The sequence below is a fragment of the Molossus molossus genome, unplaced genomic scaffold, assembly GCF_014108415.1.
Source record: "Molossus molossus isolate mMolMol1 unplaced genomic scaffold, mMolMol1.p scaffold_m16_p_22, whole genome shotgun sequence".
NCBI lineage: Eukaryota > Metazoa > Chordata > Mammalia > Chiroptera > Molossidae > Molossus > Molossus molossus.
Window position 1 is genome coordinate 34,809,226 of NW_023425358.1, and position 136,202 is coordinate 34,945,427.

A 136,202-nucleotide genomic window follows, 5' to 3' on the forward strand; every position below is an offset into this window, starting at 1 on the left:
GAGTTTGGCAGGTCCTTATAAAATGAAATATAGCCCAGCTGATGTGGTTCAGTGGTTGAGCGGTGACCCTGCACCAACAGGTCGCCGGTTCGATTCCCGGTCAGGACACATGCCCAAGGTGTGGGCCCGATCCCCAGTGGGGGGCATGCAGGAGGCCGCCAGTCAATGTTCTCTCTCATCGATGTTTCTCTCTCTCCCTCTCCCCTCCTCTCTCTCTAAAATCAATAAAGAAAAAAAGTGAAACATAAACTTGCCCTATCAGCCGACCAATCCCACTCCTAGGTATTTACCCGAGAGAAATAAAAATGTGCGGGAGCCTGTATGGGAATGTTGATAGTGGCCTCACTTGTAATCCACCCCAAACTGGAAACTGAAATGACCTTCAACTGGTGAACGGATCCATAAACTGTGCTCCATTCACAACATGAAACCTACTCAGAAATAAAGAGTGGACTACAGCTCCAGTAATGGGAAGAACACACAGTAATGGGCTGCGTTGTGCTAAGTGAAAGAAGCCAGACTCATGGCTACTTCCTGAATGGCTCCATTTAGATGAAATTCTGGAAAGGGCAAAACTACAGAGACAAAAAGCAGTCCAGTGGTTGCTGGAAAAAAACCTTCAGTAATTCTTTCAAATATGGTCTATGGATGAAAAAAGCCATTTAACTTTTTATCCCCCAAGATTTATTGAGGTATACTTATAATAAAATTCATCCTTTTTAGGTGTACATTTCTATGAATTTTGAGCTTACACAGTCACGTAACCAGCACCACAAAGAGTTCCCTTGTTGCTCTCTGTAGTTAGTCCCTTCTCCCAGCTCCTGGCAACCTCTGATCTGGCTTCTGTCCCTATCATTTTGCTTTTTCCACATGTCATGTAAATAGAATCAAACAATATATGGCCTTTTAAATCTGGCTTCTTTTACTTAGCATAAAGCTTTTTCTTTTTAAATCCTCACCGAGGTTTTTCCATTTTTGTTCAGATAGAGTGGGAGGGAGAGAGAGGAGGAGAGGGAGAGAAACATCGATGTGAGAGAGACACATAGACTAGCTGCCTCCCGCACGACCCTGACCAGGGCCAGGGATGAACCGCAACTGAGGTACGTGCCCTTGACTGGAATTGAACCTGCAACTCATTGGTCTGCAGGCCAACGCTCTAATGGCTGAGCCAAACCGGCCAGGGTTTAGCCTAGTGCTTTTGAGGGTCATTATGGTATTGCATGTATGGGGACTTTTGAAATCCAAAGGAATAGTTGCCATCAGTCATCGGTGCTGTTCGCCAAATATTTCTGGTTGCTTGTTTTCCGGTCATAATATCATTGTCTTCCTGGCTCTCTTGTGGTTGAGGGGGGCCATGTGATTAGTTCTGGCCAATAATTTGTGAGTACATGTCCCTTCTGGGCCACACCATTTAGATGACAACGCAAAACCCTGTTGAGATCTCTCTTTTCCCTGCCACAGTGATGGGCAACATTTGCAAAGGTGGCTGCTCTGTCTTCCTGAATCTTGGAGTGACTACAACAGCAGAGTCCACTGCCAACCTGTGATGGACAGGCAGACAAAAGATAGGCAGCATGAACCAGAAACACACCTTTATGGGTTTAAGCCATTGAGATTTGGGTGTGGTTTGTTATAGCACATCCTGTATTGACACATATAGAAGGCTTGTGTTTTTAGCACTTTGGGGAATTTTCTTTATTATTTCCTCTCTCTGTTTTTTCTTCTGTCTCTCTCACTTTCCTCTTTCTTTCTGGAACTGTTAGGCAGGTTTTGGAACTTTTGAATGTATCTTCAATGTCACTTAATTTCCTCTCTGACCTTCTGGCAGTTTTCTGGGAGAAATTCTCAGATTAATCTTTAAAAAATTTTTTTTTCTTTATTGATTTGAGAGAGAGAGAGAGAGGAAGGGAGAGGGAAAGAGATAGAAACATTGATTGGCCGCCTCCTGCATGCCCTCCACTGGGGATCGGGCCCACAACCTGGGCATGTGCCTTGACCAGGAATCGAACCAGTGACTTCTTGGTGCATGGGCTGAGGCTCAACCACTGAGCCACACCTGCCGGGCTCAGATTAATCTTTTAGCTTACTACTGTGTTTCCAGCCATATTCATTTCGCTATCCAGCCTTTTCTTTTTATTTATAATTTTGTATTTCTATTTCTTTTCCAAGACCTCTACTTGCTTCTTCTCCATAATGGATTGTTGCTTAATGCATGTGTAATCTTCTGCATTCTATCTAAGGCTATTAATTATGTTAAAAGTCTACTGTTCTGTTAACGTTTCCCCTTTACTTGTTAGTTCTCAGGTACCTCTCTTCCAGAGCACTGGCTTTCTTTTACTTAGTTTGCTGACTTTTAGTGGTTTGTAATACTTTTTTTTTTTTTTTTATCCTCACCCGAGGACATTTTTCCATTTTTTGTTCAGATAGAGTAGGAGGGAGAGAGAGAGAGAGAAACATCGACGTGAAAGAGACACATTGAGTGACGGCCACCTGCATGACCCAACCAGGGCCGGGGACAAACTGCAACCGAGGTACGTGCCCTTAGTGGGAACTGAACCCGGGTCTCTCTGGACTGCAGGCTGACGCTCTAACGGCTGAGCTAAACCAGCCAGCGCTGTAATACTTTGTATTTGGGGATTCCTATCTGCCTGATTGCTGATTTGATTACAGTGGAGTGATCACAACGCTTCTGATTTCTGGAGAGGAAACAGCTGGCTACCTGGGCATCTGTGGTCTGCTGGGTGTGAGAGCTCTTTGTCCTTCAGGGAGTTCTCAGCTCCCTGGGGCATCGCACTGCGTGCCCCTCTGTACCGCTCAGTACAAAGGGAGGTGGGGGCCTCAGCCTAGTTCTGGAAAAGTACCACCGACACCTTGTAGCCATTGATTGTGAACTTGGTGACCCCCCCAGAGCTCACTCTTGGTGGTCCTCTGCTTCCTGCATTTTAAACTGTGCTTTTCCTCAAGTCTTGTTTCTTCTCTAATAACAATCTTTAGTAATTTATAGTGAGGATTACACAAAGCATGTGTGTGCACCAAATATGGCCCGTAGATAGCCAGTGTTTAGCATCAGCCTTAGAGGTTATCTTAAGGAAATGGGTGTTTATTTTTTTAAATAAAAAAGTATACATCCTCCTTCATGGATGTCTTTTGTGTTAAGAAACCAAACAGAAATAAAGAGTATACTCCCCTGCAAAAAGTATACAAGTAATACTTGTTTCTTTTGGAAATTAGAAAAGATAGATAAGCATAAAGAAGAAAAATAAAAACCAACCCCACCCAGAGACAACCAGATAACTGGTGGTAGTTAACATGGTGCACTTTCTGACATACACACATAAATATGCAAATTTATTTATTTTTGAAATTGATATCAAATTCTGATAACTTTTTAAAAGTTGTTTTCCACCCAACAATATACATCATGGATGTCTTTGCAAGTCAATAGATATATATTTGCATAATTTAATATGTAGTGTTCCACTGTATTTGGGGCTAGAATATATCCAACGATTTCCCTATGTTGTAGGACAATGAAAAGCTAGGAAAATTCTGGGACATGCAGAATAGGGAAACCGAGGCAGGAAAGTTCAAGTCAAAAAGCTTTGCAGGCCACTGGTAGCAGGGCCTTATTTATTTATTTTTTAAATGTGCCCCTAGGGGGAACCGAACCTGGGATTCTCTGGTCAGCAGGCCGTCCAAGCGACAGTCCAACCGCTGAGCCAAACCAGCCAGGGTAGAGGGCCTTATCCTAAGAACAAAGGGTTAAAACCTCTCCTTCTCACAGAAGAATTCAGGAGAGGAAGGAGAGGGGAAGAGGAAGAGGAGGAGGAGGAATTAGAGATCACTTAGTGCAAATCATCCTAAAGTTGTTAGAACAGCAGGGAGGAGGGGAAAATAGGAGTTAAAAAAACAAAAACAAAAAAAGGCCAGGTACTTCCCATAAATTGTGGGAAAGCCATAAGAAAGAAAGGGGGAGACTTTTAGAGTTAATCTGTAGCAGGATATCTAACATAAGAATAAAAAACAACAACAGCCCCGCCGGGTGTGGCTCAGTGGTTGAGCTTCAACCCATGTACCAAGAGGTCACCAGTTCAATTCCTGGTCAGGGCACATGCCCAGGTTGTGGGCCCAATTCCCAGTAGGGGGCATGCAGGAAGCCAATGTTCTCTCTCATCGATGTTTCTATCTCTCTCTCTCCTTCTTCCTTCCTCTCTCCCTAAAATCAATTAAAAAAAAATCTTAAAAAAACCCCAAACCAACAGCACTTACAGACAGAAGGGTATATAAAGCAGAAACCGCCCACCCCACTTGCTCTTCAGATTAGCTGAGAGTCCATCTGTGCTTTATGAGCCAGATTTTTGTTTGCTTGCTTTGCTTCATTAATAAATGAACATGCTTTAATTTTTATATAAATTCACTTGCATTAATGTTTTTTTCACTTGCATTAATGTTTTAATAAATTCACTGAACCCAACACAAATATCTAGAGTATCTCATTTAAATTCTCTTTTTGTTGTTTTTTGTTAATCTTCACTAGAGAATATTTTTCCATTGATTTTTAGATAGAATGGAAAGGAGGGAGGGAGAGAGGGAGAGAGAGAGGGAGACAGGGAGAGAGGGAGGGAGGGAGGGGGGAAGGGAGGGAGAGAAGAAGAGAAGGAGAGAAGGAGGAGGAGAAGGAGGAGGGAGAGGAGGAGGAGGAGGAGGAGAAGGAGAGAATCATTGGTTGCTTCCCACATGACCCCCATGGGGACTGGGATCAAACCTGCAACCCAGGTAGTGCCCTTGACCGAGAATTGAACCTTTGGTCTGTGGACTGATGCTCTAACCACTGAGAAAACCAGCCAGGGCTATTTCAATTCATTTATATGAGAAAACAAGGGTCGAGGTTGGGGACAGCCTGCTCCTTCTGATTCAGGGGGCTGTCCAATAACCCCTCTCTGGGGTCTGTGAGGTGCTTCTCACACCTCTTGTTAGACATTACATTGTTTCTGTTCACGCTTAATAAATGGGCTACAATCATCATCTTTGTACACATATCTTTAGGATACAGTTCGAAGTGGAACTGCTGTGTCATATATATCTGAGCATGTAAGAGTTTATGGAGAAGAGCATTTTCAGATTAAGGAAGGCAACTCAAAGGCTGGACTTTCAGATATTTGCAATCAGGAGGGAGTCCCAAGCGGTGGTTCCCGCAAAGGGGTTGGGGATCTCAAACTCACACCAGGAACTGGCCATCCCTTGTGACTATCCCTCCCTAGAGACATCTAGGAAAGGAGTTAGTGCAGCCAGTTTGGTGAGCCCTTTCTCCCTTCCATTCCCAACACCCTCCCCTTCGGGAGGGCAGGGCAGTCAGCCTCCATCCAAATCTGGAAGTGAAACTTGCTTCAAAGCAGAGCACGGGTGAGTCAGTAGAGGACTCACGAGGTCCGGCCAGGGCTCAGAAGGCTGCTCTGGGCCCAGGCGCCCCACTGGGCCTCTTGAAGCCCTGCCACCCCCACCCCCCCTCCACACTGCCCCCATCCCAGGCTGTAGGTCAAAAGTGGTTGAGTGTTGGCATTATTTAGGTACCTCTGGTCTGGTTGGTTCAGTTCTTTCCGTCTGCAGTACATTTATTTAGCACTCATTCTGGGCTAGTTGCAGAGAAGCACTTCGTAGTAATTGTTTAACTGTCGCAACTTTCTGAGGCATCAGAATCGTTCCTCCCTTGTCAGAAAACAAGACTCCGGCTCAGAGGTTCCCCTTTTGGCGCTGTTTAGGGGCTGCCTCACCCTCCAAACTCGAGATCTCAACTAGCGCCTCTGCCACTTACTGTGCCGCCCCAGGAAACTGTCTCCACTCGGCAGGACCGGTTTCCTTCTCAGTGGGGTCTCAGTGGGGTCTCAGTGAGACGTCTCCTTGATCTTGTTCGCACGTTAGAAAAATCCCCGTGGGATTCAGCGACTCAGTCTTCTCATCAATAAAATGGGGACAACAACCCCAGTGCAAAAGCGCACCAGGGATGAGCTGTTAGGACGCAGTTCCGGGGCCGGCGAGGGGGAGGGAGCCCCACCCCCACCCACCACGTGGAGGGTCCGCCCCACCCGCAGCGTGGGGCGGGGTCAGCGCGGCCAGGGCACTGGCCAATGGCACAACGCGGCCGCCGGTCCCACCGCCCCCGGGCAGCCCCGAGGGGAGGGGGCGGCGAGAGGCGGGGCTCGGAGGCGTGGCCTCCGCTCCCCCGCCCTTTTTTCTTTTTGTCCGCCTAGATACCGAAAGGCCCCCTGCGCCTTTAAGAGGCCGCCGCGGGCAGCCGATTGGCCAAGACGCGCCGGTGACGTCACGCCGGGGCCGGCGCCGAGGCGGCCCCGTCCGCCCGCGCCCTCCCTCTCCCGCCCCGCCGCAAGCTCGCGGGCAGTCGGCGCGCGGGCCGGGCCGGCGTCCGCTCAGCCTCGCTCGCGCGCGTCGCCCCGGGCCCCAGGGGATGCCCCCGGCCGGGCGCTCCCATGGCCGCCCAAGTCTTCATGTGCTCCCCGCGCCGGCCCAGCAGCCCGGGCCGCCCGGCGCTGCTCCAATCCCCGGCGCCTGAGGACGACGACGACTCGGACACGGATGAGCCGTCCCCGCCGCCCGCCGGCGGCGCGGCCACCGCGGCCCGGGCCCACGCGAGCGCCGCGCCGCCGCCGCCCTGGGCCGGGCCGGGCCGCGAGGAGCCTCCGCGCCGCCAGCAGATCATCCACAGCGGCCACTTCATGGTGTCGTCGCCGCACCGCGAGCACCCGCCCAAGAAGGGCTACGATTTCGACACGGTCAACAAGCAGACGTGCCAGACCTACAGCTTCGGCAAGACCAGCTCCTGCCACCTGTCCATCGACGCCTCGCTCACCAAGCTCTTCGAGTGCATGACCCTGGCCTATAGGTAGGGGACCCGGCGACACCCGTCCGGCCCCACCTGTCGGGCCGCGCTCCCTTCTCGGACGAAATAAGCTTGCGCGCGGGGGGGGGGGGGCTGGGCCGCCGGGGGCTCCCCTTGGCTCCGTGCATTCCCTTTGGGTCGTCCCCTTCGGGAGGGTGCCTGGGTCTGGGGTCCCGGCCTCTGCCCCGGTCAGCAGTGCTCGCGTTCTTCCAGCCCGCGTTCCCCATCCAGGCCCTGCCCTCCAGTGTCCCGAGGCCAGCGATTTTGGACGAGAGGGGTGTACATACAGAGCTGCCCCTCATTCCTCCCGCCCCCCGACGCTTTGTGTGTTTCCGGCAGTGTTGTGGTTACGAACACCTGTCCGGGGGGGGCTTAAGTGCGGGTTCCAGGCTTGGACGGTCGTGCAGAATCTCGGAGCCCAGTTTCCGCTCTGATAAAGGGGGTGACAGTCCGATCTGCTTCCCTGGGCCGGGGTGGGGAGGGGACGAGACAGGTCGAGTGCTGACTCCAGTGCTGGCTTCTGGTTAGATGCTCCAGCTGTTAGCTCCTTCTCTCGTCCCCGCAGAGGGAGGCTGGGTCTCCTCCCGTCCCCTCGATCGGGAAACCCTCCCCCAGCTCGGGAGGGGCCCTGGGTGTCTCCCAGGAAGACTTTTTGGAGCCACGGCTATTAGAGGTGCAGTGTGTCCCCCTGGCAAGTTGGAGGGTTCTCTGGCCGGCCCTGAAACATTATATGGAGATGCCAGTGTTCAGGGCAGGCATCCCAGACTCCATCCTGACATGTGGATTGGGCCCTGGGCAGAGGTCTCTGTTTTCCTAAGCGGCTGAAATGCCTGGCCCTCCCTTTCCATTCTCCCATTCTCTTCCTTCCTCCGTGTGTGTGTGTGTGTGTGTGTGTGTGTGTGGTATTTACCTTGGGTAACTTCTGCCTCAGCAGCAGAAGCACTTTGGACTAGCTACAGTGCAGAGAGCCCAGTCCTGCACACCAGCTCATACCTGGTAGGATCTCTGCTAAGCCAGGCCTGTTGATTTAGTAACTGGACTGGCTGGGGCTGTCTTAGGGTCTTCTCTGCAGGCAGCCTAGTAAGTTTCCTAGCAGATTCCAGGAAAGTGTAAAGAAGAGTAGGTACACCCCCAACCCCTCTTGTTTTGGAGAGCCACGAGCCCGGAATACATCCAAGTTAAAACATTACGCATTTACCTGAAGTGAAAACACTGGATGCAGAGCTCCCGGGTGACATTTTCCTTTTCTGGAATAAATGATTAATCCATTTGTTCTTTTGTTATGTTCCTGAAATGCCCCCACCCTCCCATTTCCTCCCAAGCTTTCCCTAATGGTTTGTTTGCCACAGGCCGCGTAGGTTACCCATCACGCTTCCCCCACCCCTTCACGGCGCATTGGCCGGCTCTGCTCTGCCTCTCTGGTCTTGCCAGTTTGAGCTGGCACTGAGCCTGTGGAGATGTTCTTTCTTCCTTTTGTGTTAAACAAATGGTATTGAGATTGCAGCCCTCTCTGCCTCCTTTTTGGCCTGCTTACTACACCTCCGATTTTGATAACCTCCGCTGGAATCAAACCCAACTACATCATATGTGTGCTCCAGGGTGACAGAGCCCTTCACACACAACGAGGGGTGAAAGACAGGAATTCGTTTTATTAAAAGAAGTTTGTCCTTTTATTTTAATATAAACTCCATGTATGGAAAGAGAATGGATGACTGAGTAGCAGGAGGTATGGGCTAGAAAGCCCCCACCTAAACTCTGCTAAAGGAGAATATAAAACCAGTCTTCTCCTTTGCCCCCAGTTTGATAACCTAAAGGCTGCTTGTTAAATAAAACCAGGGAATTTTAGTAATGGCATTCCCCCCACGACACTTCTTTCAAAAATATTTTGGCAACTGGCCATTACTTAATTAACTTTCTTGATTGCAAAATGTACCCTTAGTTTGGTTGGAGACTTACCTTGCTCTTAACACCTCCCACCCCTGCTGGCTCAAGTCCTACCACTGCGGTCCCTGATGGGTATCTGCCGAGTAGTTTCTCATGGAGGTGCTCTGTCTCTGTGTGAAGCCGTTTTGGATGGCTCTCGAGTTGAGTTGGCAGCGTGGAACTTTGGTACAGAGTGACAGAGGAATGACCCAAAGCCAGTTGTCTGGGCTGTAGCCTCTGGCTCAGAAAGCAGCACAGGAGCAGAAGGGAATTTCTGACCTTAGCTAGCTGGCTTTCAAAGAAGCAGGGTCCAGGTGTGTGGGGGGAGGGCAACCAGGGGAGAAGACTTAAACTCAGAGATGGTCTGACTTCTCTTTCGGTTGGGCCTGACCCTTTACCACTGTTTCCAGGTTTTCTCCTTCTCCTTGGCCAAGAGGAAGGCCAACTGGGCCTCCTCTTGGCCTTCCTCTTCTGTGTGACTGTTTCTGGCCTGGGCCCTTTCTAACCAACTTCCTGTCTGTCCCCTGGCCTCTTCGTTCTAGCTGCCTAACTCTCCCTGGTACACTCTGTGCTTTTTTTTGTTTGTTTGGTTTCCTGTAAACTGCTGCCTTCCAGCTGTTTCCAGATGAGGTTCAACAGCTCTTTGGGGGAGGAACTAAGTGCAGGGGAAGTTGTGGTTATTTTTTCCCCAGTCCTGTGAAGTGGTCTAGGGATTCTGAATATGATCTGTTCCTGAACATGCAAAGTCTTGGACTCCTGAAGGGTCTTTGGCAAGACTGACTTTGGCTGGGGAAATAGGATGTTTGAGAAATTGGGACTATGTGAGTGCCCAGTGGCCCACGTGGGTAAATAACAGTGCTGATAGGACTCCAACTTCATGTAGTTTCCTTTTTTTTCCTCAAAATTATTGTTATTATTACTTAATCCTCACCCGAGGATATTTTTCTATTTTATCTTCAGATAGAGTGGGAGGGAGGGGGAGAGAGAGAGAGACAGACACACACACACACACACACACACACACACACACAATCGATTGGTTGCCTCCTGCACAGATCAGAATCAAACTCTCAACTCATTGGTCCAAGGGCCAGCACTCTAACCGCTGAGCCAAACTAGCCAGGACCCAAGTAGTTTCCTTGAAATCATGTCCTTCCCACTCTGTGATGCTCAAAAGCCCCATATCGAAACATTTGGATTTCATCCTACATCACATGTTCAGTGATTGGGACGTTTGGAGGGGAAACGTTTGCTTTTCCCCAGGCAAAACTTACATGATCAGAGCTTACCTTTTCTCAGCCTTTCTGTCAGCCACTGTAAATGGGGAGGATAAAACAGCCCTGCAGGGCGAATGTTAGGATTAACTAAAATAATGTCTGTGAATGTGTCTAATACCTGGCAAATAACAGGGAGGTTTAACAGGCAGAATCCAACTCTGTGTCCTCATTCAACTGACATTGACTGGGAGCCCAAGTTTCTCATCTGTAAACTGAAGAAAATAATGTGTTTGACTGGGTTCTTTTAGTGTGGCTTTCAAATGTCTGCTTGACAAATACTAAATAGATGCATTCTTAGTTTGCCCATACTTTCTAAGGCTCTACAATGGAGCTGTATACTCTAGAACATAGATCATGGTTCTTGCCCTCTTAGCATTTTCAAGAATGTCACACATGTAAATCACCCACACAGATTTTGAATGCATCTAGTATGTAGCTTTTTGTGGTTGGTTTTGGTTTCACTTCTCTACCTTTTGATTTTTTTTTAAATATGTTTTTAATGATTTTTTAGAGAGAGGAAGGGAGAGACAAACATTGAAATACATCCATCACCTGTCTCCTGCACGTTCCCCCACCGGGGATCAAGCCTGCAACCTGAGCATGTGCCCTGACTGAGAATTGATCCGGGACCTCTCAGTCCATGGTATCATGCTCAGTCCACTGAGCCACACTAGCCAGGCCACTTCTCTACCTTTTTTTTTTCCTCTCTACCTTTTTATGTAGCTGTTTATTAGGGAGCCTCGGTGTCAATGTCTGGGGAGGGGTGATGGTCTTTTTATCTAGTCAGAGATAAGCAGTAGCTTTCTGCACAATGGGTTTCTGCTGCAGTGGGGATTTGAGGAGACCTTTTGGTTTGGACCTGTAAGATAGCCTCAGGATGCAGCTGTCTAGACTGTCACCCCAAGTAAGTGTGGCCTGTACAGCAATCCTCTGATCCTGACCCAAGGCAGGAATCTCTGTTAGATTTAGGAATCGCAGGGATTAAAGGTTTAGAGCACTCTGCCCTTCTTTCTAATGGTAGGCTTGGTAACTAGTTGTAAATGGGAACTATGTACACAAATGACTAAGTTCATTTTACTCTTCTGCAACCATGCTGAAGACATGCAAGTTTTCTTTTCCCTGTGCTTTCTTTAGTCTTCAGTCATTATATAGTGTGCCATTAAAGAGTTGGGGGGGGAGTGAGGCCTTCAGAGATGAGGACAGGCTCTGTCCTCAGGGAGCTCGCAAACTTGGGATGGGAGACAGATAAACAGACAGTTGTAGAAGAGTTAGCAGGGATAAACACGTGAACCAGGTCTATGGTGGTACCTAGCACTGAGTGTGCATTTACGTAATTGGTATCAGTGTGGACACTTTGTCCTGACGTCAGGGTTCAGTGTGTATTTCCCCTTCCCCGTGCTAACTGTTAAGCATCGTGGATCACCTTCCCAGCAGGAAGCCCAGTGTTCCTTTCACCTATCTTCTCCCCTTCAGTAGTCCAGGACCTGATTTCCTTTGTGTATAGAGGCCGACTTGCTAACTGCCGTGATGATGGGTAGGTGAAGAAGGGTGATACCACTGGGAAGGTCCTGGGAAAAGAGGCTAGAGGAGAGGGTGGTGGGAGTTTATTGCTAGGGTAGGAAAAGAGAATTCAGATGAACTGAGCCAAGTACTATATACTAAATTCTCGTCATGTTATCTTAAGCATTTCTCACAATAACCTTCTCAGGTGGGTGATAGTAGTGTTCTTATTTTTCATATTTAAAAAAAAAAAAAAAAAAAAAAGGGGAAAGAAAACCTGAGCTTAGAAGTTAATTTGTCCTGTCACTGAGAGGTTAGGCAACTTGTCCAAGGCAATGTCTAGAGCTGAAATGTAACCTCCCTTATCTACTCACAAAAGTCTGCAGTTTTGTTAGAGAGAAGGCGAAGATGCAATTCCTCTCCTAATGGAAGGCATGGGAATCCAAGGTGGGGAAGATGCATGCCATCAGGCGGCTCCCAGCCCTTCAGGGCTGCATTCCCTGCTGGTGGAATCCTGCCTTCCTTCAAGACTCAGCTGCAGCACCAGTTGCCTAGTAAACCCAGAGGGAGTGAACGCAACACCATCGTCCTCTGTAAATCCACAACCTTATGGATGCTGCCTTGTGTCATTACGTAGACCTGAGGTACTAGGATTTCGACTGTCTTCACCTTTGATTTGCCAGTAGAGCCTAACAGTGTCTGGCACATGCTGAGTGATTAAGAAATGTATGTGGAATTGAAAAGGGAAGCTCAGGTACCTGGGCTTACTTCTGGTGAACTTTGCTTATTTTCAGCTGTGCAAAGACAAACCACTTCTATGGAACAGTGCTCTTGGGGACACAATAGTAAACAGGACAGATGAGTCGTCTCTCCTCATGGAGTTTATATTCTAGTAGGAGAATCAGTAAGCAAAACAGATTTATTACATTGTTCGTGCAGCGAAGAACACGTAGCAAGAGGGAAGATAGCAAGTGACAAGGGGTGAGCAGATCTGAAGTCCTTTGAGGAGGTGACATTTTAGGTTGAATTGCAACCTGAGTGGATAGTCATTCCAGGTATTAAAAGAGCCCTAGGCAAAGCCCAAGGTATGATAAATTTGGCACAGTTCAGGGCTAGAAAAAGGGCCAGCAAAGCATGGCTGGAATGTTGGGGGGAGGGAGGAGTGGTCAGAATGACTGAAGAGGGCAGGGGCCTTGTTGGCCTTGGTAAGAAGTTAGCAAATTGTGCTCATTGCACTGGGGAGTACGGCTTGTTGAGGCTGCTCTGTGGAAACTAGTCAATAGGAGGTCATGAGTGGAAATGGGTACCACTGGGGGGCTGCTGGCACCATTCTCAGATGAGGATGGTAGCAGTGGGGGCGATGAGAAGTGGATGATTCAAGGTGGGTTTTGAACTTGCGGATGGATTGGACATTTAGGAGCCATTACTAAAGGAGGAAGCTGAGAAGGTCCAGTCAGCTGCGTGGCCACTGCTGCTCTGCACAGTAAACTTGGCTGCCCTGGGCCACCCTGACAGATGGAGCTGTGGGTGGGGCAGCCTCCCTGAAGGGGCTGTGCGGGGGGTGACCCAGTGAGGTCCTCACTATTGCCAGAGCAATTTTCTGCTTAGCACTAACCAGTCCAGGCGCCCTGGGTTCCTCTGTCTGTGCTGCTCCGTCTTGCTTCCCCAACCTCTCTCGTGCCTCATGATGGGGCTAATAGAGGAGGGGAGGTTTTGGAGTTTCAAGATTGCTTTCGGAGAGTAGTGTTTTCTCGTGAAATATATAGTATCATATTTCCTGAATGGTGTGTTTACTCAGTTGGGGCTGGATGTGATGGAGGAACGTAGCCTAGTCTTGAATGCCCTAAAGATACTTCTCCAAATCTAGCATCTTTAATGTATCCGGGGTTAGACCCCGGTGTCTAAGATCTGGAAAAATGATTCCAGAAACAATTCTTTTTCATTAGCGTTTGAATCTCAGAAGTACACATAAATAATCCAGCTGAGGACCAGTGAAGAGGAAAGCTAGTCAGAGCTCACAGAGGGAGCGAGAGAGCCAGGCTACTGGCAGAGACAGAGGTTTGGGGGGTGTCAGTTGCACTGGAGAGGGGGACATGGGGATTGTGGAGGCACGCTTTCACTGTTGGGGAACACTCTTCTCTGAGTAGGAAGACTGGAGAGCTGGTTATGATTCCTTCCCTCTGCAGCTCGCCAGCCTCTTTGGTCAGTGACCATGAGACATACTCAGTCATCAAAACAAGTAGCTTCTTATGTAGAAAGTAAAGGGATTAAACTAGCTTCTAGATATTTACCAGTATTCTAGGTTTAAAAAAAATCTACAGAACTTCTTCATATGCTCACATGGTAACTGGTCCATTTGCAAATGGACCACCTTGTCTTATGGGACTTATCCAGATAGCTTGATACTGAGCTTTAGAGAAAGTTAATTTATAAATCTTTTTGTTTATTAAAATGAAACACTTGCAGCGAATTGTTAAAACTATATATGTTTTCAGTTAGCTGTTTTAAACAAACATTTTCTTGTTGAGTAGCAGGGTCTTTTCAATTGCCTCCTTTGTTTTTAAAATTATTAAACGGGTCTTCTGCTTTGGGGCGGGACTCTTTCATTCACTTGTACAAATAAGCTGTCGTTTAACAACTTTACTGAGGTGTAATTTACATATCATAAGATGCACTCATTTTAAGTGTGCAGTTCATTGAGTTTTCAGTTCTGAAATCAATGATCGCAATACAGTTTTAGAACTGGATTCCATCCCCTACTAAAATCCCTCATGTCCTTTTTTTTTTTATCCTCACCCGAGGATATTTTTCCATTTTTTGTACAGATAGAGTGGGAGGGAGAGAAAGGAAGAGACAGAGAGAGAGGGAAACATCGATGTGAAAGGGACACATCGAGTGGCTGCCACCCGCACGACCAACCAGGGCCGGGGACAAACTGCAACCGACGTACGTGCCCTTAGCGGGAACTGAACCCAGGTCTCTCCGAACCGCAGGCCGATGCTCTAACCGCTGAGCCAAACCGGCCAGGGCCCTCATGTCCTTTCATGGTTAATCTCAATTCCCACTTTAGCCCTAGACAACCACTAATCTGCTTTCTGTGTCTATGGATGATCTTTTCTAGACATTATGTATGTCTGACTTTTTTCTCTTAGCATGTTTTCATGGTTAACCCATGATATAGTGCATATCAGTGTCTTATTTGTTTTTATTGCTGAGTAGTATTCCATTGTATTAGTATACTGTTTTGTTTATCTACTCATTGACAGACATATCTTTGAAAGAAGCTTAGTACTTTCATTATTTGGGTATTAACGTTCCATTTCCTATAACAGAGTTCTCGTACAGATTCAGATAGGGACTTCCTTACACTGCGAGACCGGGAAATGGCAGTGAATTTGGTGGAAAGATGATTGTATTGGATTACCCAGGACAGTGATGCCACTGACTACTAACAACATATCACTTGGCCTCTCTAAGTCATGGGGTCCTTAACTGTTAAAAAAAATGGCAAGAGAGAGGGGCTTTGACTAGAATCATGGTTACCAACCTTATTTTTTTCATGGACCTTTTATTTTTGAGAGATACTGCCTTAGAAATGAGTTACATTGAGTAATAAGAAAGAACAAACTGCTGGTATGATTATGTGGAATGAAATAAGCAAATAAACCTTACCCAAAAGAATATATACCGATTCCACTTAACAAAATTCTAGAATGGGCACAACTAATCTGTGGTGAAAAAATCCCGCCAGTACTTGCCTCTGAGGGAGGTTGGAGAGGGGACCGACTGGGAAGGAGCAGGAGAGAGATCCTTGGAAGATGGTAATGTTTCATATCTTGATAGGGGATTGGGTACACATTTGTCAGAACTCATCGAATGATACAAGATTTGTGCATTTCACTGTATGCAAATCTTTCCAAACCCAAAGAGAAGCAGTGACAAATATTGAACTCTGGTTAATGTCATGCATGCGGATGTGTTGAGGGTGAAGTGCACTGGTGTTTGCAGCTCATTTGGAAATGCTTTAAAATGGCAGCTCTCGCCCTGGTCGGTTTGCCTCTGGTTAGAGTGTCAGCTCGTGGACTGAAGAGTCTCGGGTTTGATTCCTGGTCGATGGCATGTACCTCAGTTGCATCCCCTGCCCCTGTCAAGGGTCATGCGGGAGGCAACCACTTGATGTGTCTCTCTCACAGATGTTTCTCTGTCTCTCTCGCCCTCTTTCCCTTCCTCCCTTCCGCTTTATCTAAAAATCAATGGAATAATACCCTCAGGTAAGGATTAAAATAACAGCTCTTGCCCTGGCCAGGTAGCTCAGTTGTTAGAGCATCATCTTGATATGCCAAGGTTTCTGGTTTGATCCCCGTCAGGGCACATACAAGACACAGATGGGTAGAACAACATTTGATGTTTTTTTCTCTCTCTCTAAAAGCAATCAGTAAATAAAAAATTTAAAATAGCAGCTCTCATACTTTTTGGTCTCCGGACCCCTTTGCACTCTTAAATATTGGGAACCTCAAAGAGCTTTTGTTTTGTCCGTTATATCTATTGATTCTACCATATTAGAAATGAAAACTGGGTAAAATTTTAAATATTTGTTAAAGCATTTACAAAAATAAACCCATTACATGTTAACATAAATAATACATTTTTGTAGGAAATAACAGTTTTCCAAAAAAAAATTTTGAAGAGTGACATTGTTTTATACATTTGCAAATCTCTTTAATGTTTGGATAATGTTTAGTTAGAAGACAGCTGGATGCTTATATCTGCTTTTGCATTCCTGTTGCTATATCACGTCTGAAAAGCTGGGGAAAATTGTATTTATTTATTTAATCAATCCTCACCCGAGGACATTTTTCCATTTTTTTGTTCAGATAGAGTGGGAGGGGGGGGAGAGAGAGAGAGAGAAAGAGAGAGAGAGAGAGAAAGAAAGAAACATCGACGTGAAAGGGACACATCGAGTGGCTGCCACCCTCATGACCAACCAGGGCCAGAGACAAACTGCAACCGAGGTACATGCCCTTAGCGGGAACCAACCCGGGTTTCTCTTGACCACAGGCCGACACTCCAACCGCTGAGCCAAATTGGCCAGGGCTGTATTTATTTTTTAAATGACCACTGTGGCTTTATCAGGGGCAAATAAATTCTTTTTCTTTTTTTTCTTTATTGATGTTAGAGAGAGAGCTAAAAACATTGATAAGAGAGAACATCGATTGGCTGCGTCCTGCATGCCCCCAGTAGGGATCAGGCCCACAGTCTGGGCATGTGCCCTGACCGGGAATTGAACTGGCGACCTCTTGATGCATGGGTCGATGCTCAGCCACTGAGCCACACCGGCTGGGCAAATAAATACTTTTAAAAAAATCCTCAGCCAAGGGTATTTTTCCATTTTTGTTCAGATAGAGTGGGAGGGAGAGAGAGAGAAACATAGACGTAAGAGGGACATATAAAACCAGGACCAGCTACCCCTGCACCAAGAGGTTGCCGGTTCGATTCCCGGTCAGGGCACATGCCCAGGTTGTGGGCCCAATCCCCAGTGGGGGACATGCAGGAGGCAGTCAGTCGATGTTCTCTCTCATCGATGTTTCTCTCTCGCTCTCCCTCTCCCTTCTTCTCTCTCTAAAAATCAATAAAGAAAAAAACAAACAAAACATTTTTGCCCTGGCCGGTTTGGCTCAGCGGTTGGAGCATCGGCCTGCGGTCCGGAGAGACCCGGGTTCAGTTCCCGCTAAGGGCACGTACCTCGGTTGCAGTTTGTCCCCGGCCCTGGTTGGTTGTGCGGGTGGCAGCCACTCGATGTGTCCCTTTCACGTCGATGTTTCTCTCTCTCTCTCTCTGTTCCTCTCTCTCCCTCCCACTCTACCTGAACAAAAAATTGGAAAATGTCCTCGAGTGAGGATGATAAAACCAGGACCAGGGCGAACCGCAACCAAGGTATGTACCCTTGACCGTAATCAAACCCGAGACTCATTAGTCTGCGGGCCGATGCTCCAACCACTGAGCCAAATCAGCCAGGGCAAATAAATACTTGTTTAAATATTGAAAACTTTGGAATGAAGTACTGATCCATGCAACGACGTAGATGAACCTTGTAAACATGATGCTGAGTGAAAGAAGCCAGACACAAAGGCTCACCTGTTGTTATCCCATTTATAGAAATGTCCAGATTAGGCACATCCATAAAAGAGAAAGTAGAGAGTGGTCACCAGGGGAAAGGGAGAATGCAGTCACTGCTAATGGTTATGAGTTTTTTTAAGGGAGTGATAAAAATGCTCTAAAATTATAGAATGGTGGTAGTTGCACAACTCTGAATATACTAAAACCAGTAAACACTTTTAAAGTGAATTTCATGGTGTGTAAATTATGTCTCAATAAAGCTGTTATTTTTTAATAATTTAAAAACAGTTCAAGTTTTCAACATTAAGTTTAAGGAATCTGCCTTGGGAAGCACAGGACGATGTGATGTTAAAGATCTTAAATAATATCAGTGTCTAGAAATTCCATAATTCTTTATCTTCTATTTCTTCTGTATATAGAAAATGAGAGTGGTTGGGAAAGTGACCTGCCCTGAGCTTTTCCCCTAGATTAAAATGGACTCAGGAAGTGGTTCTCCACCTTGTCCCCTGGGTTACCAAATCACCTTCTGTAAGGTAATCCTGTTAAGACCTTTTTCCCTCTTAACATTATCTGTCAGGGGGTCACAAACTCAAACACCTGCATGGGCCAGGATATAAAGTGGGCCATCAGTAAGGCTAAGAGGACCTTTGCCATCTTTTATTTTCTGTCTTTCAGAGTCATGATTACAGAGAAACATTTCTTCATGATGAAAACCATGAAGGCATACATGAAATTGACTTGGTCTCAGTGATGGAAAGGCAATAGGGAACAGTGAGGTCTGTTATGAACTAGAGTATCTGTCTGTCTGGTCAAAAGGGGGCAGCCATCACTCAGCTCCAGGTGATTCTTGCTGTTTGGGAATATGAGCCCAGTGTTATAAGATCTAGCATATTTTAAAAATTGGAAGAAATCTCTATTTGTATGTGAACTCTACTTTTATTTTATTTTTTATTCCTCACCCAAGGATACTTTTCTATTTATTATCAGATAGAGTGGGAGGGAGGGAGGGAGAGGGAGACAGAGACAGAGACAGAGACAGAGACAGAAAGAAACATCAGTGTGATAGAGCCGCATCGACTGGTTGCCTCCTGCAGGACCCGACCAGGGCCAGGGATGAACCACAATCGAGGTACGTGCCCTTGACTGAAATCGAACCCGCAACTCATTGGTCTGCAGGCTGGCGCTCTAACCACTGAGCCAAACCGGCCAGGGCTCAATTTACGATTTAATGTCTGAGTTCAGGTATTAAGTATTCTGGGAAAATGAGTTAAATCTAGACTGGATTTAGTTTAGAAGCGAGTCTGATTTAGCCTGAGAGAGGAAGGAGTATGTTGTGCTGTTTGCCACAGGCACAAGGGAAATCTTAGTGTTCTCACTCTTCTGTGTGCTTTCTGCCCCAGGCTCTGTTCAAGATCCCAGGACTATAATCTTCTAGATGCAGAAGCTAAGACTGTCTGCCTGGTAAACCCCTGAAGTATGCCTGCTCCTAGTGGACAGTTACTCTGAGTTATGAGGGACTTGGGCAGTTATTTAAATGTTCTTGTCTTGGCCCTGGCCGGTTTGGCTCAGTGGTAGGGCATTGGCCTGCGGACCAATGAGTTGCGGGTTCAATTCTGGCCAAGGGCACGTACCTCAGTTGCGGTTTGTCCCTGGCCCTGGTCGGGGTCGTGTGGGAGGCAACCAGTCAATGTTTCCCTTTCATGTCGATGTTTCTCAATCTGTCCCTTTTTTTCCTCTCTCTCCCCCTCTCACTCTGTCTGAAGATAAACAGAAAAATATCCTCTGGTAAGAATTTTTTTAAAAAGTAATAAATAAATAAGTAATCTTGTCTTGGAGGTGGAAGGTTGAGTCTCCATTTTGTGAAATTCTTGGACCATAGGTTACTCTTAGCTTTACATTCCGTTTTGGACTATTGCCCCTTAACTTCACCACCGTGCTTGACTGGGGTGAGGCTGTTTCATGGGGTGATTCTGGGGTGAAGGAAAGAGATAGTAATTTGACTTAACTCCAGGCAGTTGATTTGCTTATAGTTGAAACAAAATTATAACTTTAAATTAGACTGAAGAGGCCTTTCTCTTGGCTCTTGTTTAAAGTTTCTAACGTACATATTTGACCTTACATTATAGGCCTCTATCTTTGCTTCCCCAGTAGAAGTGTATATATGTGTGTGCAAGCGTGTTTGAGGTGGTTAAGAAGGGACTGGACCCTCCCCTCACACACACAGGTATGGCCTATGCAGAGCTACCTTGCGCACGTTCCCACCCTTTCTAGCTCTCAGGTTTCCTATCCATATTTCATCCGACCTGGGAAGGTGTTGGCAGAGAGCTGGTTCTTCAGTGCCATAACTTCTGCTTCTAAGCCAGATGGAAATAGAGTTTGGATTTATTAGAGGTACAGTGTTTCCTCTGCTGAGACACGTTCACTGAAAAGTTGGGGAAATATTCTTCTAAGCTTAGGACTTACCGTTTTGGAGTTGAACTGTATTTCCAGGCCTCCTTCCAAGAAAAAAAAAATTCTAACACCCAGAGATAACCACTGTCAATTCCCTGGTGTTTATCCTTCCAGACCTTGTGGGTTTTTTGTTTGTTTTTCTTTCTTTCTTTTTTGGCATAGTGAGTGTATTTTTTCCATTTAATAGATTGTGAACATCTTTCCAAGCTCCCAAATATTTACCTGCAATATTTTTTAGTGACTGAATAGTGTTTCATTGTGTAGATGTATTATTATTTTTGTAATCCCTGTCTGTTGGTCATCGAGACTGTTTCATGGAATTCATCGGGAACTAACTCTAAGGTGTTTCTGGGCCCTGCTCCATTCCTCTGTATTCCTATACCCCTCCTATACCCCAGGCGGGCTACTTTCTCTGAAACTGTCCCTGTGCCTCCTCCTTCCTGACAGAAACCACCCTTCACCCTGAGAACCTTTCAGCAGAACTGTTGAAAAAGGCGGCAGTAGGCATTGCCACATTAGGCTCCACCTGCCTTGTCGCTCCCTCCCACCCTCATCAGTGAGGTGTGTGTGGAGGAAGGTGGTGAGCAGGTGTACAGCTGAAAAGCAGCCTTGGTTAGTGCCCTGGGCTTCTGATAGGAAAGCTCCCTGCATTTTCATGTTTGTCCCTATGGCCTGCAGGGGGTGGGGGACACGATGGATGATGTCTAACACAGCCATCAGCAGCGTGCACATCTGGACTGAGCTCCGAGCTGGTGTGTCTGTGTTGTGCCCTGTTGGGTAACAGACCCCTGAGGCCAGGGCTTTGCAGGATGTGAGCAGGTGGATGCCTCCCTTGGCTTTTTGTTCCAGAAGCAGGGGGAGTGTGGAGCTTCACGAGAGGCTGTGATTCCAGCTGTGAGCCCGCACAGCTGTGGTGAGCTCCCGTGTGATGGAGAGTGGTGTGGATGTCTGTTCCCGCAAGTTACAAACAAAATGCTGGGATGCCATGGTACATGGAAGGAAGAGCTGACTCAACTCTCTGGAAAACAATTTAAATACTTCCTGTAACATCGAGTCCCAAGATGCTGATCTCTGGCTTTAGTGCCTTACTCATCAGCTTGATCACTGTGGGTTCTCTGGTTCCATCCATCCCATGCTAGCAGGGTATATGCTGGAGGGACTGGTTGAAGACCTAAGGACTTTGGTTATGCTTTAAAAACTGGATCAGGTAACCTGACTCCCTAGGCCCAGTGGAGAGCTTAGGTTGCCTCCTGTGGCATCTAGTCCAGCAGCTACATTCTAGCTTAGAACTCCTTACTGAGACTGTCCCAGCCCAGCAGAGCCTGGCCCCAGCCTCCTAGCTCTCTCAGGCTGGTCATTCATTTATCAGACTAGTCTCTATTTCCCTTTAGCTTTGGAATTCATGATTTTTATCCCCAAGAGAAACCTTGGCTGAAGACATTGTCCCATGGGAAAAAAACCCTCTAATGAAAGCAAGGAACCCTGTTATCAGCTTAGCCTCTGGCTTGTCCTTGGTGTTGTCCTTGCACAGTTCCTGAGAACCAGCAGGCAGGTGGTGCTGGAAAGTCACCTGTGGTCTACATGGCTTCTTCCAGATGCTTCTCAGAGTAGCCTACGAGAGACTTCACAGTTGAGCTGGATTGGCATCTATGTAGCCAGCTGCTTTTTGCCCAGTAACTTTATTTGCTTATCTCTGTGTGCTCGTTGCTGGCTCCTTGGAGCTTTGGGCATGTTTGCATAGTGTTTGGGATGGTTGCCACTGATTTGTGAAATATGGATGCAGTGAACAGGGCAGGGTGTGGTATGAGAAATATTAGAATCTGCTGCTGCCCACCCCCCATCTTTTCTTCCTGCAGAGAGAATTTCTTTGTTTCTTGCCCTGGAGGGCCCTGAAGTAGCAGCTCTCTGGCGTTTGTAAAGCTGGGAGCAGCCCTCTGGCTTGGTAGCTCTAATTGAGGTCCTGAGCGTACCGCCTCCCGAGCTGACTGGAAAATTGACCCAGCAGCGCTGTAGAAATACTTGATGTTTCAGCCCTTGTGCTTTGTTGCCTAAGATCACTGGAAATATATCAGTAAGTGAGACTCAAATGTGTCCTGGGAGCTCAGCTCCTGGGAAGGAGCTCCATGATGTGTCGTCCCTGAATGGCACCTGTCCCTGCTGCATCGCATGGGTTGGCTGGTGTTGGTTCATGTGTGTACCCCCGCCTTTGTGTGTGCTGTCTCACAGTCATGGGGACCAGGGGTTAGAAATGAGTAGAGGAGTGTAGGGTTTTCAACTGGCTCTTGTTGGGCTGTTGCAGTCTCCTGACAAAGCCATCATTGTTTCGAATAAAGCACCAGTTGGTTGTTTGAATTGCTCTGGTGCTCTGAAACTGGCTGTTTTTCTTCCACCGCAGCCTTGTTCCTGGAGGGGGGAGGCCAGAGGAGGACTGCCCAGTCCAGAAGGGAAAACCTGCTTTCCTTTGCCCTCTGCTCTGCATCTGAGGCAGTTAGTTAGCCCTTCCAGAATAGACAGCTGTCTCCTGGTCAGTGGGCATCCCAGGCCACTCCTGGCCCCCAGCTGGGTGACAGTCATTGCGCCTGTTGGCCGGAGCCTCCAGGAGTCAAGCTGCTTGCCTGTGCCCTCAGCCTTACTTGGCACTCGCCTGCCCAGTACAGGAGACCACCTGCTCTGGCCAGGTTCACCACCTGCTGTTGTGGCTGACATTCCTGCCGACCTTTTGACCTGGCATTGGCCTCTATCACGTGTGTGATACTTCAAGCTAGAGAGTTAATCCATAGAGCAAATAATTCCTCTGGCTGGAGTCCCAGACATAGTCCTCAAGACTGGGACAGAAACTCAGTGTTTGGCTTTTTTCTGATGCGGACTTAGGTCGCATTGTCTCCCTCCTGCCCCTCATTAGTTTCATATTGTGTGGTCAGATTAGTTATATCAGCTGTCCTTGTGGCAATCCCAGCCTCACCCGGAGGACGGCAGGAACTCGCACAGGCGTGGAGGTAGCTCACGCAGTGGTGGGAAGATCAGGCCCCATTTCCCCCAGCCTGGGAACTTGGTTCTCTGCATTGATTGGATAGCTCTCCAAACGCAGTTGCGGTTGTATAGTGGCATTTGAAGAGCTTAGGAGAAATGAAAGGAAAAAAAGCAGGAGATTATACGTGGTGGATGGAGGTGGATGGGAGGGTGGTAATATAAAATGATCTTAACCACAGGGTTTTAGGTCTTTCTCAGAGATAGTCTTTTTTTTTTTTTTTTTTTAATCCTCACCCGAGGATATTTTTTTATTTATCTTCAGGTAGAAAGAGAGGGAGAGGAAGGGAGAGAGAGAGAAACATCAATTTGAGAAGAACACATCAACCTGTTGTCCCCCGTACGACCCCAACTGGGGCCAGGGATGAACTGCAACAGAGGTATGTGTCCTTGGGTGGAATCAAACCCGGGACTCATTGGTCCTAGGGCCGAGGCTCTACCGCTGAGCCAAAACAGCCAGGGCTCAGAGATAGTCTTGAGAACCACCCACATGGAATGATTTAAGTAGCACAGAAGAACCTATCAATGCATCTGAATCACTTCTTTTGTTCAGTCCTTTGAATTATGTGGCAGTGAAGTTGAGTAGTTATTAAAATATGTTTGCAAAAATACCTTACTTATTTGCCCCTCTGTCTGGACCGTAGGCTGACGCTCTAACCTCTGAGCCAAACCGGCCAGGGCTATTTGCACCTCTCAAGGAATAGAGCTTCCTTTGCTATAAGCCAATATTCCAGATCACCACTGTTTATTTTGTTAGTCATATCTTTTATGAACTTACCTTTTTGTTGTTGTTAATCCCCACCCAAGGATATTTTTCCATTGATTTTTAGATAGAATGGAAAGGAGGGAGGGAGAGAGAGAGAGAGAGGGAGAGAGAGAGAAACATCGATGTAAGAGAGACATTTGATTGGTTGCCTCCTGCTCAACCCTGACTTGGGCTGGGGATCGACCTGCAACGCAGGTATGTGCCCTTGACAGGGAATCGAACCAGTGACCCTTTGGTCCTTGGGCCAATGCTCTAACCACGGAGCCAAACTGGCCAGGGCTAAGCTTAGCCATTATTAATGGAAAGTGGAAAACTCTCAAATGCTTGAAACTTTCATTGCTTCTTGAACAAATTGATGATATTATAACTTTTTATTATTTAGAAACCTAATTCTGAATATTATTTATTGTATTATTATAGTAACCTCTTGATGTTCTTGCACTATTAAGGTCTATTTGCTTTTCTAACCAAAGATCTTGGACTCTCTTGTGAGTTGAGTTTTTAAATTTTTCATGATTGTCTCCAGGGGGCTCTTGGCGGCCCTTGCTCTGCAGTGTTTGTCACTTACTCTCTTTCCTGTCTGGTGCCTCCACTTTCTACTGGTTTGCAAAATTGTTAAATTGAGTGTAAAATAAGATTAATTAACTTGGTGAGGGTGTAGAGACTCTCCTTTGAATCAAGTGCACAGACCTTTATTATCTGTCTTGAGTTATTTTTATTTACTTTTTTATAACTAAATTATGCTCCACATAGTTTTGTGATAATGCTGTATGTATAAGCCTCTCTTACGGAATAATCTTAAATTATTATTTATCTGATTGCATCACTAAATTTTGTTGACCAGATTAGTATGTTTGATAAAAATTATCTGCAAATCATGTGAAAAAGGGCAAAGGTATTAAACTCTTAAGAAAATTACAGTGTATTCTTATTTTTGAAATGTTGCAAATAAAAAAGTAACTCAGCCCTGGCCGGTTTGGCTCAGCGGTTGGAGTGTCAGCCTGTGGTCCAGAGAGACTCGGGTTCGGTTCCCGCTAAGGGCGCGTACCTCGGTTGCAGTTTGTCCCTGGACCTGGTTGGGAGGCAGCCACTTGATGTGTCCTTTTCACATCGATGTTTTTCTCTCTCTCTCTCTCTTCCTCTCTCTTGCTCCGACTCTATCTAAACAAAAAATGGAAAAATGTCCTCGGGTGAGGATAAAAAAAAAATTTTAAAAAAAAAGTAACTCAAAAACAACATGGTAGTAGGAGTGGGGAGAAGGGAGGTCAATGGGGAAAAAGGGGGACATCTGTAATACTTTCAACAATTTAAAAAACAAAACAAAACATGGTAAACTGTGTCTCCTGGGTAACTGAGTTTTACTTTCCGGTAATTATGAGATGGAAATTCACTTTTTCAGTTTTTCAGAATGGACATAATTATGTGACGGTCCCCCTCTAGCCTTCCTCCTCATTATATAGAAATGGAGAATTCAGACATTTCAGAAAGATAGAAAGAAAAGAGCAGAATGATCTGAAACACTGTTCTTGGAGTTATAGACCCCATTTTGCTGTGTCCTTTTTACTTTTTTTTGTGCCTATGTAGGTAAAAATAGACCTGCACTATCATTTTCAGTTATCTTTTGAACAGCAAAAGTTTTTTTTTTTGGTTAATCTTCACCTGAGAACACCTTGCCATTGATTTTTAGATAAAGTGGAAGGGAAGGAGGGAGAGAGAGAGAAACATCAATGTGAGAAAGACACATTGATTGGTTGCCTCCCACATGACCTTGACCAGGGTTGGGGACCTAACTGCAACCGAGGTACATGCCCTTGATCAGAATCGAACCAGTGACTCTTTGGTCTGAGGGCCGACACTCTAACTGCTGAGCCAAACCAGCCAGCGCGTGTAATCATAATTTTTGTGTTTTATTTAAGAAGTCTTTACCAGCCTGGCCAGTGTGGCTCAGTGGTTGAGCGTCAGTCCATGCACCAAGGGGTTGCCGGTTCAATTCCCAGTCAGCACACATGCCTGGGTTGTGGGCCTAATCCCCAGTGGGGGGCATGCAAGAGGCAGCCAGTTGATGTTCTCTCTCATCGATGTTTCTCTCTCTCTCCTCCCTTCCTTTCTCTCTAAAATCAATAAAGTGAAAAAAAATTTAAAAAGTTAAAGTTGACCAATAAACACATAAAAAGATGTTTAACATTTTTAATCATTAGGGAAATGAAAATCAAAACCTTGGAGATACTGCCTCATGCCAACTAGCAAGTGATTGTAAGTGTTTGAAAGGCCGTGGAGAGATTGGAACTCACCTATATTGCCGGTGGGGATGTAAAATGGAGCAGCCGGTGTAGAAAACAGTCTGGTAGTTCCTTAAAAAGTTAAATGAAACCCTGGCCGGTGCTCAGTGGTTGGAGCCTCGTCCCATGCACCAGAGGGGTTTCAGGTTTGATTCCTGGTCAGGGCACATACCTAGGTTGCAGGACGTGTACAGGAGGAGGAAATCATTCGATGTTTCTCCTTCACATTGATGTTTCTCTCTCCTCTCCACTTCCTCTCTCCCCCTCCTCCTCTCTCTCAAAACCAATAAAAAACATGCTCAAGTGAATATTAAAAAAAAAAAAAAACTAGTTAAACATAGAGGAACCATTTGCCCTAGCAGTTGCACTCTCAGGTATATTCCCAAGAGAAATGGAAGCTTGTGTCCATACAAAAACTTGTACTCAAATGCTCAGTGGTAGCCGAAAGATAAAACAACCCAAATGCCTGTCAGCTATTGAATAAATAAGCAGATGTGACATGTCCATACAATGAACTTCTTCTTCAGCCTTGGAAAGGAATGGGATACTTGCTACAACATGGATGGACCTGGTAAACATTAAGTGGAAGAAGCTAGTCACAAAAAACCCCACGTGTTATATGATTCCCATTATATAAAATGTCCAGAATGGGCACACATGCAGAGACAGAAAGTGGACTGGTAGTTTAGGGTTTGGAGGTGATGACCGAGAGGCACAGCATGCCTTTTTGAGGTAGTGAAAATGTTCTAAAATTGATTGTGGTGGTGGTTGCACACTCTGTGACTATACTAGAAACCATTGAACTGTACACTTTAAACGGGCAAATTGTATAGTATGTAAATTATATCCCAATAATGCTGCTACCAAAAGATAGAGTTCTGACAATTAATATTCCCACTAGCAGTGTATAAGAGAGCCCATTCCCCCACACCCTCCTCAACTCTGGGTATCATTACTGTAATTTAAATCAGTTCTGTTGAGGTTTAGTATGTGAGCAATAAAACTCACCTTTTAAAATGTACAGTTCTAAAGTTTGGACAAACGTATCCCCATGTGTAACCATTATAGTCAAGAGCGAAGCTTTCAGTACTCTAGAAGGTTCTCTTGTTACCTTCCCAGGCATTCTTCCTGTCCCTCATCTGCTCTCTCTCACTGTAGATTACATTTGTCTTGCCTTCTGTTTTGAATAAATGGAATCATACAGTGTGTACTCTTTTTGCCTAACTTCTTTTGCTCAGCATGTTTTTAAGATTCATCTGTGTTGCTCTATGTATTAGTTAATAGTCAGTTGCATGCATATGCCACAGTTTGTTTTAGCCATTCACCTGTTGCTGGCCATTTGTCTTGTCTCCACTTTATTGTTCAAAGCTGCTGTATGTACAAGTGTTATTGTGGGCATATGTTTTCATTTCTCTTTTAATCTAGAATAATCCTTCTTCCTTTTCTCCCTTAGCATTGACTTTTTGAAGCAACTAGTCCAGTTGTCTTAACGAATGTCCCATATTCTATATTTGTTTTCTTGTTGTGGTGTTTAGCATGTTCTTCTGTCCCCTGGATTTCCTGTAAACCACATGTTAGGCCCCAAAGGCCTGATTACATTTAGATTTAATGTTTTTGGTGAGGGTGCTTCATAGATAGTCCATCAAAGGTGCAAATGTCAGGCTGTCCCACTCTTAGTAATACTAAATTTGATTATTTGCTTAGCTCTCATCATTGTAAAGATATGTTTTTCTCTCTGCCATTAGTAAGTCATTTTGGGAGCTTAACTGATTTTGTAGAACTCCTTAGACATTTACGTTTTTTCACTAATTATCTCAGTTTGGCAATTATCTTCTAACTTTGCTTATTGAATTTTTTATTTAGAAGAGTGTTTCACTTTTATGTAGTCAAACAACTAAAACTACAAAAGATATCTTTCTAGAACTTAACTTTTCTAAATCCTCACCCCTTTTCTTGGCTTCTTGTTTCTTGGTCTTTCTCTTCCCTCTTTCTTGTTTTCCTTTACTTCAGAAACTGGTTTGACAAGCTGGCTCTTCCTTCTATTCCATCTTTTGGACTGCAGATTCAGAAAATCACACTGAACCTATACGTGAGATATGGATGAACTGATGGTCCCATAGCTCTCTCTTCTTTTTCCCAGAACGTGGCTGCTGTTGCTGACCCCATTCACTGGCAAGAAAAAGGCAACAGTGAGGTTGAGACTTTGATCCTTCAGGCTCTAATCAATGGCTCTTATCATAGCTTCTCTTATCAAAGCTAAGGATGGAGGAGGGAGGGGACCTAGAAGCCAAACTGCTGATATCTTGAGAAAGACCTCTTTATTCCTCCCGCCTAAAACCCTCGCTGCATGTTCTCTCCCTGGTTAACTCCTGCCCATCCTTGGAGACTCAGCTCAGGCGTCCTACTTGGGGCAGACTTCCGGGACCCACTGCGTCACTGAGTGCCTGTAGGAGTTTCCACACACTCCGTGCGAGACTCGCCATTCTCTCTTTCCCGTTAGCGTGTGAGGTTCCAGGACAAGAGCTGGAGACTGGCTTTGTCACCCAGTTCTTCATTGCAGAGCCTGACACATTGGCACTTGTTAAATATTGCCGGGGTGTTTTACCTCCTGGCCTGCAGCCGATTTCTTCCATATGGCACGGATCACTTGCTTCCTGGTTGGGAATTGCAGGCTCCATTTTTTTTTGTTAATAAAAACACATATTGCCTAGCTGGTGTGGCTTAGTGGTTGAGCGCCGACCCATGCACCAAGAGGTCACCAGTTCGATTCCTGGTCAGGGCACATGCCCAGGTTGTGGGCTCAATCCCCAGTAGGGGGCATGCAAGAGGTGGCCAGTAGATGTTCTCTCTCATCGATGTTTCTATTTCTATCTCCTTCTCTCTTCCTCTCTCTCTAAAGTCAATAAAAAAGCCCTGGCCGGTTTGGCTCAACGGTTAGAACACCGGCCTGCGGTTCAGAGAGACCCAGGTTCGGTTCCCGCTAAGGGCATGTACCTTGGTTGCAGTGGTCCCCGGCCCTGGTTGGGTCATGCGGGTGGCAGCCACTTGATGTGTCCCTTTTACGTCGATGTTTCTCTGTCTCTCCCTCTCACTCTATCTGAACAAAAAATGGAAAAATGTCCTCGGGTGATTGTAAAAAAAATAATCAATAAAGAAAAAAATTAAAAAATAAAAACCCACATATTTATCTGAACCTTGTAAAGAGCTGAGGAATTTAAAGTGTTTGGCCTTTCCCTTTTTCATTGTTCCAACTGCCTCAAAGCTGGCTTCTTAGTATTTTAGGGTAACTATTTCTCATTTGGGATCTTTCATTATTTCTTATTCTTAACAGAGTCATAGAATTGTGGACTTTGAGCTGAAAGAGGTGTAGCAGTCAGTGCTACCACCAGCCGTATGGAGCCACAGCCTTTGTCCTTCTCCTGGACGCTGGCAGGGTTAGGGCCTGCCAGCAGTCCTCCTTGCATCTCCCTGTTGCCCACCCTCTTCTGGGTGTTTCATTTGTAGCCTAAGTGGTGCTTGATAACGGGCATACTTAGAAGTACACCCAAAGCTAATGTTGAAGGTGAATAATCTAGCCCCCCGCTGCATTTTCTTGCTGAAGGTGCTTTGGGGGGGTGCGTAAGGGGTTGCGAGTGCAGGTGATGGAAGACTATGAAACCCCCAACTTCACTTGCTATTGAAGAGCTATTAGGCTTTTCTACTATGTAGATACTCATCTTCGGTGGAGAGTGAAATGTGCTAATAAAAAAGAAAGACAGTCATATCTGTGCCGAGACGGGCATGGGATTTGATTGCATTGTCATTGAAGAACATACCTCATCTCCAGATGGTGGTTCTCTCCTGCTCGCAAGGACCTTTCCCCATCACTCACCCTAACGGGTCACTGGGAGGCTTGGCTGCTGTGGCCTGGAGGCCTGTGATTGCCCTAGCATGGTTCTGAATGTCATGGGGATGTCAGCTGAATGCACAAACCTATTTTATTGAGAATCTTCTGTGTTTTGGACACTGTTAGTTCACTCTAAATATCTTACTTCATCTCATTCTTACCTTGCTCTGTGAAATCAGTTGTTTTCTTTTCCCCAAAGAAAATGAAGTTCAGAAAGGCCAGATGTCTGCCCAAGGCCACACGGTAGACAGGTGGGCATACCACCATTTCTTCCTCTCTCCTGTGACCAGGTGGCAGGTAACAGTGATTATGGAAGCGTCCTCTGATTAGAGAAGCTGCTGTTGTCTTCAGGCTTCAGAGTCTGCCCTTATTGGAAGGCACATTGTTTCTACCCGTGAAGGGTGGCCTGGCCTAAGATTCTGGCAGTAGATGAATTTTTATGACATCAGGACTGGCACAGTGGACAGAATCAGATTTCCTAAGTAAAATCTAGGGTTTTGACTTGAGAGCAGTCAGATGTTAGCCGATTCTTCCTTGCGCCAGGAAAGTGGAGCGGGCCCTCAAAATAGCATTAAGACTCGGAAATTCTTTAGTTAAAAACCAGTGTAAGCCCCACCGATGTGGCTTAGTGGACTGAGTGTTGTCCCATGGACTGAGAGGTCCTGGTTTGATTCCTGGTCAGGGCACTTGCCCGAATTTTGGGCTCAATCCCCAGTAGGGGTCGTGCAAGAGGCAGCCAGTTGATGTTTCTCTCCCTAAAAAATCAATAAAAACATATTAAAAAAAAAAAAAGTCTGGCCAGTGTGGCTCAGTGGTTGAGCATCGACCCCTGCACCAAGAGGTTACTGGTTCAATTCCCAGTCAGGGCACATGCCCAGGTGGTGGGCCCGATCCCCAGTGGGGGGTGTGCAGGAGGCGGCCAATCGTTCTCTCTCATTGATGATTCTGTCTCTCTCTTCCTCTCATTTCCTCTCTGTAAAATCAATAAAGGAAAAAAAAACAACATTTAAAAAACCCCAAAAACTAGTCCTGTTCATAAGCACCTGTCTCCCTACTCTTCTCCTCCCAGAGTGCACGCTGGTCCCTGCAGATCTTCGGGAAAGGAACCACAGGTCTTGCCGTTGCGATGCGCTTATTTCACTATGTCCTTGCTGTCATTGGTCAGGCTTCCATTCATCCGTACCCAAGCTCCTGCCTGGCCGGTTTGTTGGTTTTGTCTGTGAATGTGGAGGGGAAACACCAGCACTTCAGGGACTGCAGTTTTGAGAAAATAAAAGTCCATCACTTTCTGTGTTGGCTTCCCCCCCCCCCCTTACCCGAGGACATTTTTGCATTTATCTTCAGATAGAGTGGGAGGGAGAGAGGGACAAAGAGAGAGAGAGAAACATGGATGTGAGAGAGACCCACGGAGTGGCTGCCACCCACACGACCCCAACCAGGGCCAGGGACAAACTGCAACCGAGGTACGTACGTGCCCTTAGTGGGAACCGAACCTAGGACTCTCTGGTCCGCGGGCCGACACTCTAACTGCTGAGCCAAATTGGCCAGGACTTTTTTTTTTTAATCCTCACCCAAGAATAACTTTTCCACTGATTATTTTTTTTTTAGAGTTAGAGAGAGTGGGGGAAGAGAAACATCGATGTGAGAGAGAGACGTCGATTGTTTGCCTCCCACACGACCCCAACTAGGGCTGGGAATCGAACCTGCAAGCGAGATATGTGCCCTTGTCTGAGACTTGAACCCGCGACTCTTCACTCCGAGGGCTGACATTCTGATCGCTGAGCCAAACTGGCCAGGGCTGTGTTGGCTCTTTTTTCCTGCTCTGCAGTTTGTTGAATTATTTGTGCCTTGGATATTTCATTGTATTTGTATCTGTTTTCCCAGGAGGCCTTAAAGCAGGGGTGATGAATGAGATACTTACCTGACCTTGGTTTTTAAGGGTGTGTTTACCCTCTCATGGAGCTATAAAAGCACACTTTTTTTTTTTAAAGCATTTGCTGCAGCAGTTAGGGTGGGAAATACCTATGCAGCAGGGTTAATGAGGCCTGAGGTTAAAACTGGGATATGACCATAAACTGAAACTTCATCTTCCACTTTTTTTTTTCATTAATCCTCACCTGAGGATATTTTTTCATTGATTTTTAGATAGCGAGGAAGGTAGGGAGCAGGAGAGAGAAAGAGATAGCGAAACACTGATGTAAGAGAAACACATCGACTGGTTGTCTCCTGCATGACCCTGACCTGGGCTGGGGTTTGAACCTGTAACCCAGGTATGTTCCCTGACAGGCAGTCAGAACCCGCAGCTCTTTGGTCCACGGGCTGATGCTCTAACCGTTGAGCCAAACCGGCCAAGGCTTTCCACTCCCGTTTTTAAGTTTGAGTTTATGGAAAACAAATTGTTGCTTTTGACAGCAAGGACATAGTGAAAATAAGCTTATCACAAAGAAAAAAGGTAGGTATTTTGAATCTGATAAAAATGTAATATGTTCATGTCTCAGGAGACAATGTCAGCAGAAGGGGGCGGTTCATCTCAGTGGAGTTGGTGTAGAGATTTACAGTGTTTCTGAAATCATAATCCATCTGACCGAGATGATCTGGCCTTTGATTTCGTGGGTTGGTTTTCAGCTCTCCTGCTGATCCCAAACTTGGAAGGTGAACAGCATACATGGGAGGCAGATGAAGAGAAGGAGAGATTTAGGTTGACAGCTGATGGAAGGGAAATTAGTAGATGGAAGGGAAATTATCTTTAGTAGGCAAAGGTAAAACAGATTTTATTTTGGACTTTTTATTACGTGAGAAGAGCTGTATGTACAAAGTTTGTTATTGGTTTGTATGCTTTTTAAAATCCCTCCTCACAGATAAACCACAAGACTATGGTTGTGGTGGGGTGTTCAGATCCTTCTCTTCTTTCTTGTGCTTAATGGCAGCTGGTGTTACCCCAACACTCCTACTTTGGGTATCTCTCGTTTGTATTCTTTAGCACCAGCATCTCCCTTTCTGGGGAGGAGTACAATTCTAGACTTTTAGAACTAGAAAGGAAGTTGGAATAAGTTAACTCATTTCTCTCGCCTAAAAAAGGGAAACTGAGGGCCAAGAAGAGGAAATGACTTGTTGAGCAGAGATGGCATCCCACTTAAAGTCACACTGCTATTTAGCATCAAAACTGGGACTGCAGTGCTGGGTCCCAATTTCTGGTTTAGTCTTGTTAAGTTTGTAATACACTGTTCCTCTTCATCTATACTATTCCTTTGTGTTCTCTAAAATGAAGCAAACCTGGCCCTGGCCGGTTTGGCTCAGCAGTTAGAGCGCCGGCCTGCGGTCGGTCCAGAGAGACCCGGGTTCAGTTCCCGCTAAGGGCACGTACCTCGGTTGCAGTTTGTCCCTGGACCTGGTTGGGTTGTGCGGGTGGCAACCACTCGATGTGTCCGTTTCATGTCGATGTTTCTCTCTCTCTCTCTTTCTCTCTCCCTCTCCCTCCCTCTCTCCCTCCCTCCCTTTCTCCCTCCCCATTCTATCTGAACAAAAAATGGAAAAATGTTCTCGGGTGAGGATAAAAAAATAATGATAATAATAAAAAAATAATAAAATGAAGCAAACCTGGAAAAAGTGACAGTTAATTTACAAAGATGTGTTATTTGATTTTAAATGGTGAGGTGAGGGGAAGGGATTTGGATCTGGGGGGAGGGGACATAAACCAAGATCAAACAAAAGAACACATCCTCGTGAGTGTTTGGGGTTCAGGCAAAGAGAACCGAAATGTGGTCTGACGCAGAACTGCTCGGAAGGACTGGGCGCGGGCACTGTGCGGGAGACCCGGGCCCGGCCAGGCTGTTCTGGGCAGGAGTGGCGCTCTGGGCAGTGGGGAGACAGTGGGGTCTGACGCAGAACTGCTCGGAAGGACTGGGCGCGGGCACTGTGCGGGAGACCCGGGCCCGGCCAGGCTGTTCTGGGCAGGAGTGGCGCTCTGGGCAGTGGGGAGACAGTGGGGTCTGACGCAGAACTGCTCGGAAGGACTGGGCGCGGGCACTGTGCGGGAGACCCGGGCCCGGCCAGGCTGTTCTGGGCAGGAGTGGCGCTCTGGGCAGTGGGGAGACAGTGGGGTCTGACGCAGAACTGCTCGGAAGGACTGGGCGCGGGCACTGTGCGGGAGACCCGGGCCCGGCTGTTCTGGGCAGGAGTGGCGCTCTGGGCAGTGGGGAGACAGTGGGGTCTGACACAGAACTGCTCGGAAGGACTGGGCGCGGGCACTCTGCGGGAGACCCGGGCCCGGCCAGGCTGTTCTGGGCAGGAGTGGCGCTCTGGGCAGTGGGGAGACAGTGGGGTCTGACGCAGAACTGCTCGGAAGGACTGGGCGCGGGCACTGTGCGGGAGACCCGGGCCCGGCCAGGCTGTTCTAGGCAGGGGTGGCGCTCTGGGCAGTGGGGAGACAGTGGGGTTTTATTCAGGAGTTCATTCTACACGTGCTGTGCAGTGGTGCTGTGCTGGGCGAGGACAGGCATGGTGAGCAGAACAGTAATGGTCTCTCCTCCATGGAAGATGTAATGTGGCTATGGAGACAGTTGGCAGGCACAGGAATAGGTGATTACAGACTGTGGTAGGTACAGGGTGTTGAGAGGGCGTAGCTAACTAATGTGCCTTGAGAGCAATCCAGGAGGCTTCTGCAGGAAGCTAAGCTAATGTTTGGAAGATGAAGGCATCAGACAACTGAATGATGACACGTTAAAACCAGATGTGTATAGTTGGGGGGAACTCTACTTCGGTGGATATTTGGGGGTTCTATTCTATCTATAAGCAGGTGAACCTCTGAAGGAATTCCAGCTGGGGAGTGATGGGAATAGGCAAGCATTGTCAAGGGCATTCCCGTTTTGCTGGGTAGGAAGAAGGCAAGAGGGGAGGAGCCAGGGAGGAATCAGGGCAGCTGGCGTAGAAGCCTGGATGACACATGTGGAAGGGAGAAGAGAGGAGAGTACGGAGTAGGAAGAGCCCAGGACTAGTCCTGAGGACACTAGAGTTAGAGGCTGACGGAAGGAGGAAGGAAAGCTGGCAAAGGGGAGACTAGAAGGCCGGGGGTGGCCAGGAGAAGGCCGGGAGTGGGTGAGGCATGGGTGCCAGGGAGCAGCGTCGGATGTTGCAGGGAGCTCTGGTCAGATGAGGCCTGAGAGTGGCTGTTGGATTTGACAGTGTGAGTGTTACCAGCATCTTTGGCAAGAGCAGTTTTGTTGGCTTGTTGAGGCAGCAGCCAGGATCCATCCAGCGTCTATCACTTTCACATCTGCTCACCATGCCCCTTTGCCCTATATAAATAGCACTCCCAGCTCCCTCTCCACCCTGCTTCTGCTCCTTACCACTGAGTACTTTTGACACAGCACATGTTTGGTTGTCTGCCTATCTTTTCCCATAGAATGTAAGCTCCATAAGGCGAGAGACTTGATTTTGTTCACTGCTCTATTCTTAGCACTGAGAACAGTGCTAAATAAGTGAACTGAGCGGCCAATCAGGGTAGTGTCATGAAGAAAGTGGTATTTCAGCCAGATTAATCTGGTCACGGTATTCATTCTGTGTATTGCCACATGCAACCTGAAAAGGTTCCACTTCTTATCAACCTGTTTCTTTTGTTAAGTACCAGAACACAGGGCATAGGTGCTACATAGAATAGAATTAACTACTAGCTCCAGCTCCTGGCCCTAGAAAGGTTAGAATTTGATAGATGTGTTCTTACTAACTTCAGTTAACTTACCCTAATGTCGCTGTGACCCTAGTTATTGTTGCAGTCAGGGTTTGGGGTTTCATGTTCAATAGAGAACAGATTCCATGGGTTTTCTTTATTAGTCAAAGCCAACTTTTAGAAAAGGAGCCAACGCTTTTAAAGCCTATTTATAGATCTTGGCTACCTGGAGAGTGTTACTTTATCCTTTGAAATGCATCAGACAGCTTCAGATTTCTCTTGCCTTTTAAGTAAGTTATGTAGCTGGCAGTGCCTTGAAAATGACTAATAATGGTGATGATAATAACACTTGTTTCTTGCCAGTCTACATAGGAACTCAGAAACGTTTGCAGACATGGTCTGTTTCTATTACATCTCTGGTAGCCAGTCGCTATAGAGTCCTGACTCCAGATGTATATTCTGGCCTGAGATCTCTGTTAATTTATTTTTTCTTAAGCCAGATGTCTGCAGTGGGGTGGAGTTTTTTATTCTTTATGTAAACATCTTAACCTTGATGAATATGTGCACCTACTAGTTAATTACCTTTCCCACAGGTGGATGAAAGTGCTAGGGAAAGGCTGTGTTCTTTGAGAGTTATTCCTAGTACTGAATATGATAGAAACTTCTCACTTGTGTCTGCGGTGGCTGAGCCACTTTGATCAGGTGAGGTGGCAGTTACTATACCATCTGAGTGGGGCTCTGTTGAATATATTAAAATGTGGAGAGTGCTTGTGTTTGGGCATATAACCATGTGCTTTTGTCTTGCTGGTTTCTCTTTCTGTGTCTTCTTGTTGCATTATTTTTCAGTGTTAATGAAAGTATTACGATTAGAAGTGTGAAGGACATATGTGAGGAAAAAAACCTCAGGGATGTGCCCAAAAACCAACTGAAATTCAGGAACATGCCCCAGGTTTGAGTGCACTTACTCTGCCAGGCCCAGCCATTCCACACCTGTTTGTCATTCTCCCAGCTCCCTGTCAGGTGGACCTTGTCCCCACTTCACTGAAGGCAGGACTTGGACAGCTTACATCACTTGTCCAGAAGTGGGGACCACTCTGTTTCCTCATGTGCTTGGAAATGGTATAAGCACGTAGGGTCTGTCCCCAGTGGAAGACCAGAACACAGGAGGGACTGCTCGCAGCAAGGACACAGGTCACTAGTGTTCATAGTCAGGGTGAAGGGGAAGTCACAACTGCAGCTCATCCAATTTTACCTGGTTTTAACTCCAGCATGTTGCTCTAGTTTTTGATGATCATGGAAATGATTACTTCCTGCTTTTACTCAAAACAAACCTGAACTCTCACACACGTGCTCACATACATGGGAAGGTGCATACTTAGAGACCCTGCAAACCCATGTATGAAAGTGCACTCTGGCTCACACTCACACACGACCACACACCACAGACGATCGCTCACCTTGTCAGTAGGACAGATCCAGGATGCGGGCCTCAGGAGTCCATATTTCTGCCTTGCTGCCGTCGCCCTCAGAGTCTGCTTCTCCGACAGGACTTTTCTTTGAATGCAAAAAAAAAAAAAAGACACCAAGTAAGCTACGGGAGCAGAACCCGAAAACCTCACAAGCTTCCTCTGGGAGGAGCCTCCATGGGCCAGGGCCTAGAGTGGAGCCCACAGCCCCAGGCGATTGCCCTGCCTGCCCGCCTGTCCTGTGGCTGCTCCCCACATCTTGGCTCCTCAGTGAACCTTTGTCAGTGTGGAGCCTGTTAGTTTTGGCTCCTTACCAGCCTGTGGAACCAGGCCCAGATCCCAGGAAAACCCAATAGAGACCACTCTTTTGAAGAAAAATCAGAGTCCTGGAAGAGAGACTGGTCTGAGCGTTATTCATCCACTCACTCATTAGAAAAACCACCTGATGGCCATTATTCTCATATTTGGATCTTTTGCACAAAATTGACAGACATAAGTTTTCCATCTGCTCATGTGATTATCTTCCCCGATTAATTAGAAGCCCTGTAAGGGCTTGGACTGTACATGGTCTTTTTTCCTTATTTATTTTGAAAATATAATACATGCATATATTATACTTAAACAGTGTAAAACAGTAAACAGTGAAAACTAAGTCTCTGACTAACTACCTTAATTCAGCTCTCCAAAATAATGCAGTTTCACTGTTACCTGTTTCTTGTGTATCTTTCTTGAGCCTGACTAGCAGTCTTCCTTTCCCTTCCTCCTTCCCTTTCCTGTGTGTCTTTGCATATCTCCCTGCTAGAAGTACACATGATGGTGTCCGGCTGGTGTGGCCCAGTGTTGAGTGTCAACCCATGAACCAAGAGGTTGCCTGTTCGATTCCCAGTCAGGGCACATGCCCAGGTTGTGAGCCAAATCCCCAGTGGGGGCATGCAGGAGGCGGCCAGTCAGTGTTCTCTCTCATCGATGTTTCTATCTTTTACTTCCTGTCTAAGATCAATGGGGGGGGGGACCTAAAAAATAAAAGTATAAACGGTGGCAATGCTACACATCTCGTGCTTTGGTTTCCCCCCACTTAATGCATCTTGTAGATCTTACCGGTGTATTATTAGCCCATGTAAATTTGTGTTGGTTTTGAATTGCCCCCTAGGGTTTCACTATGTGGCTATACCAGTTTTTAAACCATTTCCCTTTGCTGAATGTCTAGGTTTTGTCCAGCCTTTTGCTGTCACAAACAGCTCTGCAGCTCAGTGTCCTTCCGTTTACGTCTTTGTGCCCATGTGCAAGTGGGTCTGTAGAATGAATTCCTTGCAGTGGACTTCACTCAGAAGGGATGTGCATTTACAATGTTGATAAACACTGTAACAAAAACAAATAAATTTTAAAAAATAATAAATAAATAAAATGTTGATAAGCAGTTGTCCGCTTCCCCTTCAACAAAGTTCACAATTGTCTTTGCCCATCATCATGTCCTGGTGCCAACTTCATGATCAGACGTGTCTCCCCTGCCGGAGTTCTGAACTAATGGGGAAATAAAACAAGGATCGATTCACAGCAGCACTATTAACAGTGTCTGAAAGGTGAAACAGCTCGAATGTTTATTAGCCGATGAAAGAATAAACAAAACATGGTCTGTCCATCCAGTGGAATATGATTTAGCCATAAAAAGGAACGAAGAATTGACTCAAGCTACGACATTCGTGAACCTTGAAAATACTGTCCTAAGTGAAAGAAGCCAGACACAAAGGCCATGTATTTATTCTGTTTATATGAGCTATCTGGAAGAAACAAATTCATAAGAGACAGAAAGTAGATTAATGGTTGCCAGGATCTGGGGGAGGAGGTAATGGAAAGTGACTGTTAATGGGGACAGGGTTTCTTTTTTGGGGGGATGAAAGAAGTTCTGAAATTAGGTAGCAGTGATGGTTGCATAGCACTGTCAATGTACTTAAAGCCACTGAACTATATATTTCAAAATGTTTAAAATGGGCCCTGGCCAGTTTGGCTCGGCGGTTAGAGCATCGGCCGGTGGACCAGAGTCACAGGTTTGATTCCAGAAAAGGGAACGTACATAGGTACACTTCAGTCCCCGGCCCTGGTCATGGTCATGCTGGAGGCAACCAATCAATGTATGTCTTTCACATCAATGTTTCTGACTGTCTGTCTGTCTCCCTCCTTCCCACTCTGTCTGAAAATAAATGGAAAAAGATTCACGGGTAAGGATTTAAAAAAATAAAATAAAATGGTAAGTTTTATGAAATCTGTACTTTACCACAGTAAAAAAGAGTCAGCAGATGCTGGCCATAATATCATCTTTATTGTTGATCAGATTGAGGATGTGGCTTATAAATGAACCCCAGACTGTCTTTCCAGGTAGTTCCAGGCAGTCCTGGACTAGGACAGGCCTCTTTCTCCACACCAGTTCCTCTCACACTCTGGTGACATTCCCACTCTACCTAGCTGGGAGAGAGGGAGGGGGAGTCAGGGCTAGAGATGTTTTGCTACTGCGCATCTAGGAAGCACCAGGAATGGAAAAGAAATGTCCCATAACAAGCAAGTACAGTAAAATGAACAAATAAATGGACTCCACCACTCTTCTGGGACCTATTGCGATAGACCCTAGAGCCCTCTGCCTGTTTCTTTTGGAGAGAATGGTCTGACTAGGAGTTAGCTCATTCTACCTGGGACCCACAGAATCCCAAGTTCCCGCCCCACCCCCACCCTCCCCTGTTCTTGATTCCAGCTCTAGTCTGTGTAAGGCTTGTACTTAAAAAAAAAAAAAAAATAGGGAGAGGGAGAGAGAGAGAGAGAAACATCGATGAGAGAGAACATCGACTGGCTGCCTCCTGCATGCCCCCCACTGGGGATCAGGTCCACAACCTGGGCATGTGCCCTGACCGGGAATCGAACCAGCAACCTCCACCACTGAGCCACACCGGCTGGGCGTAAGGCTTGTACTTTAATTTTCATTCCAAAGCAGTCTCTTACCAGACCTCTGAAGAATTCAGTTTGCTATTATTTTTTTTTTTATCCTCACTCAAGGACATTTTTTAAAATTTTGCATTTGTCTTCAGATAGTATGGGAGGGAGAGAGGGAGGAAGAGAGAGAGAGAAACATCAATATGAGAGAGATGGCACATCAAGTGATTGCCACCCACACGATCCCAACTGGGGCCGGGGACAAAACTGCAACCGAGGTACGTTCCCTTAGCGGGAACCAAACCCAGGACTCTCTGGTCCACGGGCCGACGCTCTAACCACTGAGCCAAACCGGCCAGGGCCAGTTTGCTAGTTCTAACCAACAATTAGTTTTGAGAAGGACCTTTGTCGTACTATGAACTTCCTGTTTCATGTCATGAACCTGTCCTCTAGGAAGGGTAGCATGCCAGGGTGTGAATTTTCTGTTTGGAAAAGTTTAGCACTCATTTAGTAACTCCATATTTAAAAGCACCTCCCAGCCCTGGCTGGTTTGGTTCAGTGATTAGACCATCAGCCCGTGGACCAATGAGTCGTGGGTTTGATTCTGGTCAAGGGTATGTGCCTCAGTTGCAGTTCGTCCCCGGCCCTGGTCAGGTTGTGTGGGAGGTGACCAGTCAATGTGTCTCTCTCACATCGATGTTTCTCTCTCTCTCTCTCTCTCTCTCTGTCTCTCTCCCTTCCTCCCTCCCACTCTATCTGATGAAAAATAGAAAAAAAAATCTTTTGGTGAGGATTTAAAAATAAACACCTCCCAGGTGCTAGACACTGCACTGGGATGAGTCAGACCTAGGCCTTGATCTTCTGTGGTCCGAGTAGGAGGGTGTGAGGTGAATGCAGGGTCAGTGTTCTGTTTGGGAAGCCCCAGGACCTACACAGGCATATAGAAGGGGCAGGCTTAGAGGTGAAGGCCGGAAGAGGTCTTTCATCTGCTGGGGGAAAGCCAGTGGTCCCAGACATTTTCATTCTGTGTTTCTGGTTATACTTTATTTATTTATTTTTTGTGTGAGGTACGTGCCCTTAGCAGGAACCGAACCCAGGACTCTCTGGTCCGCAGGCTGATGCTCAACCGCTGAGCCAAACTGGTCAGGGCTCTGGTTATACTTTAAAAAAAGAAGGAATATGGTATAATCCTAAATTGGACTAAGAAGTATCCCAGTCGGCCGTGTCTGGAAGATGAATTAAGCTTGGGCAGGGCGGAGAGGAGAAGTCACACACAGATGCTTTCTGGGTACTGCTCCAGGGAGCTCGGGTCTCAGAGCATCCAGAGCTGTCAGCACCCTTCCTCGCCTGTGGCGTGGGAACTAGGCTGCGCAGCCCTGTAACAGGGGTCCCAGGCCAGGTTTGGTCTGTGACTGTCAGCGTAGGGAATGTCTCCTCTTGCCCTCCTTTCAGGATGACAGTGACATCTGCACATTAAAGGCCCTGAGAAGCAGTCACCGAAGGAACTCACAGAGATGTAGCCCACCGTTCCTGAGTTTGCCTGTGGAATCCTTGCTACCAAGGAGCTTTGTGTGTTGCTTCCTCAGTTGTTGTCTTGAAATTGCTGTGGAGGTGGGGTGTCAGTCACCATGAAAACATCCTGGTCCTCTCACCCTCTACTTCTGTGGATGGTTTAGCTTTTGGTTTTGGTTTGGCTTTCGGACTCTTCTTTGTGTTGGTTGAGTGCCACCTGTTGGAGGTTGAGCTATTACAGAAACCTGGGATGGCGTGAAAGCAGTTTGTGCTCTGAAATCTGACACGTTCCTGCTGAAGTTTGACCAAACTTGACAGAAACATCAAGGAAAAGTGAAACATTTCAGTAAGAGAGTAGTAGGAAGAAGATGAGAACCCCAAAACTACACCCTGTTAGATTTGGTTTCTAGCCTGTTGGGGTTGATCTCTCTCGTATCTTTCCACCCCTTCACTGTAAGTAATTGAAGCTGTCCATCGCCTCACTTCTCAGAGACGCTCCCATGCTCATGTCGCCCTGCTTTGTCTTCAGTACAACACAGCAATAAGGTTGGGTTTGTTGTTGAGCCCTCACTTTCCAGTATAGCCCTTCTCCTGCTCTTGTCCTCTGAGCCATCTCTGCAGGTGGCAGTGCTGGTCGGGGTTCAGCAACATAGACAGTGGCCTTTAATGTGAAGAAACTATCGGTTATAGGAAAGGTTGGGCCCAGCTGGTGCGGCTCAGTGGCTTGAGCGCCATCCCATAGACTGAGAGGTCCTGGTTCAATTCCCAGCTGGGGCACACGCCTGGGTTGTTGGCTCTATCACCAGTAGGGGGCATGCAGGAGGCAGTTGATGGATGTTTCTGTCTCATGTCCATGTTCCTGTCTATCTCTCTCTAAAAAAAATCAATAAAAATATTTTTTAAAAAAGAAAAGGTTGGGATTTTTTTTCTCATTAAGGAAATTAAAAAAATAGGGACAGTTTACTGTTTTGTTGTAAGTGTGCGTGCGTGCGTGTGTGTGTGTGTTTGTGTTTTCCTGGATCTACCTGCCTGGCTAGGCATCAGGTTGCTGAAAGATCTTGCAGAGGTGGGGAAAGAGGGTTGATTTTGCCCATCGTGGGACCAAAGGCACTCTGGGATGTCCTCTGCTCTCCAGCCTGCCTGTCTGGAAGCGCCCCACACATCTCCCCCACCCCTCCAGGCTCCAGCCACACTGGCTGTTCTCCCCTGCACTGACCAGGCGTATTCCTGTTCACCTCAGGGCCATGACAAGCCAGGTGGAAGGAACAGTCTCTCCCTCTCTCCTTGGTTTGTTTAAAGGTTACTTATCCTCTAGGCATTAGCTTAGATGTCACCTCCGCCAGAAAGCCTCTCCTGACTGCTCAGACTGTCAGTTATGCTGACTGATGCTCTCAGGGGACTCATCTGCCCCACCCATCCCATTCCTCAGTTCTTAGCACACGCACAGCACAGAGTAGGCGCGTAACGCTTGTTAGATGAGTAAATGAGAAGCAAATGGTCCTGCAGATACATGGAGTTTAGGGTGGACCTTTGCCCAGGTCTCTGCTCACTGGATTGAGAGTGGGCGCAGGGGTGTTACCTTTTTTCTCCAGTAGAGGAGGAAGAGGTACATGACAATAGTGGCACACAGAAAAGACTTTTCAACTCAGGAGGTGTTAAAAATCAAGCCTTTCAGTAATAACTTAAATCTAGATCATTGAGGTGGTTATTAATATATTTTGCTTTAGGTTCACTCATTGTGTGTGTCTCTGTGTATGTACACACATGTAATCCTTACTCAAACATTCCGGAGGTGGTGGTGGTGTGCTGATCTCACCAGGAAATGTGAGCCAGGAGAGTGAAGTGGCCGTGAAGAGTCACTTAGGCTGCAGTTGTGCAGCAGAGGCTCCAACACTTCGGCCGCTGGCTGCTGAACTCGGGTGCAAGCTGAGCGGCGGAGCATGGGTTCAGGGTGCCGCTGGATGAGAGAGAAGGGGAGGAAGCAGGTGTGTCTCTGGTTTGAAGCCCCTAATTTTTTGAGGTGAGGCTGCTACTGTCTGTCTGTCCCTCAGATCCTAAGAGAATATGCTGTGACATTTTCTCTGTGGGGTCAGAGCCTTCAGGCCGATATGATTCCATGATTCCCAGCCTGGCCTGGTGCTGGGTCGGGTGGGGGAGCCATGAAGTTTTGCCAGGTGCACAGCCAGGCCTTTTGCTTTGTAACCCACGTTTTCAGGTTCAGCTCAGGTTTATTGCTTGGGTATTGTCTTTGAAGGCCTCAGCTGTTGTGACTGTTGACAGGTCTCTGCTTGTCACTTGAGCTTTCTGAGTGGGTCTGGAAAAGGGGAAGGGCTGTGGCCTGCGATCAGGAGGACCCAGAGAACCCCGTTTGGTATGAACCAAAAGTTGTGCCTTGCCCATCTCAAGCCATCTGAAAAAGAAGAACCCTGTACCAGCTTCTCAGAGGAGGCTCCTGGCAAAGCCCTTGGAAAACGAAGCTAAGAAGACTGTGCCTCCAGGGAATGTTCTTTGCCTGTTGTTAGCTTGGCTTTGCAAGGGCTCTTTAACTCATTAATGAATTACTACCTGAGCCCTTGCTATGCGCCAAGTTCTGTGCTAGGTGCTGAGTGTGAGTGACGCCTAAGGGGCCCTCCCTGTAGAAGTTGCGGTCTAATGGAGGGAGGTGCAGGCAGAGACGTTGCTCCCCGGGCTGTAGGAGTGCTCTTTGGTGTGAGCAGTGCTTTAGGAGAGCCCAGTGCCCTCGGAGGAGATGGTGTGTGAGCAGCACAGGGAGTTCCATGAGGAGTGAGGACCTTGTGCAGAGGCCTGGAGGCAGGAGAGGGTCCCACAGGATCTGAGACTTATACTGTAAGTGCCCCATGGGGACTGGTAGCAACGGATGTGGGCAGAGACCAAGTTAAAGGAGTTTAGCTTTCATTCGGTGGTCAACAGACCCCTCCCCACCCAACTTCATTGAGGTATAACTGACATATAACAGTGTGTAAATGTAATTTATACAATGTGATTTGATGCTTATATATATTGCTAACTCAACAGATTTCTTTTTAACTTTTAATTATGGAAAAATTTTAAGTTATGCAAAAAGTAGACAATAGGAGAGTGAACCCTACTCTCATCCTGTTTCAACAGTTAACCCATGGCCAGCCCTGTTTCCCCCAAACCCTGATACCATCTCCCTCTCTCTCTCTCTCTCTCTCTCTCTCTCTCACACACACACACACACACCCTGCCCCACAACGCCTCTCATTCATATCGCTTTGAAGAGATCCCAGAGGGACTTGTATATCTATCAAGTCTCACCTGTGGCTTGTAATGGATTAATTCAGAATTTGGAGGCCTGGAATGATTAGGTGCCACTTTCTGATTTCATCTCATTTTCAGAGAAACTGCTAAATGTCCCCTCTTTCTTGCCTTTCAGTGGGAAGTTGGTGTCTCCAAAGTGGAAGAATTTCAAGGGCCTGAAGCTCCAGTGGAGAGACAAGATCCGGCTCAATAACGCCATCTGGCGGGCGTGGTACATGCAGTGTGAGTGCCACGTGAGCTGGGGCCTCCTGTGAGCTGGGGCAGGAGGCTGCAGGACCCCGAGGTCGGAGGGGGGTGACCCTCCAGGTACTTCCACCTGGAGGCCTGTTCACCTTGGGCCCCAGAACCCACTTTCGCAACATTGTGCCTCAAAGAGAAGCCTCTCTCAGCCCACCTGTGGAGACAGAGAACCAAGCCAAATCCTAGTGAACTGGACACTTCTCGGCCGTCAGGCACAGGGGGCCAACCAAGTGGCCTTTGTCATGAAGGTGCCCGTAGTTTGCAGAAGAGATGTGTTAGCTGGTTGCTCACAACACAGTGTGCCCACTATTACGATAGATACTTGGGCCCGGTGTCATAAAGGCAGAAGCAGAGGCAGAGGTTAGTTCTTTTCAGGGGAGTCACAGGGGTGTAGCAGAGAGGGGACATTTGAAGCATCAGGAAATAGTTCCCATTTTCAGCAGGTCTAAGAAAATGCAGGCCCAGGCCTTGTTCTGTCTCCAGCTGCCCTGGGTGACTTCTGTAGGAGATGGGCACGCTTGGCCCTGTGGGTTAGGCTGGTGTTTCCACAGCCAGATTCCCTTTCTTACCGCCCTTCTTGACAGACTCCTTCTCTTTAACCTGGACACCTGTATTTGTCCGAATCCCCTTTTCTAAGGGAAAGAGAAGGAAAGAACAGGTGGGAGGGTCCTACCCTGAGGGGACGGGTGTGGACAGAGGGGCAGGGCTCCTTGTAGGGTCTTGGTCTCAGTGATGATGTCTTACCCCTCTCCGCCCAGATTTGGAGAAGCGCAAGAACCCTGTGTGCCACTTCGTCACCCCACTAGACGGCTCTGTGGACGTAGATGAGCATCGCCGGCCAGAGGTAAATGGCACGTGATCGCGGGGCCAGGAAAGGAACTCGCCCTCACTCAGGAGGAGACGACTCACCGTGGGCTGGGAGTGAGGGTTGGGTTCCCTAGTGGGAGACCACAGGGCAGGGTGCTGGGGTTGCACTGTACTGTCAGCTGTTGTGACCTTGAGAAGCCATGGGTGTGTGGGGAGTAGGTGGCTCACCTTTCTTCTTGGAGGAGGCTGGCCAGGGACTGAGGGCTGTCCAGCTGGGACTTCCTCTCTACTTTCTTTGACATCAGTGTTTCTCTTGGTCAACAGGGAGGGATTTGGGCTCCTTACAATTAAAAAATGAACTCAGGCCCAGCCGGTGTGGCTCAGTGGATTTAGCGTTGTCCCATGGACTCAGAGGTCCTGGTTCCTTGCCCAGGTTATGGGCTCGATCCCCAGTAGGGGGCATGCAGGAGGCAGCCTATTGATGTTTCTCTCTCACATTGATGTCTCTCTCTCTCTCTCTCTCTCTCTCTCTTAAAAAAATCAATAAAAAAAATATGACCTAAAGATCTTTATATACTGTGATGGAAGAATGTTGAAGAAATAGTAAATGAAAAATAAGCAAGTTGCATAACAATATTTTGGTTTCTGTGTTGTTGTCAGTCCTCACCCAGGGATATATTTCCATTGATTTCTAGACAGAGTAGAAGGGAGGGAGGGAGGGAGGGGGAGAGAGAGAGACATCAATGTGAGACAGACATATCGACCCCAACTGGGGCCAGGGATCAAACCTGCAACTCAGGTACGTGCCCTTGACTGGATATCAAACCCAAGACCCTTTGGTCTGTGGGCCAGTGCTCTAACTGATGAGCCAAACCGGCCAGGTGAAGTATTTTAGTGTCCTTATGTTAATTTATTAAAGTGTGTATGTGATTATACATGCATAGGAAGTATTTAGAACAGTGGTTCTCAACCTGTGGGTTGTGACCCCTTTGGGGGTTGAACGACCCTTTCACAGGGGTTGCCTAAGACCATCGGAAAACACATATTTCTGATGGTCTTAGGAACCAAGACACCGCTTGTCTATCCGTTTCCAGGCAGGTCCGCCCACATGCAGATACACCCACATACAACATGAGGAACTGTATTAAAGGGTTGGGCATTAGGAAAGTTGAGAACCACTGATCTAGAAGGATATTCAGAAATCTTTTACTGCCCTGGCCGGTTTGGCTCAGCAGTTAGAGTGTTGGCCCATGAACCAAAGAGTCGTGGATTTGATTCCAGTCAAGGGCACATACTTCGGTTGCGGTTCAGTCCCTGGCCCTCATTGGTTGGTGCGGGAAGCAGCCAGTCGTCTCTCATGTCGATGTTTCTCTGTCTCTTTCCCTCTCTTTTTCCCTTCCACTCTATCTGAAAATAAATGGAAAAATGTCCTTGGGTGAGGATTTAAAAATATATATATATATATATATATTTTTTACTGGAGGGGAGACTCTTTTCCTTTAAGCTCTTCTGCATTGTTTTACTTTGTCCAAGCATTTACTGTTATGCTAAAAGGAGAAAAATTGCAAGTAACCTAATGAAGACAGTTTTGAGCAACCAGACACGACCTGACGTTAGACACGTTAAGGTATCGTTTTGTTAGGTCTGGTAATAATGTTGTATTCACTGTGAAGATTCTTCACTGTCAGAGACACACGCAGAAGTGTCCTTAGGTGAGAGCTGTGGCTCTTGGAATATGATAGGGTCTGACAGCGAATGGGCTCTGAGGGGACCGTGACGTCCTGGTCTCCAGAACATCTCAGAGATGTTGTAGGAGGACGCACGCCCTGCGTCATGGCTCATTGGAACAAAGTACTCTTGGAAGTCAATCATTTTCCACCTGAAACTTCTGTGACCCTTTGAAAATGCAGCAGTGGCTACTGGAAACATGCGTCTGGGTGCTACCCCTGGGTCTCTAGGGCTCCCCACGCCGGGGTGGAGGGCTCTCTGCTTCGCGGCCTGAGCATTGTCTGACCCCGTCCAGTCCAGGCCCTCAGCACCCACGTTGCTGAAGTCCCCCCTTGGTTATCACATCCTCAGATAGAGGCCACTTGCAGCTCAGAAGAGGGGGACACACTTTGAGAATGAAGTCATGGGCCTGCGGCGGGGCTCTCGCAGCTGGATTGCCGGGGCTGACTTGCAGCCTGCATCAGACACTGCTGAGTTCATGGGTGACATCTGCTGATGCACCACGGTGCCGATTTTCATGCTGACCTGTATCTCTCGTAGGCCATCACCACAGAAGGGAAGTACTGGAAAAGCCGCATTGAGATCGTGATCCGGGAATATCACAAGTGGAGAACCTACTTCAAGAAAAGGGTATCTGGCTTGGGCTCCAAAAAGCATGTTGGGGAAGCCCCTGCAGAGGAGGGAAGAGGCCGACTCCTGCGTTCAGAGCACTGTCCCTGAGGCTCCATAGCTGCCCATGGGACCCAGGATCCCAGCTGCCTGAGTGACAGCCTGCTTGGGACGTGATCCTTGCTGTCAGCTTCTCCAGCTCTGAACGGGCTGTTCATTCCACAAACACTGGTTAGGAATTTCCTCTGCCTGGCGTTGGCCTGAGGACGGCAGGGAGTCAGGACCCTCTCCTGCCTGCGTCCCAGAGAGGGGATGCCTGGATGCTTCCGGGCCCACTCACTTTTAGGGAGGGGAGGCTGAGGGTCTCATTCCCTCCCAGGGCCCTAGATAACCACCTTGTCTCTCTTTTCTCCACAGTTACAGCAGCACAAGGATGAAGACCTCTCCAGCCTGGCCCAGGTGAGGGAGCTTGGGGGCTGTAAGGACCCTCCTAGGAATGCCCTTTTGACAAGAAACAGCAAAGACTTGGGTGGTTTGACAAGTAAGCCCTGCAGCAGAGGGGTGGGGACAGACTCTTCCTGGGACTAGAGAAGGGGCCACCCCTTCTCACAGGAAGGACCTGAATGGCTGAAGAAACGGGTCAGTTCTCCGCTCGGCGGGCTGCAGGGGGCTTCTCCCTGCCGCTCTGTAGACTAGGGAACAGGACGTGGTTGGAAACTCTGAGTCCACCGGCGCCTGTTGGGTTCCGTTCCCCTGTGGCGGTAGGATGACGACATGCTCTATTGGCACAAACATCAGGATGGATGGAAGACCCCGGTCCCAATGGAGGAGGACCCGCTGCTGGACACAGACATGCTCATGTCAGAATTCAGCGACACACTTTTCTCCACACTCTCCTCGCACCCGCCGGTGGCCTGGCCCAACCCACGGGAAATAGGTGACCCACCCCAGACCCCTGGTTTCTGTGCCCAGCTGGCTTCCTGCTCTCTCGGCCCACCCGGGGCAGGCTTCATTTCACCTCGGGCCCTCTCTGAGCTGCAGCGTGTCCCTTGTTTAGAGCAGACAGGAGGATTGTCAGCCTCACTGACATCTGAAGACAACATGCATTGAGTGTGGGGACTGCACACTGAGCCTACTTGGGCAGCACTGTGAGAAAACGGGGTTTGGTCTGTATCAGTTTCACAGTTCTGATTCTGTCCCCTTAGCGGAGAATGCGTGCCTAGGCCAGGTGACAGGCCTATGACTCACTCTAAAGAAAATCAGATGTACTCTTGGGCATGACCTCACCTGGCTGCATTCAGAGGTCCAGCTCACTCCTCAGGGAAGAGCCTGCAGACTGAAAGTTAGAACGGGCGGGGGACTCTGCATAGCTGCTCACGGGTTCCTGGGAGTGTCTGTTCCTGATACGCAGTTTACTTTTCGTGCAAAACTCACACTCTGTCCTGCATTCTGAGGGTGGAGAATGGCCATGGAGGCAAAAATCCTAGCCAGCAGCCCACATTTCTTCTTGGAAGAATCTAGATGTGAGCAGGGCCACATTTGTGTAGGCCTTTCGTTTCCTGCAACCTTGAGAAGGCAAAGTGATTCCTCTGTCTCCTTTCTGATTCTTACAGCACATCTGGGAAATGCAGACATGATTCAGCCGGGGCTGATTCCTTTGCAGCCCAATCTGGACTTCATGGACACTTTTGAACCTTTCCAGGGTGAGGACATGGAGCAGAGAGAGAGCATGCTACCTGCATCTCCTTTGCCCAGGACAACGCAGACCAGTGTTTCCCTTTCATAAAGGGAGCTGTTAGAATGGACAAGGGAGCAGGGAGGACTTAAAATTTTCCCAGAATTGCTTTCTTTTTTTATTATAGCTGCAAACTCTGGAAGTTTCTCGGGGGCATTGTTCTGGAGGAAATTGGTCTTCTCACTCTCACTGTCTGAAGAGCCTCTGGTTTGGCCATGACTGTGAGCAGTTCTCCCTCTAGGCAGCAGAGGGCGCCAACGACATGGCCACCTCCCAGCAGTTTCCTGCAGTTAGAACGGGTCCTTGAGCTCCTGCCATTGTAAGAGCAGGTGAAACGCCAAGCCTGAGAGTATTTCAGAGCCCACACTAGTTGCCAGCATGTGTGGTTCCAATTAGAGGGCCTCTTTCTGTAGAGTTACCTCATTGGGGGATGCCCTCTGGCCATGACATTCCTCTGGGTAAGGTGGGATTCAGTGCTTGATTTGTTTGCATTTTAATTCAAGGAAGTGATAAGCACATGGAGCTCAAAAACCCTGATGTTGTCTTTCAGACCTCTTTTCTTCCAGCCGCTCCATTTTTGGCTCCATGCTGCCTGCACCTGCCTCAACATCTGCACCAGATCCCAACAGCCCACCTGCTCAGGTAGAGGGAGCTGGGGGAGGGACACAGGGCTGTCATGAAACCTCTGCAGCCAGGGCTAGGCTAATGACATCACCAAGCAGTCGTGAGCAAAGTGCTAGGGGTTGCTAGATGTAGTGCTGAACACATGAAATTATTCTAGCCCCCTTGGAAGCATCCTAGAGATTCACATGGGTGGAGCCTGTCTCCACAAACGCATGGTCCTGCCTAAGGCTCCAGACAACCTGTGTGCAGTGAGCTCTGTTCTGACCGTTTGAGACAGGGGTAAGCAAGACAGCAAAAAAACATGCATTGCTAATGAAAAGAGATTCTGTGTATTTCTTTTACTTTTTACTTAGCAATCAACAGAAGTTGTTTACCAGGTGCTTGGGCTACAGAGCCGAGTGAGGTAGAGCCCTTTGCCCTGAGGGGTTCTCAGGCTGGTGCCTGTATCCAGTTAGACACCAGTAACCTGGCCCATCTTCTTCCATCTGGCTCTGGGAGGAATTTCTAACGTAGAGATTGAGATCTGAACAATTGATTCCTTATAGCATTTCCCTTTTAGGAAGAGGTGACCTCTCTAGAAGTTGATACATGAAACTGTCCTGAGGGAACCCCATGAGCAGCTGCAATCCAGGCTGCCCCTGCTCTGTAACAGAAGATGGCAGGGGCTTTTTGGGGACCCCTGCTGGACTCCAGAAACAAGATATTCCCAGGCTGAGAGCCAGCTATGTGCAGACAGTCACTTTGTCTGAGCCTTATGTTATCATTTAGTTTCTAATGGAAACAAGACCCCTGTTGACACCCGGGGAGACCTAGATCCATCTCCCAGATCAGCATAACGGGACAGGAGAATCGCCTTTGTCCCTTCTGTCTAGGGGTTCATCTCAGATGCCTGGCAGACATTGTTGGACTTTGTGTGTGTGATCCCAGCATTTCTTCCTCACTTCTTTCTCTTCCCTTCTCAGGAGAGCATCCTGTCCACCACCTCTCTCCCTACCGTGAGCCTCCCTGACAGCCTCATCTCATCCCCTGCAGCCACTGCCCTGGACCCCACGGATAGACCAGGCTGTGAACGCACGTCCCAGCCTGAGGACCCCTTTATCCAGCCTGCAGACTTTGGTCCCTCTGCACCCCCGCTGAGTGTCCCGCAGCCTTTCCTCCCCGTGTTCACCATGCCTGTGCTCTCGCCCAGCCCCGCACCGACGCCCACACCCCCTGCCGTGCGGCTAGTCCCTCCTGCCGCCTCCCTGAGCCCCCCGACTCCACCCGCCTTCCTGCAGCCACAGAAGTTTGCTGGAGCCAACAAGTCCCCTGCTGTCACTGCCCACACGGCTTCCACCACCCTCACGCACGATGCCTCTGCCACCTCCTTCAACCAGGGCCAGGGCCTTGTCATCACCCCTCGCCACCCCGCCCCCTCCCCACCCCCCTGTGGCCTGGCACTGTCTCCAGCCACCCAGCAGCCAGCTGTTGGGCCTCCCCAACCCCGTTTAACTTTTGTACATCCCAAACCTGTATCCTTGACTGGAGGGAGGTCCAAGCAGCCCCCCAAAATAGTGCCTGCTCCCAAACCAGAGCCTGTATCCTTGCTGTTGAAGAATGCTCACATCGCCCAAGGTGAGTGGGGAGGGAAACTGAAGTGTCTGTCTCCGAGGCTTGCAAATTTGTGCCCCACACACATTACGATGTGAAAAAAGTTGTGAAATACTACATGTGATTGATGTAGTCTATTTTCTATTCTGTGCTTTTTTAAAGTTAATCTTAACCTGGTTTGAAAACACACAGTCCTGATCATCTCTTTCTTGGGTCTGTAATCTGTTCCCTCAAAGGGAAATTACAAAAAAAATGTCAGGTGCCTTGGTGGCTTTGTCTTTCTGTGCCCTGCAGTGAGGAAAGCTGTGTCTTAGTGGCAGCTAAAGGGTCATGTCTTTCTTCTGGGGGCCCACTGTGGCTTGGCCAGGCCCAGGTTCAGTGCTAGCGTTAGGAGCAGGTCCCCGAGGCATGGAGCCTCCCTCACCTTCTCCTTGTTCTAGCAGCTGCCTTCTCAGGACAACCACAAGCAGTGATCATGACAGGCCCTCTGAAGAGAGAAGGGATGTTGGCTTCTACCGTGTCCCCGTCTAATGTGGTCATCACGCCTGCTCCCATTGCCAGGGTGAGGGCCCTGGACAGACCTCAGCACCCTTCAACCTGCAGCACGGTCCTACTCTTGGGCGGACCTCTCCCAGCGTGACTGTGGTCAGGAGTGACCCCTCTCTCCTGTGTCACCCCAGGCTCCTGGAGTCACAGAGTTCCCCAGGGGCATCCTGGTGACAGACCTGGGCCATGCCACCAGCAGCCAGCCTTCCCCCGTCTCCCGGCTCTTCTCTCCAAGCACAGTTCAAGACTCCCTGGTGAAGGGCGAACAGGTCCCGCTGCAGGGGGGCAGTCCCCAGGTCCCTGCCGTGGGTTCCAGTGAGTGCTCGCTATGGCTGGGACGGTTGGGGCTTTGCGAGTGAATGATTGGGGAGGCTGCCTGTGGGGTGCCCCAGGATTGAGCTTGGGCTTACAGGCCGAGCAGCGAGGTCTCGTAAACCTGCCGTGGCCCAGGCTGGGAAAGTGCTCAGCACAGGGCAGGGCGGAGCACAGCGCAGAAGGGGCGCAGGCGGGTTGCAGTGTGAGCAGCCAGTGAGCTCGGAGACACTCCGCTCTGGCCTCCCTCGGAAAGCGCTCGGCGCAGGGCAGGATGGGGCACAGCGCAGAAGGGGCGCAGGCGGGTTGCAGTGTGAGCAGCTAGTGAGCTTGGAGACACCCCGCTCTGGCCTCCCTCGGAAAGCGCTCGGCGCAGGGCAGGATGGGGCACAGCGCAGAAGGGGCGCAGGCGGGTTGCAGTGTGAGCAGCCAGTGAGCTCGGAGACACTCCGCTCTAGCCTCCCTCGGAAAGGCCAGCCTCTGAGCCGCCAGTTCCGATCCAGAGAGGGAAGGGCTGAGGGACCCTTGTCGACAGTTCCCAGAGAGCATTAGCCTGGGGCTGCCGCCGCCACAGCCGCCACCCCGCCAGCGTGGCCGTCACAGCTCCCAGGCACTGCACCCGTGAGCCCACTTCCACGTGGTGGGCCTTCCACCGGGGAGACAGCCAGGGTGGCACTGACTGCCTGGTGATGTCTGAAGAGCCAAGAGGTCAGGGGTAAAGGATGTGCCCGGAGCTGTGCCGCTGGTGGTGGGGGTTGAACCAGAACTTGGGCTCCTTCCTCTCGGGAAGATGAACCAAAAGTTCACGTGGTCTGAAAGGCCATGCACGGCTGCTGCGGGAACTGTCTTCTGCCTCGGGAAGACACGAGGACGAGGCCTCTGCTTGCAGGGACCAGACCGAGGACCTGTCCAAGGACAGGTTTAGAAGAATAGGAGCTTCAGTGTGCAAACCAAGACGAAGACTAGTAACGAGAGGCCCGAGTCACGTGGGGAAGGGTCAGGCAGCGTCCCGGCATGCGCTGAGGCTCGGTGCAGGAAGTGAGCTGTGCCGGCGCCGAGGCCTTGGGAGAAGCGGGCAGTGGAGAGGGCACGGACTGGAGGCTCTGTCCAGCGGAGGGGAAGAGGCTGCGGCTCAGGGGCTTCCTGGGAACAGACGTTGAGTGGTCCCGCTGGCATAGGTCATGTGGTCTGTGGTTGGAAGGGCGTTTTCTATTTTTTTAGTTAAAAGAGTTTGGGGAGTGGGTTAGGTTGAAAAAAGTATAAGGAAATGTATCTGGAGACAAAAGAACAAAAGAACAGCTGCCTGTGTTCTCGGCACCCCGGTGAGGAGAGCCTCCCAGACTGCAGGGGCCCCAGCTGCTGCTAGGTGGCTTCGCAGGAGGCTGTTAGGAGTGGGACCTTTCAGAACTGTCACGGCCCCGAGACCTGTGACCGGCCGAGCTCAGGCCACCTTGCATTCTGTGTGTGGCCAGCCCTCGCCAGGCCTCGCCTGGGCCCGACAGAACCCTCGTGGGGAGTTGGGAAGGATGTTTCTGGGTTTGCTCGGGGCTGCCATGGGAGGTTCAGGATGGGTTTCCGAGTCTGGGGACTTGCTGGAGGTTCCCTTCGTGGGCGAGGACTGCAGCAGGCGCAGCCTCGCCGAGCCCACCTCTGGCCCTGTCCCTAAGAGGGGTCTCTGTTCTTCTCAGGTCGTGATGGCCCGAACTCAGGGCAGGCCTCTCCGCGTGCTTCAGAACACAGCCCCAGTCCTCAGTCTCCCCAGGACAGCTGCTCAGGGAAACACTCTGCAGGTCTCAAAAATGTGGCTGTGTTGAAGGTATCACGTGGCTCTTGGAAGGATGGGGAGGCAAGGAGTCCACAGAGGGGCCTTGGGGACAGCCACATTCCTTACTAGGGACACACTGGAAAGGAGAGCCATGGGCTTGGCTGGTGCTCCCGCAGGAGTAGTGTGGGAAGCATGGACGTCAACAACTTTAATTCTGGGGTTAAGCTTCTTTCTCCACCCCCACCCCCTGACCAACCTGTGGAAGCAACGCTGAACCCTGTAATGAGGCAGAAGTGTCAGCGGGGAGAAGGGACAGTAGAGGCTTGCGGGTCTGGAAGTGCACATCAGCAGTGTTTGTTCCTCGCGGGACTTTGAGGTCCTCGCCTGCTCCACGCTTCAGGGTGGTTTCCTCGAGCCCTGGCCCGTCCCCTCCCGGCTCCTGTTGGGCCTTTCAGCTTCCTGTCACTCCTCCTCCACTTAGCTCTCTAGCCTGGCCACAGGGTCCAGCCTGCCCCCAGCAGTCAGCAGCAGGTTGGGAAGGAGGGCGGCAGCCTGCAGCGCGCGCCCCACGTCACAGTGATGGGCCGATTCCCCAACAGAACCGGCAGATGAAGCACATTTCAGCCGAGCAGAAGAGGCGCTTCAACATCAAGATGGGTTTTGACACCCTGAACAGTTTGATCTCTAATAACTCCAAGCTGGTGAGCTGCCAGGGGGCGCTGGGTGAGGAGCCGTGGTCCTGGGGCGTGGAAGCTGCTCTGACCCCCTGCCTGCCTGCAGACCAGCCACGCCATCACGCTGCAGAAGACGGTGGAGTACATCACCAAGCTGCAGCAGGAGCGCGGCCAGATGCAGGAGGAAGCGCGGCGGCTGCGCGATGAGATCGCCGAGCTCAATGCCACCATCCTGTGAGGCGGGGCCTGGGGCTTGGGCTGCCTGGCCCTCACACTGCGCCACAGCAGGACCCTCTGTGTCCTCGGTGCAGATGGATGCCCCTTTGTGGCAGCACTGTAGCTGTTGTCCTCCTCCTTCCCAGACTCCTCTCGGGCCTGTGCTGGCCTGACAGCCAGCTGCCCTGCCCATTCAGTGCCCACAGGGTCCGTCCTTGTCACCAGCTGCTCTAAGCTTCCTCTGACTTCCTGTCATTTCAGCTCCTGCCAGCAGCTGCTCCCTGCCACAGGAGTCCCCGTCACCCGGCGCCAGTTTGATCACATGACAGACATGTTTGACGAATATGTAAAGAGCCGGACCCTGCAGAATTGGAAGTTCTGGATCGTATCTTTGGGTTTTCTTTGCCCACCCCACCCAAAACCAGTGTACCAAAACAACGGGCATCCACACTCTAGTCCTTTAGAAAGATTCCCTCCTAGGGGTTGTCATTCAGTGCATCAAGACAGCAGGGCTGGTCTCCTCCAGAGCAGGGCGGGGGACCTGGCCCGAGAGAGTGGGGCTTCCCCGGCCAGTTCGGGGCAGGGCTTCCCGGGTGGCCAGCACTGCTCTGGGGCCTGGGGAGGTAAAGACAGTGCCAGAGCCGCTTGCACGAGGAGCTGGCGTCCAGTCCACACATCTTGGCAGCCAGCTCGTCCTTGGAACAGCGGGAGGGTGGGTGCCATCTGTGTGGCAGGTGAGGAGCGAGGCTCACAAAACCAAGTGGCAGAGCTGGGTTTGAAACCAGCTCCCTCCAGCTGTTCTCTGTGCCTCAGGCCTTGAATGAGGCGCCTGAGGCGCATGTCCTGTGCGCGGAGCCCTGTCTGGGCCGAGGCCTCCCTCCGATGGCAGCAGGGTCCTTAGGGGATGGCTCCTGCCTCGTCACTGCCCACCCACCACCGCCGCCTCGGAGCAGACATTCTGCACAGGTGGCGAGTCAGCCACCACCTCAGCCTTGGGCGTGCCGGACAGTTCCCGGCGTACGGTGTTTAGACTTAGGGTTTTCCAACTTTAGGGTGGTGAAAAAGTGGTGAATAATAAATTAACATGAGATAGTCAGCACTTCATTATAAAATAGGCTTTGTATTAGAGCAGTGATTTTCAACCAGTGCGCCACTTTAGTCAGAGGCACGACCTCTTTTCTCCTAGATTGTCAAATAAAAACATGGCAACAGCCAACAACAATAGCCATCTGCTGTGAATGAATCAGAACTGTACCCATTCTCTCTGTCAGAGCGGCAGAGGGTGCTGCACGGTCTCAGTCACCAGTCTGTGCCGTGAGAGGAGAGGCTGGGATCACTGCGAGATGACTGTCCCGCCGTAGGCTGGTGGAAGGGTTCTGAGCACGTGCTAGGCGGGTTCGGCTGAGCCCGGTAGGTGTGGGACATGCATTTTTGACTTGCGATGGGTTTATCAGAGTGTAGACCCGTCACCAATGGGTCAAGGAGCATCTGTGCGTGTCAAGTATGTTATGTTCATGTCATTGCATAGTACCCATTCCAGACCAAAGAAACTTGTCTGTCCCTGTCTACAGCCTGCTCAATGGTCAGTTCCAGGCGCACGTGATCTTAGCCGAAAGGCCGAGAAGCGGTAGTGGTCAGTTCCAGTTAGATAGGAGCATTCTAGGTGAATGTAAGGGCACACTTACCTCGTCCAGATGTCTCTCCACAATCTGGGCACAACTACCTGCCAGTCCCAGGGGAAGTTGGTCACAGGCCCTCTTTTCTGCTTACCTTTCCTTTAACCCACGTGCCACGCAGTTCAGTATCATCATCAAGCCGCTGTTTGAGTCCTTCAAGGGGATGGTGTCCACCAGCAGCCGGGAAGAACTGGAGCGGACGGCACTGTCCTGGCTGGACCAGTACTGCTCCCTGCCCGTCCTCAGGCCAAGTGAGTGGACGCTGCCCACGCGGTAGGGTTGGAGGCTCTCGCCTTTCCCGCTAGTGCCAGAGAGACAAGGGCTTGGTGCTGCAAACCCCGCCCGCTACAGCAGTCACGCAGACCGGCCCGGGCACCAGGGTGGTGCGGTTGTGCAGCCCTGGGCCAGAAATGCCCGCTGTGGGGCAGGGAGCCGGTCTCCCAGCGCCTCTCCAGCTTATGTTTATTGAGCTTTTACTACTGGCTGGGTCCTTGCAGGTGTTTCCCTGTTTAATCTGCGTAACTAACAAAGCTAGGCCTGTGTGTTAAGGGTGTAGAGAAGGGATAGTAACACCAGTGGACAAGAGGAGCTTAGGATTCTCCACCTTTCTGCAGGAAATGGATAGGGTTTGGAGAGTTCTCTTAAAGGCAGAGGGGTTTTCCTGGTGTCTGTCCCTCAGTCGAGCTCAGAACCTCTCCTGTGGCAAGCATGAGAGTCACGTGATGGTACTATATAAGATCACGTGTGTGTACTGTGTGGTGGGGCTCAAAGCTGCCCCTGCACCGAGTCCTCAGGCTAACTCCCCCTCCTGTCTTCCAGCGGTGCTGAACACCCTCCGGCGTCTGAGCACCACCACCTCCATCCTCACAGACCCGTCCCAGCTGCCAGAGCAGGCGGCAGAGGCTGTGACCAGAATTGGCAAGAGATCGGGGGAGTCTTAGCAGCGCTTAGCGGGCACGTGCCACACAGGATGCAGAAGAACCTTTCCCGCCGTGGAGAGGAGGCTGCACCCCACGCCTCTCCTGACACAGAGCTTCAGGCCTCCCTCCAACTCTGCCAGGCCACTGGCTGCTCAAACACCGTGCTCAGGTCTGAAGCAGGTTCGGGTCCTGCCAACGGCAATAGCCCATCTTTGGGAACCCTTTGCTGTAAACTCTCACTCAGCGACCTCAGTCACAACCACCACTGCCCTTGGGGCAGCCCAGACGGGAACACAGCAGTCCCAGTCCCGACCTGCTGGCCTGCAGGGCTCACGGAAGGAGATGGGGCCAAGGAGGCAGCATCTGCTCCTGGCGCTAGGAACCAGGTCCCTTCCCAGTCCCTGTCTGTCATGTCCTGGGTGGTTGTCTCCTCTGAAGGATTCCTGCACCTGCTCTGGCCCACCCCTGGGGCACGTGGAAGGCGTCTCCCTTCCTTCCTCACACTCTGACCTTGCAGACACTCGGACAGCCGCTCAGGCCGCTGCACGGCCGCTGCCTGGGGAGCGCCAGAGCTCACGTGCGGACGCGGGCGGGCGGGGGAGTGCACAGATGCGAAGCTGCTGCCCTGGCTGGGGGCCTCCCCGGTGGCGGCTCCTCTGTTCCCATTCAGCTCCACGTGGCATGGCGGGGCAGCACCCCAGCACTGCGGCTGGAGAATCGGGGTGGCGGCTCGGCCCGGGGCTTTGCCAGGCGTCACCTCACAGAGTGGCCCTTCCACCCTGTTCTCCACCTGCGTCCACACTCAGCCTTGGGCGAGCCAGCAGTGTCCAGCGGACATGTGTGACCCTTCGGGTGAAGCGTTAGCAAGGCCAGACTCTGTGGTGTTTCCATCAGCCTGGTCATCTTGTCTGCATTGTTCAAACTGTAACAGTTCTCGGACCAAAGACGTCACACGCCCAGAGACTGTCCTGTCCTGTGTTTGGAGGAAGAACTAGAATGTCTACAAGCGGAACTCTGAGGTGGCCAGCTCCAGCTGTCCCTACGTGTCTCCCAGACCAGACAGTAGAGAGCTCACCCAGAGTTGAGGTGGAGGGGACCCGGGAGCATCGGGTTGTTTCCGAGTGGGAACTGTAGTAGGGAGGGTTCCGAGGAAGGGCCCCGAAGGGTGGTCCGGGCCAGACCCCACCGAGTCTGCGCGAGCAGCTGCAGGTGAAGGGCGCTCCGGCACTCAGGAAGCCGGCCAAGGGTGCCTCCTTGTGGAAAGAATGTGCTTTTGTCGTTTTGCTGTGAAGTTCAAGGGCCAGCTGGCTCTGTCCTCACCAGAAGTGGAGAAGACAGTACTGGGCAGACTAGCAGACCGGGGTGGGCTTTGAGGGAGCTCGGGGGCTCTTTGAGGGGGAACCGTGGCTACCTCCTGAAGTTCCAATCCATTAGGAGGCTCCCCCTGGTAACTGGAGGCCTGAGGGCTGTGCCCAGAGGGTGGCCAGCCCCGCCTCAGCCTTGGGTGATGGAGGCTGGATGGGGTTTCTCTCCCTGTTGCCATCCGAGCAGCTACCTCTGCCACAGGTCGCCGACCTGTCACCTGCTCCCTGGTCTGTGCTTCAAGCTTGTACAAGAGCAGTGTGTGGCTACCCTGTCAGTCTCCCCAGAAAACAAGTTTACAGGCCTTCTGGATCCCTCTCCTGAGGGCAGGCTCAAGACAAGGCTGGGCTGGTTCTCCACCCCACTGGGACGTGGTAGGAGAACGTCTCTACCCCCAGGGTGAGCCCCAAGCCCCTTCACAAGGGGAAGGCCACTGTGTGAGACCCCGCCAGGGCCAGAGGGACGGGGGACACGTCCGCAGCTGCGAGGCTCACGGGGGCTCGTGCCCGGCCCTCCCCAGACCTGTGCCTTCAGAGACCACGTAGGTGGCCACGGCGCGTGGCCCCGCCTAGACCCTCCTGAATCCGTAGCTTTCTCCCATCTCTTTCTGGGAGTCTTTTAAAAAAAAACTCCATGGGATATAAAATCGGCCTCTTGCTTGTTTGGCCTACCTCTCTCCCTCTCCCTTTTGCTGATTTAATGTTCAGATTCTGTTTTGTTAAATATTTAAGGCTGTTAGGATGTATGTGACTTTGAAGGGTGTGTGTGTGTGTGTGTGTGTGTGTGTGTGTGTCTGGCTTGTGTCTGTTCTGAGATACCTACTTAAATCCATTTCTCTTGGTGCTCACCGTTGCTGCGGCTGCAGGGCCACAGAGCTGTTTCTCTTGCTGCAGGCACGATTGCTGCTTGTCCCGAGGTTTTCTCGTCTGGCAGTCTGGCTGATGGACCTGGACAGGCACGAGGGCCTCTTGAGCTCCGCCTAGGGTCTCCAGCCAGGGCGTGGGGAAGCCGGGGCAGTTCGCCAGCAGCCTGCAGCGGACACTGTGGGGCTGGCTTGTTTACACTCATTTCACTCCCACTCTTGTCGTTACTCCCGTAAAAAAACTTTAAAATGCTGACACTTTGGAGAATGAGAAAATCAATCTGAAAAGGAGAAAAAAAACACCCTGTCTGGCACATCAGTGTCTGCAAGTATTTCTGTGAAATCTTTCTGTGCCATCAGCCCTGCACCCTGCTGCTCGCCCTCAGTGAGCGTGGTGCAGAGGCAGAGCGGCCCCGTGGGGCTTTCTGGAGGGTGAGGGCCTGCCCCTCCAGCCTCAGGCGGGTCACACACCAGCTGGCTCCCCTCAGGAGGTCCCCAGCCCTGTGGCAGAGGTTTTCACCGCGTGGCTGGAGGGAAGTCGTCCCCACGTCAGAAGTTAGTGCAGGGGGAGGGGGTGAAATCCCAGCATGCCTTGTTCCTGGAGCCTCTAGGATGAGGGGTGGTCAGGGGTTGCCATGGGGATCCTTGGGCGCCCAGCTTCCGTCACGTCCTGTCCTTACGACCTGACTCTGCTTTCCCTTTCCAGAGGTCAGGCCTGAAGGTTTTTTGTGTTTTTTTTTACTGTGGCAAATACTTTGGCACCCCAGGATGGTGCCAAACTCCTTTGTCCCACCCCAGATGAAGGGGTGTGGGAAGGGTGACATTGCCTGATCCTGGCACACCCACCTGTAGAAGGGGCCGCGCGCTCCTGTCTCCATGTGCAGTCCTGGCCGACTTCACCCAGCTTCCTCTCAGGCTGGGCCTCCTTCTTTGAGAGGCCCAGCTTCCCACCTAGACGATCATGGGACAGCAGGGTTGTTTTAAGATCCCAGGTGATGACTGTCCAGCTGGACGATCGCTCATCAGAGGAGCGGGGGCTGTCCGCCCATGGCCAGCAGACTCGCTGAGTGCAGGGGCTGGGCCATGGGCCGGCCGGCCTCAGCTCAGTGTTGATCTGCCCAGGCAGGCAGACCGGGGCGTGGCCTTAGCACCCTCCCACGCAGCAGCCCTCCCCCCCGTGGGTCCCTGGCCCCTCGATGTTCCTCCCCCCGCCTGGGGTGTGCGTTGGGCTGCTCTTTCTGGTGGGAGAATTGCCTTTCCCTAGAGATGCCCTGCTTCCCATTAGGCTCTGTGGTAGGTGAGCCCCCCTCCCCCCGACTCCTTACACTTAGCTTTGCAAAGTGTTCCTGGCTGGGCCTGGTTGGGATGGGAGTCGGGAGCACCCTGACGTGGCAGTCTGGGGTCACTCAGGCTCCCTGGCAGCTGCAGGCCCTGGTTTTGGGCTTGGTGCCCTGATGCCTCATGTATTAAGATTTTCCCCATATCTCCGGGGATGAGGTGGGGGGATGGGGAGGAGGGTGTCAATGAGGAAAAAAAGGAGAAACGGAGAAACATCTGTAACAAAAAATAAAATAAAAAATAATCATAGGTTTCCCCATGCCTGAATGCAGGGAAGGGGAGAGGAGAGCGAGGCTTGAGGGGGGAAGGGCTTGGAAGCTCAGCGTGTCCGAACCATTCAGTAGCGGCCTGGTCTTGGCCCGCTCAGCAGGTGTTTGTGGTCGGAGGGTCCAGAAAAAGGGAGAAGTCTGAGGAGCCCTGAGTCCACCTGGCTCAACTACCCAACTTTCTTTCCCTTCTGAGAACTTGGCTTTCCTGGCTCACTACACAGGGGCTGTTCTCTTGTCAGGGCTTATGAAAATCCGCCTCGGAGAAAGAAAAGGGAACTTTTTTTATATTGAATGTTGGCTTGGAGTGTGTGTGTGTGTGTGTGTGTGTGTGTGGAATTTTATTTTTGTGAAATTCCTTTCCAATTATGTAGCAGAATTCACCTTCATCTCCCAAACTTTGGGTTCCACAGACCACCTTGGGGTTGCTAATTTGAAGATGCTCTTCTGCATTTCTGAGCAGCGCTGTGCTGCTCTCAGGAACGGAGGTTGTGGAGGGTTGGGAGGAACCGAAGTTTTGTACGTTTCCATAGTTTCCATCCTGCAGTGCAAAGGTGTGGCGGCCGCGGTGTCCTCGCAGGGGCCCAGCGCAGCCTCCCCTCGCCCCGGCCGGCCGCCTGCTGCCGCGGCTGAACCCTTTCCACGTTTCGGGTCATCGTGTGCCGGTTCGCTTTCTTCTGTCGTGAGCTCTGGCGATTGCATCAGGGCTTGTTCAGGGGCCGGGCATCCCTGTGGTCTGGGAAACCAGCCCCAGCAGCCCCAGTGGCCTTGTCCGCCAGGCTCCGGCCTGCGCCGGCCCGAACATGGCCCCTCCGCCCCGCGCCGAGAAGCCTGTTTCCACCAGCTGTATTCAACACTACAATGCAGTTTGAAACTAGATTTGCATCCAGAACAATAAAAAGCCGTATTTTTGGGAAGCCTGTGGCGTGTGGTCTTCAGTGCCGCCCTGTTGAGCTGTGGTAGGATGGCGAAAGGGGCGCAGGACAGGGTGGTGCCCGTGCTGCTCACTCTCGAACCCTGAGGGTGGGTGCGGCCTGCAGTGAGGCCTTGGGGTGAAGACAGGCCAGGTGGGCAGGTTCGGAGGGGCGTCCAGAAAGAAGGTGGTCCCAAAGAGAGGCCTCTGCCGAGAAGGCCAGTGACGCACTCCCAGGTGACAGTCCTGCCCCTGAGCTCACCAGGTGGACAGTTCAGTGCTGCTTGTACCCGCTACCTGCTCCTTCACCCGGGCGTGGGCAGGCGGCATCGCCCTGCGTGCTTCACGGCGCTCACGAGGGTCGCGTCAAGTGCCTGTCAGCGTGCCCAGTGACCCCTGAGGCACCGCCCTCGAGAGCAGAGGTTACCGTCAGTGTGGCCCACACGGGCCTGGAACCCAACGGGTTCTTCGTTGTGATGGCCCCAGGTGGCCGGGGTCTCCCTGCTCACCGTTGACCCAGTACCGTAGATGGAAATGCTGGCACGTTAACAGTCGGAAAGGTCCTTTGTTGTGCTGAGGTTTCGATGATCTCGAGTCCAGAAGCTTCTCTTGTCCATACCCTTTCCCTGTACCCCCTCCCCCACCCCAGCTGCTGTGCCTGGACCGGCGACCCAGGAGCTGGGCCATGCTGTTGTGCAGGTCGCCGGCCCCCGTACAGAGCTGCTGGCCGGTTCACCGAACAGCTGCCCAGATCCGTATCGACTGAAATGCAGGGCTTTGGTGCACAGGTTCTTGTCAGATCAAACCCCAACACCTCCCCCAAGGGAAAAAGGTCAGGACACAAAACAAGATGTGGGGCCGTAAGAGTTGGGGGCCCTAGAGAGAAGTGAGTGGTTTATGGGTTCCTTTGCGCCACAGGGAGCTCAGTTGCCATTGAGCTAGGCAGCAGGTGTCTGTTTGGTTCTTTGGAGTTTTCTGAGCCCAGCTCTGTTATGTAAGGAAGGTGCTTGGGCATGATCTGGGGAGGGTAGGACTTGGATAGGGTGGGACGAGGAACAGAATGTCCAAAGGGAGTGGGGCCACTGTACAAGCATTTCTGTCCCTCTGCCAGGCATGGTCCACTGCAGGGAGGACCACACCTCTGGACCCCGCAAGTTGGTGGTGTAGTTATTCCTATTTATAGAGGAAGAAATAGTTGCAGTGACATGGGTCAGAGAAAGAAGGCTAAAGGGTCATTCTTTAATCTTGTAAATGGGCTCTCCATGCACCAGATCTGAACATCATCCTTGATGTCTGCCCCCTCACCGCCACCAACACCAAGTCCTGTCAAGTTTGCCTTCTTCATTTCTGCCAAGGTCATGACCCACATTTCCACGTCCACTGCCATTGCCCAAGTCCATGTCACCATTCCTCAACCAGTTCACCTAATGATGTCCACCCCATTCTGTCTTACAGTCCATCTCGTAGTCAGTGCGCGCTTGGGGAGTCCGCGGAGGTCGGTGGTGCAGGCGGCGGGACCGGGTAAGATGTCAAGCAAGGGGGCCGCCGGCGTGGGAGATGCCAAGCGGACGGGCGCCGGACAAGGTTTAAAGGTCGACTCCCATGGTTACATATTGAATATGAAAAGTCGACATTAGTGATATACAGGCTGTGATTTACTAATGAGGTTTAGAGATGACGAGAATTCCCTGAGTGGCATCTGAAGGCGCCTCATCTCGGCCGTGGACTCAGTTCTACAGAACACAGCTTACCCACGCTAGCAGCTCTTTTTTGGTGTGTCAGCATCTGAATGTCGCTTCTGTAGGGTGGTATGGTTGCACTTGTCCTAAACTTCAGTAAGTGTGCTGCCGGTCTCTCCATTTCAGAGAATCTCCACATACACAGGAGTAGAACAGTGTAATGGACCGCGTACCCATCGTCCGTTTTCACAGTGATCTACTGGGCCAATGTTGTCATATCCCCCCCCCCCATTATTTTGAAGCAGACCCCAGAGACCGTAGGAATTTCATTTGCAAGTAGTAAGTGCCGTTCCGGCACAGCACGCAGGCTCGCCACGGTGGCCGCTGAAGGGCTGCTGAAGGCTTGGGGGAAGCTGCAAAATCACAGTTAATGAGAAACCTGGGGAGTGGGGAGTTCTGATTGATCAGATTTTTCTGTTTTGCCGAACTATTAGCTAGAAAACCCTTCTTGTTTGAAAAGAGGAAAGGCTGCCTCAGATAAGCGTCTACCTTCCTGCCCTGATGGGTATGGTGCAGCAGTCTGTCTAATCTCTTCATCTAGTCTGACTGATTTTTGCTCCCGGGGGACGTGACCCAAAAGGGCTAGCTGTTTCCATTACAGGTTTGCGGTGGCGGTGGGGCCCGAGTGAGCAGGAGTTAGCAACCCTTCCCACCTGCCCCCGAAGCCCTGATTCCAACCTGTGGGTGTCTCCCGAGTCCCCAGCTCACCCATCCATGGAAGGGAATGGCCCACTGGGGTGTACATACTGTACCTCCTCCCCCACACCTGCCATGAGTTTACCTAATGTTCTCTTTCCTCCAGTCCGACCAAGGGGCATGGGCTGAAGGCTGAATTTGAACTCGGCTCAGGGAACCCAACAGGGACTGTATTGGAGACACAACAAAGCCTGTGAGTGATGGGGTAAGCCCGGGTACACGAGGAAGGGCAGGATCCAGTCCTGGGAGGGGACAGGCATGTCCCCACGGAGGTGGCACCCGAGTCAGCAGCCGGCAGGACAGGCAGGGTTAGCCAGGCACAAGGGAGCAAAACCCACGGGAGAGCACTGTCCACAGGCAGAAGGGTCACAGATCTAACCCTCCACGTACGCTGCTGGGCCCCTGGCTCCCCCTGGGGCTTTTTCTTGTGTTATCTCCTCTGTCTCATGAAGTTTTCTCCTCTTCCATTTGACTCATTTCTCTCCACTCACAGTTTCTTTCGAGTCTCTCGTTCTATCAGCCTTGCTTTAACTTTCTATCTTGCCTGCCCAAACTCTTTCATCCCCAGACATTCTGCCTTTTTTCCTTATCCTCCCCTGAGGACATTTTTGCATTCATCTTCAGATAAAGCGAGAGGGAGAGAGAGAGAAACATCGATGTGAAAGGGACACATCGAGTGGCTGCCACCCACATGACCCAACCGGGGCCGGGGACAAACTGCAACCGAGGTACATGCCCTTAGCGGGAACCGAACCCGGGTCTCTCTGGTCCGCAGGCCGACACTCCAACCGCGAGCCAAACCGGCCAGGGCCTTTCTGCTTCTTGATACCCCACTGCTCAAAGCAAAATTTCAGATGTCGCCCTTGCTTCTTCCCTTCACTTCCGGCCTGCAGTCTATCGGGGCATTCTGTCAATGTTACCTCGGAAATAATCACGGTCCAGTAGTCCTCCCCACCCCGCGGCCATCACAGCCGTCCAGCCTGCCGCGGCCTGGCCCGGTGAGTGCGTCCTCCGGGTGCCCCACCTTGTGGCTGTCCATCATCTCCCCAGAGCTAGCATCAGCTTTCGGAAGACACTGGACGCATTGTCCTTGCCCTGCTTCAACTCGTCCTCTGACTCCCGATTGTCTTGGGCCAGTGACAGTCTCTCTGGGCCGGAAAGTCTTCCTCTGCACAATGTGGCTAATGATGCTTGCCGTGAGGAGCGGATGGCCCCGCACTATCACGTCGGCTGCTTTGCTGTTCATCGCCTCTCTTCCCTGCCTTCTTCCCCATTCCCAACAAACCGTGCCTTCCGTATTTCTTCTTTTTCTTTATTGATGTTGGAGAGAGAGGAAGGGAGAAGGAGAGAGAGAGAAACATCGGTGAGAGAGAATGTTGATTGGCCGCCTCCTGCACGCCCCCCACTGGGGATCAGCCCGCAACCTGGGCACGTGCCCTGACCGGGAATCAGGCCGGCGACTTGTTGGTGCAGGGGCAACGCTCCACCACTGAGCCACACCAGCCGGGCAGGGCGCTCAGGTGTTACTACGCCACTGCCAAGACCACCCTCCTTTTCAATGTCCTGGGTCATTCCGAGTCTCCCTGCCCCACAGCATCCTGCCCCTCCCTTTGCATTCGTCAAGTCCTGCGCTGTGAATTCTTAAGTGTCGCCGACTGTGGTCCCATTCCGTGCTGGGACCGCCAGGGCAGGCCAGCACTGAGTTACGTCCTAACAGAAGCTTCTTAGCTCTGAGCCGACGGGATCGGGAAGGAGCGTTCAGCTTCCTGACACACACCCTTTTCAATCAGCCTCATCTCTGAATCTGTCTGCACCTCCTCCCAGCACCTCAGACCCCCTGCCCCTGCAGGATGGAGTCCCCGGTCCTCAGCCTGGCCCTCAGTGTCCCCAATGCAGTCTCATCTCCCATCACTGCCTGTGACCTGGCCCAGGTCCCCAAAAATGAACTCCCTGTGGTTTCATAGCCATACCCCACACTTCTCCCCTCTGCCCTTGCCGACGTCCCTCCCCGCGGAAGGCCCTGGTTTCCTCCTCTCTGCAGCCTGCCCTGGCCCACCCCACTGGGGACTACCTCCCGTGCTCGTTCCTGTCACTGACGTCACAGGCCACCGTCTGCTTGGTGGCTGTCAGTGCTGCATTCACGTGATCACCCCTTCCTGAGGACAGGGACCACATCTCGTTTTATCAGCCATCTACCATAGCACAAAGCGTCTGCGTCCTGGGCTTTTACTTAGTGATTTAAATCACATCTGCCACTCACTGCCCGGGCTAATGCAGCAGCCCTGTGTATACGTGCTATCAGCCCACTTCAGAGATCAGGAAGTTGAGGCCTACAGAGCTGCATGACTTGCCAGATGGCACCAGCACCAAGTATGACTAGAGCTGTAGACATGGGCGTGTCTGACTGGCGAGCCTACCCTCTCCCCAGGTGGTAGCAGCTGACCTTTCCCAGCCCCGTGCTAGGCATTTTCTCTTATCCCATTTTTATTCTTAAAAGATCCTGTATGGCCCGGCCGATGTGGCTCAGTGGATCGAGTATCGTCCCGTGGACTGAGAGGTCCCGGTTTGATTCCCGGTCAGGGCACATGCCTGGGTTGTGGGCTCGATCCCCAGTAGGGGGCGTGCAGGAGGCAGCCGATCAATGTTTCTCTCTCACATTGATGTTTCTCTCTCTCTCCCTCTCTAAAAAATCAATAAAAACTTATTAAAAACAAAACAAAACAAAACACAAGCAACCAAAGGAAAAGTAGATAAATTATGTTTCATCAAAAATAAAATTTTTTGTGTGTCAAAGGACACTATCAAGAAAGTTAAAAGACTTTTTTCCACACAATGGGGAAAAATATTTGCAAATCATGTATCTGGTAAGGGTCTGCTAGTATCTAGAACATATAACTTCTACAACTCAACAATAAAATGAAAAATAATGCAGTGAAAAAAATAAAAAATAGCCAAATGTGGAACAATCTAAATGTCTTTGAATTGATAAATGGATAAACAAAATGTGATCTATATGTATATAAATGGAATATTACTCGGCAATGAAAAGGAATGAAGCACTAACACCTGCTACAACACAGATGAACCTTGAAAACATGATACTGACTGAAAGAAGCCGGTCACAAAAGAGCACCTATTGTATGATACTATTTATATGAAATTCCCAGAATAGAGATGAGGTTACATCACATATAATTGAGAACCAGAAACTGAAACCCAAGAATGTCTGGTCTTAAAACCAATGCTGTTGGGGAAAGAAAGTGTTTCATTAAGTAAATGACTAAAGCTGGGATCCCAGAGAACCTCACAGTTGCCATTCTGAGTCTCTCTCATCATAGAATACCATCGTTTTGGCTAGCCCATGAAAAGGGTGGGAGAAGCAATGTTGCATTGGTTACACTGAGAAATCGGTTGTACTGTGCAAGGAATAATCCGCCCCAACAGGCAGCTTTGGCTGTGCCATTTAGCCGGGAGCCTGAAGAGCAGATGAGCTGTTTGGACCCTAGTCTAATTCCAAACATCAGTGAGAAGAAGCAACAAGCCTGACAAACCCACTGCAACAGCGAACCGCCGTTGGGTGGCCGAAGAATTTGACCTTTACCACTAGTACTTACAAAACCCTTCAAACCTCTCCTCACTTCATCCTCTTTTCCTCAGCTGTTGTTTCTTCTAAAACTGTGTGTGTGAGGTGCCTCGTTAGCGCATGGTTGAGAGTGGACCCTGCACCAAGAGGTCGCTGGTTCGATTCCCAGTCAGGGCACGTGCCTAAGTTGTGGGCCTGATCCCCAGTGGGCGGCGTGCAGGAGGCGACCAGTCCATGTTCTCTCTCATGGATGTTTCTATCTCTCTCTCCCTCTCCCTTCCTCTCTCTAAAATCAATAAAGAAAAAAATTTTAAACTTAATAGGGATCATCATAACTACAGTTTTGTATCCTGCTCTTTATCATACCATTAAGTATTCTTGGAGAAAACGATTTTGAATGGCCACATAATGCCATCTTATAGAGACACCATAGTTTTTAGTTTTGCTTTGTTTTAGCCATTTTCTTATTTTTAGGCATTTGGGTTATGTAAGTAGCCCTGAAAATGTGCCTGTGGGGTCTGCTCTGGGAAGTGTAAGGGACTGAGAGCCCGGCTCTGTGCTCTGAAGCCCGTCAGCCCGCCATGCAGGGCCTTGCTCCCCACAGGCCTCTGCCAGCCGGTGACCCCGGGAGTGGCAGGGACACAGGCCAGCTCCTCTGTCTCATGGGCGACCTCGCCCCCTTGCTTAGGAAGGCCCTTGGGTCTCAGATGCAGCCGCCAGTTCTCTTCCTTCCCTGTCTCCTGAAGCAGAGAGCAGACCTGCCTGGCCCCGCCGGCTCTCCCGCCCCTCCCTCCTCCCCCGGCGTCCTCCCGTCTCTCCGTCTCTCCGTCTCTCCGTCTCTCTGTACCTCTCCGGGCAGGCTTGGCTGCTGACAAACCCCTCGCGTGGAGAGTTCTCTCCTGGTGCCCACTTCCTGGAAGACTTGGAGGAACGCGGTGTGGTTCCACTCTCGTTTCCTTGTTTGTTTTGATGTTGTCATTGATGCTGTTTTGAATATGAAGTGTGTGTGTCCTTGATCATCTCCCGAGGAGGTGAGTAGGCTTTTCCCATCACAGTCTCCTCGAGCCTTTGCGCTCGCAAGGCCGCTGCCGATTCGCTGGGCAGGGAGCACCGTCTTCTGCTTGGTGCCTTTCTTGCTTACGAGTGAGGTTGAGCAGCTTCACATTTAGTGGCTGTTTAATTTCTTGTCTTACATTAAACATCTCTCCCCTTCCTCCTTCTCTCGTTGTCCGACTGCCTCTTCTATGTTTTCTTTTTCCTCTCCCCTCTTAATTCTCCAGAATAAGAAAATGACATTGCTTAAAAATGTCTTTCTTACAGCTGTAAATTTCCTGTCCTTCTTTCTTTCTTTCTTTTTTTAATCCTCACCTGAGGATATTTTTTTCTGTTTATCTTCAGATAGAGTGGGGGAGAGAGGGAGAGGAAGGGAGAGAAAGAAACATTGACGTGAGAGGAACACATCAACTGGTTGCCTCCTGCATGACCCTGACCAGGGCTGGGGATGAACCATAACCGAGGTACGTACTGTTGACAGGAATCAAACCCGCGACTCATTATTCACGGCCCGACGTTCTACTGCTGAGCCAGACCAGCCACGGCTCTCTTTCCCTTATAAATTGGGCAAGTTTAAGCTGTTAGTCACAGCAACTTCCGCTTGAAATTTTAAAAACTACGTTATCGTATTGGTTTTAGCACCTCTGTGACCCTTGCGTATTGGTTTATGTGTTTTCCTTTACTCTGTAAGTGGCCCTTGAATTTTAGAAGTCATTATTTCAGTGTTTTGATCGCAAGATATGCCATGGAAATTGTTTGGTGGAGGAAATACCAAATTTGTCACAGAAAGCCAACATCTGCTTATCTTTTGGCCTCTTTCTTGGGTTTAGCAGATTATCAGCAAAAGAAATTCTAATTCTTGAAGAGTCCTCGTCAGTCAAATTTCAGGTAACAGGGTTTTCCACCCTGATCACCTGTGGGCGTCTCTGCCCCGTTGGCCACTTTCAGGAAAGGTGAGGATGAAATCCCCCCCATGATACTGTGGGAGGTGGTTTTAGTTTAAAGAAGTGAATCTGGCCCTAATCTCTCCCCTCGTCTCCCCTCCAAACTGTTCTTGTTTCTGAGAAATGGGGAAAGTAGGAATCGAGTCAGTGTTGTCATGCTGGGGGACCACCTGCGTCAGAACTGGGGGGCTTGTTTATTTTTTATCTTTATTTATTCATTATTGTTTATCCTCACCCGAGGACATTTTTGCATTTATCTTCAGATAGAGCGGGAGGGAGAGAGGGAGGCAGAAAGAGAGAAACATCGACGTGAAAGGGACACATCGAGTGGCTGCCACCCACATGACCCCAACCGGGGCCGGGGACAAACCGCAACCGAGGTACATGCCCTTAGCGGGAACCGAACCCAGGTCTCTCCGGACCGCAGGCCGACGCTCTAACCGCTGAGCCAAACCGGCCAGGGCTGAAGCATGAAGCACTGACACCGTCCGCAGCGGGAGGACCTGGAGAGCAGGAGGCTGAGGGACAGGAGCCAGGCACAGAGGGCACGGGGTGTGTGACCCCGCCTCTGCGCAGTAGCCGATGCACAGACAGCCCCATCGGTGGCCACCGGAGACCGAGGGGAGGGGCAGTGGGCAGTGACTGCGAACAGGTACAGGTTTCTTTTTTGGGGTGATGCAATGTTGTGGAGTTAGTGATGATGGTCGTACAACTCTGTGATTATAATAAAGAAGACATCGAATTGTACACTTTCAATGGAGGAGCTTGAAGCATATAAATTATATGTCAAAAAAGCTGTTAAAAGTACTGATGCCAGCCCTGGCCGGTTTGGCTCAGTGGTAGAGCATCGGCCCGCAGACCAATGAGTCCGGCCAAGGGCATGCACCTCTGCTGAGGTTCATCCCGGGCCCTGGTCGGGGTCATGTGGGAGGCAACCAGTCGATGTGTCTCTCTCACGTTGATGTTTCTCTCTCTCTCCCTGTATCTCCCTCTCTGTCTACCTGAACATAAATAGCAAAATATCCTCTGGTGAGGATACAAAAAACACAAAAAATAAATAAATAAAAGTATTGATTCCAGGGCCCAGCCAGACCTGCCCAGTTGAATCTCCGTGTGAAAGCCAGGAATCTGCCCTGCACCTAGAGACCCCGGCAGGACCAGCGACATAATTTGCAGGGCCCGGTGCAGAAAGTGTAGGGCCCCTTGTTCCAGAATCATTAAAAATTGCAAGCCGGTGACAAAAGAGCATCGAACCAGCGTGGGTCCCCTCCGAGGGCAGGGCAGACGCTGTCCCCAAAGGAAGGAAGGGGATTGGTCCGCAGATAAACCGCTTCATCAGAGAGGCTGGAAGTGGAGTTGCTGAAAACACGAGAGAAATCAAGCACTTCAAAAGGCTTCCTCCCCAGGAGCTCCGAGGTGGTTTGAGGTGGTTTCAGTCAGAACCTGTAGCGCAGCCCCCCAGCCAGCTGCTGAGTCATCTTCAGAACTGCTGACTGCTGCTAGATCAGCAGGGGATCCGGGGCTGGGCCCTCGGCTGTGCAGGCTGGTTTGCAGAGCCCCAGTTTAGGAGGGTGCCAGGGACCCGTGCCGGCGGGATGGGGGTTGGCTGTCCGGGGGCAATGGCCAGCTCTCCCTGCTGCTCTGTCACCAGCCCCTGAGCCGCAGTCTGTTTGTATCGCCACGGTCACATGCTGTGACATGAGAAATATGTATTTGGGCTCTGCCCCCAGTTCATGCCAAACGAAGTCCCATTCCGAGATCAGTGCTGTCGACGGTACGTTCTGCAGTGACAGGCTAGTTCCTTCTGAGCCACCAGCCACACGCGGCAACTGAGCCCTTCGAACGTGGCTGGTGTGACTGAGGAACCGAATTTTACAGGTGTGTTTTATTTTGAAATCCACTTAGATATGCAGGCATTACAGATAGTATGGAATTCTCATAGACCCTGCTCCTAGCTTCTCCTAAATATCAATGTCATGTTTTGTTTTGTGGTATTTTAAATGTATTTTAGTGGGGCAGAGAGAGGCACCAGCTTGTTGTTCCACGTAGTTATGCATTCATTGGTTGAGTCTGGTGTGCTCTGACCAGGATCGGACCCGAAGCCTTGGCGTATCGGACGTCCCTCTGACCCGCTGAGCTACGCGGCCAGGGCTGGGTGTCAGTGTCTTACATAACCGTGGGACGTGGATCAGAAATAAGACTCAACCCCAGAACAGGCTTCTGTGTATTTCACCAGTTTTCTCACTAATGGCATTTTAGGGAACCCCCTCCAAGACTGCATTCAACCAGTGTCCCCCCGGTCCCGGCCCGTGCCGTTTCTCCGCCTCCCTCGGTCCTCCTGACCCTGACCCTGGAGGGGTGCAGTCAGGGACATCACAGAGTGTCCCTCAGTTGGTTTGTCTGTGTTTCTGGAGGAGTCCCGCAGAGGTGTGGGGCGCCCTCCCCAGCACATCCCGTCAGGGTCTCGGACACCCACTGAGTGGCGGTGTTCACCTTGCCCCGTTTCTCCTCTGTCCGTCCGGTTCTGTCCTCGGTGCTTTGGAAACAAGTCCCCACGTCCTGCCTCCTGCCGGGGGGGGGAGCCCAGCTCTACCTCCTGGAGGAGGGATGTCGGAGAAATTGTGGACACAAGTTCAGATCTCCCCAGTGACTGGCAGATGTTTGGGGGAGAGGCTTCAGGGCTATGCAAATGCCTGTTTCTGCTCACAGTTGTGCAGACCCGTCTAACATTCCTGTGCGGACCCCCCGGCGGCACCGGTCACTGTGGCCGAACGGCCTTTTCCGCGTCCCTCCAGCCTCCTACGCTGATGAATTCGAATCCCGTGAGGAGCACCTTCTCCTCCGCTTACCTGCTCACATTACTGCGGACTAGTGGGTATTCACTCTATTCTTTGGAAGGACACACGGTTATCTCTTCACCTTATTTCAAGTTTTGAATAGTTTTTCTAATAATACTGGACAATCAAAAAGAATGATATCTGTCCACCACCAAGGGTGTTTACTGAAGGACTGACCAGACGTTGTCACTGGAGTTAGGATATTTGGGGGCTGAAAAGCCTGGTGTGGTCCGGCTGGTGTGGCTCAGTGGTTGGGCGTGGACCCCTGCACCAGGAGGTCGCCGGTTCGATTCCCGGTCAGGGCACAGGCCCAGGCTGTGGGCCCATCCCCAGTGCGGGGCGTGCAGGAGGCGGCCAGTTGATGTTCTCTCTCATCGATGTTTCTATCTCTCTCTCCCTCTGACTTCCTCTCTCTAAAATTCAATAAAGGAAAAAAAATTTAAAAAAAGAAGCCTGGTGTGAGACTTAGGGGCAGAGAAGTCCGAGGCCGAACTGCCCATCTCAGAGCCGCCCCCAACCCCTTTATGTGAGAACTTGGGCGAGTCGTACTCTCTGTTTGGGCCTCAGTTTCCCCCCAAATAAGGGAAAAATTAACATGCTGGTCGACTCAAAGCCAATGATTCTCAGTCGTGTGTGTGTGTGTGTATGTGTGTGTGTGTGACTCACCCGGAGATTTCACTAAGGAACAGATTGCTGGCTGCACCCCAAACTGTCTGATTCAGTGGGCTGAGGCGGGAAACGTGGATTTGCACGTCCAACATGTCTCCAGGTGACGCGCCTGCTGCCCGGACAGCAGGCTTCGAGAACCATTAGTCCAGATGACTTCTAAGAACCAGCTAACAGCTTTGGGCTCAACGTTCATTCAAACAATCTCGGCTTCGGCCCTGGCTGTGAGAGGTCACCGCTGAAATGAAGGAACCGGACTCCGCAGGAGCAGAGGACGGGGGGGCCGGGGGGAGCCTCGCAGTAGACTCCTGAGCGCCTGCTCCATGCCGGCCGTGGCATGGTGCCCCTGAGGCCCGGGCACTGCCCAGGGAGTGACAGAAGGTGGGCAGTGCTGAAGAGCCAGCTTGAATCCAGGTCCCACCACTTAACAGCTTGGTGGCCTCGAACAAGGGACTAAATTAGCTTTCCCACCTATAACAAGAGGACAATAGTACTGACATTTCTTTATACTTATAAGTACTATAGTACTTACAGTTTCTTTATGGCCTGGCATAAAGAAAATGCCCAATAAATGGTTGTTGCTGCTCGAATTATTACCATTTGCTGCCGAGCCTGTCTGGTGGGGAGAAATGGTAGAAGTAGCGTCTCTCTCCACACCATGTCCCGGGCTCCCTCCGCCACACCTCCCCGCCTAGACTCCTAATCATGAATTGTTTGTTTTCCTTTTTTCTTGATTGATTTGAGAGAGGGAGGAAGGGAGAGAGAGATAGAAACATTGATGAGAGAGGACATCGATAGGCCGCCTCCTGCACGCCCCTCACTGGGGATCAGGCCCACAACCCGGGCATGTGCCCTGACCAGGAATCAAACCGGCGACCTCTTGGTGCAGGGTCCACGCTCAGCCACTCAGCCACACTGGCCAGGCCCAATCACACATTTTAACCCCCTTCCCCAACATCTGAAACAGAGTATGAGAAAGATTCAAAATAATTTATTAAACAGGTTCCAAGGGCTCCTCCAAGGAGCATTAACAACTCTCAATAAAATAAATATCCATAAGTTAACATAGTTACCACTTCCTCCCCTCACAAGGGTACAAGGAGAATAATAAATAAAACAAGTCTGCAGAACAACAGTTAGGAATCTGTTTCAAGTTCACTCACACGTGTCTATTTCGGTTCTCCCAGGACGGGTCCACCTGGGGGTCGGCTGAGGTCACTCATCGGAATAATTTACTTCATAACTCATGGCAGAGTGTGCACACTTAGCTGTCACTCATTCTTTTCTAAGGCTTCAGTGATTTTATGCACATCGAGAACTCTTGAAAAACAGCCAGGCTGAATCTTTTCCATTCAAAGTCATCCTTGGGCACCTCGACTTGACTTTCTGGTCCGAGTCGAGGTTCGAGTTTGTAGAGCTGTTGAATGATGTCGCTGATGTCCACTGTGTTCCTGCTTGATGAACTGATGGCCTTGAAATAGGGCAGGAGGGCTGAGCTGTTGATGTAGTGTGGAGGTCGGCAGAAGGGGGCGAAGGACTCTATTGCGTAAGGCGCAGACACTGGCAGGCCGGTCTCATTCTACAGGGCGGAACGGGGGGAGGGGAGCCTTAGGTTTGCTAGACACCCCACCAGTAGCTTCCAAACGCTTCCTCTGTGGTGGGCAGGGCGGGGACCCTCCACTGCCACCCCCAGTGTCTCCTCTCAGGGCCACAACCCTGTGAGGCTGTGGTCATCACTGTCCCGAAAGGAACTGAAGCTCGGTTGGTTTGTGGAGCTGGCCCAAGACCAGACGACAGACCCGGGTTCCGACCCGAGCCAGGCAGCCATCGGGACGCCTGTGCTGTGGTCGCTGCCCCACCTGGCCTCTCTCCATCCGGCTGAGGCCACCCCAGCCTTCGGGACCTGCTCTCGGCCGCTCTGGGACTCGGAGCGTGGGGAGTGAGACACCCTCCGGGTTTCTATGCTGCTGCTCGCTCTTGGCGGCTCTGTGGTAAAGCCAGCACTGCCCCTGCGCATCTCGCTGGGCTGGCCCTGGCCGGTGTGGCCCAGCGGGTAGAGCTTCAGCCCGCGGACCCGAGAGGCCCGGGCTCGGTTCCCGCCAAGGGCACGTACCTCCGTTGCAGTTTGTCCCCGGTTGGGGTCCTGTGGGTGGCAACCACTCGATGTGTCCCTTTCACATCAATGTTTCTCTCTCTCTCTTCCCCCCTCTCTCCCTCCCGCTCTATCTGAGGATAAATGCAAAAAATGTCCTCGGGTGAGGATAAAAGAAAAAATATATATATACTTGTCTGGAAAGGCCTCCAAGATGCCAGGGAGAGACTTTCCGAACATACCCAGACTCCAGACCACGCTCGCTCTGCCCCTCTTCCCAAGGGCGAAGAGCTTGTGGGTTCAACTTGAAGAGCGGAGCTGCCCAGTCCCTCAGCTGGTCACCTCTGCCCCTGCGCCCATGCAAACCACGGCCAAGGTTCAAATGCCCGGGTGGAAGGGAGGCAAGGCTAACGCCACAAATGAGTTCCACGTTCTGGTTTTTGTTTGATTGTTTGATCAAAGTTGCCTACGAGGCTCTGTCTGGATCACAGCCCTGAGCCAACGAGGGACTAGTGACATTCATTCGGCCTCATACGTCCCTCCCGAAGGCGCTGACTCAGCAGAGCCTCAGCTAGGAGCCGGCCGAGTCCTAATCGAACCACGAAAGAGCACGCGAGCAGACGCCTGCTTTACGAGCTGCCCTTCTCCGCGCCGAGAGCGCTCTCAGTGACCCCATGAGGCTTTCCGTGTCCCTCATTCATGGGGACATTGTTTACAGCGTAGGTCGGTGTTCACTGCTCCTTAGTGGTCTCCTGAACCGGTAGACAAGAAGGCCCACATCCAGGACTGTCCCGCGGACGGGAAACCCCATTGAACAGTACCGCGAACCAGCCCTGGGAGGGTGAGCAAGCCCGCAAAGCAGAGCCTGCCGTATGTGAGGAGCGGTTGGGTTTTGGGCTGCCAGGCCCCTCTCTGCCTCTGATCCCCACCCGCATAAAAATCCCGCAGACGCCCCGTCCCTTCCCAGCGGGTCCACAGCCCGAGCTTCGGGTCTGAAAAGTGCCCCTTCTTCTGGGGGCAGTGAAAGGCATTTTAAAGAAATGGCTTGGAGCCCTGGCCGGCTTGCTCAGTGGTTAGAGCGTCGGCCTGCGGTCCAGAGAGACCCGGGTTCGGTGCCCGCTAAGGGCACGTACCTCGGTTGCAGTTTGTCCCCGGCCCCGACTAGGGTCCTGTGGGTGACAGCCAGTTGATGTGTCTCTCTCACATCGATGTTTCTCTCTCTCTCTTCCTCTCTCCTCCTCCCTCTCTCTGAAGACAAATGCAGAAATGTCCTCGGGTGAGGATAAAAAAAAAAGAAAGAAACGGCTTAGAGAAGAAATCTGTAGGGCACTTACGAAGGTTTTCAGATGATCGTCCGTGGAGCTCTTTAATTCTATGATGATCATTCTCAGGTCTTCTTGACGGACGGGAGCCGTGTGGACGGACAGCAGAGCCCCCATCCAGCAGGTCAGGAACAGGGCGAGCCTGGCGGGTCCTGGAACGAGAGGGTGCTGCTGTGAGGCGCACGGCCAGCCGCCCCCGCCCCCGCAGCGGTGGGGCTGAGCCCGGGTCGTCCGGCGGGGTACCTGTGCGGGCGACCATGGCGGGAGGGCAGAGCCTGCTTCGGCAGCGTGTCGAGCGAGTGAGCTGGCCATGGGCTCCGGGGGGTATATAAAGGGCTGCCGCGAGGAAGGACCGTCAGTGTTCCGCCCATGGCAAGATTATTGCTCAGCTTTTCTCCAGAAAAAAAACTTTCAAGATTCTGCCCCTGAGGCTGAGTGAAAGCCTGGAAGGAAATGCTGAGGTTACCCTCAAGGTAGGCAGGGGCCTGACTCAGAGCAGGCGCACAGGAAGGCACACACGTCTTTACCAGGTCTTCTTGGAAAGAGCTCGTAGATCTCGCTAGAAGACAATAGCGAAGCCCAGGTTTGACAGACACAACCACCAAGAAACCGAAGATAGAGGAGATGCTGGTCTGCACCCCACAGGGAATTTCTGGGGGGTCACAGTTAAGTGCGCGTAGGTGTCCAGGGAGCCTGCTTGCAAAGGGCATCATCTCGGTGACTTTCTCCAGCGTGCCCATGCGGTGTGCGGGCACGGCCCCCCGGCCACCGTGAGCGCGGGGTGGCAGAGGCTGTCCCGCACCTCTGCGGGGTCTTGACCGCCAGCCGACTTCCAGCTGTGTCTTTGTAACTGCCAGGCCTGGGGCCGGAATCCGTGCCCAGGAGCTATCTGTCCAAATCCCTTCTGTGTCGTGTGAGGGCCACCTTTGACCGGGCCCCCTTCTAGGGTCGCGGGGATGGTGGCGAAGAAGTTCAGCAAGGTCCCGCCCCTCGTGGAGCGGGCAAGGGGCACATCATTCATGAACAAGAAAGCATCCTGCAATAAGAATGATGCAAACCCGACACGCTGCTGGGAGAGGGAGGACGGGTGTCTTTCAGGTCAGGTGACCAGGAAGAGTCCCTCCGAGGAGGTGGCGTGCGGGCCGAAACCTGAAAGACGAGAAGGCCCCGTTGCGGGAAGACTTGGGGAAGGAGTCCTGGGAACACAGGGACCCACAGTGGGAAGTCCTGGGGCAGAAATGAGCTTGCCGTGACTCAGACCAGGAAGCAGGCCCGGGAGGCTGGAGCGCAGAGGGGGAGGGGAGGGTGCTGGGACCACAGGGGCTCTGTGAGCATAAAGAGCTTGGGTTTTATTCCGGGTGTGATGAGGCACCGCTGGATCGGGCCAGGCAGGCAAATATAGGATCTGGTTCACTTGAAGAGAGAAGAGTCCGGCCGGTGCGGCTCAGTGGTTGAGCGTGGACCCTGCACCAAGAGGTCGCCGGTTCGATTCCTGGTCAGGGCACATGCCCAGGTTGTGGGCCCGAACCCCAGTGGGGGGCATGTAGGAGGCGGCCAATCGATGTTCTCTCTCATCGATGTTTCCCTCTCTCCTCCCTTCCTCTCTCTCTAAAATCAATAAAGGAAAAAAAAATTTTTTTTAAGATAGAAGTGAGAAGAAAGATAGGCCGCTGAGTGGAGCATAGGTGGTGGGAATCCAGTAGGTTCAGCAGCTATTCAGGTGAGAGAGGGTGGCTTGGACCCTGGTCGAGCGGATGGGCTGAACTAGCTGATGGAATAACGTGGAGATGAGACAGGAATCAAGGATGACTCCTGGGATTTTTTTTTTTAATCCTCACTCAAGGATATTTTTTCCATGTATCTTCAGAGTGGGAGGGGGAGAGAGACACATCCACTGGCTGCCTCCTGCATGACCCCGACCAGGGCTGCAACCAAGGTACGTGCCCTTGACCGGAATCAAACCCACGACTCTGGTCCGCAGGCCGGCGCTCTAACCGCTGAGCCAGACCGGCCGGCGTGGACTCCTGGGATTTGGTAAAGCGAGTGAGTGGTTGATGTGCAGTAAGGGAAAGAAGTCAAGAGACGAAACCAGGAGTCCTGTTTGGAATGAGTGACGCGTGAGATGCCCAATGGGCATCTGTTCAGTGTCAGGTCAGCCGTCGGACAAGAGTGAAGAGTGCAGGGTTGAGGTCAGGCCAGAGCACTCCAGGTGGCAACAAAGAGACACCAAGAATCCCCTACCACCTTAATCCCAAACCCTCTTCCAGCCACTGCTGGTCGCCAATCCTCACCTGAGGACATTTTCCCATTGATTTTGAGTTAGAGTGGAAGGGAGGGAGGGAGAGAGAGAGAAACATCGATGTGAGAGAGACGCATCAATTGGTTGCCTCCTACTCGAACCCGACTGGCGCCACAGATCGAACCTGCAGCCCAGGTACATGCCCTTGACTGGGAATCAAACCTGTGACCCTTTAGTCTGTGGGCTGATGCTCCAGCCGCTGAGCCAAACCAGCCAGGGCTCTTTCCTTTTCTCACCCAAGCTTATTGACAGAGCAATCTGGACTCCGTTCACCTCACTTCCCAAACTGCCACAATGTGGTTTTCACCCCAACAATTTATTCAGAACCCTCTGGCAAAGTCCTCTGGCAGAATCCTGCCCCTATGACTCTCCCTCTGCTGGTGACCCCCACAATTACGTTACATTCCATGGCCGAAGGGGCTCTGCAGATACAGTCACGGTTACCAATCACTTGATCTTAAGGTAGGTTGATTACCAGGTGAGCTCAGTGTAGTCCTATGAGCCCTTAAAAACAACGAGGAAGTCAGAGAGACTCAAAGCGTGAGAAGACCCCGCCGCCACAGCTGGAAGGTGGAGGGAGCCACGTGGAACGCAGGGGAAGGAATGAGTTTGGCCACTGCCCAGTGAGTTTGGAGGAGGACCCTGGGCTGCAGACGAAGTCCACAGCCCCGGCCGATGACTTGACTTTAGCCTGATGAGACCCTGAGCACAGGGCCCCTTACACCATTCTGGACTTGTGACCTACAGGAACCGAGAGACAGTCACTTCGTGGTTTTATTTTTGTTAATCCTCACCCAAGGATATTTTCCCATAGATTTTTATTTATTTATTTATTTAATCCTCACCTGAGGACATTTTTGCATTTATCTTCAAATAGAGCGGGGGGGTGGGGGGGGAGGTGGAGGATAAACATCGACTGGTTGTCACCCACACGATCCCAACCAGGGCCGGGGATAAACTGCAACCGAGGTACGTGCCCTTAGCGGGAATCAAACCCAGGACTCTCTGGTCCGCAGGCCGACACTCTAACCGCTGAGCCACACCGGCCAGGGCTTCCCATAGATTCTTAGGTAGAGTGGAAGGAAAGGAGGGAGAGAGAAAGAGAGAAGCATTGATATGTGAGAGAGACACATCAATTGGTTGCCTCCCGCACACCCCAGCCCGGGCCAGCGATCAAACCTACAACCAAGGTACGTGCCCTCGACCAGAACCTAACCCTCAACCCTTTGGTCCGCATGCTGACATTCCAACTGCTGGGCCAAACCGGCCAGGGCAACCTTGCGGTTTTTAAACTGCTTGTTCTATGGCGCTTATTGCGGCATCAGTAAAGGACCAACGGTCTCCAGGGTCCTGGTGCCAACGTACTGGTTCTTTTCTGACTTCAGTTTATGCAGTAATGCCAACCACTTCCACCTTCTTGAAAACCTCTTTTTCCTGTCCTTCCTGATGACATTATCCTGATACATTTTGGCCCCTCTGACCGTGCTTTCTGAGGCTGAAGCCCCTCCTGCTTGGCCCTTTAACGGACATGTCTCCAAAGGCTTCACTCTTGACCTGCGTTCCTTATACGTCAGGACCCCTCTCCTTCAGACTCCAGATCTAAAGGGCCCACTGCACAGTGGACATCGGCACCTGAGTGCCCCACCGGCACTGCAGCCTCGCCAGTCCACAGCCGAGGAGCTGAGCCAGGGTCAGGATGAGAGCAGCGATGAAGTGATGTGGCCGGACTGGAGGGATCGGTAGAAGGCAAAAGTCACAAGAGACAGCGATCGACTGGGCTGCGGAGCGTGGAAAGGGAGGAGGGAGGGTGTCTTGTAGTTGTCTGGTTTGGGCAACTGGATGGATGGGGCTGCTTCTGTCAGGACCAGAGGGCTCAGGTGCAGGGATGAATTCAAGTTTTGTTATTGACTCTCAGGTGAAGGTGTAGAGCAGGCCACCGAACGTTTGGGTCTGGAGCTTGAAGGAAGGACCTCGAGGCATAAATTTGGGTGCCATCTGTATCTTGTGGCTGATAAAACCGACTTAGCCCTGAATACGGAGAAGGTGCTCCCAAGGAAGAAAGAGGTAGAAAACATGTCATGGAACAAGACTCTGGGACGCCAGCGGTATTCTAGGAGGGGGAAATGATCGGTCCCATCTCCAACCACAGAGAGGTCAACTTAGATAAAGAGTCCCTGCGCAGGGAAACATGAGGTCACTGGGAACTTCGCCAGGGGAGTTTGAACAAACTGCTGGGGGTGGAAGGCCTACCGTGGTGGTTTGAGAAGTGAGAAAAAAGTAAAACCACTGAGTTGTTTCGTCAAAATCCCAGGAGTTAATCTTGATTCATCTATCTGATTGGTTTATACAGAAATAAGGCTCATGAATGTTTACTTTATTCTTTGAAAGGACATACTATTCTCTTTTTGACTTATTGCCCAGTTTTGGAGAATTTTTCTTATAATAGTAAAGGCGCTCTATAGGAAAGCATCCGCCACAGTGGGTGTTCTTGAAAGGATCTCAGTCGGGAAATTGCACTCCTCAACGTCAAACATTTTTTTGCTCTTCTAAAGACACTGTAAAGAGAGCGAAGAGACCGGCCTAGAAGAGGAGAAAAATTCCCATCACAAATCCAAGAAAGGACCTGTGAGCAGGACAGAGAGAGGTCGCAGAACTCCGTTTTACGGATTAGGCAGTGGTTTCTTTATTTATTATTATTTTTTTCCATTTTTTGTACAGACAGAGTGGGAGGGAGAGAGAGAGGAAGGGAGAGAGAGTGAGAAACATCGACGTGAAAGGGACACATCGAGTGGCTGCCACCCGCACGACCAACCAGGGCCGGGGACAAACTGCAACTGAAGTACGTGCCCTTAGCGGGAACCGAACCCGGGTCTCTCCGGACCACAGGCCGACGCTCTAACCGCTGAGCCAAACTGGCCAGGGCGGCAGTGGTTTCTTTAAAACGACACTGAAAGCACAAGTTACCAGAGGAAAGTCAGATAAATGACACTTCATCAAGATCACACGCTTCTGTTTGTCAAAAGACACAGTCAAGAAAGTGAAAAAACAACCCACAGAATGGGAGAAAATGTGTGCAAGTCATATATAATACAAGGGGCCGTACCCAGACTATAAAAACTCTTACGACCCGAAGGAAATTAACCCCTTTTGAAAATAACCGAAGGATTGGAATAGATCTTTCTCCGAAGAAAACACACCAATGGCCAAGAAGCACCTGAAGAGGTGTCCACTGTCATCAGTAATTCGGGACTTGCAAATAACCACGGTGAACGACCACTTCATACCTAGTAGATGGCTTTTTTTTTTTAAAGTAAACTAATAGGAGTTGGTGAGGCTATGAAAACCGGGACCCCTCATCCTGCTGTCGAGAATGTAAAACGGTGCATCTTCTGGGTGAAGCGGTCTGGCAGGTCTCAACATGTTGGGCCTCGAGTTACCACCATATGGCTCCCCAGTTGCCTTCCAGGGACATTCACGCGAGAGAAATGAAAACGCAGGTTGGCACATGGCAGCCCTGCTCGCCCGAGCCGGAAAGCAGCCGACCCAGTGTCCACCAGCCGGTGAAGGGATCAACACACGTGCTCGCTCCCTGTAAGGGATCCACGCTCCATGGGGATCGGCCCTGGGCTCACGCTCCCTCCCAGAGCCGTCAAACGGGCCCATCTCCATTGCGAGGGGAAAGACCGGCGAATGGGAAGCGCCGGGCCCTGCGGGTCCTCAGCATCCGCCGCATCCGTGGGGTCCCAGGATCCGCGGGGTCCGCCGCATCCACAGGGTCCCAGCATCCGCGGGGTCCCAGCATCCACGGGGGTCCCAGCATCCGCGGGATCCTCAGCATCCGCGGGTCCTCAGCATCCGCGGGTCCTCAGCATCCGCGGGGGCCTCAGCATCCGCGGGGTCCCAGCATCCGCGGGATCCTCAGCATCGCGGGGTCCTCAGCATCCACGGGGTCCCAGCATCCGCGGGGGCCTCAGCATCCGCGGGGGTCCCAGCATCCACGGGGTCCCAGCATCCGCGGGGGCCTCAGCATCCGCGGGGTCCCAGCATCCACGGGGTCCCAGCATCCGCGGGGTCCCAGCATCCGCGGTGGCCTCAGCATCCGCGGGGTCCTCAGCATCGCGGGGTCCTCAGCATCCACGGGGTCCCAGCATCCGCGGGGTCCTCAGCATCCGCGGGGGCCTCAGCATCCGCGGGGGCCTCAGCATCCGCGGGGGTCCCAGCATCCACGGGGTCCCAGCATCCGCGGGGGCCTCAGCATCCGCGGGGGCCTCAGCATCCGCGGGGTCCCAGCATCCGCGGGGTCCTCAGCATCCGCGGGGTCCCAGCATCCGCGGGGTCCTCGGCATCCGCGGGGTCCGCCGCATCCGCGGGGTCCCATCCACGGGTTCCCAGCATCCACGGGGTCCGCCCCATCCGAGGGGTCCCAGCATCCGCGGGGTCCGCAGCCCCCGGCGGCGGGACGTGTGCTGCTGCCCCGTTCCCCGCGGCGAGCACGGCCAAGGTCGGAGGGGAAAACCCAGGCCGCCTGCGGCTGAGTCGGGCGCTGGGGTTTCCGGCGGGAAAAAGTTGGCTCTGCCGGGAAGTCGCGAGACCCCAGAGCGCCTGCGCCGCCCGGAGCCTCGCGTCCCGGCGGTTGCTTAGCAACCGGCAGCGCCCGGAGGCCGCGGCCATGGCGGCGCCGGGAGGGACCGTGAGCGCCGCGGTGCGGGAGCACCTGCAGCAGCTGTGTCTGCACGAGTTCCCGTGCGGCGTGGGCAGCTGGGTGCGGGCGGCGGAGGGGCCGGGGCAGAGGGGACGGGCCAGGCAGGGCCAGGGACTGAGCCCGGCGGGGCGGTCTGGGGCCGCCCGAGGGGTGGCTGGGGTCTGGGCGTCCAGGGTGGCAGCCTGCCCGGGGTGGGTGCGGGGCCGAGGGCAGGTACTGTGCGGATGGGACACAGCGTGGGCCGACGAGGCCCCCACCTGCGCCTGCAGGCCGCTGCCCCGGGGGAGGGCGGGACCCCAAGCTGAGCACATCAGGCAGATCTGGGCAGGACCCTCCCTCTCCTTTGGAGGTGCAGGGCTCATCCTGAGCCGTGTCATCAGCTGGGCGCCCCTGGGTGGGCAGGAGCAGGGTAGAGAGAGGGGCTCCTCACAGGTGCAGAGCATGCGAGTGGTCGCCGTGGGAAGCTGGGCCCCACACACTGGTCAGCGCTGGGGGGAGGGGGTGTCCGTATTTCCTCGACAAACACCCATTGAGCACCTACTGTGTGCCCAGCATTGAGCCTTGGGGTTTCATAGTCTCCTGGAGGAAGGAAACTATGGGAGGGATTCTTCATCTTCCACTTAGGGCAAATAAAGGCCCCGAATTTCCCTCTCAGCCTTGCCGCCCCTTCGGCCGCCTGCCCCTTAGTAATGACTCCCACAGACCCCCTTGGGGCCTCCGGCTTCCAGGACAGAAACCTTTCTTTAAACGTTAATGACTTCCACTTGCATCTTCCAGGGTCCCCGCTCAAGAACTAACTCCCAAAGGCAGGGATGGACCTTTTTATTCTTTTTAAGTTTCCCTCGTCTGGGGTTACATCCACGGCTGATAATCAGTCAGAAGTATCGCTCACTCATTGTCTAAACGTCTGAACTCTTTACCCCCGATTGTCCTGTTTTACACTCTGTTCAGTTCTGAGAGTTTCGGATCCTTGAGAGGACTGAGTCATAAACAGAGACCTTCTCCATCTCCGCCACTGCAGAACAAGTCCCGCTTCCTTCCTCAAACTTGGCGAACATGGAGGGGGCTGGTCCCCAGAGAGGAGGAGGCCGGGAGCCCCGAGGAGGAGACGGTGGAGGACCTGCTGGGCCTGGTCTGCAGCCCCCAGTCACCCTGGGCTCTGCCGGAGGGCTCCAGCGCTGAGGACCGGTTTCTGAGGGAGCTGGCCATCCGGAACCCCCTGATGCTCAAAGACACCTTCCTGTACTCCTACTTCAGGTCCCTCCAGGTGGTGGACAAGCAGGTCAGTGCTGGCCGCTGGCCCGCACACGGAGGTGATGTTAGGAGGCCCCCCCCGAGCACTTAGTGGGTGTGGAGGGGGAAGGGGAGGGGGTAACTCTTCCCTCTTTCTAATCAATCTCACCGGCTGGTCCCCCAAGCTGAGCCAGCTGCTCACCTGTTCTCTGTTACCTGTCTTCCTCCTTCCCCGGGGTGGCAGTCCACTGTGTATTGTAGCTGATCTCTGGAGCACCCTGTAATCAATCCTCCTGGGTCCCAGTAGAGACCTTTCGAAGTGTTCATAGTGATTTTACGTAATTTCAACATAGGGTTGGGGCGGCATAGTACCACAGTAGTTCCTGTTTCTGAAAAGCCTTATATTGATAAGAGCCCCAGATATGCATGGAAACATGGCCGCGGCCTTCCCAGTTCGCACCTCCTTTCCCAGAGAAACTGAATGACGCAGGACTTGGGGGACAAAGAGGGGGTTCAACCTGTTTGGGACATGCCCAGGGGTCCCTGGAACCCCTGGAACCCCTCAGTCCTAGGTGAGCTGGCATGGTCAGTCACCCAAGAGGAGCGGCCCAGCCAGGACAGGCCCCTGATGTCTTTGAGCGCACAGGGACCTGAGGGCTGATGGGCAGGCTCTGCCGCTGTGGCCTGGCCCTGCGGTGTGAAAACCAGTCATTCCTGAAGACCACAGGACACTGTGGCTCAGGGTAGTCAGCGGAGGAGATGGGCTTGCTGTCCTCGGAGCTCACAGTCCGACAAGGGCACAGGCCACTGAACTGGAAGCTGAACAGCACCCACAGTCGGGTGAGGGCGGAAGGGGTGGGGGCCCCCCACAACGCCTGCGGTGCCCGGATCCTGGCGGAAGGATATGGGAAGGGTTGGGGTGTTAGACGGTAACTGCAGAAGGTCCTCGCTCGGCTTGGCTTCCGCTCCAGCTCCGCCTGGCCCACCTGAGCACTCGCTTCCTTTCCAGGTGAGCCTGGTGGATAAAGACCTGCTGAAATTCCGAAGGCTGGAAGAGTTGGTTCTGAGTGCTAATCAAATCAAGGAGATTGACGCCGTCAATCTGCCCCCAACTCTCAAGGTAAAAGAGCCCCCGAGCGCTGCCCAGAGGCCTGCCCTCCCCTGGCCGAACACAGACGAACACAGACATTGTGGCCATTGTGGCCGTAGGTGAAGCCGGGCCCCTGCTTTCCAGAGGTGGGTCAGATTCCTCACAAAGCATCATTTCCATAGACCCAGCCATTCCTTCCTGGTATAGCCCCAAAGAATTGAAGACAGAGAGAGACTCAGATTTGTGCACACACAGTTTGTGGCAGCTTCATCCATGAGCGCCAACCCCAGTGTCTGGCCGATGGCTGGATGAGCACAGGGGGTCTGTCCCTACAGCGGAATATTATTCAGTCATAAGGAGTGACTCGGGCGACATTATGGATGAAACTTGAAAACATTACGCTGAATGACAAAGGCTAGACACAAAAGGCCACACGTGAGACCATTCCACCTCCATGAAGTATGTAGAACGGACAAGTCCCCAGAGACAGAAAGTAGGTGAGAGGTTAGGGGGGGGGGGCGTTGCTGAGTGGGTAGTTTCCATTTGGTGTGATGAAATATTCAGAGATAGATTGCAGTGATTGTACTTAATGCCACTAAATTTTATATTTGAAATAGTTAAAATGGCAAATTTTGTTAAATATATTTCACCACAATAAAAAAAAATAGTTTAAAAAGAAAGGGAGGCTAGTTTCATCGGGAGCCTTAAGCTCAGCACAGCAAAATGGGCTCCACTTTCTCTTATTTTAATTTAGATTTATTTTTCGATCACAACGTACCTTCCATATTATTTTGCATTAGTTTCAGGTGCACAGCATCGTGGCTACAGAATCATCTGCTTTACAAAGCGGGCCCCCCGATATTCCCAGTGCCCACTGGGCCACCACACTTGGCTATGACAATATTACTGACTACATTCCCTTTGCTGTACTTTGCCTCCCCGTGACGAGTTTGTAAATATCAACTTGTACTTCTCAATCCCTTCAAAAATGCTGTCAGTTTTAAACCAGATGCTGATATCAGTAGATTTAGTGGCAGAGGGACTGAGAACCCTCCCTCAGCGCCAGGCTCAGGGAACCCCAGGCGCGGCCTCGGAGGCGAACCGCAGGGACCCGCTGCCGCTTTCTGTCCGGAGTCCCTCTGGCTTTCCCAGGTGACACCGCATCCAGGGCCGAACCGCAGGGACCCGCTGCCGCTTTCTGTCCGGAGTCCCTCTGGCTTTCCCAGGTGACACCGCATCCAGGGCCGGCTGCCTGCCGCTGCAGAGCCGATAATCAAGAGACAGCGGGCCCGGCCGGGTAGCTCAGCTGGTTAGAGCGTTGTCCATACACCAAGGTTGCAGGTTTGATCCCCGGGTCAGGGCACATACGAGGTTCAACCAGTGAGTGCATCAGTAAGTGGAACAGCAAATCGATCTCTCTCTCTCTCAAGTAAATCAATACATTTAAGAGAGAGAGGCTGGTGGAAGAAAAGTAGGTTTATTCAAGAGCCAGCAGCCTGAGAAGATGGGGACTCTCGTCACAAATCCCCCTCCCAGGGCAGGCAGCGGTGGTTCTAAGGAGGGAGACAGAGCAGAGCGCGGACATCAGGCGTGGGCGTCGCAAAGTCCCCTGCAGGCCGGCACAGGCCAGTCCGATAAGGACCTCGGCACTGGGCAAGGGGAGGTCGGCCGGCTTCACCTCGCCGGTTTTACGGTTGCGGGTCAGCAAACCTCCCGGGGCCGGAATGCCTGAGGGCCGGAGCCTGCTCTGCTGATACGAACATGCTATTTATCTGCAAGAGACAGATCATGAGAGAAAGCGTTTACAGAAACCAGTGCCAAAAGAAGGCTGCTGCCCTGGCCGGTGTGGCTGAGCGGTTAGAGCTTCGGCCCGCAGGCCAGAGAGTCCGGGGTTTGGTTCCTGCTAAGGGCATGTACCTCAGTTGCGGTTTGTCCCCGGCCCCGGTTGGGGTCGTGTTGGTGGCAACCAGTCGATGTGTCTCTGTCACATCGATGTTTCTCTCTTCCTCCTTCTCTCCCTCCCGCTCTATCTGAGGATAAATACAAAAATGTCCTCGGGTGAGGATAAAAAAGAAGGGGGGTATGGGTGGCACAGAGACACGGCACGTTGGGCTGAGAAGTCGCAGGTGTGACGCGTACCCCCTCCCGAGCTCTCCAACATCACCCCCGTTCTCAGTCCTACAGTTTCATTCGCAGAAGAAGACACTCCCCAGCGCAGTGTTTTCTCCGCAGACTTCTCTAAGGGGGTCTAGGTGGACGGGGAGGCGCGGCCTGACTCCTGGTTGGTTCTTCCTCTGCCGGCCCCAGGGTGGCGGAGGGGTGGCCGGCGGCCGGCTCACAGGCGCGTCTGCCCCCAGGTGCTGGAGGTCTACGGCAACAGCATCACCAGCATGGAGTGTCTGTGCGCCCGGCCACCGCCCCGGCTCCAGCACTTGGGCTTAGGGCACAACAAGCTTCTGGGCCCCCTGCAAAGTCTGTACGTCACCTCTGAACACTGGTAGGTGGGCAGCCCCAGGGGGGAAGTGAGGGGCAGGGGGTGAATGTTAGGTCCCGTGGCTCGAAGGACCCGCTTTGCTTTTCCTGTGGTGACCCCTGGTTGGCTGCAGACTCTAGACCGCATTTCTCTGACTCGAAAAGAAAGAGCTCATGGGCCTGGCCGGTGTGGCTCAGTGGCTGAGCGTCGACCCTGCACCAAGAGGTCGCCGGTTTGATCCCCGGTCAGGGCACATGCCCAGGTTGTGGGCCCGATCCCCAGTGGGGGGCATGCAGGAGGCGGCCAGTCGATGTTCTCTCTCATCAATGCTTCTCTCTCTCCCTCTCCCTTCCTCTTTCGCTAAAATCAATAAAGAAAATATTAAAGCCCTGGCCAGTTTGGCTCAGCGGTTAGAGCGTCGGCCTGTGGTCCGGAAAGACCCGGGTTCGGTTCCCGCTAGGGGCACGTACTTCGGTTGCAGTTTGTCCCCGGCCTTGGTTGGTCATGCGGGTGGCAGCCACTTGATGTGTCCCTTTCACGTCGATGTTTCTCACTCTCTCTCCCTTCCTCTCTCTCCCTCCCACTTTATCTGTACAAAAAATGGAAAAAATATCCTCGGGTGAGGATAAAAAAAAAAAAAGAAAAGAAAATATTAAAAACAAATACACAAATAAAAATAAAAAGCTCACAGAAGGCTGGGAGGGGACCCTGAGAGGTGGTGGGTGTGAGTCAGACCTCTGCTCGGTTGCGTGTTTAGATCTGGTGACTCGGGCACCGTGGACTCTTGGGCTGACACCTCCGTGCGGGGCTGTCTGGTGCACAGTCGATGCTGAGCAGCGTCCCTGGCCTCTGCCCAGGGATGCCATAGACCGCCCCACTCCAGCTGTGACAACCAGGATGTCCCCAGACAGCGCCAAAGGTCCACGGGGGACAAAACTGCCCGGAGCTAAGAAGGGCTGCCGGACAGACAGCTCTTGGTTTGACTTTGTCTCCTTGGTGGGTGAAGAGTGGGAAACTGACAGCCCTGGACCTGAGGATGACGAGGGGTCAGGGCCCCCCGTGAAAGGCCCCTGCAGGCAGCGGGCCAGAGGCCGGTCAGCGGCCGGTCAGCAGTCTCTGAAGATGCCCGAGCTTTCACAGTCCTGGGGGGCACTTCCGTGGGCTGAGGGTCACTAGGGCTCCCTCCCTCCTGGCCTGGAAGGGGCCAAGGGCGCAGGTCAGCGTCACTTCCTGCTTTCCCATGGGACATGAGTGCATCTTCGAAGGTCCCCTCTCTGACCATCACGTCCTCCCTCCCCTTCCTCCTGCTCCTGGCCACGCTGTCACGGCACAGTCTTGGCCGGGTTCACACGATCCCACCGCTTCCTTCCAAGGACCAGCTGTCAGGGATGTAGCCCCGGAGAGAGGCGGACGCTTGGACTTCACACCTGTATCGTGGATGGAGTACCAAGCGTTCTTTTTATTTGGAAAATAATACTTGCCTTAAACCTGGGTTACTTGCTTAATGCTGAGTGTGGGTTTCATAGAAGCCTATAAAACGCCCGTCTTTCACTGTTTTGCTATGAAAAGGAAGGTGGACGCCATATGACTTTGCTGACGCCCCCTTGTTCTGTTGCACTGGGCGACATCTGTGCATTCCCCACCGGCTGGGCGGGCAAGTTGCTGAGTCAGCCGAGAGGGTGCAGAGGAAGCATCTCCCTGTTTATCTTGCCTCTGTTCTCGGAGCTGAAAGTTTGCTTTCTAGTCTGCTGGCAGTGGGGGAACCACCCTGCCCCCACCCGGCCACCCGCCCCCCTCTCTGCCCTCACTGGCGGGTTCTCTGCACCAGGGGCCGCAGGAGAGGAACCAAATGACTTCCTGTGGTCAATTGCCAGTCTGGCTTTGGATAGTGTCCTCCCACTTTTAGACCCCTCATGTCTCCTGGATCCCCTCCCCAGGTCCCCATACCACCTGACAGCCCCCCCCCCAGAGTGGCTCCCCTCTGCCTTCCCTGGCAGTCGGTCAGTCTTTGTCACCGTGTCAGATTCCAGGGGCGACACGGAGACAGCTAAGCTGGAAGAGGGGATCTGTGTCGATGGGAGGCAGGCTGGGCAGGAGTGACAGGGCCATCCCTGACCTGTGAGGATGGCCGCAGAGGGGGCCCCCGGTGGAGCCAGGAAGTCCTGTCCTCGGTGTGTGGGTCAAGGGCTGCCCACAGTCACCGCGGGCCCAGCCTCAGGCCTCCTGTCTGCTGGACGCGGGGTGCTGGGGGAGGCGGGGCAGGCAGGCCGTCCCCACGCCTCTGCTCACCTTCCAGGCCCAACCTCGTGTCCCTGGACCTGAGCTTCAACGACCTGACGGACCTGCAGGGCATGATCGCCAGCCTCCGCACCCTGCAGTGCCTGCGGCTCCTGGTGCTGCAGGGCAACCCGCTGGCCCTGGTGCCCTACTACCGCGGCTTCACCATCGACAGCCTGGCCCGGCTCTGCGTGCTGGACGACATCACCGTGTCTTCCAGCGAGAAGCACCAGTTCCGGGGGCTCCGCCACAGTGGGGGTGAGGGCGCCGTCCCGGCTCGGTCCCCAGCTGCTGCCCATCGGCCCTCCCTGGGCTGTCTGTCCCCCAGCTCCCTGGTCGACCCAGACCCTGGTTGTGTGCAGCTCACCTTCTTCACCGGAGTCCAATCCCGGACTTGACCCCTGGGATAGGGATTTGGGGCCGGACTGGGTGGGCAGGCCGGGACCTCCTCGGCCCCTCCCCTCCTGGGCAAATGGGAGACATTCTTTAAATCAGTGTCTTCCCTTCCGTGGTGGCTTGAGATCACCCCCTTGTGGCCCACGCCACAAGCTGCACCAGAGCCTTCTGGGGGTCAGCTCCCTGATGTCAGCTCCCTGATCAGGGGCCTTCCTGCCAAGCAGCTGCTCACTCCCATTACACAGCTGATGGGGACAAGGCTCCGAGGGGCATCTCACCACGCAGACTTGCCCAAAGTCACCCTCTGAACTTGGCCCCGCTGGGGTCGAACCTGAGCCTGCAAACTCCAGGGCTCAGCCCTCGTGCGGCCTGCTGCCCCCCCCCCCACAGTCCCTCTCACTCCTGCCCGGCCCCCTGCAGACTTCCTGGCGCACGAGGCGCAGCTCGTAGTGACGATCGGAAATGTCAGAGGGGTTCTGGACACCTCCATCTTGGACCCAGAACCGGGGCCCCAGGGGCCTTTCACCAGCTACAGCTACTACGTGACCTATGACTTCGTGGAGGACGAAGAGGGCGAAGGGCACGAATACGGCGGGGTGCTGGCTGAGGTGCGCCCAGGACTGGTCCTGAGGACGGGGTGGGGCTGCGGGTCCCTGGGGTCACCGCGCAGGCGGATCCTTGAGTCCCAGGCCCTGCTCCAGCTGGGACCTGCCTTTGCCCAGCCCTTTGTTTTAGCCGGAATAACTCCCCTAGCCCGCCCTTCTGTCCCCTCAATGCGAGCAAACGGCCCAACAGGGACAGCCCCAATCTCACCAGTAGACTGACTGCTCCGGCCCCTGCTCCCTTCTCTCTGCCCCCACCCCCCCTTGGGGGGAACCCAAGGCCCTCATCGCCCAGGGGAAGGCACGAGACCGGCTGTTTTGAAACCTGGGTTCAGGGGCTCAGCCTCAGAGTTTTCAGACGCTGCCACTGTCCGCGGGGGGCCGAGAGCTGGGCCACAGCCGGGCTGACTGCGTCCCCTCTGGCAGATCGTCAAGCCCTCGCCCAGCGTGGAGCAGCTGGGCGAGGAGGTTCCTGAAGAGATCACCGCCGTCACCCCTGCCGCCGAAGAGGCTGAGGACTCCGCTGAGTCTGTGCCCGCGACCACGTCCCAGTCCCCGTCCCAGTCCCAGTCGGCCGAGCTGGAGGAGTCCCTGGCCTCGGGCGGGTCGCCGTCGCCGTCCTTGCGCAGGTCCATAGACTCTGCAGGGGAGCTGGCCAAGCTGCGGCCCAGGATGGATCCCCGGCTCTGCCCGTCCCCGGGGTAAGGACAGAGGCCTGGCCGCAGCAGGGCCCGAGGTCATGGTCCCAGCCATCCTGACAGTTGAGCGATCCCGGGAGCCCCGGGGTGAACCACTGAGGCCCTTGAGGCAGCTCCCCTCTGAGGTGTGTGTGGGTCCGAACCTTCCATCCAAAGTGCAGCTAACTGCCTTCCCCTGAACAGCCCGGTCCTCGAAGGCCCCAGCCTCGCCATGTCAGCCCCAGGGTGGGAGGCCTTCCCGTCGAACCCGCCGATTTGTCGGTTACTCCTCACTCGAGGGTCTGTCTCCACTGATTTTTATACACACATTTTCAGAGCCGCATTTTAATTTTTTTTTACATTTATTTTCAGACAGAGTGGGAGGGAGAGAGAGAGAGAAACATTGATGTGAGGGGCACACCAGTTGGCTGCCTCCCACACGACCCGACGGGCTGGGAACAGATCACGCGTGCCCTTGGCTGGAATCGAGCGAGACTCTGCTCCGCGGGCCAACGCTGTAACCGCTGCGCCAAAGCAGCCAGGGCTGCCACCTTGTATTTGTACGCACTGTTTTATCACGAGGGTTTTTTTTGACATGCAATTTTTAATTTAGGAGCTTATGAAGTGTCTTTCACCTGGGAAGCCCAGTTACAGTCTTTCTCAGATTCCGTCTATCGGTAGCACTCACTTTCTTTTTTTATCCTCACCCGAGACATGTTTGCATTTGTCTTCAGACAGAGGGGGAGGGAGAGGGTGGGGAAGAGAGAGAGAAACTTCGATGTGAGAGAGACACATCCAGTGGCTGCCACCCACACGACCAACCAGGGCCGGGGACAAACCGCAACCGAGGTACGTGCCCTTAGCGGGAACCGAACCCGGGTCCCTCTGGTCCGCGGGCCGACACTCTAACCACTGAGCCAAACCGGCCAGGGCAGGGCCCCTCCCTTTACTGAGGCCAAGTAACATTCTGCAGCGTGGTGACCCCGCAGTCACTCGCCATCGAGGGACTTGGGTTGTTGTGAATGACGCGACTGTGAACATCGGGGCGCAGACACCTGTTCGAGTCCCTGCTCCCCACGGTGTTCCCCAGAAGTCCTGCTCTGTCCCAGGGGCACCTCCACATGCTCCCCGAGCCCTGACTCTGAGCTCTTCCCGCCCAGAGAATCACTCTGTAACCGTTCAGGAGTTGGCAACAGTTCTACTTGGCTGACGTTTCTAAACTCGTGATTGGTTCCTGTTGGTTTCCGTCCGCCGTCCAGGGCACAGGCAGCCCCGGAGGAAGCCCCCATGCGGTCACCGTCCCACTTCCTCCCGCTCTGCCCGTGTCCCTTCCTGGCCTCCTGGTCCCTGCCCCGCCCGCCGGGGGAGCCCCAGCCCCACAGGGCTGCACACGCAGCCTTGTCCCTGGCCCTGGGTGATGACGCCCGGGTTCCTGTCCCCTCCCAGCACCGTCCTCTTCAGCACTGTCCGCAAGCCCTGGGCTGACGTCATGCCCTGCAACTACGAGATGCAGCACACGCTCAGGGACCTGGTGCCCCTCAAGGCCTTCCTGCTGGCGGGGACCACCGTGACCATCGTGGAGGAGAAGGTGGGAGCTCCCGGGGTGGACACGCTGTCGCCCTGCTCCCTTGTTGGCGTGGTCTCAGCCCAGCCTGGCCTCTGCTCAAGCAAGGCGGCACTGCTGTCCCCTAGATTCTCTCCTGGCCCGCGGTGCCGCCTCCTGTGGACAATCCCTTGCCTGCCAAGAAGGGAAAGGGGGCGAAGGACGAGAAAGGGAAAGAGGAGAAAGAGACGAAGGTACCGCTGGCCCTGGGCGGTGGCGACGGGCACCAGGCACACCCCTGCCGGGCCTGGTCACCCTCCCGGCCTCTCCTCCCAGGCACAGAAGGGCGCCAAGAAGAAGAAAGAGGTTTCTAAGGACCTCCGCCAGGACCCGCCCGTCCTGCGGGTGTTGGGCAGCGGCTTGGTGGTCCTGGAGCCCCTGCTGGCCGGGGAGCCGCTTGTGTCCACCGTGTGCAACTTTGGGGTGATCCGCACCTTGGAATCCGACAGGATGACATTTCTCAGGGTACTGCCCCTGCCGTACCTTCCCCACAGAAATGGTGCTGGGCGAGGAAGGGTCATGGAGCCGGCGGTGGGGGAGATGGGGAGGCAAGTGAGGGCAGAGGGGCTCCGAGCCCCTGAATCCCCTCAAGGAGCCCCAGCGTTGACAGGGCCCCCGCATGCACAGGACAGCCAGGGAGCGGGAGGGCCTCTGCCAAGGTCATGCGGCAGGGAGCCCAGGTCTGTGGGGCCCTGGCACATTGGGCAGCCTTCCCAGGGGCAAGGAGAGAGGCCAAGAGGGCAGGGAGGGCCCCCTCCTCCCTAGGAGGCCCTGGCAGGGTGGAGCAGCCACAAGTGGGCACCCCACTCCGTGAACTTCTCACTGGGCGCTTCTCTCTCTCAGGAGTCAAAGAACAAGAAAGCGAAGAAAGGTAAGGGCCGGTGGGGCTGCTGGAGGCCCGGGCGTTCCCGAGGGCCTGCGGCCTGCTGGGGCGGGGCCGTGGGTCTCCGCACACGGCCACTCAGACAGCAGACACTCATCTCCGCAGCTCTGGAGCCTGGGAAGTCCAGGAGCAAGATGCCAACACTGCCAGGTAAGGGCCTTCCTGGCCATAGCCAGGGCCTCCTCTCTGCTCACCTGCTGGACAGGGAGGGAGCTCCTGGAGCTGCTCATGAGAGGGCACAATCCCACTCATGACGGCTCCACCCTCTGACCTGATCACCTCCCCAGGCTCTGCCTCCTAACGCCACCCCCTGTGGGTTAGGGTTGCTCGTAGGAATTTGGGGTGGGGCACCAACGTTCAGTCATAGCCGGGCCTGCTGAGGAGTCAGGCTGATGTAGGGCCATAGGAAGGGAAGGATGGAGAATCTCATCGGCCAGTGGTGAGGCCACGCGCCCTGAGGAGGACCCAGCCCTGTGTCTTCCCGGGGCCCCGAGACCAGAGCAGCCTGCTGTGGGTCAGGCCACGGGCAGGAAAAGCATTCCGGGGTGGGAGCCAGGGTGAGGAGGGTGGGGAATTCAGAGTGGGCACTGACGCACGGTCCTCCTGGCTCAGTGGACGTTAGGCTCCTGCTTTGGGTCATTAGCCCTTATCTGCCATAAGAGGAGCCCGGACTTGTTCTGGGGGCGCTGGGCAGCCACCGAAGTGTCAGAAGTAGGTACGTTTTAGATAGGACTAAATGTATAGTTCAGTGATTTGTAGCATATTCACAATGTACAATTATCGCTGGCTTCGAGGGAGAGAGCAGACCCGGAGACCAGCTAGCAGGGAGGCCGCTGCAAAATGTGAGGTGAGATCACAGCAGCCGAGAGGCGGAAACACCAAAATGTGCATCAGTGGATGCTGGATAAACAAAATGTGGCCTAGCTGTGGAGTGGAATATTACTCGGCCACGAAAAGGAACGAAGCACTGGCACCTGCTGCAACGTGGATGAACCTTGAGAACATGATGCTGCCCTGGCTGGTTTGGCTCAGCAGTTAGAGCGTCGGCCTGCGGTCCAGAGAGACCCGGGTTCGGTTCCCGCTAAGGGCACGTACCTCGGTTGCAGTTTGTCCCCGGCCCTGGTTGGGTCGTGTGGGTGGCAACCACTCGACGTGTCCCTGTCACATCGATGTTTCTCTCTCTCTCCCTCCCACTCTATCTGAACAAAATATTGAAAAATGTCCTCGCGCCCTGGCTGGTTTGGCTCAGCGGTTAGAGCATCCACCTGCGGTCCGGAGAGACCCGGGTTCGGTTCCCGCTAAGGGCATGTACCTCGGTTGCAGTTTGTCCCCGGCCCTGGTTGGTCGTGCGGTTGGCAGCCACTCGATGTGTCCCTTTCACATCGATGTTTCCCTCTCTCTCTCCCTCCCACTCTATCTGTGCAAAAAATGGAAAAATGTCCTTGGGTGAGGATTAAAAAAATAAAAAAAATAAATAAAAAACTATGCAAAAAAAAAAAAGAAAAGAAAAATGTCCTCGGGTGAGGATTTAAAAAAAAAAAAAAAAGAACATGATGCTGAGTGAGAGAAGCCAGACACAAAAGACCATATTATGATTCCATTGATATGAAATGTCCAAAACAGGCAATTCCATAGAAACGAAAAGTAGATTGGTGGTTGCCAGGGCCTGGAGGAAGGAGGACTGGGAAGTGACTGCTAATGGGTCTGAGGTTTCCGTTTGGGGTGATAAAAATGTTCTGGAATCGGGTAGCAGTGATAATTGTACATTGTGAATATACTACAAATCACTGAACTATACATTTAAAAAGGGTTAAAATGTTTAATTTTATGAAAATTTTTCTCAATGAAAAACATTGACCTAAAAAAAGTATAAGGTAGGAATACTATGTCCATGGACCAGGAGATTGAATATTGTTAAGAGTTGGTTCTTCTGAAATTGATCTAGAGATTCAGTGTCTTCTCAGCCGTAACCCTAGAGGAATGTTTTTCATTGAAATCAGCTGATTGCAAAGGACCCAGGATTGGCAAAACAACTTTGAAAAAGCACAAAGGACTTAGATTTCAAGCCCATACAAATATTGACATTTGATTCGTGATAGAGCTTCGGGGATAATATGATCTTAAAATCATTTTTGTTTACATTTTTGCAAATCTCCTTAACGTCTGGCTTAATTGAGGACAGCTGCAGTCACACAGCTGCTCCTGTGGCTGGTCCCTTGTGATGTGTTGAGGTGTCTGAAGGAACTCCAACCTCACAGGGGCATGCAATTGGAAAAGAGTGTGTTAGTAGGCTTTCAAATGACTGCGGATATCCTTCTTTGATATTTGAAGTTTTCGTGAAAGCTGTATATAGGAATGACTGTTTTCATAACCAGCTGTGTTGAAATCCATCGGGCTTACCCTGCACTGTGCACGTCTGTCTTACCCATGCACAATCCATTCTTTTTCACCGAGTTACGCAGGTCTTCCAAGTGTGGTCACATTGCATCCATTATCCGGAAATCACATCCTTGGCTATCACCACCCATATTATAAGAAGCGTCTTGGAGTGTTGGAAAAACTAAGTTCATGGTGGCAGATACAATGTTCCAAAATTCTGATTTCTATTTTAAGCTCAAGTATAAATGTATCAAGATGTTTTCCCTGAAGTGTCAGATTTCCTTCATTAGCTTTTTAAAAGACAGTATGTGCCGAATACTCAAGTCTGAGTAACCACAGTCTTTTTTTTTTTTTTTTAATCCTCTCCGGAGGCTATTTTCCCATTTATCTTCAGATAGAGTGGGAGGGAGAGAGAAAACCATGGATGTGAGAGAGACGTGGCCTGGTGGCCTCCCGCAGCAGGACCCCAGCTGGGCCCGGACAAGCCTCCGTGGAGGTTCGTGCCGGGAGCTGCCGGAACCCAGGACTCCGGGCCCACCAGGAGCTCTGCCCCCGCCGAGCCGGCCAGGGCTGGTCAGTGTCTGTTCAAGTGAAACGGTGGCCCCGGTGGCCCCGTAATTAAACGCGATTTCCTGTTGTTCGTTATCACGGAGGCAGAGTGCGAGTCGGACTGCCCTCGGGGCGCACGGGGGACGGGTCTGCATTTTGGGGGGTAACGAGCTCGCCAGGGGGGGGCTCAGGTGCTGGCTTCTCCTCAGCGGACGACAGCGACTACCGGCCGGAGCCCCTGACGGTGGAGGTGCGGGTCCAGCTGAACCAGTGCCGCTCCAAGGAGGAGGCGCTGCGGGCCGTCGTCGTGTAGCAGGAAAGGTGGTTCTGCGACCGCAGCCCCGCGTCCTCGCCCGGCCCGGCTCAGCCCTCTGCCCCCGGGGCGCGGGGCGGCGGAGACCCGGTGGGAGGGCCCCGCCCCCGGAGCCCGCCCGCGGGTGGGCGTGGTCCGCGCACCTGGGCCCCGCCCGCCGCCGCGCTGAGCCAGGTGGTGCCGCGGCTGCTCCGGTGGCCGCCCCGCTGCGCGAGCTGTTCGCCCAACTCCGTGCCTGTGCCTGACCCGCCGTCCGGCCCAGGTAGGTCCGCGAGGGCCGCTCGTGCCCGGCCGGGCTCCGGGGGCTCCTGGAGCCCTGCTGCTGGGAGGGGTGTCCCTGCCCGCGCCTTGCACCCCGCGCCCTGCCTGTCCCGGTGCCGCCGGACCCCGCCGCGGGCTCGTCGCCGCAGGGCTCGGCGGACGGTCGGGCCGGACGGCCTCTGGCTGCCGCTCGGCTTCGGTTCGCTCACTGTGACCCGAACGGCCGAGCCGGGCCTCGGGGACGGAGCCAGCCTGGGCCGCTTGTGTGCTCAGGCCGAGGGGTGCCCACCGCGGGCCCCTGGTCTGTGCTTTGCGAGCCCGACAGCCCTGCAGACTCGCGTGGACGGGATGAACCAGCCTTTGGCCCTTTGCCTCGTCGTGGCCTGTCGGGTCAGCCGTCTCCCCGGGAACAACTGCAGAGCCTTGGGACTCAGCACCCCACTCGGGGGGACCGTGCCCTCGCTGAAGCGGTGCCGGTTGCGAACCAGGCTCGGGGTTCACAGTAGCGAGGGGGAGCCGCTGGAGGCACCAGGGTGCGGGCTGGCCTGTTGGCAGAGGCGCCGCAGGGTGTGGGCACAGTGGGGGGCGGCACAGGGGTCGTAGGTGCCCCTTCTCGCGACTGGCACCACCGGCGGCCGTCCCTTGCAGGCCGCGTGCCTCCACACCTGAAGCCCGGTTTGCACACCTGAAGCCCACCCAGCTCTCCCTCTGCAGCTGCGTCCTGGGTCCTGACTAAAGCAAACTTCCAGCTGGTCGCCTGTCCCTGCTCTTCCGTGGCCCAATGTCCAGGCGGCAGCTGCAGGGACCTTTCAAACAATGTCCGTTCTTTTCCTGCCTCTGCTAAGTCCTCCAGCGGATCTCCAGGTGCCCTTCCACCCTCCCGGGTCCCTTAACACCGCGGGGCCTCCCGCGGCCCCCCTCACCTCAGCCACGCTGCACCCCTGCCCTCAGGGACAGCGGCTGGCTCCTGCTTCAGGAGCTCCCTGCTGAACTGTCCCCTCGGCCAGGCGCTGCCCCAGGTCTGTGTGTGGCTATTGCTCAAGCATCCTTCGTCAAGGTGGGCTTTCTGAACTACAGCAGGGCAGCCACCTTCCTGTCACTGGGTTCTGTGACCCCGCTTTGATGTCTTCAGCACTCTCCGAAGTCTGTGCTGGTTTTTAGGGTCTGCCTCTTTGTGAGGGCTCTGCCCCTGCCCCTGCATCCCTAGCAGCTAGAAGAGATGCTTTTGTGTGTGGGGGTGGGGTGGGGGGTGGGGGTGCCGGCAGGGATGACGGCTGAGGCTGAGGTGGTAGGCTGGATAGACGTGAAGGGCTGTCAGACCAGGACAGCGTGGCAAGAGGGAGGGCACTGAGGCCTGGCTTGTTCTCTGGACCTTGGGCACATGCCTCTGCTGGTTTGTGTTTCTCGGCCTTCTTTTTGGAATGCTGGGATCTGGGATGACTAGAGCCCTAGTGCGAGGGAGCCGTCCCTGGCCCAAGGCTCCAGCTTCCCCGCTCGCTTCCCCGCGCTTCCTGTGCGTGTGCTTTGCCCCTAAAACCCAGCTGTCTCCCTAGGAAACCCAGGCCACTGCTGCTCTGTGGTGGCTGTCACCTGAGACACCCATCACAGGACCTGCCACCAACAGACCAGACAGCAAACTTTTGGAAATGGTTTGACTTTAGACGCAAGAGCCCGGATTGCCATGTTTGGTACTTAGAATGAATTTAACCCAAAGCTAAACCAGCTCCGTGTCAGCTTCACTGGAGTTTCCTGGGAAGTGCTGACCACACTCATGGCGCCTGTTTTAAAGTGGCTGCAAGTAATTTGGGGGAAAAGCCGACCCAAGAGCCCTGAGACAGGAGGTGGAAGGCAGGGCCGGCACAGCAGCTGTGCTAGTCTGTCCTCTGGGAAAGGGGCTCCGACAGAACACATGGAGTCCCAGGGGCCAGCAGGGACTCAGCTGCTGGGCTGAGGGTAACTTGCTGTGGGCGGGGGCCACTCCCGCTCTCTCCTTGCAGGCCATGTCCCGCAGGCTGGGCTGGCTGGCCCTGTACAGCCTGGCCGTGCTGCTGCTCAGCGGCCTGCTCTTCCTGAAGAAGGAGGCCAAGCCCACGGGGGCCCACACAGTCCGCCAGCCCTTCTGGGCTCCCTCACGACCCCGCAGCCACTGTCGACCCAACCACACAGTGGCTAATGCCTCCTTGTCCCTGCCTAGCCGTCACCGTCTCTTCTTGACCTATCGCCACTGCCGCAACTTTTCTGTCTTGCTGGAGCCTTCGGGCTGTGCCGCGGACATCTTTCTGCTCCTAGCCATCAAGTCGCAGCCTGGCCACGTGGAGCGGCGTGCGGCCATCCGCAGCACGTGGGGCCGGGTGGGGGACTGGGCTGGGGGCCGACAGCTGAAGCTGGTGTTCCTCCTAGGGGTGGCAGGACCCGCACCCCCAGCCCAGCTGCTGGCCTACGAGAGCCGGGAGTTCGACGACATCCTGCAGTGGGACTTTGTGGAGGACTTCTTCAACCTGACACTCAAGGAGCTGCACCTGCAGCGCTGGGTGGCGGCTGCCTGTCCCCAGGCCCACTTCATGCTGAAGGGAGATGACGATGTCTTTGTCCATGTCCCCAATGTCCTGGAGTTCCTGGACAGCTGGGACCCAGACCAGGACCTCCTGGTGGGAGATGTCATCCGCCAGGCTCTGCCTCATAGGAGCACCAAGGTCAAGTACTTCATCCCACCCTCCATGTACAGGGCTCGCCACTACCCGCCCTATGCTGGGGGTGGAGGGTATGTCATGTCCAGAGCCACCGTGCAGCACCTCCAAGCAGCCGTGGAAGAGGCTGAACTCTTCCCTATCGATGACGTCTTTGTGGGTATGTGCCTGAGGAAGCTGGGGCTCAGCCCCATGCACCATGCTGGCTTTAAGACATTTGGAATACGGCGGCCTCTGAACCCCCTGGACCCCTGCCTGTACAAGGGGCTGCTGCTTGTGCACCGCCTTAGCCCCTTGGAGATGTGGACCATGTGGGCACTGGTGACAGATGAGGAGCTCAAGTGCTCAGCTGCCCCCCTGTCCCAGCAAGTGAATTTTCCTATCATGAGAAATTGAGAAACTCGACCCATGATGGTCTATTGGAAATGCTGGCTTAGTTTCTGTAACCCCTTCCAAAATTTTCTAACTTTGATTAAAAACACTGAAACTTGGCAAACTTGCACCAGCACATGTTGAATGGGAACTGAAGTGTAACAAATTGGGGGGGGGGGGGCAGAGGTGGCTCCTGGAGACACACACACACACACTCTTTTTTTTAGATGCAAAAAAAGTATTGTTCTCCTTCAGATACAATAGAGAAACTCGAAGGAAGGGAGGACACGAGAAGCATGTGTCGGAGTGAGTCCTGTTGAGAATACCAGGTAAACACTGAACTCAGTCCCTCAAGAATAAAGAATGGAGTTCGGGCTCTTTGGCCTGGGCTCTTACAGGGCAGTAGGGCCAGGTCAGAGAAGGCATTAGAAACATTAAATCTTACAAACCGGACAAGCTCCCCTCTCTCCCAGAACTCACATCCCTACAGAGGGAGCAAACACTAAATCCTAGTGGAAAATGTGAGTAAGAAAGGAACAAGTTAAAACAGCTATTTAACTGGGTATGACAGAGGATGACCCCTCTCTCTGGCCAGGTTGGTGAGATGCTCTGGGTGGGAAATAAAAAGATCCATGGGTGAGAGGGCAGCTGTGCGGAGTGGGGTGCAACAGGAAACGGTGCAGTGCCTCGGGCTATGAACCAGGTCCAGTGTGAGCCTGAGACCAGAGGGAGGGGTCAGGCACTCACAGCTCACGAAGGCCTCTGGCCTAATGGGCCAGGGCAGGACTTGCTCCCTCCTCTCTGCAGAGAAAGCTATGCCGACCCCAGGCTGAGGGGCACACGTGGGCAGCGGCTCAGGCCCTCAATCCTCACGCAGGTAGGCCTCTTGCTCTGACTCAGCCCTGTCGTCCCCATCCTGTGTTTTCTGACGGAGTTCTTCTGTCTGTGCTTCTGCCAACTTGGTTTCAGCTTTCTGGGAGAGCTGGCGCACCTCCTGCACCTGCGATTTCACCAGCTGAATGTGATTCCTGGAGGTTATACAGGCCTGATCTGCTCCTGCCAAGAGATGGGACAATTAAGCTGAGCAGGCAAACAGGGCAGGTGTGAGTGGACACAAGGAAAGCTGGGGGGTGGGACGGGGCATGGTTGTCATCTGAGCCCCTTCTGGAGCCCCTTTCTCTGTCCTCTTGCCAGCCTTTTCTCTGCACAGCACTAATGCACATTCAGGTGTGCATTTTACTACTTATTGTCAAAGTCCTGGCATATTTCTCCAGCTATAAACAGCTATCATCACTTATTAAATGCAATTCTCATAATCTTATAGCTACATAACTTAAATGTTTTATGAATTTGTTTTTACACAAATTTCTTTTTGACAAATTATCGCTAATAAAATTATCAAAGGTTTCTTCCCTCACCCTAACCTATCTTCAGTTATAACCTCCGTTGGAAGTTTAAAAGACATTTTTTAAAATGTGACCATATACATGTGGAATGCTTAGAAAAAGTTACTATAAATTTACATAATAGCACGAAGGTATTTATTGAATGTATTTTGCAATTTTGTTTAAAAACATTGTCGAGCTCCATCATTTCTTTTAGCTGCTGCTAGTATACTCCACCATACAGACAGGCATGTTTATTCTCCACAGAATGTCCGGGTGCTTTTCTAGCTTAATGCATTAACCAGAACCCTCAGCATAATGTTGTAAGGTAGTGGTTAATAGCAGGCAGCCATCTCTTATTTCTGACCTCGATGGAAATGCTTCTCATATGTCACCATTAAGTAGGATCAACCTTTTTATCATTTAAGGAAGTTCTCTCTAGTCATAATTGTACTTAGATTTAAATCACAAATGGGCACTACATTTTATTGAAGGCCTTTGGGACTTCAATGTTGATAGGATTACACGAGTGGCTTTTCACTGTAGATAATCTCTGATAGTTTTTTCCCAATGCTGAATTATCACTGTATTTTGAGGATAAATGGCTATATGTAATTTACATCTAGATTGGTGGTACTGAACTATATTTTTGTTTTGGTGCTGGCCTAGTTCAGCTGGTGAAATCGCAGGTGCAGGAGGTGCGCCAGCTCTCCCAGATTGTGTCTGGGATCACAATCAGGAGGCTTTTTATCACTTTCTATAACATAGGAATTGTATTTCTTTTTTTAAAATTGTTTTTCCTTTATTGATTTGAGGGAAAGGGAGAAACATTGATGAGAGAACATCGACTGGCCACATCCTACATTCCCCCCGTGGGGATCGGGCCCACAATCTGGGCACGTGTCCTGACTGGGAATCAAACCAGCAACCTCTTCTTGGTGCATGGGTTGATGCTCAACCACTAAGCAACACCGGCTGGGCTGTAATAGTCCTTTCTGATGTTACTTTTACTCTCTGAAAAGTCGTTTGTGCCAAATCTTATTTTAAAATACTTTTCTTTTTTTTTTATCCTCACCCGAGGACATTTTTCCATTTTTTGTTCAGATAGAGAGGGAGGGATAGAGAGGGAGGGAGAGAGGGAGGGAGAGAGGGAGAGAAACATCGACGTGAAGGGACACATCGAGTGGCTGCCACCCGCACGACCAACCAGGGCCGGGGACAAACTGCAACCGAGTTACATGCCCTTAGCGGGAACCGAACCCGGGTCTCTCTGTACCGCAGGCTGACGCTCCAACCGCTGAGCCAAACCGGCCAGGGCTAAAATACTTTTCAAGGAACCAAATTTTACCTTTTTGACTGTTTCTTTTTTTTTTTTTTTAATGGATAATATTTATTTTTTAAAAAGTCCAGGGATGGCCTATATCAGTAAGACTGTTTCTTTTTAATCTTATACCTTTTATTTCTTTTATTACACTGTCTGAATTTATTTTGCTCTTTCTCTAAGTTCTGTGTTAAAAGTAACTTGGTGCTTCTTGTACAGTGAGCATTACCTGTTGTTCATGGCTGCGGTTCTTTGTATTTATGACATATGCCTTTAAAGAGGTCACTTTCTCTTTAAAGCCACTTTGCCTACAACTTCCTATACTGCATCTGTCACTGCAGTTGTAAACATTTTTAAATTCCCATCTTGATTTTTGGTGGGGAAAGGGTGAAGGAATTTGCTGAGTCTGTCACCTGGCACAAAGTCAGTTCTTGTACGTGTTGTTGGTGTTTCAAAAGAATATGAGCGGGCAAGCAAAATTTTATTTTCAGTGTATATAATTGGTTAAGCTTTAAAAAATCATTCTGTGCCAACCTTTTTATTTTTTTTTATTTTATCTTCACCCAAGGACATTTTTCCATTTTTTGTTCAGATGGGTGGGGGTGGGGGACATTGACGTGAAAGGGACACATTGAGTGGCTGCCTCCCGCATGACCCAACCAGGGCCGGGGACAAACTGCAACCGAGATACGTGTCCTTAGTGGGAACCGAACCTGGGACTCTCTGGACCGCAGGCCAACACACTAACCAATGAGCCAAACCAGCCAGGGCATGTGCCAGCCTTTTTAGCTTTAATTTTTTTTTGGTCTTGACCAATGAGTCTGACAGGTGTATAAAGCTCAATTTCTCCCTCCAGAAGTCTGTTTTTGCCTTACTAGGTAACATATCTCATAGTTGATATCGTCTCGAATTGTTCTGTCCTTTTCAATGCTGTCTTGAATCCTTTTTCTGATTCTGACATGGTTCTGCCAGCTTTTTGGGGTAACTCTTTTCATTTATGGTTCAGTTTTTAAATGATTTTCAACCTTCCTATGCCTTTTTGTTCTAGGTGACTCTGTAAACAGTTGTACCTCGAATTACTTCTAATACAATCTAAAAGTATCATTTAAGCCCTGGCCGGTTTGGCTCAGTGGTTGGAGCGTTGGCCTGTGGACCAGAGAGTCCCGGGTTCGGTTCCTGCTAAGGGCACGTACCAAAAATAAATAAATAAAAATAAAAGTATCATTTAATAACAATAAATATAATCTGTTCTTATTGTGATGACTGATGTTTGATCTTGTTCCTCTATTTTACTTTGCCTTTACTAACAGGCTTGATATCTTCTCCACCTTTCCTTTGTTCCTGCCCTGTTCAGCAGTGTCTAAAGTTAAGCCAATGTCTCTCTTCTTCCCCAAATTGATTCATTTATTAAAATGAATTTATTAAAAATTTGTTTAACTCAGAACTTCTGACAGATTTTACTAAATTTTGTTCATTATTCTTGTATTTTGGTTGCTTCTAATTTTTCTTCACAGAGCAGTTTTTCAAGAAAGTATGTGTGTGTTATAGAGTCTTTGTATGGCTGAAAATACCTTTCATTCTCACGTTGTGATGACATTTGGCTGGATTTCTAGGTTATTAGGTTGTCACCTTGCATCTGGGGTTGCTGATAAGACTGATGTCAGATTATACTTCCTTTGTAGGTACATCTATATTTTTGCCATTTGATTAAGAAAAAAACAAAACGTCTGATCAGCACCTTTGTGAGCCCTTTCCATCAGCTCTGGGAAATGTGTTTTCCCTGCTGAGCCCGCCGAGGTGACGGCTCCTGGGACGTCCTGCTGCAGTGCTCAGCCAGTCTCACTGCGCCTGGACCTGCTCCCGCCTCTGGTGCCGACTGCCACATCTCTGACTCCTCATGTTCTAGTTAGCTAAGAGTTCTTTTTTGTATCATCTTTAAGATTTGGTGCTAGAGTCCCAAGTCTGATATCAGAAAATAAAAAGTGCTTAAAGGGCCAGCGCCACTTGGACTTGGGCTGCGGTGGGAGGGAAGATGCCATGGCCCTAAAAAAAAAAGTGTTTTAACATACCAGCGGGATATCACTTGTGAGCAACCCTTTTGGGACCAGTCAGGTAAAATGTTAAACTATGTTTTTTTAATTAAATGTATCTTGAGGGAAACCCCTCTGTTGAAGCCCACTGGATAGACAGTGATGTTCAAAAACCATCCTGGTGAATGATCAACTGCATTTTCTATACTGAAGCATCAAGGGGCTGAGGATGACGCAAAGGCTTAGAATCGGATCTACCTGGCTAAACTCCAGTGTGACTCAGTACCCCCGTTTCTTCACCTGTAAGAGGGGAATGATTACAATAGGTCCTACTGTAAGGGAACTGTGGAAGGTTAAATTAAAAGTGCCTATGAAATACCTGCCACAAAGCCTGAAATAGACAAACATTAGTTATAAAAAAATAAAAGTTTAAAAATGATCTGAAGGCATATTTTCCAACTGGAAGTAGTTTTATCATTTTATTATTTTTCATTTTCTAGATATCGACAACCTAGCTTCTACTGGCCTGGTCTAGAGGGGTGTAGATCTTCCCCAATGTGCAAATAAAATGTTGGTTGACATATTGGAAACGTAAGTTAGAGCCACAATGGGCTTCAGACCATCTAATCCAAATCCCTCATTTACTGCTAGAAGAGAACTCAAATGGCACCTCCATAGTGAAAACAAACCTACCGGCTTGGTACGCAGCTTCTGCCGCCATCTCTGAAAGACCAACTGCGGTCATCCACGTGGTCTCCAACCTCAAGTACTCTTGTTGCTTTGAAGTCATCTATAAATTAAACAAAGTGCTTCAGACAACATGAAGTTAAGCACATTCAAATGGACTTATTAAAATGGTAGAGAACAGTTACTGGTTAGACCCAGTGAGGTAGGAGCTATGCACAGAAATGCCTGACTCTCTGCTTACCTCAACTCTGGCTCCTATGATCACCTGCCACACTTCGTCTTCCTCCTGTGAATTCATTTTCCCCAGTAAACTTGTATATTGTCGGTACAGAGAAATTAAGGTATAAACAGCCTACAAATATAGAATAAACAAGTCTGAGTGAAATAAGTGAGGCATATGACGAAGTAGGATTAGTGAGACTCATGCCTGCAGGAGATGAAATCCCATTACAGCAACCTGGCCCTTAGGTCCTCCGCCTCACACACACTAGTGTGGGAAGTAGAAGCAATTACTCCAGGACAGTAGCTCCACTTGTCAACTTTTGTGTTTTTAAATGTTTGTTAGCAATTCAGACATAGAAAGAGAACATAGTGTAGAGGGGAACTCAGAAGATGAGAAAACAGCTGCTGAAAAATAAAAGTAAAATAAAGATATGAGAATTTTACGTGATTTTGATCATTCATCTAGTCCATTAGCTCACATCAATGGTTTTCAAACTGTCCGCACAGAAAGCCCCTGGTGCTGCTGGTGGTAGACTTTAGACCCTTTTACCTCTGACTGAACTAAATCAGCTTGGCTCCCCGTCTTATAAACTGGGCCGCTATATTTAAGATTTTTCTTTAAAAAAACCAGTGCTTTAGATCAGGCCAGAGTAAATATCTTAGGCTTTGTAGGCCCTATAGTCTGTTGCAACTATTAACTCCCAAAAGCAGCCCTATACCATATATAAATGAGGCTGGCTGTGGTCCAGTAAAATTACAAAAGCAGGCATCAGACTGGACATGATCTATGAGCCAGTTTGCTAACCATCAGTCTAGATGACCAAGACTTAACAGGGGGACACCTACCTTAGTATACTCGGTGATGGCCTCAATCAATGCGTATGTGGTCTGAGAGAGAAAGGTGGATGTGCTGTCTGTTACCAGAGACACAGCCCTCCTCATTAGTGCCTCGTTGCTAAGAGAATGAGGCTCCGGTTTCTGAAAGACAAGAATGTTTTCCCTCAACTTCAAAAGCTTGAGTCAAGAAGATCATCATAAACAGCCACGTGGAAAACAATTTTCATGCTGCAACTGCACTATGCTTCTTTGTATCAGTTGTTTCCTTTTAAGCTTTATTTTGGCTATTTAAGACAATAAATAGAAATAATTCCAGAGTACGTGTTCTACCTACTTTTATTCTTTTGTTGTTGTTAATCCTCACCCGAGGATATTTTCCCACTCATTTTTATTTTATTTTCTTTTTTATCCTCACCCGAGGACATTTTTCCATCCCTTGTACAGATAGAGTGGGAGGGAGAGAGAGAAAGGGAGAGAGAGAGAAACATCGACATGAAGAGACACATCGAGTGGCCGCCACCTGCACGACCAACCAGGGCCGGGGACAAACTTGCAACCGAAGCACGCGCCCTTAGCGGGAACCGAACCCGGGTCACTCCGGACCGCAGGCCAACGCTCCAACCGCTGAGCCAAACTGGCCAGGGCTCCCACTCATTTTTAGATAAGAATGGAAGGGAGGGAAGGAAAAGACAAACACATCGATTGGTTGCTTCCTGCACAACCCTGACTGGTGCTGGGGATCGAACCTGCAATCCAGGTACATGTCCTTGACTGGGAATCAAATCCACTACCCTTTGGTCACAGGCCGATGCTCTCATTGCTGGGCTAAACTGGCCAAGGCTTAACCAGTGATTTTAAGATGTTTTTTAATTGATTTTTTAGAGAGAGAAAAAGAAACATTGATGGGAGAAACATCAATTGGCTGCCTCCTGCACACTCCCTACTGGAGATTGAGCTGGCAACCCGGGCATGTGCCCTGACCAGGAATCGAACTGGGACCTCTCAGTCCATCCACTGAGCCACACCAGCTGGGCTTAACCAGTGATTTTAAAAAAGTAAGGTTCCTGCTCTGGCTGGTTTGGCTCAGCAGTTAGAGCGTCGGCCCGTGGATCAGGGAGTAGCGGGTTCGATTCCAGTCAAGGGCACATACCTTGGTTGCAATTCATCCCTGGCCCTGGTTGGGGTTGTGCAGGAGACAAGTGTCGAAGTGTCCCTTTCATGTCGATGTTTCTTTCTCTTTCTCTCTCTCTCTCCCCCCTCCCTCCTACTCTGTCTGAAAATTAAAAAAAAAAAAAAAAAAAGGTACCACTTTCATATCAACTGTGTACTTGACAGTTCCACCTAGATGTCTCCTATACATGTCAGGCTGTCATTTCCAAAACTGAACTCCTGATTTCTTCCTCCCCAAACCTATTCCTCTCCATCCCAGTAAATGGCAACTCTATTCTTTCAGTTACTTAGACTATTTACTTATTTATTTATTTTCTTTGATTAATTTTGAGAGAGAGAGGAAGGGAGAGGGAGAGACAGAGACAGAAACATCGATGAAAGAGAACATCAACTGGCCTCCTCCTACACAGCCCCTCACTGGGGATGGGCCCACAACCTGGGCATGTGCCCTGACCGGGAATCGAACTGGCGACCTCTTGGCGCATGGGCCGATGCTCAACCAGTGAGCCACACCGGCCGGGCGGTTGCTTAGACCTTTTAAAAGCACTGGAATCCACACCTAGCCTATCAGCAACCTCTGCTGACCGCATGTGGCCCTCTTCTCCCCACCTCCATTGCTGACTAGACCAAGCACACTATCATCTCACACCTGGACTCCTCTTGGTCTTCCTAGTTCCACATGTACCTTAAAAAAGTTAAGTTCACAGATGACATTATACTATATATGGAAAACCCTAAAGACCCCACCAAAAAACGATTAGAACTAATAAATAAATTCAGTGATGTTGCAGGATACAGAATCTATTATATACAGAAATCTGTAGCATTTCTATACACCAATAACAAATGTTCAGAAGAAAGTAAGAAAAAAATACATTCACAACTGCATAGTAAGTATAAGATACCTAGGAATAAATTTAACCAAAGAGGTGAAAGTCCTGTACTCTGAAAACTGTGAGACATTGAAGAAAGAAACTGAACAAGATACAAATAAATGGAAGGATATACCTTGTTCATGGACTAGAAAGACTAATAATGTTATAATGTCTTTACTACTTACAGTGACATACAAATTCAATGCAACTCTAATAAAATACCAATGGCATTCTTCTCAGAATTAGACCACCTAATCCTAAAATTGATATGGAACAACAAAAGACCCCAAATAACCAAAGAAATCTTGAAAAAAAACAAAGTGGGAGGAGATATCATACTCCCTTATATCAAACTATACTATAAAGCTACAATAATCACACAGTACGGTACTGGCATAAAAAAAAAAAGACAGAACAATGGAACAGAAAAGAAAGCCCAGAAATAAATCTTCACTTATATGGTCAATCAATCTATGATAAAGAAGATAAGGATATATAATGGGGTAAAGACAGTCTCTTCAGTAAGTGGTATTGGCAAAACTGGACAGATACCTGCAAAATAAAAATAAAAATGGACCATTCTTACACCATATACAAAAATAAACCCAAAACAGATTAAAAACTTAAATGTTAGACTCAACCATTAAACTCCTAGAAGAAAAAAAAACACAGGCAGTGAATTCTGCTCTTAGCAATGTCTTTTTGGATATATTTCCTCAAACAAAAGAAAAAATAAATGGAACCGTTACCAAACTAAAAAGTTTTGCACAGTAAAAGAAACCATCAATAAAACAAAAGACCTACTGAATGAGAGAAAATATTCACAAATGATACACCTAATAAGGGGTTAATATGTAAAGAACTCATACAACTTAACACCAAAAAAAAAAAAAAAAAATCTGATTAACATATGTCAGAACCTGAACATTTTCCCAAGAGGACTTACAGATAGCAACCACACATGAAAAGATGCTCAACATCACTAATCATCACAGAAATGCAAATTAAAACCACACCGAGTTATCGCCTTATAACTGTCAGAATGGCTATTATCAACAAATCAACAAATAACAAGAGCTGGCCAGGATGTGGAGAAAAGGGAACCCTCATGCACTGTTGAGGGGATTGTAAATCAGTGGAGCCACTATGAAAAATAGTATGGCAGTTCCTCAAAAATTTAAAAATACAGCTGCCATACAATCCAGCAATTCCACTTCTGGTTATTTATCTGAAGAAAACAAATCACTAATTAGAAAAGATACATGCACCCCAATGTTCGTGGCAGCATTATTTATTTATTTACATTTATCTTCAGATAGAGAGGGAGGAAGAGAGAGAAACATCGATGTGAGACAGACACATTGACTGGTTGCCACCCACACAACCCTAACTGGGCCAGGGACGAACCACAACCAAGGTACATGCCCTTAGCGGGAACTGAACCCAGGACTCTCTGGTCCAGGAGCTGATGCTCTAACCACTGAACCAAACCAGCCAGGGCCATGGCAACGTTATTATTTAGAATGGCCAAGATACAGAAGGAACCTAGATGTCCACTGATAGATGAATGGATCAAGAAGATGTGGTATGTATGTGTATGTATATATGCAATAAAATGGAATATCATTCAGCAATAAAAAAAAAAAAGGAAATTTTGCCATTTGCAACAACACAGATGAACCTAGAGGGTATTATGCTAAGTAAAATAAGTCAGACAGAAAATGACAGCTACTGTATGATCTCACTTATAAGTGGAATCTAAAAACAAAAAAAATAATAAACCAAACAGAAACAGACCCATAGATACAGAGAATAAGCTGATGGTTGTAAAAAAGATGAGGGGGGACGAGAATAAAAAATTAATAATAATAACTGCTGAGGTGTACAGAGCGCATGACATACCTCTATTTTCAAAAACAGAAGTTTTTTTTTATCCTCACCTGAGGACATTTTTTGATATTTTGTTCAGATAGAGTGGGAGGGAGAGAGAGAGAGAAACATCAACGTGAAAGGGACACATCGAGTGGTTGCCACCCACACGACCCAACCAGGGCTGGTGACAAACTGCAACCGAGGTACGTGCCCTTAGCAGGAACTGAACCCGGGTCTCTCCAGACCGCAGGCCTACGCTCTAACCGCTGAGCCAAACAGGCCAGGGCCAAAAACAGAAGTTTTAACAAAATTACCTCTCTTACTGAAATTGATACTGCTTATGCAGAACCCACAAGTTACTACTATTTGATAAGGCTTAAAATTTGATTCCACCATATTTGAAAGAACCAAGATGGAAAAAAGAAAAAAATATTTTCATTTAATGAATGTTTCTATTTTATATTTTTACATCTTCAGGAACAGGATCCAGTCAATTAAACAGATACAAATCTTTGCAAACTGAAGAAATAAAAATATCTAGATGGTATTTTCCAAGTAGGCTGCTAAATATGTAGAAGTCTCAATAATAAGTGTACTTCTTCCAACCATACACAACAGTCTGGGATACATGCAATGAACATGGATTGTTGTCCTTTGAAAATTTTTATTTTGAAGAAAATAAAAAAATTAAAAGTTGTATCAGATTGCAATAATCTTGTGTTAAAAGCCTCTTTGGCCTCCTTTTCTTTAAAAAAAAATTAAAAAAAATTTTTTTTCCCTTTATTGATTTTTTTAGAGAGAGAGGAAAGGAGAGGGAGATAGAAACATCAATGAGAGAACATTAATTGGTGGCCTCCTGCATGGCCCCCACTGGGGATTGGGCCCACAACCTGGGCATGTGCCCTGACCCAGAGTCCAACCGGCAACCGAGGTAGGTACCCTCTTGGTGCAGGGGTCCACGATCAACCACTGAGCCACACCGGCGGGCTCTTGGGCCTCCTTTTCAGAAAAAATCTAACACTTTACAATGGCCCACAAAGTACAGAACACAATTTGATCCTCAGCTGACTCTGTGGCCTCATTACACTCTCTCTTTTTAAAATATGTTTTTATTGATTTCAGAGAGGGAGAGTGAGAGAGAAACATGGATGGTTGCCTCCTACAATGTCCCCTTCTGGGGATCGAGCCTGGAAACCCCCACATGCACCCTGATCAGGAATCTAACCAGTGACCTCTGGGTGCTCAGAATGACATCCAAACAACTGAGCCACACCGCAGGGCTCATTACTCTCTCTTCCTAGCTCCACTCCAGCCACATTAACCTCCTTGGTGTTGACCATACACGTCAGGCACGCTCCTGCTTCTACCTCTGCACTTAAAGAGCCCCTTCTGCCTGGCAAGACTTCCCCGAGACATCACTTGGCTCCCTCTTAGATCGCTCTGATCTCTACTTTACCACTTTGCCAGAGCAGCCCTCCTCGACCACCCTATCTACAACAACACGCCTCCCTCCTAGCACTTCCTATTCGCGTACCCTATTTGTTTTCTGCACAGCACTTATCATCACCTGGCATTTTATATCTGTTGATTTTTCTCCCCTTCTTCTCTCCAGAGGGTAAGCGCTGAGAGAGCAGAAACTTTGTTTTGCTCAGTGTACAGTACACGAAAAATGCTCAATACGTTTTTGTTCAAGACTATTTTGTGGATAGTCTGTAATATACTCTAATCACTCTCTTCCCTCTTTATATAATTTGACAGCTCACACTGTCCGTACCCAAAGAGACAATCAAAACGGAAATACTGATGTCTGTCCAGCTCTGAAAAGGTGCCGGCACGGCCGAGTCCACCGTCGCGCGCGCGCGTGTGTGTGCGCGCGTGTTCTTGCGCTTCACTTTCCACTCGGGCCGCACAGCGGACCCCAGGAACACTGAGCGTCACGGCAGCACGTTACCTGTGCAATGGGAACTGCACACAGGGCTACACCGAATCCAGCGGCCACCGTTTTGTGCCATGGCCTCAGCAGCTCCGAGACACGGCGCTTCCGCAGGCTCGCCACCACAGGAACCCGCTGTCTGCACCTGGGCACAGAAGTCGAGTGTAAGCCACAACCGCCGACCTGCAGAAGCCCCTGCGACAAGCTGGGCCACGCGGGAACCCCCGAGGGGTAGGGTCGGCCGTGCGGGCCCGCGGGCCCAACGGTCCTGGAGTTCAACAGGTGCCGAGTGTGGACGCCGGCGCTTTAGAAACCTCAGGCCCAGCAACTGCTCCTGCAGGCAGGTCAGCTCTGGGCCCCGGCGAGGTGTCGCGAGTCCCCGCCAGGCGACATCGGAGCCCGCAGGCGGGGGGCGGGCCGCACGCTCCCGCGCCCTCTGCCCTCGGGGAAACTTCCTCCCGGGATTCGCTGGGCAGCGGGAACACGCGGGCAGGCCGAAGGCCGAAGGACGGGACAGCCGTCAGCGGGGAACACCCCGGCCCGGGCCCCGGCCGAGGTCGCGCGTCTCCGACCTGGGAGAGGGGCGGGACGCCGCGGCCCGCTCGGCCGGGGGAAGCGCGCCAGCCAGGCCGCGCGGCGGCTCGGCCCAGCCCTCCGTGCATCGCCTCCCACACCCCGTCCCGCCCTCCCACTCCAACGCCGCGGCACCTTAAAAAGGAGGAGACGCTCCGCGACAGCCAACTTCTCAGAGCCGCCATCCCGCGGCGGGCGGACGCCAGACGTACACGCCGGAAGTGACGTAACCGCGAGCGGGGCGGGGCGCTACCTCCACTTGAGAGGGCCTGGCCCCATGACCACGCCCCAGCCCGAGGGAGCAGTCGGGATTGGATAGGCGGGGAAGAGGGGCGGAGTCCGGGGAAACGGCTGTAACGGCAGTGCCGGGCACCAACCGCCGGAGCTTCCGCGCGGGGCGGGGCGGGCCCTGGGCCTGCGGGCGCGGGGTGGGCGGGGCGAAGCCGGCGGTCGAGGAGGGTGGCGGGTCTGCGGCCCAGGTTCGGGCGGGCCTCGAGAGGCAGGCCGAGCCGGGAGTGAGCACGGGAGGGGCGGGGAGCCGGGGCGGAGGCGCTGTCACTTCAGCACCAGGAAGTAGGTGGTCCAGCCGGCCAACAGCAGCGCTCCGATGAGCACCGTGTAGCTGAGGAGCACGAAGGCCAGCAGCTCCCGCAGCAGCTGCAGCACGTGGATGGTGGACGAGGCCGGCATTGCCCTGCACCGGAGACCCGGAGACCTGCAGGGCACGGGCAACCAGGAGACCCTGAGGACGCAGAGGGACCGTTCGCGCCCGCGCCCGCCCTCCATCGGACACAGCGAGGCTGCCGAGCCAGGCCCCGTTCTAGGCACTGTGGATGCAGGCAGCTGGATCAGTTCCCCACCCTCGAAAGAGGAGACACTTTCCGAAGGCTAAGGAAGCCCAAAGCGATGATTTTCTCCTTAACAACCACCTGGATGCTCATTCTTTTTAACCAAAATTTCCCCTCGTTCTTGGGCTTCCCATCTGGATCTGGCTGGGCCAACAGAGCAGCCTAGCTGTTCCCAGCACCGGCTGCTGCATTAGTCTTCGACCCTAGCCATCTCCTCCATCCACCTCCTGCATTTTTAATGCTGCGAGTGCTGCTAATGGGCTGGTGGAGTAAAGCTTTCTTTTCCCATCGCTCAGGCTGCAGCTCCAAGCCATCTGCTGCTTGGGAGGATGAGAGAGACCCACCTGGGTAGGAGAAAGGCAGCAGGCCCTCAAGGCAGCCCCTCTGCAATTCCCCTGGCCCCCAGGGCTTGTCAGTAGTAAAGTTTGAGGATCTGCTTTGTGGTCCGGCATGCTACCCTTCTGGCCAGCCAGGATTGCCAAGAGGTGGCTCTCAATTGGATTCTGGGCTTATCTGCTTCCCCATTGTGCTCTTGTCCATCTGTTCCAGCCCTGCTGCTCTTCTGCCACAGACAATCAGATGGTAACCATCATAAACCAGCTTTTTACCTCCATTGCTGCCCTGCCCAGGAACTTCCCTCAGCGCCAACCACTAGCTTCCCTCTCCCCATTTCACTCACTCAGCAAAGTTTTCAGGACTCCACAGCCGCGGCAGCTCCGGGCTTCCTCTCCGATCTGGCGTTGGAAGGTAGCTTGTGTGCACTCCAGCGATCTTGGCAGAGCTGAGTGATTCTCAGACAGCAGCTGCACTCACCAACTAGGTGTGGTCTAGAGACCAATCACAATCTCCACGTGGTCCCTGAGCTCCCAGGGAGCTGCGCACAGGCGATCCCAGGCCAGGCGGGGCATTGGTAACCCTGCCCACCCTCTCTGCCTATGTCACTACCACTGCCCACAGAACTCCCAGGTTGCCTGCAAAGCTCCTGACTTAGATGGGCTGTGCAAGTGGTACACTAGGGGGTATTTCATGCCTCTTCTTGTCTGCTTTTCTAAGCACTGCGGGTGGGATATAGTCCAAATCCTTTTCTAATACTCACATTGACAGCAACCCCAATCCTGCTCTCAGAGTAGAGGAAACATTGTACAAACGACATTCATTACGACCACCCAACTAAACAAAAGCTGTTGTCTTAAAAACACATGCAAATGTGAGCATGCATGTGTGTGAGAACCAGGAGCTGAGAACTAAGAGCAGAGTGGTTGGTTCTAATTCAGAGTTGAGTAGGTTACAGACTCATACAGTCACTTTGCCAATATATCCACTTCCAATTTCAAGTTCTCCAAGTGAGAGGCAAGAAAAGCAGTCAGGAGTGCAGCAAACACAGAACAGACTCTTTTCTGGATGTAAGAGTGAAAGAAAATGCAAACTTTATGTTGCTTCTGATTATTTTGCTTTTTGTACTAGTTTGTTTACCGTTTTTTTTTAACCTTAAAAAAGAAAGAAAAAAAAAAAAGCAGGCAGTGTGCACACTAAACCTTAAATCAACATCATCATCCAGAAGCAAATGGCTCTTTAATTTGATCAGGATCTCTTATTATCAAATCACTGCCCCGGCCGAAGCTCAGCTGTAAACCAGAGCAGACCATTATCAAGCTGCTCAGGAAGTCAGTGAGTAGTAATTGCTCCCCGAGAGAATTGGTCACCTGAAGGGCTTCTGCGTCCTGCGCAGTCACAGGAAAGAAAGTGTGGCTAAGGTTATACCCTCATCCCACACCAAAGTAACAGATGAAAAGAGAGGCTATTAAAATAGGCCCGACTCCATCCCGCTTTACCTCTCACACGCTTCATCCGGATGTCTCAGGGCAATTATGTGTTCGAGCCTTTGCAGCCTCTGGTCACCACCCAATTTTGGACATTTTAACAGTAATAGAGTAACAATCTAAGAAACATGTGGCTTGAAATTCATATGCATTCCTTTAGAAATACGAGAACCTGAGGTACTTTACATTACTGCCTTTTTCTTGACTGACAAAAAAGCATCCTGTTTTCTGTAGTATGCCATCATTAAACCACATGACTATATAATACATTAGGCTCCAGAGTCTAATTCATGGTCTATTTATGATTCACTCTCTACATGATGTTGCGTCCGTACACCTTGCCATCTCTATCACAGCCCCTCTTCCTGTCTGAAGACACTCAGTTCACTTTGCTATTTTTTTTTATCCTCACCCAAGGATATTTTTACATTTATCTTCAGATAGAGCAAGAGGAAGAGAGGGAGGAAAAGAGAGAGAAAGAGAAACATCAATGTGAGAGAGACACATCAACTGGTTGCCACCAGCATGAGCCTGACCGGAGCTGGGGACAAACCACAACCGAGATACATGCCCTTAGCTGGAATCGAACCCGCGACTCTTTGCCGAGGGCCGACACTCACTTTGCTATTTTACAGTGTTTCTTCTTGAATTCAACTCTGCTGAACACAAGCACTTCCTTCTGGTGACAGGCCGGTCTTTAAAGCAGAACTGAGAACAAGAGGCAAACCGGCATGTTGTGATCAGTCATAATCCATTTCTAGGGAGGGCAGAGCTAGGACGGACTGAACTCACATGAGACACTCCCTTCCCAGTTCTCTGACAATTCAATGTTCTGTTTTTACTGCCTTTTAATCATTACACTCTTGCTCCACTGTTAGCAATTCAAATATTTCTTTATTGGCTAATATTCAAAAGTGTATAGTAAGACACAAAACAGTGCCTATGTAGGCTTCTTTATCTACACAGACTCCTTTTTTAGAGGGCTGCTGGTGCAGCAGAACTGTACCCAACTAGACAAAAGTCCAGACATGATGTAAACAATCCGCCTTCTCCAGGAATAAACGTACCATTCACATCCCCTTTCTCAGTAAGGCGCACTCCTCGGAGACAAAGACTGCTGCAAGTATTGAATGAACCGACACAAAGGTGCATAATATATAATTATCCACCACTTTCTATTTGCATACAAATGAAGCAATTGATGTCTTTAAGTCTTCTGTGGAATGCGTTTTTAGGAGCTGACCTAACTATGCTCTGAGCAGGCAAGTCGAGAGCCACGAGTAAATGTAGACACATGAGACACAACTGAGTGTCTGTTCATAGGACAAAGACCCCAGCCAAGGAGACTTGACCGGACTTGAATTGAATCCCATGAGCCAAAAACCTGAGGGAGAAGGTGCATTTCGCTCGCTAAGGCAGCGAGGTTAACCACTGCCGGGGCTGGAAGGGATAAACTAATCTCCCTGGGATAACAAGGTTCTGAGAAAGGATTTCCTAAAACAGGAATCATTTTCATTAAGACCATTTCCAAATACTGAATGCCAAGACCAAATTAAACCCAGGACAAGTGAATCTTTTAAATACTACCTCTTCTACCCCTCATTCTTAGAGTTTTTTGTTTTTTTTTTAAATACAGAATTTCTCTTTCACTTCATTAACATGCAATGTGCCTCACAAAATTCCACTAATAAAAAAAAGTGAGGAAAAACACGTATGATTACTAATTAACAATAGAAACCACACCTAGGCAGGGACAACGCTCATTTTGGTCCCTCTGTAAAGAAGGGGACCAGCTCATTTTGCCAGAGACTTGGACAAGGCTGTGAAACCATCAGTTTGGCCTTGACTCCTCCAGACACTGGGATGGAGCACCTGCACCCCAGCCCTGTCCTATGGCCTAGCAGTCCCCTGCAGGAAGAGTGGCAGCTGTGGCCGCTGGACTCCAAGATCACCCACAAGCTGCGTCAGAGGAGTTCAAGGTCACCAGACCAGGGACTGGCACGAAGCCGAGTGTTTTCAAGCAGAGCAAACACAAGAGGCTGAGTGTGAGTGGCCACAGACTGCTACGGAAGGTCCATGTGGCGCTTAGGAGGGAGACGGAGCTGCAAGACGCTGAAGAAGCAAAGGCGCCACTGCGCAGAGCAAGGCCAGCTGGGTGTTGGGCCCACAATGGGCAGGGAAGACAACTGAAATCTCAATGGAAGCGTCTACCATGGAAAGATCTTGGAGTTAATAACGTGCACTAAGAAAGTGTCCTTGATTGTTAAAGTATCAGGAAGCTGCTCCCCAAGTATTACCTTTCTCCTTGTACAAAGCCCTTGGTGAGAAGCCACACAGATGTAGCTAAATGGACAGATTATACACTGGGTTTTGGGGGAAAAACCTCCCCTAAACCTCTTGTTTTATAGAAGCAAGAAATCAAAAGCACAGGAATCAAAACCCGCCTTCCTGATCACGTGAGAAAGAGGCTGATGCACTGAATATAACGCGCCGTGCTCTGCAGGAAGAAGAAATCTCACCCGGTGGTCACACTGGCTCTAGCCCCCAACACCTAATCACTGCCCTCGGCACGTGACTTCAAGAAACGTGGCTCTACTTGTTAGGGGTTGCACTTCCTACTTTTATTTTCATTTTTACCTGCTTGGCCCTTGCTTCCTTATTTGAAGAATGGGCCCCATCGGTGCGGCTGTGTGGATGACCTATCCCCACCATCCTTCATTATTTCCAGAGGTCTCGAGCAAAGGTCCTGAGCTTGGAATATTGAAAACTGGTATTTCTTTACCCAGGTTGTCTCTTCTGTTCTTCCTTCATCAAGAAGTTAGGAATACAAAAGAGAAGCAGAGGGGAGAAAACAGCACAATGCAAGAGGCTGACCCCAAGGGCAGTTCTGCGTTCCTGTTTGTTATTCCTCTGTGGGGCTGTACTTCCCTCCAGCAACTTCTCCAAAGGGGCAGTTTATTCTGCAGTTCGCTTGTTTTGTCCTCTCTCAAAGGCCTACAAAGGTTTCTCCATCAGAGACTCTATCCAGGTGGCCCCGTTCATTAGTTTAGTGGTGGCAATGACATATTCCGTACCCCCATCTTCCAACTGGGAGAGAAAGCGAAGAGCAGCGACTTCAGCGAAGGTCACACCCCCGAGGAAAAATATCAGGGTGACTCGGTTTTCTCCCGGTTGACCTGATATGGAGACATTTCAGAATTAAGAGTTATTTATTAGCAGAGCTCCTCTTCCGACGCCTTAAAATACTGCATCATTCATACGGCCAAAAAAAAAAAAAGTCAAACATGTCTTACTCCAACACTTCTTTTAAAACTCAGGCACACAATTTTGCTTTCAGTTGTTTTTTTTCTCACTACTGTTTTTCCCTCAACCCTGGAGCTGAAAGCTGCTACCCCTGGGGGAATAGTGGGTTCCCGAGCTGACAAAGGAGGTGTACTGGACTCTGACTCCGAAGCCTGACAGACGTATTTCGCAAGCACCTGCATAACACACGAAAACCACACTGACACACACGGATCTGCGGATCCGGCTAGACGCACGTTTCTTTTGCAGTCCCGTGGGCAAAGGCTGCCGTTCTTCAAAGTGGGGCCCTGGGAGGATGCGGAGAACTTCCTCGATGCTCCGCCAGCCAGGCCGGGACAGCAGCTGGGCCAGCCGCACGCTGAGAGGGGCGTAGCCGCTGTACACATAGGATATGTCCGTGGGATTCTGTTACACAAGGAAAGGGGAGAAAGCCTGTAGGTACAGACTCAGAGCCACCTAACCGTGGCCTTTCGGGAACCTGAAGTTATTTGATTTGTCTCTGACGGCAAAACCACAAACAACCCTCGTATCTTGGCAGCCAGAGATTCACTTTTGACATCTAGAAAAGCTCCACTTAAAAAAAAAAGCCCTGGCCGGTTTGGCTCAGCGGTTAGGGCGTCGGCCTGAGGTCCAGGGAGACCTGAGTTCGGTTCCCGCTAAGGGCACGTACCTCAGTTGCAGTTTGTCCCCGGCCCTGGTTGGGTTGTGCGGGTGGCAACCACTCGATGTGTCCCTTTCACATCAATGTTTCTCTCTCTCTCTCTCTTCCTCCCACTCTATCTGAACAAAAAATGGAAATATGTCCTCGGGTGAGGATAAATAAAAAAAGAAAAGTTCCACTAAGCATCTCTAGGTACTGAAGATGAAAAATGGTTAGTTTGGCACAAAACTACTTGGAGGGTAAGTTGACACTCTCTACCTGAGTAACGATGGGCATAACCTTTGAACCCAGCAATTCTACTTTTAGGCATTTTCCTAAAGGGGCTGGCACACCAGGAAAGACTAGACCAAGGCACAAACAGTAACTGTAACATCGTCTATACTAGTAAAAGACCGAAAACAGCCCGAATTACTAGCAATGGAAATCTGTTAAAATACAAAATAAGGTGTATTCTGAAAAACCACTATGTAGCAATTACAAAGAACTTTTTAAAATGAGGCAGATCACAGAAGAATCTTTAAGAGACAGTGTACATGGTGAGTGGGGTGGGGAGCAGCAGGTCAGAACCGTGAAGAGAGCCAAACTCATGTTATTACTTACACTGTACCACACAGAAATCAAGTCTCTATATTCCAGTTGGGGAAAAAGAACTCAATTTTGCTACTGACAGAGGAGACAGTTTAATTAATAGCTTTTGTTGCAAGAGGCAGCCTACGAAAGTCCCTTGTGACAACCGAGAGAGAAAAGAAGAGACAGAAGTTCAGGAAGAGCGAGTGAACACGTGGAGCCCAGTGCGCTTGCTATGGAGCTTGATCAATGGCATAGAACATGCAGCATTTATGCCAAAGTGTTTGCATGTACACAAAAGCTTTCTGGAAGAACACAAAAATGGGCTGGGGTTCACAACAGCTGCTTCCGAGGAGAAATTGTGGTTAGATGTGGACGGGACCTTACTTTTGCACCAGCTGACTTTGCACGGAGCATGTCTGGGCACCTTCCAGATCCTCCCTGCCCTTCTCCTCAGCACTCTGAGCCCGGGAGGCAGACTTGTAGGCTCTGTCCCAACACGCTCCACGCCTTCTGTTCGGGCTGGGCCAATGGGAGGCACCAGATAAAAATGGGAGTGCGGGCTGCAGGGAGGTCGGGTTTACTTGCCCTGGCTTCCTTTCTGACACGGCTGGAGGCTGGCTGTGCCCCTCGACCAGAGGCCTCTCACCGTCTTCTTAGACGGCCCCTCCGTTCACTCTTCTGTCCAGGTCTGGAGCAGGTTTCCGGTGCAGCTCCCTCTCCTGCCCTCAGGCCTTGCCCGGTAAGGGCTGCCCACTGCACTGCCTCTCACTGGTCCCCCCATCTTTATGAAACTCTCCTCAAAGTACCCCGTTTCCTGCTGGGATCCTGACAGATATAATACACAAACGCACCACTTTTTCGTAACACTGGAAAATTGGTTTTAGAAAACAAGATAGATGTGTGGGTTGAGTAGCTTATGTTGTCGCCATAGACTGTTAACCAGTAACTGAGCTGATGTGAGGAGGGTGCCTTACTTGTTCATTGACGTCATCCATCCAGAGGCGTAAGGTTTTCCGGATCGTTGGGTAATTGTTTCTGCCCCCCGTCTGTGGTCTCAGCAGGCCAGCCTTCTCCAGGTTGTGTAAGGTCAAGATGTGCTCATAGCCGTATGTCTGCAAGAGAAGTCGTTTGGCCTGAATGTCAGATCAGGAAAAGGGTTTCTGAGCCTTTAAAAAAGAGCACTTCCAATAAATCAATTTGTTCTGTTCTCCAGGGCACGTCACTAAGGTCCAGGTAATGATGGTCTGTGCGCACAGGAAAAGGACAGGGGATGAAACCTGCCCTATAACCGCCTGCCCATCGCAATTAATCTAGCTCATTATTTCAGAGAAGGATTTAACATGGTTAGAGTCAAAATTTATGGGCCCAACTTTAGTGAGCATCGAATCAATTGTAGTTGACCCCTGAACACTGCTGTGAACTTCGCAGGTCCACTTATGCATTATTTTCACTAAATACGTATAGTACTGTAAATATATTTTCTTCCTGTTTCTTAGTAACATTTTCTTTTCCCTAGCTTAGTTTATTGTAAGAATACAGTACATAATACATAGAACATACAAAATGTGTTAATTGACTGTTCGTGTTGTCATACACTTCTAGTCAACAGTAGGCTGTTAGTAGTTAAGTTTTGGGGGAGTCAAAAGTTATATGGGAATATTCAACACCAGCAATTCTCAAGGGTCAGCTGTACAGTATATATTTATATGGGATGTAATTAGCTATACAAAAAGAATAAGGCAGATCTATACATCTTGATAAGAAAAATCCTGGCTACATTCTTTTTAAAGTTTTTCTTTTCTTTACTGATTTTAGAGAGAGAGGAAGGAAGAGGGAAAGAGAGATTTAAACATCGATGAGAGAGAACATTGATTGGCCGCCTCCTGCAGGCCCCCCGATGAGGATTTGGCCCACAGCCTAGGCATGTGTCCCGACTGGAAATGAAACCGGAGACCTCTTGGTGCATGGATCGGCTCAACCACTGAGCCACACCGGCTGGGCTTGGCAACATTCTTAAGACAAAAAGTATAATAACAAAATATTATGTGCAGAGAAAAATTTTATTCCTGTTGAAAATTATTAGAAGCAAATAATAATAGCCAACACTCATATAAAATTTTCTATGTAGGGGGCACTATTCTGTTCTAAGTGCTTTACATACATTAACTCCGTAATCCTTATTATAACCCCACAAGGTAGATATTACTATCATCTCCACTTTACAGAGAAGTGTAAGGAAGTTGTCCAAGGTCACACAGCTAATCAAAACAGCTGGGACTTGGATCTGCCAGCCTCGGCCCACAGGCTGGGCATGTAAACACTCTTTGTGTATAAATGTGAGAAGGCAGTCTGGAAGCAAACCCAACCTCTGACATGGTCCTGTCTGGGCAGGGAGTGGGGGTGACAGCGGGTACAGGGACATTCACATTTTGCCCCATATACTTCTGCATCACATGACAAGGGTACATGTGTTATGTGTATAATTTTTAAAAGGACAAAAGCCAATAAATTGAAGGAGCATTTAGATTTAACAATAACATACTTAACTGTGACTGGTAATAGCAAATAAATACTGCCAGAGACATTTGCAAACAGAGGAGAGAATTTTAAAAATAAATAATGGTCAGCTTTTCCTTATTATAAGGTAACACAGGCTTGATTTAAGTAATTTTGCCAAGGAATTATTAGAAATTTACAAAACGTTGCCTCCCTCAACTGAAAACTGGTTAGGAGCACAGGCACTAGACCTCAGGTGCCTGGGTTTTAGAGCTGGCTCTGCACTTACAAGCTGAGTGACCTTGGGGAAGTTACATAACCACTCTGTGCCTCAGTTTTATCATCCATAAAATGAGGATGTCTCACAGGGCTGTTGTTAGGATTAAACAAATGAATACCTACCTATAAAGCTCTTCCAATAGAGCCCGGCACAGAGTAAGTGCTCAATAAACTTTAGCTATTACTACTTTGCAAACACAGTAAACAATGACTGACACCAAGGACAATCCTTCTAGGTGTTAAAAAATCTAAAAGATGGTAGAAAAAATATACCAAAATAGGAGATTTTGGAAGTCTTTTTTAAACAAAAAAAAAAAAGTTTTTTCCCTTGGTAAATTAGTAATTTAAAAATATACTGACCTGGAGAATTTCTCTTTTGTAATAATCCAACACTTTCTGTTTCAGTCCACTATTACACACTGACTGGAGGCAAATGAGCCTTAACACCTTGACCAGAGGATGCTTTTGGGCAATACAATCCTCAATGTAACCGTTGACCTGGAAACAAAGTATAGACAGATCTACACCGGCACCTGGTTTGGGGAGCTCAAGGACTTGACATGTACTATTATTTTTCAAAATCAAAGAAAGGAGATATGTGGGAAAATGGCTCTTTTCCCCACATTTCCTAAGCCCCCTCCAGCCCCTGCCACCCCCCCCCCCCCGCCAGTGACCAGGAACGTAAGGCCGGCGAGGACACGCTCGCCAATCTAGATGTCCTGGGCTCATCCGTCTCTGTGGACAACGTCCTGAGAGGCTAGTGTGACCTAGTCTATCCCAGTAAAGCAGCAATTTACCAGAAACAGGAATATTTTTTAGAAGATGGAAATTTTCATAAACTGAATCATTTAAAATTTACTCAGAGAGGTGAATATGTAAAGCAAGTACATGACCAGTTCCCTCTGAAAGCAAACATTTTAATTTGTCTCTTACAGACCTTAAAACTCTGATTACAGAGGCTAGGTCTCACCTCTCTGTGTACTGCAGAAAAGTACCCTCCACAGAGTGACATTAAATACCTGTTACCTGATAAAATGGTATTTTCACATTTTGTATTTGCTCTTAAAAATATTTAAGCAAGACACTGGCATCGAAGCCATTGCCTTTCTGGCCATAATCTTACGTTTCAGTCCCCATCATCTGTTAGACAGTCTGACTGCTCACGCACCTTATCAGTGTCTATCCCGGACATAAACTCCTGCTCCACTGTCAACTTATCAAAGAAGTCTTCAGAAGCTGAAACGCAATTAGGAAATTTGCAACTTAGGAATTAAATAAATGTCCATTTATTTGAGCGATGTGCTTTTATGAACAAAGCATGCTTAAGAAACAAGACATGCCAAAAAGTAAGCAAGCAAAAGGCTGCAACTGTCACCTGGCCAGAATCTTCTAAAAGCATGGAAACCCTATAACCCTGTACTCCTAAGTTACATCCACAATAGTTGACCCCGTACCCCTTTACTGTACTCCAAACTCAAATTTGGATCTCAAAAATTTTGCCTCAGTATCAGTGAAAGCTAATTTCCTCAGCGTAGTTCAACACCATATTCAACCAGTTTCAAAGATTTCCATCCAACACTGTGCTATACTTAAGATCAAAGTATACTTCACTGACCAATCTCCTAGGCAGCTGTTACAGCCTGGGTTTTAATGAATAAACTTATCTTCAGTTTAATATACACCATCCAAGCTCTTTCAAAACATTCACCATATGCTATATACCAATTCTGCAAAAAGTTTTCAAGAGAAACACAAAAACAGAAACAGAAACATCACATCTACTTAAATAATCCTTAACAACAGGAAAAAAACCTAAATTAACTGCTTCATATTAGTGGCAAACTTATGAAAGACTTTTTTTCCCCTCTTATTAATATTCCAAAGATTTTATCATAACATTATTTTAATAATCAAAAGAAATGTGTTAACCACAAATGGCACACTTTTAACTATGAACGTGTGTGCACTTAATTAACATGGAGAATCACGGTGGTGCCGTGACCACGGTGGCGGACACTGGGCATGCAAGGCGGCCCAGATGAGCCTCATCGCCGCCCCAGATACTCACTAGTGACATCTTTGATTAGCTCTGCGATCGACGTGTGGTTTGCCAGCGAGCCCCTCGCAGCCTGCATGTGGGGCAGCTGGGAGACGAACTGCTTGATCTCCCCCACCGTCTTGGCGTTGTGCCTTTCCTGAAGTGGGCAGGATGGCAGAACCATGGGGAAGGGGAAGATATTCACTGTTTACAGCTCTGTTCTTTGTATTGCTCAGAGGACCTTTAGTTTTCAATGTGACAGAAAGGATGGGATAGAAAGAAAGAAGGCCAGACCAGCATCACCCAGTAAAGCAGAGAAGGTAAGTTCATGGTGCCGGTTCATGTACTTCTGCAGAGAGCAAATGTCTACGGTTTCCTCTTCTGAGGCACCGGCTCATGCTGTGGACAGTATTTTATGTGCATCTGAGTATTTGTGGGGGACAGTACTGGATAAGCTACAAAGAAAAATGTTACATTAAGAGGGGAACATGCATACCAGAAAGTTCCCTCTATAATAGGAAGAAAAAAATCCACTCTTTCTACTGAGTCTCAATCTTGAATATTGTCCATGAACAAAGTGAACCTCGCTTAGTGATGAGAAAAACTGAATCCTTCAAACCAAAAGTAACTGCAGAAAGATGAAAATCAATACAGAATGTAATTCCTAAGAAAAATGAAATCTGGAAATACAAAGTCAGTGAAAAACTTGTTTTCAAAGTTCTCCAAACTTACGTTTCTAAAGTCTAAGTATTCCATCTATTCTCACACTGATTTCCCACATTTCAAAATTGAGCTTAACCCAGAATTAAGCAGAGACCGGGCAGGAGGCGGCAGGAAGGTGATAATGAAGCCGCTAACTCCTAAGCCCCAGGCGCTGAGGATTCTGCGCTCATTATCACCCTCCAGTCTGCAGGGCCCTCTGCCACCGGCATGTTGCCCAAACTTGGCGTTTTCACCCCAAACTGCAAGTTCTATTACAGAGGATCTTTTATTTATAGGACAGCTGGCTTCCTCTTATGTGAGGTAGGAAATAACGAAAAAGGAGGGAAAACAAATATTTATGACAAAAGCTTGTAAACTGCAAACACTGCTCCCCCACAAAAAAGGAGAGCAAAACTTAACAAAATACCTTTTCTCATGGGCCTGGGGAAAAGTTTAGGAGAAACTCTGGTCCTCCGACAGCGGAGTCTGCGGTCTGAGGACGAGGGAGACCACCGCCGGGAGCCCTGCTCATGGCTGTGCCCGTCTGCAGCGCTCGTCCTCCCGGGCAGGCGGCCTAGCTGGTGACAAGGGCAGCAGGGTGACCACACCGTCTCACCTCAAACGCTGCGGAGATCACCTTGGCTTTCTTGCTGAGCACGGAGCCCACCGCGTTGAAGTTCTTGTCTCTGATCTCGGCGTACAGCTCCTCTGCCGAGTTCAGCTGCAGCTTCTTGGCCTCCGTGGGAAGATCCTTACCCCCATCGCCCTGTTTCTTGGGTGCAAACTTCTCTGGAGGTAACTTCACATAACCTGGACAACAGGATGGGAACGAGCACCTGTGTGTCCTTCCTGGAAGAACCACTCAAGCGCGCAGGCACGAAACAGCATTTCCTCCCCAGGAGACATGTAAGCCACCCCGCCTTTACCAAAAACATGGTGCAGAGCACCGAGGTTTTGATTTTTCCCCTGATCAAAGTACACTCTGACCATAAATAAATAAATCGGGATTATTATTAAGATTTTCTCCAATTTTAAACACCGACAGAACCAAACATCAGTGAGCCAACACCAAACCAAACACATCTGTGACCTCTGACCCAATAATCTGTCATGCCTAAACTCCCGCAGGCCTTCCAGCTTCCAGCCAGTGTCCCCAACTGCCCATATCAACCTCTGCCCCAGAGTGATGTCCCCAACTATGTCTCTGCTTTAGCAAGGCGGTCACCTTATTCTTTGCTTTGATTATGCTGCCTGCCCCTCGCCAGCACCCCCTCGAAACTCGACTCCTCTTTCCAAACTCCCCCAAGGCCGCCTCTCCCACAGCTTCCTGCACGACTGTTGGCCACGGTGTCCGTATTCTCCAAACTGCAGCACCACCTGGATTTAACCCCAGGCCTCTGCTCACAGGGGACAAGCACAGCCCTCACACTACACATCAGGCCAGCCCTGGTGTGGCTAACAGTTTGCATGGACGCTGTTTACCTCTAGCGTCTAAGTCAAAAGCCGTATTTTTATATTTTCAAATATTCTGATTTACATGCAAAGAAAGTACCTTAAAAAAAATGATCTGGATATTTTTATCAGGTGATCTATTCATAAAAGTAGATGGAGCTTTACTTACTGTTCTGAATGCCATAAATTTCATCAATGAGTCCTTCGTATGTAAGCTGCGTGGCAAGGGGTGTTAACAAATCCACGTTCCGATCGAGCAACAAGAGATTATCGAAAACAGGGAATATGGAATTCTGGCTGCCTGTAAACTCTCTCTTCATCCTGATCATCATATTGGCCACTTGCTGGAAACAAAACATTGCATCAGGTGGGACCCTCCTGGGAATGAGCAGATTTTAAGATTCAGCTAAAAACAGAAAGACAATCAGAAAAATTTTTAAAAATAAAAAGAGAAAAACTGTGGAATAGTGAGATTAAGAAATAAGCAGCTTCAGAAAAACACTTGCTGTTGGCCACCCGTTCCAACACTTACACTGTGGCCAAAGGCAGCTGTTCCTCAATGAGGCACAAGATGAGGAACAGTCTGTGTGTGTGATTCCTGGTGGTCTGTTCTATAAAGTCACCATAAACAGGGATTAGCGAGTACTGAGCCACTGCTCCCAGGGGAAACACGGGGTGAGGTTCCTGCCAGTTTCTGGTCACATTGTCAACTGGCCAGCATGTAACCTTGTTTAATGTGTTTCTGTTTAGAGACACTTTGTTTAAACATACACTGTTGATCACTAACACTGAACACAGAGCCAACAGGACAGCGCCCCCCTGGATGAAGCTGACCCACCACACGGTTCTCTGTGAGGCTCGTCACAGCCGACTCGTCACAGCCGTCCTGCGCTCAGCGATCTAGACGGCGCTCAGCACTGCGCACAGGGCTGTTTCAGCAGCAAACTCACCCCAACGCCCAAGAATGTAAAACATGTGTTATATAGCGCGTGGCCCCATTTAGTGGCAGAAAGGACACTGTTTACAGCAGGAGCTGAAACAAGAGGGCAGAGCATTGCTTTCTTTGACTTCGGCTGCCAACATGCACACCGGGCAACTGCAACTTTTTGCTGCTTTGAGTGGGCATGTCCACAAAACACTGAATATCGATTTTGGGGTTACAAATACGTTTTAGCAAGTAGACAAATCCCCAAATAAAAAGGATTATTGACAGGACTTGTTTGTAAATGATTTCTGACTTGTTCCCTCTTTCTGGGTACTAGGGGGCCACTTCCTTCACCACCAGAGACAACCAGTGTTTCTCACCCGGGCACACTCTCCTTTTCCAAAGATCTGGGGGATCGTCCCATACAGAGCCTGCAGGGTCATCAGCCCCTTGGCTGCGTGGTAGAGGCTGGTCTGGTCGCTGTCCAGGTAGCACTCCTGTGGGGAGGAAGGGAAAGTTACTGTCAGGCACCGTCATGGGGTGCCCGCCTTTGTCCAGCACTGGGGTTGGGCAGTGGGTAGGACCAGGGAAGCTGGAGATGGGGCTCAAATCCCTCTTACGAAGCTGCTGTTTGGTACTCTAGGCCCTGAGGCTAACGCTCAGCTATCAGGGTACAGCTGTGGAAGCAATTCTCCTGGGGAAGAACCTTCCAGAAGAAAAGTGGTCACCAGGCATGCCAACTCTTAGTGTATCAGCTCTTGAACAGATGACCGATTAATAAAGACTTACATAGGCTGTCTCACTTGCTGTGGTCAATGTAAACTTTGGTAGGACATTTTGGGAGGGCCACATGCTATACCCACAAATACATGTATTCTTTGACCCCCCAATGTCCCAGATGATCACACAACACAACACTTTGCAATTTTACAAACACAAGGCAGGCTTTCTATGTACCAACAACAAACAATACCCGTAACATCGTGAGAAAGGAAAAGAGATGGTTGGACAATCTTTCAAGTGTGAGCTCATTCTTAGAAAATATATTTCACTTTATAAAACATACAAAGTGTATTTTGTAAACTATACAAATATATACTTTTTTGTGTGCATCATAATAAAGGCTAAAAAGATACACACAAAACCAGCTGAGAAATGAGAGAGGAAGCGATCAATTCTGACACCGGAAGGGAGAGCCCGGGTTCTGCACTCAGGTGCCCTGATCTGACCCCCGTGGTCACTTCCCAGCGGGTCCCCGGGCCAGCTAGACGACCTCGCTGTGCCTCGATTTATTCCTCCGCAGATGGGAGCATATTCCACGAAGTCTAAGGACTAACAGAAAAGATAAACCCAGCTTTATGTTTAGTGCCTAAGACATGAATTCAGTGCTTATAAATGTTAGCTTTTATTAGAAATTATTTAGATTTTTTACAACCATCACCCACTCATAAATCAAAATGGTTCGCTGTACCAATGCCAATGTATCTCTGGTCTCCAAGGCCAGGAGGGAGGGGACAGGGATGGAGGAGGGATTAAGGAAGAGAGCGGAAGGCTCGTAAGTCCTGTGTCCTACTATTTCACTGAATATGACAAGCCAAATCAAGAATGTCTAAAGACATACTTTCTGTCAAAATTACTTAAAACTCCCGACTGGAGCAGAGGTAAGATGAAAATTCAAGAAAAAAATATTAGGAAACATCTCTCAAAAAAACATTCATATATTTTTTTAACTTAAAAGTTGTATTACTACCAAGACATTTTAAAAAAATAATTGTATCTTTTAAAAAAGACATAAAAGTTAACAACAGATACTGGATTTCTACTCTAGTATCACTGGCGGTAGGCTGATCTCGGCATTAATGCCCCAACTCTATTCTGTGTGCGTGTGATTCCACCGGCATTTAAGGCCAGGAGGATATTTTAGGGGCCAAGTGCTGATACCCATTAACATTTAAATGCACATAGTTTTTGAACTTCCAAAGTTAGTTTTTTTTGTGTGTGTGTGAAAAACAAAACAGGTTTTTGGTTTTTTTTGCAAAGTTAGTTTTTAAACTTTTTACAAAGAAGATAGATTTTATATATACTGATTTTTATGTACACAAATGAAGGTCACGATATTTTTAGCACTGTTACCGAGCATTAAACTGGGAAGAACTCTGATTCCCGCATTCTGCACAGCACAGCGATGGAGACGACCATCACCACATCCCAAGAGCCCAGAAAGATCCAGAGCGCCTCCTGACGCCAAGAAAGGCTCAGATATGCTCACTTTAAAAACCCCACAAATAGCCCTGGCCGGTTTGGCTCAGCGGTTAGAGCGTCGGCCTGCGGTCCGGAGAGACCCGGGTTCGGTTCCCGCTAAGGGCATGTACCTCGGTTGCAGTTTGTCCCCGGCCCTGGTTGGTCGTGCGGGTGGCAGCCACTCGATGTGTTCCTTTCACGTCGATGTTTCTCTCTCTCTCTCCGTTCCTCTCTCTCCCTCCCACTCTATCTGAGCAAAGAATGGAAAAATGTCCTCGGGTGAGGATAAAAAAAAAAACAACCCACAAATAAGTAAAATGTAACTCCGTAAGAAATAGGGTTGAATTTAACACTAGGTAGAACTCTTGGCTTTACCCTCCAGACAAAATCTGATTCCTAAGCAGAATCCTTAAATGAACACACAAGGTCCAGGACTCGAAGCTCTCAGCAGAAAAGAATTCTGCCCTTCTTTGCAAATCTCCGGTGAAACAAACAGGAACTCTCGCCTCTGGACAGGTTTTGTCACGCCGGGACACGCTTTCCTCAGCTGCTACCACTTCATATTAATTACACGGACGGGGATTAATTATGTGAGTATACTGTTATAGATACGTGACAAAGTGAATACAGCAAAATGTTAATTCCAGAATCTAGGTGAAGAGTATGAGGGTGCTCCCTGTACAATTCTTTCAACTTTTCTGTATGTTTGAAATGTCTTCTAAGAAATGTTGAGGAAAAATCTGTGCCATCATTGGATGAGATTTAGTGTAAGCAACAAAATGGGGAATGTGGTTAAAAAAAAAAGAAGAGCCCAGAGACTCTCTTGGTTATAAAATTAATCATTGGTGCCACTGATTTCTACCCAAGTTAACTCTTAAGGTGGTGATCATGGTACCAACATGCTACGGGAGAAAGAGGTTCACATGATTTTTCTGCAGGATACCAGTGGTTCTCAAAAGTTCTAGTCTCTAGACCAGCAGTATCAGGGTCACAAACCCATAAGTCAGAGGAGACAGACAGATGTGATTACATTAGGAAAACACACTCGGCACAAACTACCCAAGCAAAATCAAAAGACAAATGTCAAAGAACAGCCCTAGATGCAGGGCCCGCGTGCACAGGGACCCGAGTCCGGGGTTCTTCATCATAGCACTGCCTCTAACAGCCTGAGATGAGAAACAAGTTATCCTTCGAAAGGGGACTGATTTAATGAATTATGGTATATCCAAAATATAGAACACTATGCAGCTTTAATTGAGAATAAGAAAGTATTTTCACATACAGTAGGAAATGACTCCAAGATATATTATTAAAAGAATAAAGCAAGATACCCAAGTTATCCAGTAGATGCTGCCATGTGAATACAAGTGGAGGGTACTATGTGTACTATGAGCTGTAGCTCTGTAAACCATCCCCCCAAAACAAAAAGAATTAGTGACTGCTTCTGGGAGGGAATCGGCTGTTTGAGAACCGAGTAGAGAGTGGATTACTTTTCACTCTGCCCTTTTAGACTTAGAAATTTTCCATGTGCAGTTTATGTTTACAAAACATTTTCAAGTTTTCTAAAAGATAAAATAATATTCTAATGAGAAAGCATTCTTTGAAATAAAGATGGCAAAAAAAAAAAAAAGTCCGGCCGGTGTGGCTAAGTGGTTGAACATCGACCCAGAAACCAAGAGGTTGCTGGTTCGATTCCCGGTCAGGGCACATGCCCAGGTTGTGGGCCAGATCCCCAATGGGGGGCATGCAGGAGGCGGCCAGTTGATGTTCTCTCTCACTGATGTTTCTATCTTTCTCTCCCTCTCCCTCTAAAATGAATAAAGAGGAAAAAAAACTTAATAACTTTTAAAGGAAAATATAAGGTTTTCTATGTCTTCAGGGTGAAGAAGGATTTATTAAGACTCAAAAGGCACAACCTGAAAGAAAAAAAAGTGAAATATTTAACTACTTTATGTTAGAGGATTCACACCTCTCAATTTCAAAGCTTACTACAAAGCTACAGTAATCAAGACAGTATGACTGGCGGAAGACAGACATATTAATGAATGTTTTGAGACACCAGAAATGAACACATTCATGGAAACTGACTTCTGACAAGGGAATCAAGACAATTCACAAGAAAAATATAGTCTTTCAGCAAATGGTGCTAGTACAAATGGTGCTAGTACAAATGAATATCCATGTGCAAAAGAAGGAAGCTGGATGCCTACCTCACATCAGATAAAAATGAACTCAAAATGAGTCAAAGACCTAAATGTAGGACTAAAACCATACAACTCTGAGGAAAACAGGAATCAATTCATGACCATAATCAGGGAGTGATTTCTTAGATATGACCCCAAACCATCAGCAACAAGAAAAAAAAGTAAATTCACCAAGAAAGTGAAAAGAACCCACAGAATGGGAGAAAATATTTGCAAATCATATATCTGATAAGGGACTTGCATCCGGAACATATTAAGAATTCTTGAAATTCTTATAATGAGCCTGACCGGTGTGGCTCAGTGGTTGAGCATCGACCCAGGCACCAAGAGGTTGCCGGTTTGATTCCCAGTCAGGGCACATGCCCAGGTTGTGGGCCCGATCCCCAGTGGGGGGCATACAGGAGGTGGCCAATTGATGTTCTCTCTCATCGATGTTTCCATCTCTCTCCCTCTCCTTTCCTCTCTCTCTAAAGTCAATAAAAAAATTCTTATAATGAAAAAATAAAAACCCAATTTTTAAGATGCACCAGAGATCTGCAGACATTTCTCAAAAAAAAAAAAAAAAAAAGACATAGAAATGGCCAATAAGCACATGAAAAGATGATCAACATTATTAATCATTACAGAAATGCAAGTTGAAACCACAGTGAGATAAAACTTCACACCCACTAGGATGGCAACAGGTAAAAGGCAGACAATCACAGGTGCTGGGAGGATGCAAGTCCAGAACCCTCACCCACTGCTGGTGGGAGTGTCAGACGGCGCGGCTCCGGAAACGGCCTGGCAGCTCCTCCGAAGGCTAACTACAGAGTCTAACCATGTGACCCAGCAACTGCACTAAGTATATCTAAAAGAAATGAA

General features: G+C 50.4%; 5 protein-coding genes and 1 pseudogene across 6 annotated transcripts in view; 4 read left to right on the forward strand and 2 right to left on the reverse strand.

Moving 5' to 3' along the window:
- Positions 1–6,391: 6,391 nt before the first annotated feature.
- On the forward strand, positions 6,392–62,815 carry LOC118639805 (MLX interacting protein). The gene is made up of 17 exons (XM_036276338.1): positions 6,392–6,898; positions 45,102–45,208; positions 45,985–46,070; positions 48,302–48,391; positions 48,788–48,829; positions 49,136–49,307; positions 49,984–50,073; positions 50,656–50,747; positions 51,692–52,343; positions 52,763–52,881; positions 53,000–53,180; positions 54,866–54,993; positions 55,542–55,643; positions 55,723–55,850; positions 56,094–56,217; positions 57,630–57,759; positions 58,328–62,815. Exons 1-17 carry the CDS (start codon positions 6,486–6,488, stop codon positions 58,447–58,449), a joined length of 2,778 nt encoding a protein of 925 aa, XP_036132231.1. The 5' UTR covers positions 6,392–6,485; the 3' UTR covers positions 58,450–62,815.
- Positions 62,816–85,069: 22,254 nt separating this feature from the next.
- On the forward strand, positions 85,070–99,577 carry LRRC43 (leucine rich repeat containing 43). The gene is made up of 13 exons (XM_036277241.1): positions 85,070–85,162; positions 86,124–86,384; positions 87,345–87,455; positions 89,783–89,922; positions 92,195–92,433; positions 92,992–93,179; positions 93,600–93,874; positions 95,297–95,438; positions 95,543–95,647; positions 95,730–95,918; positions 96,297–96,324; positions 96,442–96,486; positions 99,474–99,577. Exons 1-13 carry the CDS (start codon positions 85,070–85,072, stop codon positions 99,575–99,577), a joined length of 1,920 nt encoding a protein of 639 aa, XP_036133134.1.
- A 2,211-nt stretch (positions 99,578–101,788) lies between these two features.
- Positions 101,789–102,921, forward strand: B3GNT4 (UDP-GlcNAc:betaGal beta-1,3-N-acetylglucosaminyltransferase 4). Its single transcript, XM_036277301.1, has one exon. It carries the CDS (start codon positions 101,839–101,841, stop codon positions 102,919–102,921), a length of 1,083 nt encoding a protein of 360 aa, XP_036133194.1. The 5' UTR covers positions 101,789–101,838.
- A 169-nt stretch (positions 102,922–103,090) lies between these two features.
- On the reverse strand, positions 103,091–116,040 carry DIABLO (diablo IAP-binding mitochondrial protein). 2 transcript variants are annotated; one of them, XM_036276686.1, is made up of 6 exons: positions 115,938–116,040; positions 115,248–115,374; positions 109,389–109,520; positions 108,562–108,672; positions 108,327–108,423; positions 103,091–103,953 (listed from the first exon to the last, which is right to left on the reverse strand). In XM_036276686.1, the coding sequence occupies exons 1-6, from the start codon at positions 115,985–115,987 to the stop codon at positions 103,760–103,762; spliced, it is 711 nt and encodes a 236-aa protein (XP_036132579.1). In that variant the 5' UTR covers positions 115,988–116,040; the 3' UTR covers positions 103,091–103,759. The 2 variants fall into 2 exon arrangements, with proteins under 2 accessions (XP_036132579.1, XP_036132580.1); XM_036276687.1 differs by having other exon boundaries at positions 108,562–108,606; positions 115,938–116,018.
- Positions 116,041–119,375: 3,335 nt separating this feature from the next.
- Positions 119,376–136,202, reverse strand: part of VPS33A (VPS33A core subunit of CORVET and HOPS complexes) — a 22,446-nt gene continuing 5,619 nt past the window's right edge. The window contains exons 5-13 of the mRNA XM_036276810.1: positions 131,277–131,393; positions 130,141–130,315; positions 129,136–129,329; positions 127,848–127,974; positions 126,948–127,015; positions 126,140–126,277; positions 123,979–124,116; positions 122,010–122,178; positions 119,376–121,646 (exon numbers count right to left, since the gene is read on the reverse strand). Coding sequence (XP_036132703.1) covers positions 121,465–121,646; positions 122,010–122,178; positions 123,979–124,116; positions 126,140–126,277; positions 126,948–127,015; positions 127,848–127,974; positions 129,136–129,329; positions 130,141–130,315; positions 131,277–131,393 — 1,308 coding nt within the window. The 3' untranslated portion in view covers positions 119,376–121,464. The remainder of the gene's footprint in view (positions 121,647–122,009; positions 122,179–123,978; positions 124,117–126,139; positions 126,278–126,947; positions 127,016–127,847; positions 127,975–129,135; positions 129,330–130,140; positions 130,316–131,276; positions 131,394–136,202) is intronic.
- LOC118640303 overlaps positions 136,015–136,202 on the forward strand; it is a 901-nt pseudogene continuing 713 nt past the window's right edge.

Coding starts and splice junctions, on each gene's coding strand:
- LRRC43 (XM_036277241.1), top strand. CDS start 85,070: ATGGCGGCGCCGGGAGGGACCGTGAGCGCCGCGGTGCGGGAGCACCTG. Junction 85,163..86,123: donor CGTGCGGCGTGGGCAGCTGG/GTGCGGGCGGCG, acceptor CCGCCACTGCAG/AACAAGTCCCGCTTCCTTCC. Junction 95,919..96,296: donor ACAGGATGACATTTCTCAGG/GTACTGCCCCTG, acceptor TCTCTCTCTCAG/GAGTCAAAGAACAAGAAAGC.
- B3GNT4 (XM_036277301.1), top strand. CDS start 101,839: ATGTCCCGCAGGCTGGGCTGGCTGGCCCTGTACAGCCTGGCCGTGCTG.
- LOC118639805 (XM_036276338.1), top strand. CDS start 6,486: ATGGCCGCCCAAGTCTTCATGTGCTCCCCGCGCCGGCCCAGCAGCCCG. Junction 6,899..45,101: donor TGCATGACCCTGGCCTATAG/GTAGGGGACCCG, acceptor CTTGCCTTTCAG/TGGGAAGTTGGTGTCTCCAA. Junction 52,344..52,762: donor GAATGCTCACATCGCCCAAG/GTGAGTGGGGAG, acceptor TTGTTCTAGCAG/CTGCCTTCTCAGGACAACCA.
- DIABLO (XM_036276686.1), bottom strand. CDS start 115,987: ATGGCGGCTCTGAGAAGTTGGCTGTCGCGGAGCGTCTCCTCCTTTTTA. Junction 108,673..109,388: donor CCATCACCGAGTATACTAAG/GTAGGTGTCCCC, acceptor CTATATTTGTAG/GCTGTTTATACCTTAATTTC. Junction 103,954..108,326: donor AGAAGCTGCGTACCAAGCCG/GTAGGTTTGTTT, acceptor ATCTCTTGGCAG/GAGCAGATCAGGCCTGTATA.